Source organism: Pituophis catenifer, unplaced genomic scaffold, assembly GCF_029215685.1.
Source record: "Pituophis catenifer annectens isolate HBS135680 unplaced genomic scaffold, rPitCat1.0.hap2 SCAF_8, whole genome shotgun sequence".
In the NCBI taxonomy this organism is placed as follows: Eukaryota; Metazoa; Chordata; class Lepidosauria; order Squamata; family Colubridae; genus Pituophis; species Pituophis catenifer.
Window position 1 is genome coordinate 23531908 of NW_027256888.1, and position 144179 is coordinate 23676086.

General features: G+C 42.4%; 1 protein-coding gene across 3 annotated transcripts; it reads right to left on the minus strand.

Moving 5' to 3' along the window:
• Window positions 1-3513: 3513 nt before the first annotated feature.
• Window positions 3514-106615, minus strand: WDR1 (WD repeat domain 1). Of its 3 annotated transcripts, none has more exons than XM_070948517.1 (15): window positions 106423-106615; window positions 105784-105905; window positions 74468-74558; window positions 48127-48274; window positions 46432-46612; window positions 45043-45120; window positions 39907-39987; window positions 15632-15865; window positions 13000-13089; window positions 12209-12363; window positions 9641-9725; window positions 8648-8758; window positions 8354-8527; window positions 4975-5119; window positions 3514-4162 (listed from the first exon to the last, which is right to left on the minus strand). In XM_070948517.1, exons 1-15 carry the CDS (start codon window positions 106436-106438, stop codon window positions 4053-4055), a joined length of 1821 nt encoding a protein of 606 aa, XP_070804618.1. In that variant the 5' UTR covers window positions 106439-106615; the 3' UTR covers window positions 3514-4052. The 3 variants fall into 3 exon arrangements, with proteins under 3 accessions (XP_070804618.1, XP_070804617.1, XP_070804619.1); XM_070948516.1 differs by having other exon boundaries at window positions 9641-9728; window positions 106423-106613; XM_070948518.1 differs by lacking the exons at window positions 74468-74558; window positions 105784-105905; window positions 106423-106615 and adding an exon at window positions 72490-72508 and having other exon boundaries at window positions 9641-9728.
• Window positions 106616-144179: the final 37564 nt, after the last annotated feature.

Consider the following 144179-nt stretch of genomic DNA (forward strand, 5'->3'; position numbering starts at 1 on the left):
TTCCTTTTGTCTTGCTATCACTCCTGTTCAATAAAAGGTTCCTTTTGAAATACTAACAATTCAAGAGTTTTTACTTTCTTGAACGAGGAGAGACCGGACCTTACAGCCCTTCTGATATACTTTATTCTAGTCTGGGGATGTCCCCAGGTCCAATTAGAACCCCTCCCCTTCAATGACTGGTCATTGTCCCTTATGACCAATTTTGTTCTGAGCTGCTAAGTTCTTATTTAATCAGCAGGTTTCTGGTTTGTTCGTTTTCTTTTTTTCCTTGCAATCAGTCCAGTGATAAGGACCTTGGAATTCAGTAACGTTGAGTGTCTCATATGTGAGATGGGTAGTTACATAAATTGATCCAATAAATAATAAAATGTTTCCTGGCCATGTTTTCCTCACTGCTTCTCCATCCCATCCTTCCATCTCCCTGCAATGGCTGAGATGAGAGTTTATTTCTTCCTGACACTGTAACCAGGGCCAGGTTCAATTCCCCATTTGACACAATCCTACTAGACCCAAAGCAACTATTACTGCACCTAAACAAAGCAGCCTTCCCAACCTCCCAAATTAACCCTATATCTACTGAAAAGAAAAAAAAAACTTTGCTCATCCTTAACTAGAGCTGGTTGAAATTGACTAGAGCCAAATGCTTGAGAGTAAATCAGAGCCCTATAATTTCCTGCTCTACATTTTTAATACCAAGTCTTGGATTTCTATTGTTCCCTGTTCTCTTATGTATGCTGGAACCCAACTATCTGTTTCAATAAAGTTTAATCTCTCAGAATTTCATCTTTCACACCTATGACACACTTTTATGTCTTCTCAGACTATTTTTCAGGGAAATTAAATCTATTTATTTGTAATAATTTGTAAATTTTCAGACAGAGAATTCCTATATGAATCATCTTCTGGATCTGAAACCATTCAGTAGCCAAATTTTGTGTGGCTGCAATGAAAATAAGGCATAACTGATCTCAGGAATAACCTCTTCTATTTTATTCAACCCTTCAGGTTTAATATACAGATTCTGCCATTGTTTATGAATTCATCATTTAGTGATGGAAATTCTGATACCGTTAGTCATCATAAGTTGAGAAGTACCCTTACAACCCCTTTAAATGATAGTGATGAGAGGCTATTAGGTTATTTACTGCATGGCTTGGTGCACGCTAGCACATGCGATTTTATACTCTGCTAATCTTCACGTGTGCAAAATGGAGAAAAGAAGATTCTGTCAGAGACACAGTGTAAATTTTAAAAACAGGCTTCTCATTTTCATGTGACGCAACTGAAAGATGTTAAATAGGCTATGTTGGAATGCCTATTGTAAATCTATGATAGAGTTGTTTTTATGTTGCTTTCTACAGTTATTCTGTAACTTTGCTAACCATAAATTTAAATTATTAGTATATGCTTTTTATCCTAACAGACTTGAAAGGGCTCTTGGAGGTCTTCTAGTCCCTGCTCAAGCAAGAGACCCCATACTATTTCAGATAAATGACTAACCAGTCTTCTTTTGAAAGCACCCACAACTTCTGAAGGGAAGCCATTCCATTGGTTGATTACTCTCACTGTTGTGAAATTTCTACTTAGTTCTAGGTTGCTTCTCTCCTTGATTAGTTTCCATCCATTGTTTCTTGTCTTGCCTTCTGGTGCTTTGGAAAATAATTTGATCCTCATCTTTGAAGAAGCCTCCTCAAATATTGGAACACTGCTATCATGCAGTGATAGCATAGAAGGACTAGGACTGATCTAGTCCCTTTTTTCACTAGAATAGACATACATATAAAATTCATGTTTAAAATTTTCATTACCTACTTCTGTCAAGCTGGAACCAATTATCCTATTTTCCATAGAAATATTAGTTCCAATAGTGCAAATCTGAATAATGCTATCATTTTATGGGATACATTAACAGTGCAAAAGGAGAACTATCTGTATTGATTAGGGTGACAAACAGCAACAAAATACCTAACGCTTTGTTGCCATCTACAACCTTGCAGCCACAACCTGATTCCATGTACTGTTGCTTCACCTCAAACCTCTAAAGCAGGGGTCGCCAACCTTTCGGATCTCAGGGACCACTAAATTCATAATTTTAAATCCCGCAGACCACAAATATGAATTTTTTAAAAAGATAAATATTTAGTGCAATATAAAAAATGCAAATAACTTTTTTACAGACCACCAAAATTTTCTCATGGACCACCAGTGGACTGCAGACCACCAGTTGGTGACTGCTGCTCTAAAGCAACTTTATTGCCACTCCAGCCTGGGAAGCATAAGGTCAGGTCTGCTGCACAATTGTAGCCATTGTTTTCTTTGAATAATGCTGTGGTGGGGACTTCACCCAAGACATTTGTCATGGTGCCTCGAAATCTCTAGTATTTCTGCTTGGAATCCCAAAGGTGCTTTTTTCCAGAGGCAACTGGACTTTCTGTTTTTTCTTAGAAGACATTTCACTTCTCATCCAAGAAGCTTCTTCAGCTCTGACTGGATGATGGGGAATGGAGGGACATATACTCTTTGCAGACAGCTGGTCATTTGCATTCTTTTACCAGGACATTAAGGTCACCTGGAGGAGATCTGTATCATCAGGGTCACCTGAGTGGTGCAAATTGGTATGGAGCCTTCTTGGAACTGTTGACAGGACTGTTGTAGATTGGAGATAGATGATGTCATATCCCTCCCGCTCTGTTGAGAGAAGACTGTTCAATTTTGACATAAATGACCTCTTTAACTCCTTTCAAACCAGTGATCCTCTGTCCAAAATATAGACTTTGTTGTCTTCAAAAGAGTGACCTGGGCCTTTTAAATGCAGATGGACTGCTGAATCTAGTCCTGATGTGTTTGTTCTCCTATGTTGTGCCATGTGTTTATGAAGTGGTTGTTTCATTTCCCCAATGTACAGATCTGCACGTGGCTCACTGCATTGTACTACATATACCACGTTGCTCAGTTTCTGTCTGGGTGTTTTATCCTTGGGATGGATAAGCTTCTGTCTTAGTATATTCTTCAGTTTGAAGTGTGCACGTATGTTATGTTGGCTGAAGATCCTCCTGAGCTTTTCCGATATTCCTGCAACGTACAGAATGACAATGTCGCTTCGTTTATTGTTCTCGTCATTGTCTGTTATAGAGGAGCTCCTGTAGGATCTTTAAGATTTGATGAAGGCCTACTTGCGATAGCCACACATTCTAAGGGCTCTCTTGATGTGTTTATGTTCTTTTTCTTTCCCATCTTTGCTGGTAGGCAGGCCTTCAGCTCGGTGATGGAAGATTCTGATAACTCCCATTTTGTGCTCCGGTGGATGGTGGGAATCAAAATGTAAATATTGATCTGTGTGAGTGGGTTTTCTGTAAACTTCAATGTTAAGGCTTCTGTGTTATATATATTTAAAGCTGATCTAGAAGCATTCCTTTTCCAAACAAATCATGATCAAATAGTCTCATTTGTGCCAAACAGTAACAAGGGTCAATATGGAAAAAAAAGCCTTTATCTTAAAAAGAACTACAAATCTACACAGGAAATACCAAAAACTTTATTATGGATGTACCCCATTGTTGTTTTTTTGAAGGAAATCTGAGACCACAGTTTGGGGAATTACAGACAAGCCCATATACAGTAGCTGCACATCACAATTCATTTTTGTGGATCACAACAAGCATTCTTATGATTTAGTACAGAAATGTTCTGCAAGTAGAAAAAATGAGAGTTCTCTCATGCTGTACAAGATCAGGTGAATATGTGTTTTACATATAGTATTAAAAATAGGGAACCAAATCAGTTCTATCACCCTGCTAAGGTTGCAAACTCTGGAATGTTCAGCACACAAAAGGTTTTTTAAACTCCAAATATAATTTAAGTGCTTTTCTGTGCAAACTGTTACTGACTAAAGCTTTTCAACAGTTATGTAATTACAGATATAAACACTGCTTGCAAAGATAGTAGAATATGCTATAGAATCCCATTATACATTTGCTAACTTTTCAGAAAAAGAAATGCTTTATTTCACTCTAGTAGTCTCTCCTGATGAAGTTATTCTGACTGAAGGCATTTTACTTGTAGGAAATAGACCACTCTTTGACTGAGGCATCATGTGATGTTGTTACCAAGGTATTTTCATCCAGCCATGCTAAACTGCTAATGTGATGTAACCTGTGTGCATCTTAGCAAAGGGAAGATGAAAGAGAAATGTTAGTAATTACAATATTGTCCAACTGTTTAGTTGCATTCTGAAAAAAAGCTTAGCCCTAATATGACTTTCAGTCTGGCTAGCCATATAATTGCTTCCTTGGCTAATACCATTTACTCATCTTGCACATCACTGCTATAAAATGTTGGATCTGGTACTTAATTCCTTTCCTGAAGCTCTTATGGTTCTTCTCATTTAACATTAAATAGATTGCAGACCTTCTTTAAACACAAAGTCTCATGAAAAGAGCAGGAATTTAATTTGCCAGAAAGCAGCTTCCAAATGAAAAAAGGGAAAAAAATGCTTACAGGAACTGCTATTTAATAGCAGGACCAATGGCTCATAAAAATGGTAGGAACTCCTTCCTTTGACATTTCAAAGCTGAAACTATATGGCATCTATTATGGATTTCTATGCTGAGAAACAGCTCTACAAACTGAACGAATGAATGAGTAAACTGAATTAAATGAATGAATGAATGAATGAAAGAATGAAGGAATGAATTGCTCCTTTGGTCTCTCAAATTCTACAATTCTTATGGGAGAAGAAACAGGGAAGATAAAAATGCATGGACGCCCCTTCAATTAAGTCTTATAGAAATAATTGATTTTAGAATTTCCAACTAACTGTGGAAAATTTTATTTTCAAATTCTAAACTTTCTCCTGAAACTTCAATTTTGACTATCAAATAGAATGTAACCCAGATAAGTAATATAGACTACCACATCTTCTTTTTCAATCAATTTAAGCATTAATTCTTTCAAAGGAAAAAAAGCCTGAATCACCTGGTATTTTGACTCGGGTTTCTGGGTCACTTAGGGTCCACACGTTCACCAACATGTCCATGCCACCAGTAGCAAAGTGCTCATTATCAGGGGACCAGGCAACACAAACTATTTTTGCATGATGGCCATAGAATAAATTATGTTCCTATTCAGAAGAAATATTTATACAATATTTTTAATCCCCAAATTAAGTTAATTATTTTTATTATTATGGTTTATCACACAATCAGCGAGATGTTCATACTTGATTTGGCATTTCTGTTTACCTATCGAGTCCTTTCCAAGGACCTGAGATAAGCAGATGTGGATGTCTGATGGTGTTAAAGGTATATTGCAGGATGTAAGCTGTTCTGAGTAAAGCTGCCTTTTGCAATTTACTGATAATTAATTATTTAATTATTATTCTAATAATTATTCAACCATTTATGTACTTTTATGTTCTAATTACACCAAAGCTATAAGCAAAATCAATATAGGGGAGTAAACAATCCAAGATTATATCTGATAACTACATTTAAATGGTTATGCATTTTTTTTTAAAAAAAACGGGGGAATAGGTTCCAACAATAAAGTTTAATTTGATCATTTCAACTTATCAATACTTTCATTAGGCAACATAGTTCTTCCAAAGTGCATCTTAATTACTAAAACTATAGGCCAGCACCCCTTCATGGATTACTGCCTTGTCATGGTGAAGGGGCTTGCATAGCTCAATGAAGCTATGAGCTATGCTGTGCAGGGACACCCAAGATGGACAGATCATAGCAGAGTTCTGACAAAATGTGATTCACTGGAGAAGGAAATGGCAACCCACTCCAGTATCGTTGCCATGAAATCCCCATGGACAGTACCAAAAGACAAAAAGATATGATGCTGGAAGATGAGCCCTTCAGGTCAGAAGGTGTCCAATATGCTACTGGGGAAGAGCAGAGGGCTAGTACTAGTAGAGCCAGAAAGAATGAAGTGACTGGTTCAAAGCCAAAAGGACACTCAGCTGTGGATGCATCTGATGGTGAAAGGAAAGTCCTATGCTGTAAAGATCTATACTCCATAGGAACCTGGAATGTAAGATCCATGAATCAAGACAAGCTGGACGTGGTCAAACAAGAGATGACAAGACTGAACATCGACATCTTAGGAATCAGCAAACTAAAATGGACAGGAATGGGTGAATTTAATTCAGATGACCATCAGGTATACTACTGCAGGCAAGAATCCCTCAGAAGAAATGGAGTAGCCTTCATAATCAATAAAAGAGTAGGAAAAGCAATAGTGGGATACAATCCCCAAAATGACAGAATGATCTCAGTTTGAATCCAAGGCAAACCATTCAATATCACAGGAATCCAAGTCTATGCCCCAACCACTGGTGCTGAAGAGGATGAAATTGACTGGTTCTATGAAGCCCTACAGCACCTTATAGAATTAACATCAAAAAATGATGTCCTTATCATCATGGGGGATTGGAATGCTAAAGTAGGAAGACAAAAGATAACCGGAATAACAGGCAAGTTTGGTCTTGGAATACAAAATGAAGCAGGGCACAGGCCGATAGAATTCTATCAAGATAATATGATGGTCATAGCAAACACTCTTTTCCAACAACCCAAGAGACGACTCTACATAGACATCACCAGACGGTCAACACAGAAATCAGATTGACTATGTGCTCTGCAGCCAAAGATGGAGAAGATCTATACAGTCAGTAAAAACAAGACCAGCTGCAAAATTTAGACTTAAATTGAAGAAAGTAGGGAAAAGCACAAGGCCACTCAGGTATGAACTAAATCATATCCCTGATGAATATACAGTAGAGGTGACAAACAGATTTAAGGAATTCGATTTGATAGACAGAGTGCCTGAAGAACTATGGACAGAGGTTCGCAACATTGTACAAGAGGTAGCAACTAAACCCATCCCAAAGAAAAAGAAAGGTAAGAAAGCAAAATGGTTGTCTGAGGAAGCTTTGCAAATAGCTGAGGAAAGTAGGGAAGTGAAAGGCAAGGGAGAAAGAGAAAGATACACCCAGTTGAATGCAGAATTCCAGAGAATATCTAGAAGAGATAAGAATGCATTCTTAAATGAACACTGCAAAGAAAACAATAGAATAGAGAGGACCAGAGATCTCTTCAAGAAAATTGGAGATATAAAGGGAACGTTTCAGGCAAAGATGGGCATGATAAAGGACCAAAATGGCAGGGGCATTAATAACAGAGGCAGAAGAGATTAAGAAGAGGTGGCAAAATTACACAGAAGAACTATACAAGAATGAGTTTAACATCCCTGATAACCACAATAGGAGTCCGGCAAGGCTGTATACTGTCGCCCTGCTTATTTAACTTATAGGCAGAGCACATCATGAGAAAGACGAGGCTAGATGAATCAAAAATTGGAATTAAGATTGCCGGGAGAAATAGCAACAACCTCAGATATGCAGATGATACCACTCTAATGGCAGAAAGCGAAGAAGAACTAAAAAGCCTCTTGATGCAGGTTAAGAAGGAGTGTGCAAAAGTTGGCCTGAAACTCATTAAGAAAACTAAGATCATGGCATCTGGCCATCTCAATTATTGGCAAATAGATGGGGAAGAAATGGAGGTAGTGACAGATTTTATTTTCCTGGGCTCCAAGATCACCACAGATGGGGACTGCAGCCAAGAAATTAAAAGACGCTTGCTCCTGGGGAGGAAAGTTATGGCAAATCTAGACAGCATAGTAAAAAGCAGAGACATCACCATGCCAACAAAAGTGCGTATAGTCAAGGCTATGGTTTTCTTAGTTGCAATGTATGGCTTTGAAAGTTGGACCACAAGAAAGGCTGAGCGCCAAAGAATTGAGGCCTTTGAACTATGGTGCTGGAGAAGACTCCTGTGAATCCCTTGGATTGCAAGGCGATCAAACCAGTCAGTCCTAGAGGAGATCAACCCTAACTGCTCTTTAGAAGGCCAGATCTTGAAGATGAAACTCAAATACTTTGGCCACTTAATGAGAAGGAAGGACTCACTGGAGAAGAGCCTAATGCTGGGAAAGATTGAGGGCAAAAGAAGAAGGGGACAACAGAGAATGAGGTGGCTGGATGGAGTCATTGAAGCAGTAGACGTGAGCTTAAATGGACTCCAGAGGATGGTAGAGGACAGGAAGGCCTGGAGGAACGTTGTCCATGGGGTTGCGATGGGTCGGACACGACTTCGCAACTAACAATAACAATAGGCCAGCAGCCTTTATACTATTAATAAACCTGGTTATGAGGATTGACCATAAACTACCAGATGCCACTACAAACTGATTAGAATTGAGACATATGGCAGAATTATTATTATGCTTTCTATTTAAGACATGAAACTAAAAACCAATTGGAGATGATTAACATAGTTCTTACCCCATAACCATCAGCAATGCTGAACACTGTGACTACTTTGTTTGCATCTGTCACAGCCAAGAAAGCTCCATCAGGAGAATATGCCAGGTCAGTTACTGGTCCTTTGGCTTCCAGGACCTTCTCTTCACTTTTTAAAGAAGCTCCATGAATTGCATATAAATGCACTTTCCCATCCTGGAGATACAAACAAGGGTAAGTTTAAGCATGAACCAAAGGAAACAGTGATTTTTACTGCATTTCTGTATGTATGTCAAAAGCTTGAAAATTAGATAATTTCATGAGAAATATTCTTACTGTTCCTCCAACTGCTGCTGTCCCACCTCCAGGGTGAACTGCCACTGCTTCCGGTTCAAAACCAGGGTTATCAATTGCAAGACACTTCTTCTTATCCTTCATCAAAATAATCTATGATTGAAGAAAGATATGCATGAACTTTTGCCTATAGTTTTTTCATTCTAACACTTCCCCTCTGCAAGTGCAGGGTCCACATCATATCCAATCAACTGAGTGCTAATCCATTATTTGCAACAGGAAGTGACTGACCAGTTGTCAGGCCTGATCTCATGGTCCAAGAGAGGGACTGGCCCAAGGTCACCTAACAAGCTTTCATGCCTGTGTCCTGTGACTAGAACTCATTGTCTCCTGGTTTCTAGTCTGGTGCCTTAACCCAGAGTTCCCCAACCTTTCCGACTTTGCAAACCGGCCGGGGGTGGGGGAGAGGGGATGGTTCAATGCGAGCAGTGTGCAAGTGCACATGTCACTCATGCAAATGGAGCAGATGTGAACATGCTCACCTGCTGCTCATGCAAGTGGGGATGTGTGCATGTGCGCTCATCCACCATTTCTGCAGCCTGTTTCAAAGGGCTCAAGGCTCAATAGTGGGCTATGGCCCCGGGGGTTGAGGACCCCTGCCTTAACCGCTAGGCCAAACTGGCTCTTGCTCTTTTGCCTAGAGTGCAATGTTCCAATCAGGGATTTCTGCAACAGGATTTTCCCCCTCTGAGTTCAAAACAAGTGCCACAACCCTTTTCCTTCACATGCTCATTACATGTTCATACCTCTTTCCCTACTCTGTTATTAATTTGTGGAGAGGAACCCCCTAAATCACTATTGCTGCATTCTAACAGCATCTAACAACATTGGTTTGGTTACTGAATTAAGTTTTTTACAGTTTACACAATACAATGAAATATCAACCCCGCCCAGAGTACTAAAAGCACAAAGCAACAGGATTAAAATAATTGAATAAAAGAATGCACTATAATTTGTTTTTCTAAATTTACTCACTTCTCCAATGCATATGACCACTGCATATCCTCCAGGTCCAACTGCCACACATTTCGGTTGAACATCCATTTTTATAACGTCTTGGCTGCTAAAAAAAAAAAGCTAATTTTCCCAACTGAAGAAATACAAGCAGGTGCATAATATGAAGTATTAAAGCTGCTTACAAAAGCAGCCAGAACAACTATGGCACAGGTCTGCAGATGTTATAACAGCTTCTGAATATATTTTACAGGTTCACTGCCCACTCCAAGTACTACTGACTCTGACCAGTACTTGTTCTTTAGGTATTGTTTGGATTAAAACAAACTAAATACAATCCATCAATCAGAACTATTAAACTGCATCTGAAGACCATAAAAAGGGTTGTGATGTATCCCTCTGTAATTAGAATTATTTCCATAAGTAGTGGACAAACTTCTTATTGAAAATCCTGGGGTTGTTTCATTTTATAGATTTTCTAAATGTCAAAAGAAAAGAGACCATATTTGGGGTGTGCTTTTCCAAAAGAGGGGGGCAGCAATAAAAAAGACCATGTTTAGTAAAATCATGGAATGTGCAGAAATGGACAGACTCACAAAGGAACTTCAATATAAAGAGGAACACGATTACTATTTAGTATGGGATAAGTGGTACACTTGGTTGGAAGATAGGTAAAGGAAAAAACAGGACTAGGAGGTAGCCAGTGGAACCCAAGATAGATATAGAAATACAAATTACTTAATGTAGGCCAATAGTGACTTAAAAAAGTTTAGACACAATGTAAAAGACCCAATTAGGGAGGAGTCAAATATATAAATGAGAATCATATAACAGACTACAGTTGTGACAACTTTGATAAGATTTGATTTCGTTTTTTGTTTACATGTTTTGTATGTCTTGTTATTACTTGTTTTGTTTTGTTTGTATCTTTAAATAAACATTTTTTTTTTTTAAAAAAAGACTATGTTTCTGTGGCCTCTTGAGCAAGTAGATTAACCTTCTCATCCAGGCAGATACCATTGGGAGAAGGGGGTCCCATAGACATGCAGATTCTGAACTGTACATGGGTTTAAAGGTGGCAACTAGCACCTGGAATTCAGATGGTTAATCAGTTTCATCTCCAGAGCGCTAAACACCACAATGAAGAACCCCATGATAACTTGTAGTTTCTGAATACTTTTCAAGAACAGTCTCGTATAGAATATATTACAATAGCTCAATCAAGATGCATGAATGACTATGAGTAAAGCCTCTCACTCCAAACAAGGATGCAAGTGGTAAACGAGATGCAGATGTGGCAATAGCTTTCTGGGGCACAATTGCCACTTTCTATTTATGGATCCGGGAGTTATGGATCCAGGAGAACACCTGCATTACAAGCCAGTTTGTCATGAGAAAAATATGACTGAAGCCAAAACTAAATATGGAATCTTTCTCAGATTCAATAGCATATAAATCCAGGCCAGTCTGCCTTGCTGGGATTGAACATCAATTTATTTTCCCCTATCCAGACTCAATCCAACTCAAATCACCCTGCAGGTCAGGACTGAGATGTACTATTTGGTATCCTACATTGATGGATGTTCTCCTCTAATGATTTCATGCAAGTATTGAATAAGAATTGGAAGATCATCAAGCCCTGCATCTGCAGGACTCCACAAATGTGTAATCTAGAACCTGATCTGTGTAACACGGCCAGCTGGAAACCCCTCTTTAGGAAAGAGAAGAAACACTGCAGATCTTGAAATATACCATGACTAGTGGTATCAAAAACCTCTGAAAGATCAAGCATCCCCATGACTGTTGCACTCCCCAATCCCAGTCTCTCCAGGGTCATTGTCATTTTTCCAGTGCGTCTTGACTTGAAACCTGACTAAAATGGATCCAGATAATCAGGTTTCTCCATGGTTCTCTTCTGCTGCAACCCTATCACTTTCTCAACCTTTTCCCAAAAAGGAACGATTTAAGTTGGTTAATAACTGCCCACATATCCTGTGATGGATATCAAATCACTGCCTCTTTTAAGGACAGTAAAACCCCCTTATTCAAGGATGCATTTACTAGTATCCTAAACCAGGTCCTTTCATCTTTCATCAACCAAGAAGGGCAGAGATCGAGATTACACTTGGCAGAACAAAGGCTATAGAGAACCCTAACCACTTCCCTCAGGGTTCACACAGTCAAACTAGACAAGATATAACCAAGTTGTGTTATTCTTCACCAATTCTGGAACATGAAAACTGGCTTCAGAATCAATTTACTTTAACATAACAACAACAATGTAGAGTTTTTTCTATTCTTTTACCCTTAGAAATTTCTTCTTCAATATTAATTATTTCATTTCAACTTCTAAAATGTGCTTAAATTTGGATAAATACAATTGTTCATTGTGTTGTGTTACATGACATGGTAACAAGGATGCTACTGAAACATTAATCACAGTATGGCAAAAATGCTATTGTTGCTTGTGAAAACTGCTTATCAGATACAGATTTTCATATAACACACTAAATTGTCTAAAAATTGAAATAGATATTTTAATAGTATGATGACAGAAAAAATTGTGATGAAAGCTTAAAACGCAAATACCTGTACTCCTTTTTTTTAAGACTAGTATAACGCACAGTATCATCCATACTACAGCTGACCAACTGCTCAAAGTCATCCACAGCCATTCGGGAAACTAGGTTTGTGTGTCCTTTCCCACCAAATCCATCATTTTCTCCTGTTTCAGAATCCCAATAATGTACAAAAAAAAAATTAAGGAAATTCTCTTCAGGATGAGGAGGAAAAGACAATCCAAAACCTAATCCATGTAACAAGCTATATCAAAAGTTCTGCCAATACATTTAGACAGTCAACAATAAACGCCTAAATTAAATGATGATGATTATTCTCCCAAGATTTTAAGAAATCAATGCTGATATCAGCATTGTAAATCCTAATGGAACGTGTCAAGTCAGACACTTTTTTGTTAAGAAGGACTTTCATAAATTCAAATTACTTATAAAGAAATGCGTAGAAAATACGTTGGTTGTTATGCAAAGTGCTGGAGTATTGATGAAAATATATTTGGATCTTGGGAGAGAAAATCACTTGAAGTTTGAGAAGCTAGAAATGCTGCATGGAGGAGGTTCTATGCTAACTTTTATTCAACTCAAATAGAATAATTTCAAATTATATTGAATGTAGCAATCTCAAAAAAGGATTAGACAACTTTAAGGTTTTCATTCAGTAATTCAAATAAGCATGAACAGCTCTAGTATATCCTGTTTGTTAATAATATTTCAGTGACAGCAGTGATAACAGAAAAATAATAATGAAAAATAGCTATTTAGCCACCTCAGGTTAGCACAAAAATTGTTAATCACTTAAAGGATATTAATATGTCCATCATGGCTTCCAGAGTATATATAGGATTTCCCTCCATTTTTATGCACTGTAAGACACTGTATTGATTTGCTGTGACCCTACAAAAAAGTAGATATAATTATTACAAAAGCCACATTTATATATTTTTTTTAAAAAACAAAACCTTTTACTTTAACTTCTTCACATCAAAAACCAGAGGTTTAGATACAATGGAGCAGGAATAGCTCCCATATTCCCAACAAAACTACCTGGCCTTTTCTTAGAAAAGGGTTTTCTAAGCTTCAGCTATTTTAGTGGTAGCCAAATAGCAGTTTATGGGCCATCGGAAAAACTGTCTGCCCAACTTTTCTTTCACTTGAAATTGACTACTGAAAAAATAAGCTAACTATATCTTATTATATGCCACAGACTTTCGTTTCGCCATTGTAACCTTCTAACATTAAAAAATTCACAGGATTCCCTCAACAGCCTACTCTTCTTATGAAAAAATCCCTTTTCAGACATTTCAGATCAAAACACTATGATGCTTACAGGCAGTGAAGGCCACATCACGGTTGTGGGAGGGCAGGGGGAGGGGAGGGGTGTGTAGCTAGCTGGACATCGCTCATGTCAGGGGGCATCTGTGGTGGCCCAGGCATGGCTGGGGGTATCCATTGTCCAGTGGAGGAAGGCGAGAGCAATGAGCACCAAACCCTTACCCACCAGAGGAGCCTCACCGTCCGTCTCAGGCCATACAGAGGATCCCCAGACAGCACTGGAGGCTGCCTTGAGCCCTAGGCAGTGTATGGCAAGTGCCCAGCCCGGCCCTCAAACTCTCAGAGAACTAGGACCCCAGAGCCCAGCCCACCCAACCCTACTTCCCCGAGGGGGTGCCCGGCTGCGCTTACCTCCTCCTCAAGGCTGCTGCTGCTATGCTTGCTCTCCTTGGGTAGGTTGCTCATGGTGTGTGTGGGAGGCAAAGTGTGTGGGTCAGAGGGAGGCCCACTCCCTCTCTATGCAAGGAAACCCAGCTTTGTAACCAAAGCATTATCAGCAATAGGATGGGAGACCACCAGGGGAGGTCAGGAGGACGGGACAAGGGATGGTGAAAGGGCAGCAGGGCTGCTGGTGGCCAAGTGCTAAGGCAAGACTTCCCTCAGACCCTGACTCCCTCTCATTATAATCTCCCTCCCTCCTTTTTCCATTTTTTTGCTTCCCTCTTCATTTTCTTTTCCTTCTTCTTCCTTCCCCTCTTTCCTTTTTTTCCCTTCCTTGCTCTCTTCCCCTCTTTCCTTCTTTTTCTTTTTCTTTCCTCTTTCTCCTTTCCTGTCCCTTCTTGGATACTCAAATGGAAAAGGGGAAACATTTCTCGATGCTTCCTTGCCTTGTGATCAAATGCCACTGTTGGTAGTAGTTTGTCGCCACTTAAAAGACTGAGAACAAATCGTCCCTCCCTGCCTCATTTCCTTCCCTTCCCTTCCTTTTTTTTAAGCTGCCAGAGGCTCCCGGCAGAGGCTTCCCATTTGACCCCTTCCCCATTGTTGCCTCAGCGTGGCTCTCAGGTCAATTCTCCCAACCCGTGCAACTGTTCCCCCCTTGCAGCTCGGGCTGTGACATTGGGGAGGAAAAGAACGGGGGAGATAAGCTGGGATGGGTGCTTCTTGCAGCCTTCTACGGGGCTTGGGGCTAAGAAAAAAAAAACGCCTACCTGAAAGCAACTGTAAAAACAGTAAAAGCAATTCCAAAAAAACAGCTTTTATTAGTTTACAGCCTGCCATTGCAGACGTTTGAGTGTGTGTGTGCGCACGTGGGGAGGGGGGCAGGGGGAAGTGTCTCATCGCTTGCAGCCCCATGGCCTCAACCTTCTGCGATAGTAGGCTGCAAGTCTGCGGGCCTTGAGTTTGACACTCCTGCTCTGTTGGATTTCTTATTTCTTTTTAGTCAAACCCAATTCTCTGTGGTTTTCTGTGGCCTCTATTCCAAATGTTAGCCACATCCAACCAATTTTAAGACCTGGTCAAGGAGAAGAAAAGTACTATTGTTGAGGAAGTATAAGTCAAAAACTTTGCTGCACAGAACTGATCACATTCTCTGGATCCTAAAAGGGTCTGTATGTGAACATGTGATACTCTAGAGCAGGGGTGTCAAACTGGATTTCTTCGAGAGCTGGATCAGCACTGTAGTTCTCCATAGGCCGGGGGAGGGGAGATGAGACAAATGCCTCCTGCAGCACTTTGCCGGCCAAAATGGGACCTTAAACTGCTCTCCCTGCAGCCTGTTTTGGCTGCCAGAGGCACTACAGGCCAGTCCTTTGCTATTTCCAGGCCAGCCTCACAGGCCAGATTTAAGCAACCCGCGGGCCAGATCCAGTCCGCGGGCCATGAGTTTGACACCTCTGCTCTAGAGATATCAACATGCTCCAATACAATTTTTTTTAAAAAAAATTACATTTCCCATAATGGTATCAACAATATTCATCTAAAATGCAGAATTGATTTACTTTTATTAAAGTCACTGTGCTTAAACTAACTCAATAATAGTCAACAGAATAATCACTGGGATTCAAACCAGTCTTTCATTGAATTATTTTTCATAGTCATGATTATTATTGCTAAGCAGAAGTTGAAAACTAGAATACACTGCCTTAATTATTCCACAAACCTTTATGATGCAAAGAGGCTTATTAGGATTGTTCTCATCCAGATAGTTGATATAGCCAGAAAGGGATAATGTCAATAAATGACCTTTTTGCCACAAACAGCCCAATTGCTGGTCCAGAACATCTGATCCCATTTTAAATGTAGTTACCACACTCTGGGCACCAACATCCCAGATCTTAGCTGTTTTGTCCCCAGAAGCAGAAAGAAGGCGATGGCCATCGGGACTCCAACTAATCTGTTAAAAGAAAAGAAGAAAACTTACCAATAGGATAAGAAGAAACTATTTAAGAAATAAATGATTCCTTTCTAGAGGGTGAAGTTCTTATCAAACAGAAGTAAAATTAAATTCTGGAACAACAGCTTGCTGCTCCAAAGGCACCTGGGATACTTGCCCATTTGATGGAATCCATCACAGAAATTAAACTCACAATCTATTTAGATCAAAAGCCTAAGAATATTTTTAAGTAGACACCACTGGAAAATATCAAACATGTACCAAACAGTTAAGAATATCGGATAATGTTCTATCAATGGCTGCAAGTCCTAAAAATCATTAAAACTGTTATCAACAGGTTTGCAGTAAAAGCTGATTCATCAAAAAATTGAGATTTCCTCTGTTGGAGATGTAAAAAATCTAAGGGTTCACTGACCTACCATATTTTTCAGAGTATAAGACTCACCGGACTATAAGACGCACCTAGATTTTAGAGGAGGAAAACAAGGAAAAAAGTATTCTGAACCAAATGGTGTAATAATATATTATTTAATAAAATACCAGTATAGCAGAATAATTTTTACAACCATGTATACTTTTTACAACGATGTACACTTTTTACAACCATGTAAAGTCAACAGCGGTATTAAGAACCATCATCACTGTCATTAACAAATGAGGAGAGACTTTAAGGTTCAAGCACTCCTCTAATTTTCTGGAAACCCCAAGAACTCATCATCGTCGCTGGTGTCAGAGTTTAGGAAGCTCAGATGCTCAATCACTTTCTTCACTATCTTCATATATGCTATCATCTTCAGTTCCATTTAAGGCATTGCTAATGCCACATTTTTTGAAGTGTAACAATTTCAGCCTTCACTGAGTTCCATGATGTTTCACCCATTCACAAACTTGAGTGATAGTGGGCCTCCTCATTCGTCCAGTGGGTGTCAGATCATGATTACCAGCAGCCATCCATTTGTTCTACTCTTCTCGCATGTAGACTTTGAATGGCTTGTTGATGGAAACATCAAGAGGTTGCAACTGGCTGGTAAGACCCCCCAGGAATTACACTTCTTTGAATCTTTTCTTTGTGGTTTCACTAATAAGTGCTCTAAACTGGTTGAGCATTAATAAAGCTGTTTTTTTTTCAGAAGCCCTCCAGGATGTTTGGACCACACTCTTTCAATCCATCCTTTAATTCCATGTTCATCCATCCATCCTTTCTCACGGACATGCACAATACCTTTTGGAATCACTTCCTTTGGGAAGGTTTTTCTTTTGAATATGAACATCGGTGGCAATTTGGTGCCATCTGCACAGCAAGACAATACAACCGTGTAATGTGTTTTCTCATGTCCTGAGGTTTTCACGGTTACGGTTTTGGCACCATTCACATCAACAGTCCTATTCAATGGCACATCAAAGCTTAACGGGACTTCATCCATATTCCCAATCTCGCCAATTTCAAAATTATTTTTCTTCCTGGAGTCTATCACAAAAGTATGAAAAGACAGAATCTTACATTTATACTTTTTTGGCATTCTTTGCGCAATTCTAGTTTTGTGTGCATAGCAAGACCATATCGTCTCATAAATCTGAAGCACCACAATGGTGATCCAGTAAAATCCTGAAAGCCTTTCTGTCTAGCAATGCGTTTGGCTTCATACATCACCATTTTTGTGGTGATCATGAAGCCACTGTTCCGGTAACCTGTGATCCAGTCTCTCATGTCCTCCCCTAACTATGGCCACTTTGCAGGATGCTCACAAAAGTTGTGCTTGCTTTTTATCCTTTACTTTTTGCAACTGTTCCACCTGTTTTCTCCACTCTGTTATCATTTTTTCAGTTGGAAGTGGTCCAAAATGTTTCTCCACTGCTCTGTTTCCATGCTCCTGAGCATATTTCATGACTTCCAGCTTGAAAGAGATTTTGCTTGCCTTCTTGGCTTTGACATTTTTCTGCAAGAAAGAACAACATTGTGTCCTTTATAACAATGCAGAGCACTGTAGCTGAAACCATGTTCATACATTCATATCAGTGGTGGGCTGCCCCCAGTTCGGACCGGTTCGCAAGAACCGGTAGTAAAGGTAAATTCATACACACACACTAGCTCATTATGCCCCTGCCCTAAACTACGGTAACAATAGCAAGCTGAGAATTTTAGGACATTGGTGATTCGTTTCCTCCCTAGCCCTAACCCTAACCCTAACCCTAACCCATTATAAATAGGTGCTAACCTTAACCCTAACCCATTATAAACAGGTGCTAACCCTAACCCAAACCCATTATAAACAGGTGCTAACCTTAACCCCTAACGCAGGGATCTTCAAACTTGACAGCTTTAAGACTTCCAGAATTCCTCCTCCAGTCATGTGCTTACCTGTCAGGCGGCTCCGCAGGTGGCTCCTCAGGTGGCAACAGGCTTCAGCGAGCAGCAGCGGTGACGGGGTGGGCGGCTCTGCAGGCGGTGGCAGGCTTCAGCGAGCAGCAACAGTAACGGGGTGGGTGGCTCCATAGGTGACTCCTCAGGCGGCGGCAGGCTTCAGCGAGCAGTGGCGGCGATGGTGGGGGGCAGCTCAGGCGGGCAGCGGCAGGTCAGGAGCAGGTCCGGTGGCGAGGGGGCAATTCTCGTCAATTTATAGCAAACGGTTCTCAGAACCGTTTGCTTTTCACCGCTCTGATTGGCAGTTGGATCCCAGAATACCGCCAATCAGCTACTTGTTGCCACCGTTGTTGCTGTTGACGCCATTGCCACCACCGCACCAACTCCCTCTCTCCAGTTAAGGCTGATACAACATTCAGTGTATAAGACGGAGCCAGATTTTCATCCTCTTTTGGGGGGGTAAAAAGGTGCATCTTAAACTCCGAAAAATATGATATATGATATGCTTTGGTGATTTTTTTTGACACTGTTCTGAAATAGTGTTTATATAAATAGATTTATGGGAAAATCTTTAAATGTTAAAGATGTTAATGTGATATTGAATTATATACCAAAAGTTTGAAATGTATCTGTGAGGTGACATTGTGCATGAGGGTAGTTAAAAGAATAATACTGAGAAATTTAATTGGCTTTTGATTCATAATATATCTGTCCTGAAAAAGATAATATTTTCTATTAATTTTATTAATTAATAATAATTAATAATATTAATTAATATTCTATTAACTTTCTATATGTATTTGTATTTATTATGGCTGTTCACCGCCCTGAGTCCTTCGGGAGTAGGGCGGTATACAAATATGAAAAATAAATAAATAAATAAATAAATTAGATGATGAAGCAATGTTATTTTTTGGCATATATGTTATGATAATTTGTAATAATACTTTTCTCTAATAAAAATTATGTATATAAATAAAAATAAATATCTGATTACAATGTACCATATGATATTTTTGAAGTGACTATAAGTTGAATAGTTTTATTTTCCCCAATTTTTCTTTAATTTTGTTATTGAAACTGCTACCTTATTACATATTAATATATATCAGTGTATATTATATTGATTTTATTATGTTATATTAAACTATTGACACAGTTGTTTGAGTAGCAGCCAAGTGCTTGGCAAGTAAAACACCCTAGGACAGTGATGGCAAACTTTTTCGGCACTGAGTGCTGAAAAGGTCACATGAAAACATTGCACATGCATGCTCGTCAGAGCTGTGCTCTGGAAAAGATGAACCTCCGGGTTCTAGCGCCCATGTGCGCCCGACGATCAGCTAGCGTGCATGTGCAGGCCAGTTTTCGCTACTACCGTGCGCATGAAGGGATTGTGCTCTGGAAAAGCTTAACTTCTGGGTTCTGGTGCGCATGTGCAGCCGACGATCAGCTGGCTAGCGTACATGTGCAGGCCAGTTTTCGGCACTGACACGTGCACAAAGGGATTCTGCTCAGGAAAAGCCAAACTTCTAGATTCTGGCGCACATGTGTACCCGACAATCAGCTGGTCGGCGCGTATGCACGCACCAGTTTTTGGCACTGCCACCCGTGAAGGACAGCTGATCATCACGTGTGCATGCATGCCAGAAACCCAGAAGACAAACAGGCAAGGCCGCGCATGCCGGCTGACATGGCTTCATGTACCACTTTGGGCACACGTGCCATAGGTTCGCCATCACAGCCCTAGGATATGGTCATGAAGAAGATGTGTGATATGAGGTAGATAGTAGGAATTGTTATTCGTAAGGGAGACAGAGCTTAGGATAATAGATTTTGAAAAACAATAGTAAAGATTAGAGAGAGATATCATAGGCAACAGAGACAAGCTACCTATGAGGAAGCAGACCTGGTTTTCTAAGACTATTCCCTACTTCAGCTACTGGCAAGCCAGGTTATCACATATTCAGAGACCCTGTATGTAGTATTTAATGCCAGGCTTACTTACAGTAAAGCTTTCTCATGATTTAATTATGGAAGAGGGAGTTGATGTGGATATGCAACTAACTGAGCCCTGGACAAATGAAGTCATGAAATATGCCAATTTGAGTTCTCGATTTGGCATCAGCCATGAACCCAAGGTATGAAAAGTACTGTAGCCATTGTTATGCCAGAGGTTTTGGGCAGGAGGACCATAGGCAGAAATCCACAAATAACTGAGTGTGAGGCTCTACTACTAAGTTTAAGGACAGGAGATTGAGACAAATGGTGCTACTGCACAGCAGCATCCCTCTCTGGAGTTGCTGGAACTTATTAGTGGGTTAGTGGAATATCCCCAATTTTATATTTGGGAAATTTAACCTCCCAAATATAGATTTAACCACCTTGAGTGGTTCAGAAGTAACTTGGGGCTCTTCCCCCAAGATGGCTGCTGAACGATAGGAACTTTTCTTTCTCCTGCCGAAGATCTGCTGGTTTTGGTTCTTTGGCAGTGCTGCTTCCTGGATTTGAATGGAATCACTTAGAAATGACCCAAGATGATTTTTGGATGACCATGGGAACCACCCCCCCTCCCAGAAGAAGAATCCTGAAGATGTCAATTCCCTGCTGGAAGAGTAGGAAAATCACTGGTTATCTTATCTTTTCTCTCAGCAGTTCATTTTCTTAAGCATGCTTGGGTTTAACTTGGTTATTAAAGCACCTGTTTCACTTTGGTATTTACCTTTAAAAATTGACTGGCTGGTTGAATGCTGATTTATTTTAACCCCCTGCTAGACTTTATCTGTTTTGTTTTTTCTTTTCTCTTTGATTTATGGTGTTGTTTTGAATAACTTTTGCTTTTCCATAAGGAAAGGTATGTTCCTGGTCGTGAAAGACCCACATTAAACCTAACTCTTTGTCAAGCCCAGAGAAGCAAGAACAATATATGGAGTTTTTTCTGAATAATTCCTTTACTATTTTTCATTTAGAAATAGAATTTTGACAATTTTGACAAATGAAGCAATTGTCTGCAATAATGATAGATATATTCTGTGAACTGCGAGGGAAGGACCAATCTTCCTTTCTTCCTGCCTATCAGACATTCTAAGCACCATTGTTTCTTTGCCTTCTGAGAAAGACCACCTGTCACCATCCTGTGACACCTCACTACATTCCACCACACTGTCTTGGAGAAGATTTGATATGATCTAAGAGTGGAAAGTATTAACATTTGTTTTTTTTTAAGTCAGATCACTCTTTTGATTGCTTCAAAGCAAACAAAGTTCCCAATAAATGTTTTTTATCAGGGCAACCTGGTCTACCCAAATGTGGGACAGAGCATACTACTTCCGCTTTCACTTTTCAGCCCCAATCCATGAGCCTTTGCAGGCAGTCACTTTCGCGACAACTATTTTTGTGTTAAATTTTTATTTTACCAATAAAGAAATAAAGGGAGTTCTATTTCAAGCTATTTAGCTCTCATCAGCTAGCCATACCCTTTCTGGGAGTCTAACCCGGGTTCGAATCCCAGAAAGCGTATGGCTAGCTGATGAGGGCCAAATAGTTTGAAATAGATCTATACTAGTCTCTCTTTATTTCTTTGTGGGTAAAATAAAAATTCAGCACAAAGTTCCCAGTGCTTGCAAGAAAAATAGATTTATTTGATAAATCCACCCTAGATCTCTCTTGAGGATCTTCCAGAGGATGCTTAATGAGTTTTACAAGGCCCTTGTGCACAGTTCTATTGAGTAACCAGTTGGAATCTTGAGACAGTGGCAGCTATCAATAAAATTGCACTTTAGCAGTGCAAAACTGTTAAACTCTGACAACCCAGAGGAGTTTCATTTACCAAGAAGCTACAAGACATGAAGCAACAGAGGAGATGCCTAGGAAAATACTGCCAGAACTCAAGAAGCAAATATGGCCAGAGACAGTAAAAGAGGCCTACATGGGGCTGATAAGAGAACAGCAATATTTTCCTTTTTTATTGAATCCACATATTCAGCAACCATCTTTAAAATTACCTGCAACCATTACAGGGAAGGATGGGTTGGAACACAATCTGGGTCTTTGCAAGTTTTCAAGACATCTAGAGAATAAAATTCCTCAAATCCACTTGAACTTGGATGACAGCTGGGTAGGTCCTACTAAGATGACCAAAGATGCATCTTGCACAGTTATCCGGGAGAAGTTTGAACATATTAATTATGAAGAGAAGGACTGAGAGTTGAGAAGGGAAGTAACTGTTTTGCAATTGTCCCCTTCTTCCTGAAAGAGATTCAGACTATGGGTTTGAAAGCCATCTAATGTCAGAAATATTCCATCTGACTCTTTGCACTGTCACATACAGAAGTGGTTCATAACATGGAGTCTTATGAGACTGATATCTCCTACCTCCTACCTGAAGAGCAGGAGACAACTATGGCTATATCCTTTGCACACCTTAAACTTGTCTGCCTACAGACAAAGACTTAAAACCATGAAACCAACAATTAAATCAATGAGGACTTGGACTGAGGAGGCAATGCTAAAGCTACAGCTTGCCTTGACTGCACTGATTGGAATGTTTGCGAAGATACCTCTGCAGTCTTGGATGAACTCACAGATACTGTAACATCATATGTCAGTTTTTGTGAAGACCTATGTGTGCCAACCAGAAACCTGCAAATATACAATAACAATAAACCTTGGTTCACAGCTAAACTTAAGCAGCTATGTTGTACCAAAGAGGAAGCCTACAGAAAAGGCGACAGAATGCTGTACAATCAGACCAGAAACATATTAACAAGGGAGATCAGAGCAACAAAAAGAAGCTACTCTTAAAAGCTAAGGAATCTGTTCTCAATAAATGAACCAGCAAACATGTAGAAAACTCTTAAAAATATCACCAGTTACAGCAAACCTCCTTCCCATGCTGAAGGAAATCAACAACTGGCAGATGACCTGAATGAGTTTTACTGTTGGTTTGAGAGAAAACTACCGCCACATATCTCCACAGTCCCTATCTCAGACACGCCAACAACAGCCAAGCCTCCTGACCCCATCCCACTACCTCTGGCGATTACAGAAAATGAGGTGCAAGGTCTATTTCACAGACAAAAGCCAGGAAAAGCACCAGGCCCAAACAAGATAACTCCTTCTTGCTTAAAAGCTTGTGCTGACCAACTGGCCCCCATCTTCACCCGCATCTTTAATACATCACTAGAGATGTGCTATGTTCCTTCTTGCTTCAAATGCTCTACTATCATCCCAATGCTGAAGAAACCTTCCATCAAGGAACTGAATGACTTCAGATCAGTTATTCTAACATCTGTAGTTATGAAAACCTTTGAAAGGCTAGTGCTGGCCCACCTGAAAACCATCACAGATTTGCTGTTAGACCCCTTACAATTTGCCTACCAAGCAAATAGATCGACAGATGATGCTGTTAATATGACTCTGCACTACATCCTACAACATCTTGAATCTCCAAAGACCTATGCGAGGGTGCTCTTTGTAGACTTCAGATCAGCATTCAATACCATCATTCCAGATATTCTTCTGAATAGAACAGAACATAACAGAACAGATCAGCTAGCTGTACCTGATCACACTTGTAAATGGATCATAAGCTTCTTAACAGACAGAAAGCAGCAGGTGAAGCTAGGCAAGATCACATCACATCCTAGAAAGCCTCTGGAGCCTGGGGAGAGTGAAAAACAGGTCTTCTGCTCCCACCGGAAGTCAGGAAACCAGCTGTTTCCAGTCTCTGGAGGGCTTCTGGGGGGTTGGGGAAGGCCGTTTTTGCCCTCCCCAGGCTCCTAGAAAGCCTCTGGACACTGGGGAGGGCGAAAAAAAGGCCTACCGGGCCCATTGTGTGCCAAAAGTGAGAGGAGCGCCGAGGGGTCGGGGGCACATGCGTGGGGGGCAGGGCGCCTTGAATTATGGGTGTGGGCACGACCTCCCCGCACTCCCACTTTTGGCACGCGACAGCAAAAAGGTTACCATCACTACTCTAGACTATAACTGTAGTTATTTATTTATTTATTTATTATTGCGATTTATATGCTGCCTTTCTCCCGAGGGACTCAAGGCGGCTTACAAAATGACAATTTCCAATACAAATCACAATAAAATAAAATTAAAATCAACAGCCCAATTAAAAGTTTAAAATTATAACAGTGTACACCCAAACGGCTCAGTTGAGTTGACGGAAGAGCCACGTCTTCAGCTCGCGACAGAAGGAAAGGAGGTCAGGGGCTGTCCTGAGCTTGGTGGGCAATCCATTCCAGAGAGTCAGGGCTCCCACAGAGAACACTCTCCCCCTGGGGGCCGTCAGCCGACATTGTTTGGCCGACGGCACCCTGAGGAGGCCCACTCTGTGAGAGTGCACCGGACGATGAGAGAGCAGCAGGAGATGGTCCTGCAAGTACGCCGGACCTAAGCCATGAAGGGCTTTATAGGTAAGCACCAGCACCTTAAAACGAATCCGGAACGCCACCAGCAGCCAGTGCAGCTCACGCAGGAGAGGTGTTACACGGGAGTATCGAGAAGCCCCCGTAATTACCCGCGCGGCTGCATTCTGGACTAGCTGGAGCCTCCGGACGCATCCCAAGGGCAGCCCCATGTAGAGGGTGTTACAGTAGTCCAACCTAGAGGTAACGAGGGTGTGAGTGACCGTAGCGAGGGCATCCCAGTCTAGAAAAGGGCGCAACTGGCGCACAAGACTGTCATGAGTGTTTTCAGAATTGCTGTGGCTACTTGATCAGTCACAAACAGTATGGATCCAATCAAGCCATCTCCTGTTTGCAATTAACTGCAAGCCTTCCCCGCCCTAGTTAATTGCAGGTTAACTCCCCATATAAGCACGGACCTTTCTGCTTGCTATTTGGGCCTAGACGCTGTTTAGGCCTAGATGCCGAGCCAGTGCTGAAGCACCTGGATGCAGAGCCCAAAGCAGAGCTGCAGAAGGGAGGAGAACTCAGATAAGGAGTCCTGATGGCTGCAGCAGAGATAGCAGCAGAAGAGGTGCCGAAGAGCTGTGTAGAGATACTCCCACGGAGCCAGCTGCAACTTTGAGTCGAGATAGCTGGGAGCCTTTTGAAGTCTCCAATTATGGCTTTCCTTTTGCTGAGCTGAAGCATGCAAGCCAACATCTGAACTGTTGCTGCTGGACAGTTTCCCTCCCAGGAGCTTCAAGCCACGTTTGCTGATTGAATTGTTTTTCACAGGTGACTTTTAGCTGTGAAGCCTACGCTGCTGCCCTTCTACCACCTCAATGATGTATCGACACCGAAGCTGTTTAATGTCATGTTAGTTTTTTCTTATGGACTGTTTCGGTATTGTGGAGAGGAATTTAGGGAGATGGCTTGGCTTCATTTAACCAAGATAAGACTTTGTTATTAATGTGCCTTTTTAAAGATATAGTGTTTTTTAAACATTTTGAAGTAAAGTATATTTTTATACAAGTATATAATTTTATTTCAGTCCTAGTGTGTTTGCTCGTGAGCTGGTTCACGGTTCGGGGGCAACCCTCTACCCCATCCTGACAAAGACGCACCTGTGCGAAGGCCCCCCTGGTTATGGCCGTCAGATGGTCATCCAAGGACAGCCGAGAATCCAGGAGGACACCCGTTGCGAACCCTATCGGAGGGAGTAAGGGTCTCTCCCCCGATCACTAAAGATGGAACCTCCAGATCCCGGGATGCCGGCATCCACAGCCACTCAGTCTTGGAAGGGTTGAGTCTGAGCCTGTTCCTCCCCATCCAAACCCGCACCGCTTCCAGGCAGTGGGACATCACGGAAAGGGCATCCCTAGGGTGATCAAGGGTGGAGATGTAAAGCTGGGTATCATCAGCATATTGATGATACCTCACCCCAAAACCACGAATGATCTCACCCAGCGGTTTCATGTAGATGTTAAAGAGGGGAGAGAACCGATCCCTGAGGCACCCCACAAGTGAGGGGCCTCTGGGAGGATCCCTGACCCCCTGCCCAAACAGACTGCAAACGATCAGAGAGGTAGGAGGAGAACCACTGTAAAACAGTGCCTCCTATCCCCCCGAGCCGCTGCAGCAGGATACCATGGTCGATGGTATCGAAAGCCACTGAGAGGTCAAGAAGGACCAGGATGGAGGAGCAACCCCCATCCCTGGCCCGCCAGAGATCATTTACTAGGGCGACCAATGCCGTTTCCGTGCTGTGACCACGCCTGAAACCAGATTGGTAAGGATCGAGGTAGTCTGTTTCCTCCAGGAATTGAGGGAATTGCTGCGCCACCACAGACTCAACAATCTTCGCTAAAAAGTGAAGGTTGGAGACTGGACAATAGTTAAGAACGTCAGGATCCAGGCAAGGCTTCTTAAGGAGGGGTCGAACCACTGCCTCTTTGAGTGCAGCAGGGAAGACCCCTTCCTTTAACGAAGCATTGACAACAGCCTGGATCCAGTCTCCAGTCACCTCTCTGGCTGCAGAAACTAGCCAGGAGGGACAAGGGTCCAATAAACACGTGGAGGACCCCAGCCTACCCATAATCCTGTCCATGTCATCCAACGAAACAGGCTCAAATTCAACCCAGATGTCCCCATCAAGACTAGCCCCAGTCTCCTCAGTGGACTCTGTCCAGTCAGAGTCCAACCCGGTCCGAATCTGAGTGACTTTATCTTGCAGAAACTGTGCAAAATCCTCAGCTTGGCCCTGCAAGGGGTCCTCCCTCACTCCCTGATTAAGGAGGGAGTGGGTGACTCTAACCAGGGCTGCTGGGTGGTTTTTTGCAGATGCAATGAGAGTGGCGAAATAATTACATTTCGCCACTTCCATCGCCACAAGATAAGACCTAATATGGGTTCTTAGTTGTGTTCGGTCAGACTCGGATCGGGAGGACCTCCAACCACCCTCCAGGCGTCTTTTCCGATGCTTCATTTCCCTGAGCTCCGCGATGAACCATGGAGCCACCCAGGATCTGCGTCGGATCAGAGGCCGCAAAGGTGCAATTCGATCCAGGGCCCCCACCGCAGCCTGTTCCCAGGCCGCGACAAGGGCCTCAGATGAATCATGGGCTAAGGAGGCGGGAAATGACCCAAGCTCCCTCAGGAACCTTTTGGGTTCCATCAGGCGCCTGGGGCGGAACCATCTTACCGGCTCCACACCTCTGCGGCGGGGGATGGCGGTGGGAAAGTCCAGCCTGAGGAGGGAATGATCGGTCCATGACAAAAGGTCGATAGATAAAGTCCCCTCCCCATGATCATTTATCTACTGTCCAGAGAGAAAAATCAGGTCGAGTGTGTGTCCTCCAATATGGGTTGGGCCCTGTACAATCTGAGTTAGGTCCATGGCTGTCATGGAGGCCATGAACTCCCGCACCGACTCAGATGTCTCACCAGCCGACAGCAGGTTGAAGTCTCCCACAACCAGAAGTTTGGGGAGTTCCACTGCCAATTCGGCCAGGACATCTAGTAGTGCGGGCTGAGGCCACGCAGCTGTGGGAGAGGTACGTGACCAACAGCCCTGTCTGAACTCCAGGGTCCCATTTCAAAAGAAGGGATTCATACCCGCCTATCTGAGGAACAGTGACCTCCCTAGGACTAAGACTTTCCTTAATAACTACCGCCACTCCTCCGCCCCTCCCCTGGAGTCGCGGCTGGTGTAGTATTTGGAAACCTGGAGGACATAAATCCATGAGAGGAACACCACCTTCCGGCCCCGACCAGGTCTCAGTGATACAAGCCAGGTCCGCGTCCTCCCTGTCAATAAGAGCTCGAACGAGGAGGGCCTTGTTCACCACGGACCTGGCATTCAAGTATACCAGCCGGAGTCCAGGGCTCTGCACTCCGTCGCCCTCGGGGGAGCAGGATGAGCTGAGGGGGCAGGAGAGCGCCACCGCTTGAACAAAGCGGGGGCGCTCTCCAAGCCCCCCCCTCACCTCCCCTGCCTCTCCCAACTATCACAGGGATTGGAAGACCCCCTCTCCCCCGAGCCTCTTCGTTCCCTCCCCCTCCCCCCCTCCCCCCACAACCATCCAACGGGCCCAATTGCTGAACCGTAGGAGCCGCCCCCAGCTCATCCCTCACCACCCGCCTCCTGGGTCCCCTTAAAATTTGGTTAAAAGCCTTAATTAAAAAACCCCTCAGACCACGCTTAGAGGCATGCCACCACTCGGGGTTCCAAAAACCGTCTTTGATGTCTGCGAGAGGGGGGCATCTCGCAGAGCGAGGAGGGTCGCCGAAGTGTAAGCCAGAATAAGCATGAGAGGTGGATGGAAGACAGCGACAGGGGAACTAGATGGTAAACAAGAGGGATAGATATGATAACAAGATAGGAGTAAACCAGGCCGGCATGACCACCACTCTCTCACAGCGGTGGGGGAGACCAAAAAGCTGCAGCGAATAGGTACAGCGGAACTGGCCGCAACCGCCCTCTCACGGCGGCTAGGCGGAGAACAACCGCCAGCAGAGTCATAGAACAGTTCCTAGGAGCATGATGCAGCAGCAATCCACCAGGACTCATGGCTCTTCAGCCTGTGGCTCCATATCTCTGTCCAATACGTCAAGTCCAATGAAGGCAGCAATAGGGGGTAAAAAGATGAGATGTAACACATCGCGATGGAAGAGAAGCCAGGGATCAGATAGCAGATCAATAAGGAGGATGACAAAAGTCCCAACAAACAGCTGAAGATGGGTAGACAAGGCGGGCCAAACCGAGCCAGGCAGCAGTCCGGGGGGGGGGCCTCAAAAATGGGGGGGAGAGACCCCAGGGAAGAGCAAGATGGACAGTTATCACTTCCCCTCCGGCCAACTCCCAACCCCCCCCCCCAGATCTTCTCCAGGTCCACTCACCCCACAGTCATAGCCTGTCCTCGCTGGGCTACTACAGCCCAGATCTTCCCAGCCTCACGCCTTTCAGGGGCTATTAAACGTAATCCCAGCAGAATAGTCTGCTGGGCCATAGTCCTGTCACCTTCAGTGTGGCACTCTCCGCCATCTACAAGGCCTCCATAATGCCCGCAACGCCGCTGTCCTAGCCTCAGCAAATCCTCCAGGGGGGCTAGCGATCTTACAGCAGCCGCAGCGCCTGTAGCACCCCCCAATCCAGGATCGGCAAGTGCAAACCAAACAGCGTCTGGGTAGCACCAATCCGGCCGATAGAACTCTAACGGCCGCGGCGCTGTTGCAGAGGCCGACGCCACCCTCCCAGCGGCGCCCAGCTGATGCAATCCTCTCGTCGCTGTCCCAGATCATTCAAGAGCCGTCTCCTGCCGGGGACGGCTCATTTGAACTGCCAGAGGCTCAGCATATCGGGCAGGGGGCCGAAGAGTGGAAAAACAGCCTCCCCCGGTTTCCTGTCACTCCTCTTTTCATCCCCGATCTCAGCCGACACTTTGGGGAACTGCCATCTTGCGCATGCGCAGGTTACTTTTCATCAGATGGGCAGTCATATAAATTTGAATATAAACAAACCTCATTGTGAGGTTCCTTAGACTGTGTGAGAAAGGAAATTCTACAAAAAGTCCAATCTGCTTCAACAATGCAGAATAATTTTAACCTATGAAATAAAGTGAAGAAATTTCACTATTTCTTCAGGTTTACAGATTTGTTTAACAGATTAACAGAGTTGGAAGGGACCTTGTAGGTCATCTGGTCCAACCCCCCACCCAAACAGGAGACCCTACTACATTTCTGACAAATGACAGTCCAATCTCTTTTTTTTATATAAAAAGTTTTTTATTTTAAACACATTAAAAAACATTAAAAATCAAACATATACATACAACAAAAAATAACACAAAAAAGAAAAATATCACTTTTATTTTCAGCTATACACACCGGTCTGCTCTTTCTATACATCAATATTTACAAATATTGTGTGTATACAATACGTGCTGCAGTCAATAAATGCAATATAAGGTACTGCATTTCTTTAGTATAATTGTCTATTGAAATTCCTAACAGAAATTGTTCTGGTTTTCTCTCTATTGGGTTCTGAGTTATTTCTACTATCCAAGTTTTGATTTTCTTCCGGAATTTTTGTGCCATCGTGCAAGTCCACCATTGTTCCGTAGCAAGTCTTGCATTTCCAACATTTCGGGGAGTTGGTGGGGAATATTTTCGCAATTCTGGCCGGTGGGAAGTGCCATCTATAAAACATTTTCATCTGGTTTTCCTTGTATGCCGTCGCAATTGTTAGTTTCATGTTCGTTTTCCACATCCTCTCCCACTTCTCTAGTTCTATCACATGGTTAATGTTTTGTGCCCATTTGATCATCATGTCTTTCATTGTTTCCTCTTCCATTTTATACCGAATTAGAAACTTGTATAGTCTACTTATTAGTTTTCGATCATTCCCTAGTATGATTTTATCTAATTCTGTTTCTTCTAGTCGAACTTGATCTTTTTTTATATCCTCTGTGTACTTTGAATTTATCTGCAGATATGTCCACCATTGCACTTCTCTTCCTAAGTCCAGTTCCAATTCGTTTCTAGTTTTTAATATACCCCTCTTGGTTATTATGTCTTTATATCTAATTAATTTTGTCCAGTCTACTAAATTTGGATATGGATATGGGGAAATCCAAGACGGGATTTGTATATAATGTTGTTTTTTAATTTTATTCCAAATTATTAGTAAAGAATTCCTAATTGTGTGTCTTCTAAAGTATCCATAAATATTTTGTTTTCCTCCCCACAAATATGAGTGCCACCCTATAGTTAGATCATGTCCTTCTAATGTTAGCAGCCTTTTATTTTCCAATTCCATCCATTCCTTTATCCAAACTAATCCTGCTGCTTGATAGTAGGTCTCCCAATCTGGGAGGGCGGCTCCTCCTCTCTCTCTGGTATCTTGTAATACTTTTAACCTAATTCTAGGCTTCTTTCCTTGCCAAATAAATTTTGTAGTTAATCTATTTAATAAGTCAAAAAAAAAAATCCCCATTTTTATTGGAATAGTCTGGAAGAGGAATAAAATTTTGGGCAAGATATTCATTTTTATTACTGCCACTCTTCCCATCCATGAAATCTGCAACTTTGTCCAGTTTTCCAAATCTTTTCTAATTTGCTCAGTTAATTTATCATAATTTTCTTTTTTAATTGAGGAACTTCTTGCCGTGAGCCAGATTCCCAAATATTTAATTTTTTTTTGTTGCTTGGATATCCTTTCTAATTCTGTCTCCTGGTTTTTTGTAAGATTTTTAGTTAGTAATTTCGATTTATTCTTATTAATTTTTAACCCAGCTACTTCACCAAATTCTTCTTTTTTTCTAATCAGTTTGGAGCCAGATTCTAAAGGTTCCTTAATTATAAAGACCATATCGTCTGCATATGCCTGGACTTTGTACTCCTCACTTTTAATTCTCAGGCTCTTTATTTCCTTATCTTCCCTAATTTTATTTAAAAATGGCTCCAGTGTTAGAATAAAAAGAAGTGGGGAAAGTGGGCAGCCTTGTCTTACTCCTTTTGTTATTTCAAAGCCTTTTGTCATATCCTGATTAACCAATGCCTTTGCCGTCTGTGTTGAGTAAATTTTCCCAATCATTTGTCCAAATTTTTGTCCATAGTCCAATTTCTGTATTAATTGTATCATGAAGTTCCAGTTCAAATTGTCAAAGGCCTTTTGCGCATCAAGGAAAACCAATGAAAACTGTTTCTCTGCGTGTACCTCATAATACTCTAGTATATCTACTATCATCCGTGTATTATTTTTGATTTGCCGTCCTGGGAGGAAACCACTTTGGTCCAAATGTATATGTTTGTTCAGAATCACTTTTAGTCTATCCGCAATTATTGACATAAATAATTTATAATCAGAATTCAGTAGAGAGATAGGTATGTAATTTTGTATTAGTTGTGGATCTGAATCCTCCTTATGAATCAATATAAGTAGAGCTTCTGACCAGGATTTGGGTGTTTTTGTCTCTTGCGATATTTCATTAAATATTTCTAACATAAGTTCTCCAGTCTGTTCTATCATATTTTTATATAGTTCTATCGGTAATCCATCTGGACCTGGGGATTTATTATTTTTTTGTTTTTTCATTGCCATTCCAAATTCGGTTTCGGAGATTGGTCTATTCAATGTCTCTTTCTGTTCCTCTGTCAGCTTGCAAACATTTATTTCCTCTATATATCTCTGAATTTCAGTTTCCTTTTTTTGTTCCTGAGTATACAGTCCAGAGAGGAAGTTATGTACTATTTTTTTTTCTTCTGTTTTGTAACATACTTCCCCTTCTTCATTCTTCAAATATTATATCATTCTTTTTTCTTTTTCTTTTTTCAGCTTATAAACTAACCATCTACTTATTTTGTTTGCATGCTCAAAATGGTTTTGTTTCGCTGCCTTTATTTTCAGAGCAATTTTATCCTGTGTAATCAAATTTAATTTGTGTTTAATTATTCTCCATTCCTCTTTAAATTTCTTATTTTGCGGATCTTTATATAGTTTTTCCTCTACTTTTTGGAGTTCTTCCTGTAATTTATTTTGTTGATATCTTTTCTGTTTGTTCCTCTTTGCAGTATATGCAATTGACACCCTTCTAATGTAAGCTTTCAAAGTGTCCCAAAGATTTTGGGGCGAGGTGTGTTCTTTTTTATTTATACTTAAGAAGATCTCTATCTCTTTTCCCACTAGTTGTTTGTATTCTTTCTCCTTACATAAATACTGGCTTAGAGTCCATCTTTTGTATTTTTTTTTTGTCCCTTCCAATGTATTATTATAGGGTTGTGGTCCGCCCATTCGTTTATTCCAATATCTATTTTTCCTATCTCCAATTGCAATTGCACCATCATCCAGGCCATATCGATCCTGGACCACGATTGGTGCAGGTGGGAATAATATGTGTATTGTCTCTCTTCTTTATTAATTTCTCTCCACGTATCTTTTAAGCCTAATTCAGATATCATATTAAAAAACTCTTTTGGTAATATTTCCTTTTTTTTTTTTTGCTCTTATTATTACTACAGTAATCTTTTTTAGTGTCGACTATCGCGTTGTGATCTCCTATTATACATATATTTTCTATTTCTTGTTCTAATACTTTATCGTGTAATTTTTTATTAAAATCTTTTTGGTTTGTATTGGGGCATAAATCACTACTAATAAGAATTGTTTCATTTCAGTATCTAATTTGATAATCAGAATTCTTCCCTCATCATCTGCATATTTCAATTCTGATTTTAATCTTTCTTTTATGTACACTGCTATTCCTCTTTTTTTCTGTTGGGAGAGTGACACATATAGTTTTCCTAATTTCTTATTTTCCAATAGTTTTTGAAAGTCTTTCTTTATATGGACCTCTTGTAGGCAGATCACATCCATGTCTAATTTTTTTAATTTCGTAAATATCTGGACTTTCTTTTTCTGAGCATTTAGGCCGTTAATATTCACTGAGAATAGAGATATTTTTTCTTCCATCTCTTACTGACCTTGCCTTTTGGTGTTTCTTGTCTCTCTCTTAACTCTTCCTTTTGCTCCCTCTCTTTCTTCTCGTTCCTTTTCTCGGGCTTTCTTTTGTTCTTCCTCTCTTTCTATTTCTTCCTGTTGTTCCTCCTCCTGACTTTTATCTTCTATTTCTTCCTTACTTTCTTGTTCTTCTTCTAAGTAATTTTTATAGAACTCCTGTGCTTTTTCTACTGTGTCGATTTTGAATTTTTTGTCTTGCCATGTAATAAGGATTCCTTCCAGCATAATCCAGTGGAACATTACTTTGTGTTGAATTAATTTGGATGTCAGGAAGTAATATAACTGTCTTTGATCCCGTACTCTTCGTGGGGTTTGCTTTAAGATAATAATCTCTTTCCCATTATACGTTATTTTTCCATCCCTTGATTTTTTATATATTTCATTTCTTATTGGGTTTTTTTTTTTTTTTTTTTTTTGCAAAATCTGATATGTACTTCCGTGGCAATTGGTGCCTTCTAATGTAGTTATTGTGTACTCGGTATGCTTCATCTATTGAGTCTTTTACTTCTATTTTGTCTTTCTGTATTATTTCCACTATTATATCACACATTTTCTCTTCCAAATCTTCTTCTCTCTCTTCAGTGACATTCTGGAAGCGTAGGAAAAAGGAGGCTTTTTCCATTTCTAGGAAAGTAATTGAGTCAACCAGTTTTTTTTTTGTTGTTGTTGTTGTTGTAATTTCTGTTCTGCCATTTCTAACTTTAAATCCAAATGTTCTACTTTATCTTCTATTTTTTTTACTTTATGCTCGTTCTCTGCTACTTGTCTGTTGAATATTCTCCATCTTCTCTTTCATACTTTTCAAATCATCCTTTAGCTCTCTTAGTTCATCTTTAATTTCTTGGTGATTTCTTCTGGCTTCCTCCTGGTGATCTGCCATTTTTTCTTGCGATTTCAATAAAGTTTCTTGAATTGTTTGTAGCATATTTTGCATGCTGCTCATAGTTGGTTCCATCTTATCCTTTTCTTTTCCCAGCATGGATTCAATCGATCGCTGCATTGTAGGTGAGGGCATTGCAGTTGTGTTTACTATAGGTTTTTTCCCCCCGTTTTCATTGTTGTTGTTGTTGTTGACGTTATTATATTTTTAGTCCAATTCCTCCATAATATCATATTTTTTTAGATATTACTTTACTTTGCAATGTTAGTACTCAGTTAGAAAATCGCTACCTCTTTCAAATGTACCTTTCAAACAACAATTATCAACTGTTATGCTTCTTCTCCCCTCTTTTCACTGTATTTTTTTTGAAAAAAAACTTTATTGAGTTTTTTAAAAAACATAAGTATATTGACATTTTCAATTAACATCAAATGTGCTGTGTTTTAACTATATACAAAAAATATTTCTGGTGATATTTCAAATTACTTTTTACCTTTGTTTAGCACACCTTTTACTCTTTCTTTCATTTTATCATGCATCCACTTATACCACCTTTCCCACTCAATATAATAATCTGACTTCTCATCATCATTTAATTCATGGGTTAGTTTAGTCATCTCTGCGCACTCCAATATTTTCCTAATTAAAAGCTCTTCTGGTGGTTGGGTTTTCTCTTTCCAATACTGTGCATACGCCAGTCTGGCAGCTGTAATTATATGGATCATTAAGTGGATCTTTTCCTTTCCGTATGGCTTCTTTACTACTCCCAGGAGAAATATTTCCGGTGTTAATTCAAAATGAGATAGCAGAAGTGTTAGGACTACAGGTTGTCAAAAAAATTAAATACCTAGGAATTTGGATTACATCAAGATGTTCGACCGTAAAAGAGGACAACTATATCCCCTTAATTAGAAAAATGAAACAAGACCTCGATAGATGGAAGAAAATAAGATTGTCACTTTTGGGCAAGATAGCCGCAATTAAGATGAATATTCTCCCCAAAATATTATTCCTATTTCAAAATATACCGGTGAATTTAGACAAAAAGTTTTTTTTAGAATTAGATAAAATCATCAGAGAATTTATATGGGAGGGGAAGAAGCCGAAGTTTTCCATTAAAATTTTAAGGGGCAAAAGAGATATAGGAGGATTTGGGCTCCCCGATTGGGAAACATACTACAGGGCAGCTAAACTAGTTTGGATAAGAGATTGGACCACCCTGGAAAATGAAAGGATTTTAACCCTAGAAGGCCATGATTTACAAAAAGGGTGGCATGCCCACATTTGGGACGTAGAGAAGAAAAGGAAAACATATTTTCATAGACACAAAATAAGAGATTCATTGATACAAACATGGACCCCGATTAGGCACAGATATTATAAAAAAGTCCCAAGTTGGCTCTCTACGATGGAGGCCCTGATCTACCCCAATAGATGGGGAATGGAGAAAATGGGCAGGTATAAAGATATCTTAGATGAAGGAGGGAATCTCAAATCAAATGATACCTTGAGAGAGCAAGGAATAATTTTAGACTGGTGGACCTACTTACAAATAAAATCTAGATACCAGAAAGACAAAGAACAATACGGCTTAGAATTTGGACCTAATGGGTTGGATAAAGTCCTGATGGGAACAGGCAAAAAGATTTTGGCTATATTGTATAATTATTTACTAGATGATGATAAGGCTGAGGATATAACAAAGAATCAAATAAACGCATGGGAGAAAAATATTGGACGAGATATAAATTTTAGTGAATGGGAGGAGGCATGGAATAAGAACCTTAAATTGACTAGAGCGGCGACATACAAGGAAAACCATTACAAGATGCTCCATAGATGATATCTAGGCCCGGCCAGGCTAGCAAAGATATATCCTAATATACACCCCAATTGTTGGAAATGTGGCCATGGTCAAGGCACCTTCTTTCACATATGGTGGACATGCCCGGAAGCGAAAAGATATTGGAGTAAGATCAGGAGATGGTTACACGAAATAATTGGGAAAGCTCTTTTCACTGTATTTTTTTAAACCAATCCCTTTTTCACCACTGTCTGATCTCCTTTAATTCTGATTCCTTTCTATAAAGCCTATAATTTTACTTCTTTCTATAAAGCCTATAATTTTTGCTCATACGATCTGCAAAACAGATCCCTCCTTTTTCCCAATTACAAAAGTCTTTCAAAAATATTACTTAATAGTAACTACTTAATAGTTACTTAGGATTACTTAAATCAAATTCAAAGCCAGAGTTTTTTTTTTCAAGACACCTTCCTCCGCTCCTTCTGTTCCTTATTAAATCAGATTGTCCAGTTCAGATTCGCCCCCCCACTCTTCACACCCCCATCCAATTCTTCCTTATTTCCAGTCCTACACAGTCTCAAACTTTGTTGTCATTCTTGTTATGTATAAATCCACAGTATCAAGTTGTTTTACTTACTTCTCTGGCTCTGTCCAAAATCTCCTTTCCAACACCAAATCAGATAGATCATTTCAAAATCACCCACCAAGAGTATCCGTTAAAGCAAAGTCACCGTTTTACAATTGTTCTCTCTTTTCTCCACCGTCTCCTCTGTATCAATCCAGAAAGTCCAGGGTAATTACTTTGTATTTTCTTTTGTTGATTCTGCTTACTGTTTCTGCTACGTTGTTAACTTCTTTCGATCGTCTCTTGCCAAGCGCCTTTCTCTGTAGTCGCCTCTTTAAATATTCTCTGCGACTCTCTTTTCAATGCCACCTTTGTTTTTCTGCCGTCCCACTAATTCTCTCTTCTTCCTTACTTCCCCTTCAATCGCTGTAGCTGGAATCACTTTTTACTTCCTCTCAAAGGTGGCTGCCATCGCTTTCGATCTGCCTAAGAAGGCAGATTTTTCCCTGCTAGATTTAAGGGATCCAGCTTCACACTCTAGGACACTAGCACCTCGTCCGAAGCTTGAAACCTTCCCCTTTAATGTTCCGGACTCTCCAGGTCTGGAACTGCCCTTTTGGGGCTCCTATACAAGGATTAGCTGGGTTTACAGGAGCTGTCAAATTCTCCCTCGCCCACACCGCTTGACGTCACCGCCGGAAGCTCGGCAATCCAATCTCTTCTTGAAAGCCTCCAATGATGAAGCTCCCACAACTTCCGAAGGCAAGCTGTTCCATTGGTTGATTATTTTCACTGTCAGAAAATTTCTCTTATTTCTCGGTTGAATCACTCGTTGATCAGTTTCCATCCATTATTCCTTGTCTGGCTTTGGGTGCCTTGGAAAATAGCTTGACCCCTTCCTCTCTGTGGCAACCCCTCTAATATTGGAACACTGCTATCATGTCTCCCCTGGTCCTTATCTTCACTTAGACTAGCCATGCCCAGTTCCTGTAACTGTTCTTCATATGTTAAAGTCTCCAGTCCTCTAATCATCTTGGTTGCTCCTCTGCACTTTTTCTAGAATCTCAACATCTTTTTTATGACCAAAACCAGATGCAGCATTCTAGGTGTCATCTTACTAAGGCTTTATAGAGTGGTATTAGTATCTCACTTGAGCTTGATTGTATTGTATTGTATTGTATTCCTCTGTTAATGCAATTTAGGATTGCATTGGCTTTTTTGACTGCCGCTGCACACTGCTGGCTCATGTTTAACTGGTTGTCCACTAAGACCTAAGATCCTTCTCACAGTTACTGCTATTAAGCCTGGTTTCACCCAGTCTATATGTGTACTTTTGGTTTTTCTTGCCTAAGTGTAAAACTTTACTTTTCTCTACATTGATCTTCATTTTGTTAGATAGGACCCAGTGTTCAAGTCTGTCAAGATCCATCTGGATCTTGAGCCTATCATCTAGGGTGTTAGCTATTCCTGCCAGCTTAGTATCACCCGCAAATTTGGTAAATTCCCCTTCTACTCCCTCATCCAAGTCGTTTAGGAAGATATTGAAGAGTACTGGGCCTAAGATGGAATCTTGTGGTATCCCATTGCTTACTTCCCTCCATAGTACCATTAAGGACACCTCGTTGAGTACGGTTTGTCAGCCAGTTATGAATCCATCTGGTGGTGATGCTATCTATCCCACTTTTTTCTAGCTTACCAAGAAGTAGGTTGTGGTCTACTTTGTTGAATGCCTTGCTGAAGTATATTATGTCCACAGAATTTCATTGGTCTATTAATTTAGTAACTACGTTGAAGAATGAAATAAAATTGGTTTAAATTGATCTGTTTTTAACAAACCCATGCTGATTGCTAGTTATTACTTCACTTGTTTCTAGATATTGGCAGATCTGTTTTTTTTTTTATTATCTTTTCCAGTATCTTCCCGGGTATTGATGTTAGGCTGACTGGTCTGTAGTTTGTTTTGCTATCAAATCACAGGGCTGATGGTATTTTTTCTTGCTCACTGTTTTTAGCATTAATACTACATAATGCCTTCCATTATACTGTATACTGCACAAGCCAAAAAGAGGGCTGTGAAAATATCTAGACCCCTCACATCCTGGACATAAACTTTTTCAACTTCTACCCTCAAAATGACACTATAAGGCATTGCTCGCCAGAACAACTAGACACAAGAACAGTTTTTCCCTGCCATCACTCTGCTAAACAAATAATTCCCACAACACTGTCAAACTATCTAGTAAGGCTGTATTCTATTATTCTTCTCATCTTTCCTATTACCTATCTCATTATTTTTTTTTGACTATAACTTTGTTGCTTGTATCTTATGATTTATACTGTTTACTTAGATCCTAGTATGATTTATGTTGATTGCTTATTTAGAATCCCATGACTATCACTAAGTGTTGTATCTTATGTTTTATGATGAATGTATTTTTACAATGACTATGATAATGATTTATCACTTATTGCTTGTATGTACACTGAGAGCTTATGTACCGGAGACAAATTCCTTGTGTGTCCAATCACACAAGGAAGAGGAAGAGGACTTTTGTGTACCCCCACACACTATCCCTGAATGTTGCATGGCCTCCCTCTCACCCCTGTTTACCTCCACCTATCCTCTCCAACCTGTACCACACCCCCGTAAAACCTCTCTGACCCTCTCTGGCACCTTTCCCACATTCCCAATTATGGTTGTAAATCAAGAACCATCTATATGAAAAGCCTGTCCTGGACTGGATTTTCTTCAGCTTTTCACTAAAATCCAGACACTGTTCCAACACTGATCTAACAGAATAATGACCCTTGACAAATGTAATCCTGGGAGAGTTCTGAGTTTGGTGAATCCAGGAACTTATTTGTCTGTGCCTGACATGAGATACGTTGAATTCTGGTATAGCTGCCCAACCATACCATTATGATGCTGTTGTGGCTATTACAAAGTATAGTAATAGTTCTGTAGCTTAATAAGTCATTTAAACTGATATAAATCCATAGAACACAATTGGAATATACTTACTGCATAAATACCTCCATCGTGTGCTTTGTTTCCACCAAGAGCATCAATTTTTTCTCCAGTTTTGCCATCATAAATAATGATCTGTTCGTTTAAAAAGAGACAACTATCTTAGAAGAGTTAATTTATGGATTGCATTAAAGTAAAACACTAATATTTCAAAAGAACACCATAATATAGCAATAGCAATAGCACTTAGATTTATATACTACTTCACAGTGCTTTACAGCCCTCTCTAAGCAGTTTACAGAGTCAGCATATTTCCAACAATCTGGGTCCTCATTTTATCAACCTCAGAAGGATAGAAGGCTGAGTCAACCTTGAACTGGTGCAGTGGTGAAATCCAAATTTTTTTACTACCGGTTCTGTGGGCATGGCTTGGTGGGCGTGGCAGGGGAAGGATACTGCAAAATCCCCATTCCCTCCCCACTCCTAGGGGAAGGATATTGCAAAATCTCCATTCCCACTTTGGGGCCAGCCAGAGGTGGTATTTGCCGGTCTCCGAACTACTCAAAATTTCCGCTACAGGTTCTCTGAACTGCTCAAAATTTCCGCTACCAGTTCTCCAGAATCTGTCAGAACCTGCTGGATTTCACCCCTGGCCTGTTGAGATTCAAATTGCCAAATTGCAGGCAGACAGCAGTCAGCATAAGTAGGCTGTAGTACTGCATTCTAAGCACTGCACTACCGCAGCTCAAATCAATAAGTAAAAAAAAGAACATTGGCATCTGACTCTGATTGCCACTTTTAAAAAGTCTGATTTCAACCACTGCACCATCAATAGTAGTTACTGGTTAGCATTTGAGTATCTCAGAGGGCCACAGAACACCTTCCAAAGCATATATGGAGAGTAGGTCTGCCTGATGAAGACCTCCTCAAATGGTGATACCACTACTAGAGATAAACTTTGGTTGAGAACTGAGCCCAAGATGGTTCACTCAAAGGTGGCAAGAGACTTTTGTCTACAGGTAATCCTCGATTTACAATCACAGTTGAGCCCAAAATTTCTGTTGCTAACTGAGACATTTGTTAAGTGAGTTTTGCCATGACCTTTCTTGCCACAGCTTCTTTTCTGAAGCTTCGTTTCTGATGCTTTTTTCAGCCTCTGAAACTTCCGTTTGAGAAGCTGGGCGGGACTACATTTGGAGTATAAGACGCACCCAGATTTTCACCCTCTTTTTGGAGGGAAAAAGGTACGTTTTATACTCCACAAAATACGGTAAACATGAACCAGTTGCCCAGCATCTGAATTTTGATCACATGATCAAGGGGATGCTGCAAAGGTCGTAACTGTGAAAAACTATCATAAGTCACATTTTTCAATGTCATTGTAACTTTGAACAGTCACTAAACGAACTGTTGTAAATCAAGGACTACCTGTATTTCTTCTTTCTCAATCTCTCCTTAGTACTATTCTTTTCACCATCGGTACAAAAACCCCATTTCTAGGTATTATTTTTCCTTTCTGCCCATTGTTCTCACTATCTTTACTACTAAAACATTTATGCCTATCCACACCTAGCACTGTGATGGCGAACCTATGGCACACATGCCAGACGTGGCACACAGAGCCCTCTCTGTGGGCACACACGATGTTGCCCCAGCCCAGCTCCAATTGAGTTTCTCCATCACGTTTCACTCAATCAATTCCAACTTCTCGCGAAAGAAAAAGATCTCACAAAGTTGGAATTGATTCAGTGAACTTTTTCATTCACCCGCTTCATAATGGGGGAGGCGGGGTCCCGTCCTCTTCCTGAAGCCCATTACAATGTGGAGCCACAATGCGACCCATGCAGCTCTTTCACTCCTCTGCTGCAGCTCTGTCACTCTGTCAGGGCAGAGGGATGAAAGAGCTGTCGCCCTGTCGCGGCGGTGGCTATGGGAAGAGCCTTAGTGCAGGAGTGAAGTATCACTGCACTTAACTTTCCGCAGCAACAGCATTCCACCTTCATCACAGTACATTTGCTGTTGCCATCAGCAAAGAGGACTGGGAGAGAACAGCGGGGGTGGATCTTGGGGGTGGGGGCCATCCCCCAAGCCTGGCCTTCCTCCTCCCTCATTGGCGGGGCCAAAAGAAAAAAGGGGGCTGCATGGGAAAGTCCTTCCCTCCCCTTGAGTGCTTTTGTACTCAAGCACTGAGTACAAAAGCCCGGGGGGAGGGGGGCTGGCCCAACAGAAGTGCCCCCACTGGCGAGTCAGACCGTGCAGTGGTCTGGTCCGGTTCTCGCAGCGGGACACTGTTCAGCACGGCCAGACGCAAACTGCTGCCTTTGAAATGTGCCGCGCCTTTGAGGAAGCAATGGCTGGGGCCATGGGGGGGGCAGCGGAGGCATCAGGGCTGCTCCCCCCCCCAGCAAGCCAGGCCTGGAGGAGCACGGAGAGTTGTGGGCTGACCACCGGAGGGTCAGAAGGCGTGTCCCACGTCACCCCAATACATTTTCAGCGTGCACTCCTCTGTCCCGAAGTGGGATTGGGGGGGGGGGGGGGTAGAGGGAAGGGAGCAGGGAGTGGGGGAAGGGTAGGGGAGCTTCTAGGAGGAGACACCTGGCTGGCTTTCCTTTTGGCATGGGGTGAGGGGAAGATCCAATAAAAATCCAATTTCCCCCAATAAATGGGGAAAATAAAGGCCCAGCGGTCTAGAGTCCAAAAAGGGGGGTGGGGTCTGTTGGTCGGAGGATCAGAGAGGAAATCAGTTGAAATCTGGGCAGGAGGCTATTCAGAGAGGGATCTGCCTATGTCTCTTCTTCCCTCCCCCTTACGATTCCCCCCTCCCGGCTTTCTTCCCTAGCCTCGTTTTAAGGGGGGGCAGAAGCAAGGTGGGACAATAGTAGCTAAAAGGCTGCGAGGGGGGTTAGGTGTAGGGCTTATTAAAGACAGGGATGGGGAAAAGATGCCATTCCTTTCCCAAGGAAAGTGGAATAAAATAGGGGGTGTGTGGGTGGGTGTATGTGTGTGTGTGTGTGTGTGTAAATAACAGCCCAGGGCTTCAGCCACAAACAACAGTTGGTGTTATTTTTTCCGAGAGCTTCTAAGCTACACAGCATTCTTGAATAACTACTAAATACTAAATACTAACAATAATGAACCATAATATACAGGGTTAAAGGAAGGAAGGTGAAATCAGAGAAGGAAGGAAGGAAGGAAGGAAGGAAGGAAGGAAGGAAGGAAGGAAGGAAGGAAGGAAGGAAGATGTGATGGCTCTCCAGAGGTTACTGCACTACACTCCCATCATTCCTGTGTTGTGCTGTTAAAGAAATCCAGTGTCCAGTGTAAAGAAGTCACGTTCTGAAAGAGTGATTGAAATTCTTCACAAAAACTCATTATTCTATCTAGATCCGTTCCAGTCGGGTTTCAAGCCCGAGTACAGCACGGGAACGACATTGGTCGCTTTGATGGATGATCTCTGGAGGACGCGGGACGGGGGTTGTTCTTCTGTCCTGGTCCTATTAGACCTCTCAGCAGCTTTTGATACCATCGACCATGGTATCATGCTGCGCCGGTTGGAGGGGCTCTCTCCGACCAGTCGCAGTTCGTGTTGACAGGGGGTAGAGGTCAACCTTGAGGCGCCTTGTTTGTGGGGTGCCGCAAGGGTTGGTCCTCTCGCTTCTGTTCAACATTTATGTGAAGCCGCTGGGTGAGATCATCCGTGGTTTTGGGGTGAGGTTTCACCAGTACACTGATGACACTCAGCTGTACATCTCCACCCCGGACCACCCCAATGATGCCCTTGACGTGATGTCCCGGTGCCTGGAGGCAGTGCGGATCTGGATGGGGGAGAACAGGCTCAGACTCAACCCCTCCAAGACCGAGTGGCTGTGGCTTCCGGCGTCCTGATATAGTCAACTGATTCCATCGCTGACTATTGGGGGGTGAGTCTTTGGCCCACACGGAGAGGGTTCGCAACTTGGGTGTCCTCCTGGACACACGGCTGTCCTTGGAAGAACACCTGACGGCTGTGGCCAGGGGGGCCTTTTATCAGGATCGTCTGATCCGCCAGTTGCGTCCCTTTCTGGATCAGGACTCCCTGCGCACGGTCACTCACGCCCTTGTCACTTCCCGACTACTGCAATGCTCTCTACATGGGGCTCCCCTTGAAGAGCACCCGGAGGCTCCAACTGGTTCAGAATGCGGCCGCGCGGGTGATTGTGGGGGTGACGTGGCTATCCTGCATGAGCTGCATTGGCTCCCGGTGGTCTTCCAGATGCGATTCAAGGTGTTGGTTAACATCTTTAGAGTGCTCCATGGCTTAGGACCTGGATACCTACGAGACCGCCTTCTGCTACCAATAACTTCCCACCGGCCAGTACGTTCCCACAGAGAGGGTCTCCTCCGGGTGCCGTTGGTCAGGCAATGTCGACTGGAGACCCCCAGGGGGAGAGCCTTCTCTGAGGGGGCACCTGCCCTCTGGAACCAATTGCCCCCGGAGATTCGGAGGACCCGGACCTACGCACTTTCCGCCATGCCCTCAAGACTCTTCTGTTCAAACAAGCCGGGCTGGCATGTTTCCAACTCTTCAACTTTGGATCGTCATGTTTTAAGAATGGGTTTTTAATTAGTTATGGGCCATATTGTTTAATATATATTTTAAATTGCTTTTAAATTTTATATTTGTGTGTTCTTATTCTGGCTGTACACCGCCCTGAGTCCTTCGGGAGAAGGGCGGTATAAAAATTCAAATAAATAAATAAATAAATAAATTCAGGTTCACTTTGTGATAAATAAGTGGGTTTTGGGTTGCAGTTTGGGCACTCGGTCCCTAAAAGGTTTGCCATCACTGTCCTAGCAGTATGATTCTCAACATAAGTACTTCAGAGAGAATAATTGCTTTTCTGTAAATTCAGGCAAATATATTCATGGGGATGTTTCTATTCCCATGTGAAATGCTTTTCACATGAAATGCTTTTAAAACTGATTCTTTTGTTGGTGCTATAAATATTTTCTAAAAGGAAACTATTGTATATTAGAGGCATCAGATATATCCACCTGCAAACATTAAATGTTCCATTTTATTGCATGTGAATTAGAACCCAGACTAAGGTGACTCATGTGCTCTTGAAAATAGGTCCAATAACTTATTAGGGACTATACTGACACCTGTTTCATTCAAAGCATGCCTTGCATTCTATTAATTTTTTTTACCTGGCCATCTGCACTGGCTGTAGCAAGTCTATTTCCATCAGGAGAGAACCTCACACAGTTAACAAAGCGGCTGTGGTCCTAAAGGAGAAGAAATACACAGTATGAACATTATACTAGGTGAGATGGGCAGCAAACAAGTCTAATAAATAAATAAATATACAGCAGAGTATCCTGCTTCCACAGCTCATAAACAGCATCCTCCAGATGCACAAAATATCTGATATTTCAGTCTTGTCCATAAAACTGCTGAGAATGATTACTGGCAGTTCACGGGAGTGACACTAAGAGATCATATTCAGAGGATAGGAATATACAAATTTTGTTGCCTATGGAAATTAGGATTTAAGAAAAGTCCAGAATATGATTATCTCTGTGTATCAGGCACATTATTGGTGGAGATACAAGCAGTCAGTGCTAAATCTTATTTAGCACTACATAGGCTGAAACAGAAGGCTAGTTTGTGGCCAGCTGGTTCCCAGACAAAGCTTGGTACCCATTTTCAACTGCAATAAAGTCAGGAGCCTGCTTCAAAGATGGCACGGACTGAAGCTTGCATGTTAATCTATGTTATTTCCTAAACATAGGAAATAGTGAAATAAGAATACTTTTAGGATGTTGAAAAAGTCTAAAGTTCAAAAATATGCAAATGCTGCTTATCTTATCTAAAACTACTGCATATGCTTGAGATGTGCTTATACAAAATGTGGGAATCAGGCAGCTTAATCTAGTACAACATAACAGCTTGTTATGTCAGTTTCATGCATGATGCTATCAAGAAACTTTTATGAAATGACTCAGGGGACATGGAGCTGCAATCTTGATTCTCCTCTATACATGAACCACATGCTAGTAACCATATTAATATGCCATTAAAAAGTCAAAAAGATATAGCTATACACAAGCAAGGGAGTAAAGGGAGTAAAACCAAAAGAGGGAGAGAAAAGATGGGCAAAATGACCTTATTGCTAAGAGTTATATTCCCTGAACCTCTTGGACAGGCATTCAGAAAAGATCATTCCAAGAATCTGTTTTACCTGTGTTGACGTCTTTGTGTGACCAATATTACATGCTTATATGGCTTTCTCTATCCTTAACACCAGTGTAGATTTCCACATGTGGAAAAATCAATACACATGGATCCCTATCTATGCAGGCTTCTCTGAGATTTTTAACATATTTACTACAAATGCTTTTCATCCTGTTTGTACAAAGGAGCTTTCAGAAGCAATACCTCACTGACATACTACAGATGCAGACCCCCTACAAGTCCTCCATAAGTAAAGTTGCCTATTTCTCAAGATGTGGAAACTGCTTTCATCTACCACAGGAAGCTGAGAGAAGATTCTGACCACAAAGCTAGACTCTGCTTAGGAAAGAAAACAAACTCACACTAATGGTGAACTGGAACTTGAATGGTGGTCCTTCAAAGAAAGCAGCACAGTTGTCATCGCTGCCTGTTGCTAAGCGATAAGGCCTCGTCTGTTTAATGTCCACTGTATTTATTACTTTGTTGTGACCTGCAAGCTCACCTACTGAAGAACCAGTATCCCACAAGAAGACTGCTCCAAATCTATTTATGCAAAACAAAGATTTAATTCTTTTTAATACACATTAAAGTAACTAATTATTATGCTCATGCAACTTCAACTTTACTTCTTATGGTATAATGTAAAAAATAATGAAATCAAAGGTTTTAAAAAATAAGTTTATATTTGTTCCTCTTAATTTTTTTTCTTCCCACTTAATCTTTTTATGTTATTTAGTGTAATTTAAAAATAAAATAAAAAGATTCTCAAAGATGAACCAAAATAGGCTGCAATACCAACTGATTTTCTGCAATAACTGCTAAAGATATGATTAATTTTACACTTCAAGAACACACAAAAAAGAATTTTATCTACAAGCAAATAATAATTTTAAATAAATCTTTGCATGATGAATACCAGCAAAGTAAAGCATGAGTTTCTTATTGACATAATAATGTCTTAAATTATTGCTTTATTTACAAATATCTAATTCCTGAAAAGATATATTCCATGTATTTATATAAGGAAGCTGGAAGGAAAAATATAGTATTTCATAGCAGAAGCTCCATATAAGGAAAAAAAGATCTTGACAGCATTCAAAACTAGAGAAGAAAATATTGTGCCAATATTTCTGGACATAAAGGCAGCAGACCTCACTACGGGAAAGCTGAAATCGGTTCTCCTTTTTCCTAGATTTTCTCCACTTTTTGACATATAACAGCTTTATAATCATAGTAACATAAAGAATGGTTGATGCTGAACAACAAAGGAATAGGTATGACTGCCCATAAAATTCTATTATATATGGCGATTTCTTAGACTTAAAGGTAAAAGGTAAAGGTTTCCCTCGCACATATGTGCTAGTTGTTCCCGACTCTAGGGGATAGTGCTCATCTCCATTTCAAAGCCGAAGAGCCAGCACTGTCAAAAGATATCTCTGTGGTCATGTGGCTGGCATGACTAAATGCCAAAGGCACACGGAACGCTGTTACCTTCCCACCAAAAGTGGTCCCTATTTTTCTACTTGCATTTTTTACATGCTTTCAAACTGCTAGGTTGGCAGAAGCTGGGACAAGTAATGGGAGCTCACCCTGTTATGCGGTACTAGGGATTTGAACCGCTGAACTGCCGACCTTTCAATCGACAAACTCAGCATCTTAGCCACTGAGCCACTGTGTCCCTAATTAGAATTAGAATTCTTTAAAACTCAACTTCAGCTTTGGATATGGAAATTTAAAAACAAAAGCTAGAATTTACAAAATAATTCTTGCACCAACCACTTTCCGTGTTGTCCCACCTCATTTTAAACAGGGATGAGTTTTGATATTTTGAATTCCAACAGAATGAATCCCATGAATTACTGATAGTGAGGATTTAATACAACAAACCTTTTCTATTAATGCCATTAAAAAGAGAATGTTTTGTTTAGTCCGAGGGTATGTATTCTCAAGAAAGATTCAGTTCTTAAACAAGTAGATTTCATCTGGAAATTAAAAATCCAAAGAAAGAGTTAAGAATAAAGAATATAAGGGTTTGAATAGAATTTGGGCTTGCTCACTTTTCCCTTCCTTCTCCAACAGCAGCAATTCTCTTGCTATCTTCAGTCCATGCAATATCTTTTATTTTTCCTGCAAATGGCTGATACTCGTATTTTAATAGATGTTCCTTCTGTGTGGTGTCCCAAATTCTAAGCTTTCCAGAGATATCTGTCAAAGCACAAACACATGGAAAAATAATTTGTCAAGCAAGATTAAAATACTGCATATCTATCAGATCTTAACTTACACAATTTAAGATATACCAGTTCTAACATACTCATATGACTACTATTGAACAAACATTAGTTTTGCTTTTATTTCTGCTTACAGTATGAAGTCTTTCTGCTCAAAAAGAGTATTCAAGATAGCTTTATAAATTATATGCTGAATATGGCCAATAAAAATAATGAAAAATATTGAAAAATAATGAATAATAAAACCACTGTCCATTAAAGTCTGGCCAAAGAGATGCTATCCTTCTCAAGATGTAAAACATGGTGGTCAAATCCATGTTGCAAGAGTGCATTCACAGTTACAGGAGAAAGCTCTCTTCTGCTTCTGGATTTTTAATGACCAGGCCAATTTAATAGGAGTTGGAGGCCTCAAATAGTAAGGACCTAAACAGTAAGGACTTAAACAAATGTTAAATTTATATCAATTAACTAGCATTAAAAATTAGCACCTTGTATGGTATCTAGAGGACAGTTGACAATTAATACTGGTTTTTTAATACAATGGTGATATGGTCATATCTTGCATTGAAGACAGTTTTGCACCAAGGGCAAGTTCTGAACATTTTCTAAAGGCCAAGACCATATAGAATGCATTGCAGTGTTCAAATAAGGTATGAACGAACATGGACTATGTCTGGACTCAGAATGTGCCCCCCCCCTTGCTGTTCGACTTACCTTGTTAAGTGTCCTTTTTCCGCACGAAGCGTGCATTTGGTGCACACTGTGCATGCATGCACATGTGCACATTTGGCACGCACTGCACATGTGCACGCATGCAGTGTGCATTTGGTGTGCGCTGCGCATGTGCACACACACAGCGTGCGTTTGGCACACACCACACGTCCGTGGGCAGCGAACCGGTGGCAAACCGCGGAGGATTTCACCACTGCTAAGGACCTCTGAGAACCTCTGACTTCTGATAAAGTGTTTTTGGTGTTCACCAGGCTGAAAAATCTATTTCTGAAGAATTTGAATTCCAACAGTCCACTGCCAGGAAGATCATGTACAAATTGAGGTAATTCAACACCATTATTATCCTCTCAGGAGTAATAGGAGTAACCAACCAAGATCACACCAAGAGCAAGGCATGTAATACTCTTGGAAGTCACCAAGAACCCAATAACAATGTCTAGAAAACTAATCTTGCATTGGCAGATATGAGTGTTCATGAGACCCCATCAAGAGAACACTGAACAACAATGGTGCAGATGGTAGGGTTGTAAGGAGAAAGCCACTATTCTCCAAAAAGAACATTGCTGCCTGTGTACAATTTGTCAAAGACCACATGGATAGCTCAGAAGGCTGCTGCAAAAACACTGTGTAGACACATGGGACCAAAATCAAACTTTTTGACTTAATTGAAAAATATTATGGTGACATTGGTGAAAAGCAGCAACTGCATTCCAGCATAAGAACTTTATCCCATCTGTGAAACATGGTAGTGGCAGTTCCATAGTTTGGCCCTGCTCTTCTGCCTCTGGATCTGGTTGGCTTGCCATCATTGATGAAACTATGAATTCTGAATTATACCAGCAAGTTCTACAGGAAAGTGTCATGGTATCTGCTTAAGAGAAAATGGGTCATGCAACAAAACAGCAACCTAAAGTATACAAATTATAGGACCAAAGAATGATTAAAGCAGAAGAAATTTAATGTTTTGGAAAGGCAAGCCAAAATCCTAACCGTAATTCCATAGAAATGTTGTGGAAGGACTGAAGCAAGCAATTAATGTGTAGTAAATTAGCACCCACCCCTCTCCTAGAAGAATGAAATATTTTAGGAAATATTAAAAAGGCAGAATATTATCTTTCCCTGGATGAGAAATTGAGAAACATGCTCTTGGAAACAGAAACTCAGCCCCAGCTCCCTGCCCCCAGAAGATATTTTAGTGCCAGCGTATCTACAAGACACAAGACCTTCAAGGAAAAGCCATTCAGCCACAATAGGAATTGCCCCCCATTGCATCAGCCAGCAATATTCAACCAAGCCCGGGACACAGACAGCCTACAAAGTTAGCTATAACCCCCACATAGCCCCCTGGGAGTCTGACAATCAATAGAATACATTTCTTGCACAGGAACAGGAAGCTCAAGGCCCAAGAGAGGGTATAAATAGCTCTCTCTCTCTTTCATGTGTTCAACTGCACCAGGACCATGTGCTTAATGGTTCTGCTCCATTTTTCCAATGTTTCCGGTGTCTTTCTCCCCACTTGGAATTGAACCCAGATGGATATTTCTCCAACACATATGAGGAAGCTCCCCAACATCCCTGAGAAAAAGCTGTTCTGCAAGGAAGATATGGGTTAAAATTTCTCCAGCTGGTATGTAGGACTAATCAACAATTATTGGAAATATTTAGTTGAAGTTATTGCTGGCTGGGGTAGGGGTCACACAGGTACTGAAAGCAAAGGTTCATATACTTTGCTATACACAAATATGTACATTGGAACATTTTCCTCAATAAATAAATAAATTTGTGCAGGCAACAAATGACATTTTAGGTCCTATTTATGCAGAAATATTGAAAATTTAACATTTTAGGTACTACTTGTAAGGATCGCCTCTCCTTCCAACTTAAGAAAGTACGAACTCTTGAAACGTAGTTGTTCAAAACGATTCTTTTATTAAGCAGAAGTGAAAACCATCCAGCTAAAGCACAATCTGAATGCCCTTAGGCAAAGCAGTAAGATTAAAGTGGTAGAGACCCCTCCCTTTAAGTCAGAATGCAGATTTCAGCCAATACACAAGTATGAAGATGTTTTCTTTACTATTTCCTTTGAGAACCCGAACAAACATGCATTCCCACCACTACCCTTTAACGTGAGACAACCCACATGGCTATCATAAAAATTCCTGCAGGTAAAGGGAATCTCAGGCTTCCTTGGCGCCAGGATATAGGTTGTAAAATATCTGATGACATAGGCCATGCTAGTAAATCGAATCCAAATCCCCCCCTTCCTCCACTTGAATGGCAGTATCACTTTTAGGGATCTGACATGCTACCTTCCTTAGAAAACAAAAGGGTCCACCTGTTAAAAAAAAAAAACAAATATACAAAAGATTTCAAGATTTCATGATAGTAGATCAACAAGGTTTGTTAGGGTATTGGGAATGAAATTTTCTCAGTAAGATTGGACCCCTAATGTGGTGTTTAGTGACCCATTCATTGTGTGCTGATGGTAAATGTTTCCAAGCAACTAAGTATTGGACTTTCCCTCTGTGGATCCTAGAATCAAGGATTTCCTTGATTTCAAAGTGTTGTTCACTTTCAATCATGATGGGAACAGGTGGTGTAGATGCAGGTGGTCTGAGGGATGAGATTACTTCTCGTTTGAGTAAACTGATATGGAATACTGGGTGGATCTGCCTGAGTGTCTTTGGAAGAAGTAGTTCAACTGCTACTGGATTGATGATTCTAGTAATGGGGAAAGGTCCAATGAACTTTGACCCTAGTTTCTTTGATGGTTGTAATGATTTCAAGAATTTTGTAGATAAGTATACTCTGTCTCCAATATGAAAAGGTTTGGGTTCCATCCTTTTCTTGTCAGCTTGAATCTTAAAAGCTTCTCTAGCTTCCTATAAGGCTAATCTAACCACTGGCCATGTGTTTTGCAAGTTATCCATCCACTCCTTAAGTGAGGGGATGGTGGGTTCTTCTGTGGGTAGTTCAGGCATGGGGCTGAAATCCTGGCCTGTTGCTACTCTAAAAGGGGTAAAACCAGTGCTTGAATGTACAGCATTATTAAACGCAACTTCAGCAAAAGGCAAAAGTTCAGTCCAGTTATCCTGTTGAAAATTAATGAAACATCTTAAATATTGTTCTAGTACCGAGTTCAAAATTTCAGAATTACCATTAGTACAAGGATGAAAAGATGTGCTCAACCCCTGGCCAGTACCAAGTAAGCCCAAAAACACCCTCCAAAAGTTGGAGGTGAATTGAGCCGCTCTGTCGGAGATGATCCTTTGTGGAGCACCATGAAGTCAATAAATGTGTATTAGGAATAATTTGGCTAAACCTTTAGCAGTTGGGATCTTTTGGCAGGGTATAAAATGTGCCTGTTTTGAAAATAGGTCTGTCACAACCCAAATAACTGTATTTCCCTCACTGTTTGGCAATTCCACGATGAAATCCATAGCGATCTCTCTCCAAGGCGCTGAAGGTTCAGCTACCTTCTGCAATAGACCTGGGGATTTCCCCTTGCGTCTTTTTGCTGCTGCACAAATGGGGCAGCTAGCTGCATAGCTTTCTATATCCTTTTTTAGTGATGGCCACCAAAATTGTCTTTTAATAAGGTGTAAAGTTTTCACAAACCCAAAATGTCCAGCTAATTTGGAGTCATGGCACCGTACCATTAAGCATAGTCTTTGGCTTGCAGGGACATACAACTTCCCCCGCACCCAAGCCAAGTCTTCTTTCATCAGACAGCTGGATTTGTTGTTCAAAAACCATTCATCAGTGGCCAATGCTTGTTTAAAATTTTGGGTGATGTCATTGTCTGTCACTATTTCTTGTTTTTCCAGGGATCTGGTGACTACTTTAGCGGCTAGTTGATTGTTTTGTACTATAGGTTTGATTACGTCTGACTTTGCACTAATGTATTGCGGTTTTCTGGATAGCGCATCCGCCAGAAAGTTTTTCCCCCCCGGGAGGTATTTTAGAGTAAAATCAAACCATTTAAAGTACTGAGCCCATTGTACTTGTTTTGGGGAGAGTTTCCTTGGGGTCTTTAGGGCTTCTAGATTTTTATGATCAGTCCAAACTTCAAAAGGGGTCTTACTGCCTTCTGGAAAATGCCGCCAGGTTAACAATGCCCAACGAACTGCATACGCCTCTTTCTCCCAAATAGCCCACCTTTGCTCAGTCTCTTTCAACTTTTTGGATGTGTAAGTGCAGGGTTGTAGTTGGTCTTGCTCATTCTTCTGAAGCAGGACCGCTCCTATTGCCACATCGCTGGCATCTGCTTGTACGACAAATGGTTTCTCTGTGTCCGGGTGTTGTAGAATTGGTTCTGCCGAGAACAGCCGTTTAAGTTTTTCAAATGCCGCCTGGCATTCCATAGTCCAGTTCAATGGTTGCTTTGATTTAGGGTTGTCCTCCCCCTTTGTTTTTAAGAACTTGGTGATGGGAAGGGCAATCTGAGCGAACGCAGGGATAAACTGGCGGTAAAAGTTGGCAAACCCCAGGAAGCTCTGTAACTGTTTACGTGTGCGTGGAGGGTCCCAATCAAGTACAGCCTGCACTTTTAGAGGATCCATCTCAATCCCCTGGTGTGAAATGCGGTATCCCAAATAGTCAATCTTCTCTTGATGGAATTCACATTTGGAAAGTTTGGCATAAAGTTTGGCAGCACGGAGTTTGTTTAAAACTGCCCTGACTAGTTTTACATGTTCTGCTTTGGTCTCAGTATAGATTAAAATGTCGTTCAAATAGACCAGAACCCCCTTATATAAATGCTGATGCAGCACTTCACCATCCGTGGGCGAGGCATCTGAGGTGGCTCGGGAGTTCATGGCTTCCATGACAGCTATGGACCTGACCCAGTTAATTCATGGCCCTACCCACACGGGGGGAAACACGCTGGATCTGGTTTTTGTCTCTGGACAGTGGTTGAGTGATCTCGAGATAGGGGATATAGTCACCAAGCCCTTGTCATGGTCTGATCACTCTCTCCTTTGTCTCGACCTTCGAACCGCTACACCCCACCGCAGGGAGGCGGAGCCGGTAAGATGGTTCCGCCCCAGGCGCCTGATGGAACCTGACAGGTTCCAGATGGAGCTTGGGCCATTCCCTGAGGCTCTGGCACACGCCTCGACTGGAGACCTAGTGGCCGCCTGGGATAGGGCGGCCGCTGGAGCTCTGGACCGGGTCGTGCCTTTGCGGCCTCTGACCCGGCACCGATCTCATTTAGCTCCTTGGTTCACTGAGGAGCTGAGGGAGTTGAAGCGCCGGAAAAAATGCCTAGAGAGTAGTTGGAGGGCCAGTCGTTCTAAATCTGACCGGACACTGGTAAGATCTCATATTAGGAATTACCTAGTGGCGATAAAAGCAGCGAAATGTAGCTACTTTGCTGCTCTTATTGCGTTATCAGATAATCGCCCGGCCGCCCTGTTTAGGGTGACCCACTCCCTGCTCCACCAGGAAGCACGGGAGGACCCCTTGGAGGGTAGAGCCGAGGATTTTGTTCAATATCTGTATGACAAAAATCACTCAGATTTGGGAAGATCTGGACTCCACCTGGGTAGTCTCAGGGGGAGGGACTGGGGCAGGTCTTGAGAATGTTATCTGTGATGGGTTTGATCCTGTGACCCCTGAGGACGTGGACAGGATTCTGGGTAGACTGAACGCGACCACTTGTTTATTGGACCCGTGTCCCTCCTGGTTAGTGCTGGCTTCTCGGGAGGTGACACGAGGCTGGTTCCAGGGGATTATAAATGCTTCGTTGGGTGAGGGTGTCTTTCCTGCCGCCTTGAAAGAGGTGGTGGTGAGGCCTCTCCTCAAGAAGCCTTCCCTGGACCTGGCAATGTTGGTAAATTATCGTCCGGTCTCCAACCTTCATTTTATGGCGAAGGTTGTTGAGAGTGTGGTCGAGCAACAGCTCCCCCAGCACCTGGATGAAACGACGTATCTGGATCCGTTCCAGTCAGGCTTCAGGCTTCAGGGTACAGCACGGAAACGGCATTGGTCGCATTGGTTGATGATCTCTGGAGGGCTCGGGACAGGGGGTGCTCTTCTGTCCTGGTCCTGTTAGATCTCTCAGCGGCTTTTGATACCATCGACCATGGTATCATGCTGCACCGATTGGAAGAGTTAGGGGTGGGAGGCACTGTGTTGCGGTGGTTCTCCTCCTTTCTCTCTGACCAGTCGCAGTCTGTGTTGACAGGGGGACAGAGGTCGACCCCAAGGCCCCTCATATGTGGGATGCCGTAAGGGTCAGTCCTCTCGCCTCTCCTGTTCAACATTTATGTGAAGCCGCTGGGCGAGATCATCCATGGTTTTGGGGTGAAGTATCATCAGTATACCCTGGTCCAGTATACCCTGGACCATCCCAACGATGCCCTTGAAGTGATGTCCCGGTGCCTGGAGGCCGTACGGATCTGGATGGGGAGGAACAGGCTCAGGCTCAACCCATCCAAGACCGAGTGGCTGTGGTTTCCGATGTCCCAATATAGTCAGTTGACGCCATCACTGACTATTGGGGGCGAATCATTGGCACCCACGGAGAGGGCTCGCAACTTGGGCGTCCTCCTGGATTCACGGCTGTCTTTAGAAGAGCACTTGAGGGCCGTGACCAGGAGGATTTTTTATCAGGTTCGCCTGATTCGCCAGTTGCGTCCCTTTCTGGATCGGGACTCGTTACGCACGGTCACTCATGCCCTCGTCACCTCCCGCCTGGACTATTGTAATGCTCTCTACATGGGGCTCCCCTTGAGGAGCACCTGGAGGCTCCAACTGGCGCAGAGTGCGGCCGCGCGGGTGGTAATGGGAGCGTCATGGCGCTCCCATGTGACACCTCTCCTGCGCGAGCTGCACTGGCTCCCGGTAGTCTTCCGGGTGCGCGTCAAGGTTTTGGTTACCACCTTTAAAGCGCTCCATGGCTTAGGACCTGGTTATCTACGGGACCGCCTACTACCACCAATAGCCTCCCACCGGCCAGTACGCTCTCATAGAGAGGGACTCCTCCGGGTGCCGTCAGCCAAACAGTGTCGGCTGGCGACCCCTAGGGGGAGAGCCTTCTCTGTGGGGGCACCTACCGTCTGGAATGAGCTCCCCCCAGAGATACGGAGGATTCCGGATCTGTGCACCTTCCGCCGCGCTGTGAAGACCTTTTTATTCCATCAAGAGGGCTTGGCCTAATCTCCTCCCTTTTACTATGTAAATTTTAATCTGTTTTTAAATTATTGGGGTGTTTTAATTTGTCCAGGCCAAAATGATTTAATTTGATTTTATCTGGTTTTTAAATTTTTTGTATTTATGTATTTTATTGTTTGGCTGTTCACCGCCCTGAGTCCTTCGGGAGTAGGGTGGTATACAAATCAAATAAACTAAAAAAACTAAATAAACTAACTAAAACTTCATTTATTAACTGCGTAAACACTGCAGGAGCTCCTTGCAACCCAAAGGGGAGCACCTTGAATTGGTAGCAGCCGAGGGGGGTGTTAAATGCCGTTTTCCATTCATTCCCTTCCTTAATTCTGACACGGTAGTAAGCCTCCCTTAAGTCCAGCTTTGAAAAAATTTTCCCTTTAGCGAGGTGTGCTAACATATCTTTCATAAGGGGGAGAGGCTACACGTTCTGCACACTGATAGTATTAAGGTTTCTAAAGTCAACACATAAGCGTTTTGAACCATCTTTTTTCTCTCTAAACAACACTGGAGCTGCAATTTTTGGTCAGGCTGGCTCGATGAAACCCCTTGCTAGGTTTTTCTCAATGAATGTTCTCAGCTCTTCCAACTCCCTTGGTGACATGCTGTACATCTTGGGTTTAGGGAGTTTCGCACCGGGTAAGATTTCTATTGCACAGTCAGTGGTGCGGTGGGGGGGGGGGGGAGCTCATCTGAGGCTTTTTCGCTAAAAACCTCAGCTAAATCCTTGTATTCTATGGGTATGCCCTCAGTTGGTGTGGCGTGACCAGGCATGGCTGTTTCTCGATTCTCTGCCCCCTCAAATCCTTTATGTGGATACTCAGCAAAAGTCACCTTCCTCTGAAATCTTATGATGCCTTGTTTCCAATTGATTTGTGGGTTCCATCTTTTTAGCCACGCAAGGCCCAGAACCAATGGCCATTCCATGCCAGGTGCCACTATAAAGGTAAGCCTTTCCTTGTGGCTTCCGATGCCTATATGTAGAGGCACGGTGGCCAGAGAAGCTGGCTCCCCTCCTGCTATTGACCCATCTAGTTGGCAGAACGCGATGGAGGTTTTCAGCTTTCTTACATTAATCCCTAACTTCCCTACTAAGGTTGGGCTGATCAAACAACGGGTGCACCCTGAATCCACTAGGGTGGGGATACTTATCTCCCTGTCCTGGTTTGGGATAAATAGTCTTAAGGAGAGGGTAAGCAGTTTAATTGGTTTGCTTACCAGTGGCTCATCATCTGGATTGCTTCCGAACGAGTGTGATTCCTCCTGTTCAGATGCCAGGGTTTCTTCCCCAAAGAGGGGAGGGGATGGGACTTCTACGGTCTCCCTGCTCCTCAGAACAGTCTCCTTCCCACGCCGACCCGGTTTTTCAGGACCCTCCCCCGGTGGGTGGTTCCGGGCGGATGTTTGCGAACGACACTCTGCAGCTCGGTGCCCTTCTTTTCCACACTTGAAACAGGCTCAAGATCTCGGGGAGAATGCAGTTTGTGGTTTGTGGGGCTCCTGCTTCCATTGGGATGAGGATTTCTTCCATGCTCGCCCCGCTCGATACTGGTTTCTGGCCATATCGATCTCAGCTTCTTCAGCGGTGACATACCATTCATGTAGGTCATTGGGTGCCCCTCGGGCCATGCAGGCATTGTATAGATGTCCGTCCGTCAGTTCGTCCTTGAAACAGGTCACCAAAATATCTTCCGGCCAGTGCACACGACACGCGAGGTCCCGGAATTCTTCAGTATACTCTGCTACTGGCCGTCGCCCCTGCCTCACCACCTTAATGCGGTCACGTGCTTTGCGATCTGCCAGTGGGTCCTCGAACCGACGTCGCAGGGCCATCATGAAATGGTCGAAATTCCGCAGTTCTGGTGCGTTGGCATTATGTAGGGTCACCATCCATCTGGCTGCGGCACCCTCTAGGGCTAGGGTCACAACTCGCAGTCGGGAACCTTGGGTTTGGAAATCACGCCCATACTTTTGCATGTAGGTGAGCACACGTGCCACAAAGAATCCTAATTGTTGTGGATTCCCATCAGACTTCACCCCAAGGCGGGGGAGTTTCTCTTTCCAGTTGAGGGTTGGTTGGGAATGGGCGCCGGTGTGCGTGCTGCCTGGGGGGGGGGGTTGCTGGGTCTTCTCCCGCTGCTGCTGCACCATCTGCTCGATAGGTGGGCTCCAGGAGGGGGGGGTGCCTCCCCGGCAACATCCATGACTGCTGCCCTTTCAGTGCTCTTTGGTTGTTGTCCTGGCGCCCTTCTTAAGATTTTCCAAAGTCTCCATCACCAATTGGGTTATATGCCTCTTCAGATAGTCGTCCCTCAGGGGTGCTTCGGTCAGTTCCCCCTGGTCAGTAAGGGCTTCTAGTTCCAGTTTCCACCCCGGTTTTCAGTCGCCACGGTTGAGGGTGACTCCTCTGGTTCTCTCATCCCAGCCATCTTTCTTCCCGATGCCAATCGACCAGTGGGGCTTTTCAGGATTCTCCAGGGTTACCTCATCCTCTCCGATGGGTTGCCCGAGACAGGCATCCGACTGGGTGGCGGTTGCTGTCTCTCTCCAGCAATTGGTTTCTCCCAGCTCTCTGCTTTGTTCAGACATGGTTTGCAAGGTCCCCTCAGTAGAGCAAAGATTGCTTTTCTGGGTTGACCGTTTTGCAGATTGTGCTTTCTGTAAGGATCGCCTCTCCTTCCAACTTAAGAAAGTACGAACTCTTGAAACATAGTTGTTCAAAAGGGTTCTTTTATTAAGCAGAAGTGAAAACCATCCAGCTAAAGCACAATCTGAATGCCCTTAGGCAAAGCAGTAAGATTAAAGTGGTAGAGACCCCTCCCTTTAAGTCAGAATGCAGATTTCAGCCAATACACAAGTGTGAAGATGTTTTCTTTACTATTTCTTTTGAGAACCCGAACAAACATGCATTCCCACCACTACCCTTTAAAGTGAGACAACCCACATGGCTATCATAAAAATTCCTGCAGCTAAAGGGAATCTCAGGCTTCCTTAGCGCCAGGATATAGGTTGTAAAATATCTGATGACACAGGCCATGCTAGTAAATCGAATCCAAGTCCCCCCTTCCTCCACTTGAATGGCAGTATCACTTTTAAGGATCTGACACTACTGTTCTTGTCCTTGTCTCCTCTCCAAGATTAGCTGATAGCATACAGAAGGGAAGAGTGGAAGGAGAAATCTGGCTTAGAGTAGAAGCACACCTAAATCCACCAATGAAAGAATCATGCACGCTTATATTCGAGGACTAACAATGACATATATGACAAGGAGAAATAAAAAAAAAAAAAACAGCAAAATATACTACAGGTTGAGCTCAAAAAACTGGAGCTAGACCTACAGAAAGAACCCCAAAAAAATAAAATTAAAGAAAAAAGAGATTTAATAAAACACAGATTAAATTTAATGGTACAAGAAGAAATGGCACAAAAAGTTAAAATGGCAAAACAATTTTTTTTTGAATGTGCAAATAAGCCAGGGAGATGGTTAGCATATAAGCTAAAAAAGGAAAAAGAGAAGAAAATAATACACCAATTGCAGGATGGGAAGGGAACCCTTCATCATCAAAATGAAGATAAAAAGAATATAACTCAGGAATTCTTTAGGAACCTATATAGCCAAGTAAATATACCAGAAGATATTACTAAACAATATCTAGAAAAGGCTGGGTTAACTAAAATATCTGATACAATGAGAATGATGCTAAATAAAAAGAATAACAACAATGGAAATAACGGAGGCAGTTAAGAAACAAAAAAATAATAAAACTCCTGGTCCAGATGAACTCCCCGGAGAACTATATAAAATTATATAAGAACCGCTTGAATCCTTACTATTGGAGGTATATAACGATGCACTATTAGAGGCCAAGCTACCCTGTTTCCCCAAAAATAAGACATCTCCTGATAATAAGCCCAATCAGGCTTTTGAGCGCATGGCAATAAGGCCAAGCGCTTATTTCAGGGTTCAAAAAAATATAAGATAGGGTCTTATTTTCGGAGAAACACAGTACCTATGTCCTGGTCAAAAGCATACATCACACTAATACCTAAAGAAGACACAAATCACCAACAGATAAAAAATTATAGGCCAATATCATTAATAAATGTCGATTACAAAATTTTTGCGTCCATAATGTCAGAAAGACTAAAAAGAATTACCTCCAGATCAGAATGGCTTTTTACCGAAAAAACAGTTGAAAAACAATATGAGAATTATTATGAATGTTCTGGAGTACTAGGAAGCGCATCCTGGAAAACAATTAGCAGTGATCTTCATAGATGCACAAAAAGCATTCGATAAAGGCAGTTCATGATATTACAATTAAAAAATATGAAATTTGGGGAGAAATTCATAAAGATGGTCCAAACAATATACTCTAACCAAACAGCAGAGGTGATAATAAACGAAAAAACAACAGAAAAATTCAATATAAACAAGGGTGTCCTCTATCACCCCTGCTATTCATATTAACGCTAGAAGTGCTACTTGGACAGATCAGACAAGATCAATAAAGCGCCTAAAAATAAAAAAGGAACATTATAAAGTACAAGCATTTGCGGATGACTTGGTATTTATTTTGGAAGAACCACTGGAAACAGGACCCAAATTAGTTGAGAAAATAGAAGAATTTGGTATAGTGGAAGGACTTAAAATAAACAAGGATAAGACCAAAATAATAACAAAAAATCTTACAAATAAGCAAAATAATGAATTGAAGGGAAAATGGGCGTGCAGATGACAAAAAAAGTTAAATATTTGAGAATCTGGTTAACAACAAGATGCGCATCGATTAAAGAAGACAACTATAACAAAGCAGTACAGCGAATAAAGATAGATTTGGACAGATGGAAAAAATTACAACTCTCACTAACTGGAAGAATAGCCATAACCAAAACAAACATTTTACTGAAAATTTTATTTCTATTCCAAGTAATCCCGATAAAACTAGTAAAGAAATTCTTCGAAGACCTAAATAAATTAATTACAAAATTTATCTGGCTAGGGAAAAAACCACGAATTAAATTAAAAATGTTACAAGATAGTAACCAGCGGTGGGGGCCGCTAGTGCGGCTGGATCCGCCGTGGGGGGTCGTTTTTGAGCCATTTGGCTCGTGGTTGCCGATCCCCCCCCCGATGGTTGGTGCTGCTGGAGGTCTGCTATCTGCCTTCCTGCCTATTTGCCTACCTGCAGGCTATGGCAGGGTCGGGGGGATTGGGGCGCCAGGGGACTATGTTTGACACTGGGACCTCTGCCGCCCTTTCTCCCAGGCTTTTGTTGCTATGGCTGCATGGATTAGGAGTTTTCATTGATGGCCCTGGACTCCCCCTGCAGCCCGAAATGGCCATCGCCCCGAGATGTCAACGTCCGCCACCGTGAGAGGGCGGCTGTGGGGCTTTTTCAGCTGGCCCGGCACACGCTGCAGTGAGAGAGCACCGAGGACGCCGGCTCTGGGGTCCACCCAGCGTGTTACATCGACCTTGTCTAGGTGAGAGGGAGGCAAGGGTTGTGAACATTATACGCCTTGAATGTTGTGAGAGAGCACCAGGAGTGGCTGTTCCAGATAGCTGGGGTGCTTTTTGGTCTTACACCTATTGTGACATTGACTGTTCCCCATTCGCCATTGCCATATCCGTTCCATGGCTGATGAAGGTGTCTCGAACTTATGCAAGCGCTGAACTTCATGCCCTCAGGAATGCCCCCCGTTCCTGGGTGTGGCTGACCGGCCTCGCTAAGAACTGCCTTAAGGACGGGTCCTGGGATCCCGAGAGGTGGCACAAGAACCTTAAGGGTTTTACTAAAGGGGCTTTATATAACTTTTTATGTAAATTTTTAAGGGGATTGGAGAGGGGGGAGGGTTGCGATTTTCAGCAGGAAGTTGGAGGGGCTCCTCTGGGTCAATGTCAGTCCAGGCCAGGGGAGGAGAGCGGTGGGTCTGGAGCGGGGACAGGGGCCGATGGCGCCCCGAGGGAGAGGGTGGGGACTTCGATTCTAGTTGCGATTGGGAATGAGGCAGGTGGATGAACAGAGGGCCATATCAGTACTTGGGAGCGCGCCCCCACTATCTTCAAGCGGTGGTGCGCTCTGACCCTTCTGGTTCTGTCCGACCACCCGGGGGTTTGAGAGAGAGGGTCCCTGGGCTTAGGCTGGTTTATTTTAATGCCAGGTCTGTGGTTAACAAAGCTCCCCTCATCCATGAGTTGATTGAGGAGAACACAGGCTTGCATTATGGAAATCTGGTTGGGCTCAGAGGGAGGGGTCCCTCTGACTGAACTCTGCCCACGAGGTTTTCGGGCGCTACACCAGCCGAGGGCCCAAGGTAGGGGTGGGGGGGGTGGCGGTTGTTATTAGGGAGTCCCTTGGTCTGCGGGAGGTCACTTTTCCTCAGATAGATGGATTGTCAGGTTTCGGTGCTATCTTGAATAAACTTCATTCTCAAGCGCAAGCTGTCTAATGAAACATTTTATTTTTAAGCATAGCAGAATCCGACATTTCTGACTCAAATTGCAGCCAAACTGGCCCCTCCTTCCAACCCCCTCCTCTTCCGCTCTCCAGCCCCAACGTCCCATTGGCCATCATACAGATCCATCTCTACATCCCGGCACGTTCTTTTCACAGGAATGCAGCCCCCACCCTCGTCTCCCAGGAAACCCTATCTGTATATACAAAACTAGGTAAAAGTTCATCTCAGCAATAAATCAAGCTTCCGCTCTTTCTGCTTCAACTTGTTATGTCAGCGCTGGAAGAAAGCCTAATTTGGAACGCTGACATCCGGCCCCTCTCCCTTCACTTCTGCGACATCACCTATCCCATAGGGAAAACACAACAAGATTAGTCTCATCAGCCCCTCCCTGGCTGTGCACCCCCCCTCCCGGCTTTCCCGGGTGGTCTGCATGGAATTTTGCTATAAGGCGATCAGCTTGGATGTTTGCGCTCTTCACCCAGGAAGCCTCTGACAATGGGTAACCCTTCCATTTAATTAAGTACTGAAGGCGCCCCCTGTGCCATCTTGAATCAAGAATCCGCTGCACTTCGTAGTGCGTTTGGCCCCCAACAACCAGGGGCCCAGGGGGTTCACGTGGCGTTGGCCTTAAAGTAGACCCCACTACAGGTTTTAGAAGGCTACTGTGAAAAACGGGGTGAATTTTCCCCAAAAGCCGTGGCAACTGCAATTGCACTGTAACGGGGTTGATTATTTTTATTATAGGAAATGGTCCTATAAATTTTGGGCCCAATTTCCTGCTCGGGAGTCTAAGTCTCAAGTACTTGGTGGAGAGGTAAACTTTCTCTCCTAGCTGAAATGGTCTTTGGGGAGTTCGGTGCTTGTCTGCTTGTTCCTTATAAGATTGAGCCGCCTTTGCCAGCGCCCTCTTAACATTTTCCCACGTTTGTCTCAACATTGCCATCCAGTCGGTCAAACTGACTGAGGAAGGGGGCTCCCTCGGGTATTCTGGCATGGGAACAAAATCCATGCCACTCACTATTTTGAACGGGGTTAGCCCCGTGCTGCTGTGGACAGCATTATTATATGCAACCTCCGCAAAAGATAGGAGGTCTGCCCAATTGGACTGCTGGTAGTCGACGTAGCATCTTAAATACTGTTCTATCATAGCGTTCAGTCTTTCTGCCCCCCCATTGGTGCTCGGGTGAAATGCTGAGCTGAGCCCTTGGGATGAACCTATGGACCGTAGAAACTCCCTCCAGAACTTTGCTGTGAACTGGACCCCTCTGTCGGAAATGATTCTCCTGGGGACTCCATGTAGGCGGTAAATGTGTTTCAGGAACAGTTTGGATAACTGACGGGCTGAAGGCAGTCCACTACAAGGAATGAAGTGTGCCTGTTTGGAGAATAAGTCTATTACAGTCCAGATCACTGTATTTCCACTGCTCCTCGGTAGGTCTACTATAAAGTCCATTGCAATCTCCTCCCATGGTCTTGTTGGCTCAGCTACTGGTTGCAACAATCCAGGCGGGCACCCTGGCCTTGTCTTCATCGTGGCACAAATGGTGCAGCTTTTTACATAACTGTCTACGTCCTTTCTCATGTGTGGCCACCAGAACTGCCTTCGTACTAGGTGCAGAGTCTTTAGGAACCCGAAGTGTCCTGCTGGTTTAACATCGTGGCTCCTCTTGAGAATCAGGATGCGTAAACTCTGTGGGACATAGAGCTTTGTCCCCCTCCATGCTAGTTCATCTCTTTTTGTCAAGAGATGTTGATTGTCCCGATACCAGGGGTCTGTCAGCATTTCATTTTTTAATTTCGCAGTTAAGTCACTTGCAAGTTGGCCTTGCTGGTCACGTCGTTGCCGTCTGGTTACCACTTGGGCCGCAGCTTGGGTGGAGGGGATGATGGCATTCACTACCTGCTCCCGCTCACTGTTGTATTGGGGCATCCGGGAGAGGGCATCAGCCAGGAAATTTCTCCCACCTGGGATGTGCTTAAGCTCGAAATTGAAACGATTAAAGTATTGTGCCCACCGCACTTGCCTGGGCGACAGTTTTCGTGGGGTTTTTAGGGCCTCTAGGTTTTTATGATCAGTCCAGACTTCAAATGGTTTCTGGCCTCCCTCTAGAAGGTGCCGCCAGGTCAACAAGGCCCACCTTACTGCAAACGCTTCCTTCTCCCACGCCGCCCATCGCCTCTCCGTATCGGTGAGTTTGCGGGAGGTGTAGGCGCAGGGTTGTAGATCACCTTGGTTGTTCTTTTGGAGTAACACGGCTCCTACTGCCACATCACTTGCATCTGCTTGGATGACAAAAGGCTGTTCTGGATCCGGGTGTCTTAAGACAGGTTCTTTCGCGAACAGTCCTTTTAGCGTCTCAAATGCCTGTTGGCAGGTCAGGTCCCACTGTAGGGGTTGTCCCGGGCGAGGTTTCATCGCTGGGCTTCCTGTCTTTAGGAGATCTGTCAAAGGTTTGGCAATCTTCGCGAACGAGGGGATGAATTGTCTGTAGAAATTCGCAAAGCCTAGAAAACTTTGCAGTTGTCTGCGGGTGCGAGGGGGCTGCCATTGTAGAACTGATTGGACCTTGGCTGGGTCCATCTCTATCCCCTCATTTGATACTCGGTAGCCCAGGTAGTCTAGCCGTGATTGGTGGAAATCGCATTTTGGCAGTTTGACATATAGGTTTGCCCGTAGCAGTTTTTTCAGCACTTGGCGGACGAGGGGTATATGTTCGTCTATGGTCTCCGTGTAGATAAGAATATCGTCCAGGTAGACGAGGACCCCTTTGTAAAGGTGTTCATGTAAGACTTCGTTTATTAACTGCATGAATACTGCTGGGGCTCCTTGCAATCCAAAAGGCATTACTTTAAACTGGAAACTACCCAGGGGGCAGTTGAATGCTGTTTTCCATTCATCTCCTGCCTTTATGCGTACTCGGTAATAAGCTTCTCGAAGGTCTAGTTTGGTGAAAACCTTCCCTTTAGCTAGGTGGGCTAACATGTCTTTCATGAGGGGGAGGGGGTACAAGTTGTGTATGCAAACCGCGTTGATACTTCGAAAGTCGACTACCAGTCTCATGGAGCCGTCCTTTTTCTCTTTAAACATGACCGGCGCCGCTACCCTTGGTTTCACTGGCTCAATAAATCCCCTTTGTAAGTTTTTGTCTATGTAGTCCCGCATTTCCTGCATTTCTCGGGGCGTCATGGCATACATTTTAGGTTTGGGTAATTTCGCTCCTGGGATAATCTCGATGGCACAATCGGTCTCGCGGTGGGGGGGCAGAATGTCACACTCGGCTTCGCTGAATACCCCCGCAAGGTCTTGGTACTCCCTTGGGATCTGGTTTGCGTTACAAGCGGTGGTGGGTGCGGCTGCCAATTGCTTTGCTGCACCTTCTGGGAGGGACCCTTGTGTTGGTGGTGTTTTATTCTGTAGTGGAGGGCTGCTTTGGGGTTTCAGCGTGGGAGGGAATTCTTCTGGTCGGGGCGGCAGGGGTTGGGGCCCCTTTGCTATTCTCAGCCTGCGGGTTCCCTCTTGCCACCAAATGATTGGGCCCCATTTGTCGAGCCATGAGAGTCCCAATATGACTGGTTCTGTCATCTTGGGGGCTATTATGAAGCGGATCGTCTCCCAGTGATCTGCGAGTTCTAGTCTCACGGGTTCAGTCAAGTGTGTGGCGTACGTTCCTCCCACTAGGGACCCATCAACTTGCTCGAAGCGAATTGGTTGTTTGAGCTGTTTAGCTCGGATTCCCAATTTTAGAACTGTGGGTAGGTTGATTAGGCACCGTGTGCTACCCGAGTCTATTAGGGCTTGGAAAGTCTCTTGGGCCCCTGTTTTGGGGGCTGTTAGGCGTATGGGGAAAAGAAAAGGATGGACGGGTCCACTCACCATCGGGTCATCCTCGCCTTCGTCTTCCGTGTCATAGGGTTCGGGGGACTGATCTCCCTCCACTGGGATTCCTCTGGTTTCGGTCAGATGAGCGAAAAACTCAGGGATTTGGGGAGCTTCCCGTGGTACGTGGGTGACGTGCTTGGGCCCTCGTTCCGGTCGTGCTTTGGGCGGTGGAGCTGGTCCCGGTCTAGGCGTCCCACATCTTGCTGCTATGTGGCCGCTTCCTCCACATCTGTAGCATTTCAGTGGGTTCCGTGGGGCAGTTGGTCTGTAGGAGGGCTGTGATGTTGGGGTTTCTCGTCTGTTGAGTGGCCCCTGGTCTGGTCGGCCTCTCTCCTTTTCCTCTGGTGGTTTTGACGTGTCACTCGCCCGCAGCCCTCTGTCGACTTTTATCGCTACCCGGAACCATTCAGCGAGTCGGTTTGGGATGTCACGATAGGCAGTCACTTGGGAAATTCTTTTATCTAGGCTTGTTCTAAAAAAATACACCAGCAATCGCTCTGGTAGGGGAGGCAGTGTCCCAATGACTCTCCTGAATTCACGGATATGCTCTCTGATAGGCTTCCCCCTCTGCATTAGGTTTCTGAGCTCGTCTTCCACATAGGGGTCCTCCTCCTCCTCCTCATAACGGGCTCTCAATAGTTGCAAGAACCCATCCGCATTTTGTAGCTGGGGGGCCCTGTATTTGTAGAGTGATGCTGACCACCTCTTTGCTTCTCCCTCCAGCCCTTCCGAGATAGCATTCACTAGGGCTCTGGGGAAAGGGTAGAGGTGTCCGAACCGCTCTATGTATATCTCAGCTGAATCGAGGAATTGGGCGAGGTTGTCTGGGTCACCATCGAATTTCCCTCTGAACTGGGGTGGTTCCTCCCTCTCTGCCCTCTCCTCTCTGTGCTGAGCTCTGGAGGGCCAGCCTTGGTGTTGGTAGTCCTCTGCCTCGTCTCTCATCCTGGGGTGGGGAGGTGCTGCCTTGTCTGGGCTTCGCTGCCATTCCCATCCCCAGCTCGCCCTTCCCAATTCACTTAGGGGTTTTTCTTTATCTTTTACCTTTGTATTTTCCAAGTTGGCTGGAATCACGGCCGCTTCTGCTCCTCCCGTTTCTTGAAGCAGGCTTTCCTCCGAGAGCTTGGCTTCAGCCATAGTCCGTCCGACCAGATGTCTGGGAGGGAACGGGATGATTTAAACTCAGCCAGCCTGGATTTGGAGGAGAGTTTGGCTGTCTGTCAGGTTTCGGTGCTATCTTGAATAAACTTCATTCTCAAGCGCAAGCTGTCTAATGAAACATTTTATTTTTAAGCATAGCAGAATCCGACATTTCTGACTCAAATTGCAGCCAAACTGGCCCCTCCTTCCAACCCCCTCCTCTTCCGCTCTCCAGCCCCAACATCCCATTGGCCATCATACAGATCCATCTCTACATCCCGGCACGTTCTTTTCACAGGAATGCAGCCCCCACCCTCGTCTCCCAGGAAACCCTATCTGTATATACAAAACTAGGTAAAAGTTCATCTCAGCAATAAATCAAGCTTCCGCTCTTTCTGCTTCAACTTGTTATGTCAGCGCTGGAAGAAAGCCTAATTTGGAACGCTGACATGGATATGAGTCCCTCCTTATGAGGGCAAGGGCAGTTGGGTCTGTTGATTACGTATCTATCTCTTAGCTGCGTATTAACAGCCCTTCCCGGGCTGCTTGATGCTCTCTCGGGGTTGGTGGTTGAGTTCCCTAAACTTATTGTTCTGGGGGACTTTAATCTGGGTGGAGCGTCGGGGGGTGGCCCAGGAGTTCATGGCTTCCATGGCAGCCATGGACCTGACCCAAATAATTCAGGGCCCGACTCATGAGGGGGGCACACCCCCGATCTTGTTTTTATCTCGGAACAGTGGTGTGATGATCTCGGTGGGGGAGTACCAGTTATTCATCCCCTGTCATGGACCGATCATTATCTCCTGCGGCAGGGCTTCCAGAATGCCAACCCCCGCCCCCCGCTGGGATGCGGGACTGACCATCTGGTTCCGCCCCAGGCGTCTGATGGACCCGGAGAGGTTCCAGACAGAGCTTGGGATAATACCTCTCTCTCTCTCCCACGCCCCGGTCGAGGCTCTGGTGCATGCCTGGGAAAAGGCGGCCTGCGGGGCACTCAACCGTGTCGTGCCTTTGTGGCCTCTGACTCAACGCAGATCCCGGCTGGCTCCTTGTTTCCCGAAGGAGCTCCAGGAGATGAAGCGCCATAGGAGAGGCCTAGAGAGCGGTTGGAGAGCCAATCGTTCCGAATCTGACCATTCCCAGTTGAGATCGTTCACACGATCTTATCTGGTGGCGATGGAGGCGGCAAAGCGGGCATACTTCTCCACCCTCATCGCATCCGCAGATAATCGGCCGGCCGCCCTGTTCAGGGTGTCCCGCTCCCTCCTGAATCGGAGGGCGGGGGAGGATCCTTTGCGGGGACGTGCCGAGGAGTTTAGTCAGCATCTGCTGAATAAGATCGCTCAGATTCGGGACAGTCTGGACTCTGACTGGGCAGGGTCTGACGGTGAGGAGGCAGCTGGTCTTGGGATCTGGGAGGGGTTTGATCCTGTCACCCCTGAGGAAGTAGACAGGATTATGGGAAGGCTGAGTGCCACCACGTGTGTACTGGACCCATGTCCCTCCTGGCTTGCTTATGCAGCCCAAGAGGTGACACGGGATTGGATCCAGGCAGTAATAATGGCATCCTTGGATGAGGGGCTCTTCCCTGCCCCCTTGAAGGAGGCGGTGGTGAGACCCCTCCTCAAAAAACCTGTCTTGGATCCAACCATACTGGATAACTTTGGTCCGGTCTCCAACCTTCGCTTTGTTGCGAAGGTTGTTGAGAGCGTGGTGGCACGGCAGCTCCCGTTGGCCCTGGAGGATACAGACTACCTGGATCCGTGCCAATCGGGTTTGAAGCCAGAGTACAGCACAGAGATGGCATTGGTCACGCGGGTGGATGATCTTTGGAGGGCTCGGGACAGGGGACACTCCTCTGTTCTGGTCCTCTTGGATCTTTCGGCGGCTTTTGATACCATTGACCATATCTTGGTGCAACAGCTCGAGGGGTTGGGAGTGGGAGGCACTGTTCTACGGTGGTTCTCCTATCTCTCGGGCCGTACGCAAGCGGTGTTGGCAGGGGGGCAGAGGTCGGCTATGAGGCCCTTCACTTGTGGGGTGCCCCAGGGGTCGGTCCTCTCATCTCTCCTGTTCAACATCTATATGAAGCCGCTTGGGAAGATCATCTGTGGTTTTGGGGTGCGGTATCATCAGTATGCTGATGATACCCAGCTTTTTATATCCACCCCAAACCAGCCCAGTGATGCCCTCAACATGATGTTCCACTGCCTGGAACCGGTATGGACCTGGATGGGGAGGAAGAGGGTCCGACTCAACCCCGCCAAGACCGAGTGGCTGTGGGTACCGGCATCTTGGTCCAATCGAGATATTCCATCGTTGACCATCGGGGGTGAGGTGTTACCCCCTGTGGATAGGGCTCGCAACTTGGTGTCTTCCGGAACATCATGTCTCTGGAAGATCATGTAACAACCGTGACCAGGGGGGCATTTGCCCAGGCCAGCCTTGTGCGCCAGTTGCGCCCTTACTTGGACCAAGATGCCCTACGTACCATTACTCATGCGCTGGTCACCTCCCGTCTTGACTACTGCAACGCTCTCTACCTAGGGCTGCCCTTGAAAACCACTCAAAGGCTTCAGCTGGTGCAGAATGCGGCAGCGCAGGTTGTGATGGGAGCTTCCCAACACTCCCATGTTACACCCCTCCTGAGCGACTTGCATTGGTTACCGGTTGCCCTTCGGGTGAGGTTCAAGGTGCTGGTTATTACCTACAAAGCCATTCATGGCCTAGGCCTGGGATATTTGTCAGACCCCCTGCAGCCAGTGACAATTCCCAATCGCCCGGTGCGTTCCCACAGACAGGGCCTCCTCAGGGTGCCGTTGGCCAGACAGTGTCGGCTGGCGACCTCCAGGGGGGGTCGCACCCACCCTCTAGAACCAACTTCCTTTGGAGCTCCGGATGGCCCCTGACCTTCGCTCATTCCACCGCGATTTGAAGACCTGGTTGTTCCGTAGCCTGGACTGATGGGGGGGTTTCTTAATGAATTTTAAATTGCTTTAAATGGGAATTTTAATTTTATATTGTCTTTTAATGAGGAACTGTGCATCTTTACCATTGTGAGCTGCCCTGAGTCCTTGGAGATAGGGCGGCATATAGATATATGCCTATATGTAGATACACACACACACACATATAAATATATAAACATATATAAATATAAATAAATAAATAAATAAATAAATAAATAAATAAATAAATAAGGAAGGAAGGATTTGGACTACCAGACTGGGAGCTGTATTATCAAGCCGCAGCCCTCATATGGATAAAAGAGTGGATAAATCTAAAAAAACAAAAGGATTTTGGCAATAGAAGGACACGATTTACAACTGGGATGGCATGCATTTATATGGGATGGAAAAAGTAAAACACATAATTATTTCCAAAATCACCATATTAGAAATGCTCCATTACTAATATGGGAAAAAAATAAACGGAATCATTACAGCAAAATAGCTGTCTGGTTATCAACAATGGAAGCATTAATATATCCGAATGTGTTGGATCTAGATAAAATTTCAAGATACAAAGAGATATTAGATAAACAAGGAAAGTGGTCTAAGCATCCTGTTATTAACACAGCTGCCTGCAATTACTGCTGGTTCGAATCTCTCCAAGGCTCAAGGTTGACTCAGCCTTCCATCCTTTCTAAGGTAGGTGAAATGAGGACCCAGTTTGTGGGAGCAATAAGCTGACTTTGTATAAAATATACAAAAGTATGAAGGCTATTGCTTAACGCATTGTAAGCCGCCCTGAGTCTCTGGAGAAGGGCGGCATATAAATCAAATTAAAAAAAAAAAAAGCTAAAAACGAAACAAGAATTAAAAAACCAGGGAATTGATATGGACTGGTGGCCCTATATGCAAATTCAGGTGAGATATAAGAAAGATGCAGAAAACTATGGGTTTTATAAGGAACCACAAGAATTGGACAGAATACTACAGGGGACAGATGAAAAATTGATTAAAAAAATATATATATAATTATTTATTGAGGTTTAAAATGGAAGAGGAAACATTAAAAGAAATGATGGTAACTTGGGCAAAAAAGTTTGGTTATACCATAGAATTAGACAACTGGTAAAAATTGTGGGGGGAAAATTATAAATTGACAATGTCGGCAGCATATAGAGAAAATTTATATAAAATGTTTTATAGATGGCACCTGCCGCCAGCAAGATTAGCCAAAATGTTCCCAAATAGATCACCAGAATGTTGGAAATATAAAGAGACACAGGGAACATATTACCACATGTGATGGACTTGTCCATCGGCACAAAAATATTGGATAAGGATAAAACAGTGGTTACAGGAAATGGTAAAACAGCAAATAGCAAAAAAACTGGTGGTATTTTTATTAGGCATACTAAAACAGGGAAATACAACAAAAAAATCCAATATTTAATCCTACATGTAATAAAGGCAGCCAGAATTGTATATGCACAAAATTGGAAAAATGGAAACATACCTACTGAGGAAATGGTAATAAGGAAAATATTAGATTGTGCCGAGATGGACAGGTTGACAATGGAAATTAAGGACAAAGGAGAAACAGAATATTATTTAATTTGGGATGTATGGTATAATTGATTAGATAGTAGATGCAAAGATTAGAAAATAAATGAGGAAAGACGATTAACGAATTAGAAATGAGAAATAAGTATAAGAATAATGATAGATGAAGAATATTTATTGTATATATTATTATATCATGGTAAGATGTTACAAAAATGTAAGATGTAAAAAATATTTAGAATGATAATTATATACTGTATACATCTATATATATAAAAGAGAAATACCACTCACGCATTATCACAAATTCTCCAGAACCGTAAAGCCTACAAACTTGAAATTTGCCACATATGTTCCTCTTGGCTTCTAGGTGCTCACTAAGAAAGGATTTTTCAAAATTACCATCACAGCATTAATATTTCCTTTATTATTATTAACAAGCTCTGATGCTAAGGAGTTCCAGTCCCCCTCCCCACCTGAAAAGAAATCTGTTCCAGATGCAAAACACAAGCAGAGGAGAGGAGTTTCAGTTTCAGTTTTACTTTCACAGCAGCAAGCAGCTTTACTACAGAACAGTTGAGCTAAGCCATGGCCAGGCTCCTTCCTGTCTCCTTCTTGCTCACACAGCAAATACTGTTTCACTTTCCAAACAGCCCTCTGATGCTAAGGAGTTCTACTCCCCCTCCCCACCTGAAAAGAAATCTGTTCCAAATGCAAAACACAAGCAGGAGAGAAGTTTCAGTTTCACTTTCACTTTCACAGCAGCAACCAGGGGATAGGATAGGGGAGGCTTCCATGGGGCAAGCCTGAGGGAGAGAAGGATAGGATAGGATAGGATAGGATAGGATAGGATAGGATAGGATAGGATAGGATAGGATAGGATAGGATAGGATAGGATAGGTTCTGTGGGGAAAGCCTGAGGGAGAGAAGGGGATAGGATAGGGGAAGCTTCTGTGGGGCAAGGCTGAGGGAGAGAATGGGATAGAATAGGGGAGGCTTCTGTGGGGCAAGGCTGAGGGAGAGAAGGGGAGAGGAGAGGCTGAATGTATCTGCTCATTAATTTTCAAGCTGTAAGTGCCAATTTACCAAGCCCGATCACATATAAAAATAAAAAACTGTAGATATCCACCGCTACAGTAATTGCAAAGCAGAAATTGTAAGGTTAAATGAAGAAAATTGTATAATAAAAATATTTTTTAAAAAAAGAATCACAAATGAAGGCAAATATATGTGTTCTAGGATAAGGTTCAGGATCCAATTTGGGTCAGACACTGGGATCAGAGGTTTAGTCTTCCAAGCTTTCGGATTCGTGCTGGAGCCATCCTCAGAGATCTTCTCTCTACCAGAATGTGTGCTTTGGGCTATTCTATGTGCAACATTTATGTGGTGCCTAGTTGGGTGTGCCTTTCTTTTCAAATTGTTGATTGGGGTGTTGCTGGCCGACTATTAAGTTGTTGGCTATTGTTTCCTTATGTTACCAAGTTGCCGGCTCCTATTCTATGTGTTTCTTCCTTTCTCTTCCTTGCGTGTTGTGCAGACATTTTGTAATAAATGTTTGTGGGTACACATTGTGCCTGAATAGTTTACAGAGATACCTTCTGGTCCCCGTGACAGACCCAGATTGGATCCTGCAATGAAAGAATCATTCAAAAGTTTCACACTGCAGTTTCTTAGCACAAGGATATAATATTGATACAGTAACAGAAAGTTAAAAGAACCCTAGTAGAACAGGTTAGATTGCAGAACTGCAGGATAGCTCTCACCACAGCCTGGAGTTTGATTTTGATTGGCTCAGCCTTCCATCCTTCCAAGATCAGTAAAATGAGGATCCAGTTTGTTGGGGCAATATGCTGTCATTGTAAACCACTCAGAGAGTGCTCAGTATATAAGTCTAAGTGGTATTGCTGTTGTTAAGTATACAACACTGAAAATCATGGAAAACCGTAAGGAAGCAGAGAAAACTCTATCTTAAGTTTTTTTGAATCCTGAAATAAGCGCTTGGCCTTATTTTCAGGGAAGTCTTATTATTTTGGGGGGTGTGGAGCAAGATGGGGCTCCTCTTGCCGTCTTACCTGATTTCCAGCTCTGTATTTGGGGAGACCTTATTTTCGGGGAGAGTCCTATTTTAGCGCATGCGCTCAAAAGCCCGATTGGGCTTATTATCAGGTGATGTCTTATTTTCAGGGAAACAAGGTACTTCTTGATGGGCATAAGTGAGCATGACCCTACATCAGATTACAAAGAAATGCATATTTACACTTTTACACTCTACCTCCAGATGCGATATAGAAGCCACTGGGTGCATACTTGGCCACCACAACTTGATGGGCATGTTCAGTATAGATGTCAGCAATTGCTGGGTTCTGTAAGAAAAAAATAGAATTTCAAAATGTAACTTTTTCAAAGAAGGGAAGTTTCCCGTCCATTGTCAATTATCCATTTTTGCCAGCCGATCTGATAAAAGATTCTTTGCTAATATGAGATAGTATCAATATCTGGCTTGTGATAGCTTCAGACCTTTCTCTACTAATTAGATGATGCCTGTCCAGGGAGGGCATTTGGAAGGAGGGGCAGCCAGAAGGTTCATGCTCCAAGGAAGTATAAGAGATGGGGCAAATGTCTGGCTTTCTCAGGGGCAGCTCCCAACCTAGAAAACAGCTTGTTCCTGAAGAAGGCTGAGCTCCTACTTTTCTACTTGCTTTCTGCAAAGTGGTAAAGACATTTTTATTTTTTAATTGGATAAGGTTTTTGAGTGCTATGTTTTTGAGTGTTATGCTTTTATGTGGGGGGAGGGGAAATGGTTCTTATCCTTTTATTCTTTTAAGCCATTTTGACTCTCTGGAACTGAATAACTAAAAATAATAATGTAGTATTATTATTATTATTATTATTATTATTATTATTATTATTATTATTATTATTATTTATTCTCAGAAAAATAATGACAATGAATCATGCCCGTCATCCATGCAGTGATGTTGATAGACTCTCTTTACTAGGAAAATAGGTGAGCATGAAATGTTGCAAGTACCTCAGTTGGTTGAAGAACAAAAAGGGCATTGGAAGAATAACTGAAGGACAATGAAGAAGATGCCCTTGCTAGTGCTAGTACATCAGGAAGGCCAACTGAATACAGGAGAGACCAAACTGGCTTACAAGAAAGACCAAATGAAGAACAGAAAGGAGGCATGGGAAGACAAAGCATTACATGGTCAGTACATTAAAGAAAATGGCAGGGAATTCAGATAATAACAATGGCTGACAATGGCTAAGAGCAGCAAGGTTGAAGAAAGAGAAAGGAGGGGCTAAGACACGAGACAAACCCGTAAGAACAAATGCATACAAAGACAGAATTGAGAAGATAGCAACAAATAACAAGTGCCGTCTCTACAAAAAAGCTGAAGAAACAGTGGATCATCTAATTAGCTAATTAGATGCTGCAAGAAGATTACACAAACAACAGCATGTCAAAGTAACAATAGTGCATTGTAAGATCTGCAAGAAATACCATTTGCCTGCTATCAAAAAGTGGTAGCACCATAAAATAGAGAAAGTATTAGAAAACGAAGAAGCTCAAGTGCTCAGGGACTTTAGAATTCAAACAGCCAGGCACCTGCCACATAACAGGTCAGACTTAACAATTTCAATAAGACAAAAAAGTCTGGATAGTGGACATGGTAGTACCTGGAGACAGCAGAATAGAATAGCAAAAAAAGAATTGGAGAACGTAACAAAATATAAGACTTGCAAATAGAAATAGAACGACTGTGGCAAGAGAAAGCAAAGATAGTACCTATAATAATTGCCTGGGGTGCAATCCCACACAACTGGAACACCACTTGAATACCATCAGCCATAACAAATTCACCATCAGTCAATTGCAAAAGCCAGCTTTACTCAGAACAGCTTACATCCTGCAACAATACCTCTAACACCATCAAACATCAACATTTGCCTATCTTTGGGAAGGACTCATTAGGTGGATAAAAATGCCAAATCCAGTTTAAATATCAGGCTGACTAATTCTATTCTATTCTCTAAAATATCTCAGAAGCATATACCAAGAAAACAATTACCGTATTTTTCGGATTATAAAATGCACCTTTTTACCCCCAAAAAGGGGGTGAAAATTTAGGTGCGTCTTATACACCGAATGTAGCCCCATGCACCCACTGGCCCCACCCTTTGGCCTCTGCCTCGCAGCAGTTACCTCCTTGCAAGCAAACAGCAAAAAAACCAGCTCCTTTCAGCTTCAGCATAGGCTAATTAGCACAAGCTGATTGGATCGGCTTCCCAACTTTCAGCTGATTTGCTCTCAGCTGTTTTGCGCAGTGCCCTGCTGCTTGCTACAAGGAAATAAATTGCTGGAGCAGATTTTTTTTCCTTGTGTTAATCAAGCTATGCTGAAAATGAAACTGAAAGTAAAGTAGGCTGTTTGCTGTAACGAGGAAAACTTAGGCAGAGGCAGAGGGAGATTTCTTTTTCTTCTTTTTCCTCACCAAAAAAGGTAGGTGCAAACAATGGGAAATTAAGGCAAAAGAGGAGAGTTCAAGATTTTAAAACACAAAAGAAAAAAAGGAGAAAGAAAAAGACAAAAATAAAAATGTGGTGGTGAAAGTAAAAAGGATTGTAGCTTGGATAACAGCTAGAACATTTTTAAATTTAATCAGGGAAATTGTAACGATTGAAATATTTTTAATTATATATTGTGATGAAAGTAGAAATAATTAAGTTGTGATTTGGAGCAACTATGGGCAAAACTATTTGGGTTATTGGGAGAGTTTAAGGTGTGAAAATGAGTAACATAAGGGGAAAGCTCTATTTAACTAGGGCATTGTAATAATTGAGATACTATTAATTGTATATTGTGTTGAAAGCAGAAATGGTTAAATTGTGGTTTGGAGGAATATATGGGGGAAATTATTTGGTTTATTATTATTGGTAAATATAATTGATTTGTAAGAAATTGGATTGCATGGAAATAATTGGAATATTCATGTTCATATTGATTAATATACAAAAAAGATAGTTATATAACTGATTTATATTAAAATGTTGAATTTGTATTAAACAATTGTAATATTACATAATTAACCAATGTGAGGATGAATATAAAAATAGATGACAATGGGAAGGGGTATAATATAGAATAGAAGGGAAAAGTTAGAGATGAGGATGAAGGGCAATATTGGTTTTTTTAAAAAAATAGATGAGGAATAAATATGGCAAGAAGGAAATATAGTAATTGTAAATTTAATTGAAATGACTAAACACTGTTTAAATTTGTGAACCGGCCAAATACTCTGTTCAAAGAAAATACATTGTATGTTTGCATGTGTGTTTTGTCTAAAAAATAAAAAAAAACTTTTTATTAAAAAAAACAAAACAAAAAAGGTATGTGCGTCTTATACTCCGGTGCGTCTTATACTCTGAAAAATACGGTATCTATTTAAAGCAGGAATGGGGTGGGCAGATTCTTGCTAGGCAAAATCACATTTCTGAAGCCCAATCCAGCAAATCAGTGTTGGGTTCTTTAACCCCGTAACAAATGCCTCTTGATCATTTTTTGAAGAACTCAGTGATTCCTTCCAGCCCATTTAACTACTCAGAATATAGAAAAGAGGCCAAAAAGAAAAAAAATGCTTTGGACTTGTTGCCCCCAACCTTCAATGTCTGGTGTCTCCAACAGATCACTTTTGAGACTCCCCCCACTCTCACCATTGGAACTCACTTTCTTACAGCTTAATATTACTTTGAACCAGAGCACAGTTGCTTAAACAAATTATGGTTAAAATACTGGTTAAGTGTATTTAGTCCTTGATTTAGTTTCCTCCATTGACTCCTCTTGTTGGAAGCTGGGAAGATGACAAATGGTAATCACGTGAATCACTGCTACAACCATTGTAAATACATACTGATTGCTAAGCACCCAAATTTTGACCATGTGACTATGGGGATGCTGCAACAGTCATAAGTAACTTTTTTCAGTGCTGTTGTAATTTTAAAATGTTGCTAAATGAATGGTTGTTTTAAGTTGAGGACTCCCTGTAACTACAAAGTGAAATGCTGAGGCTCATACATCGCCGTTTCTGCAAGTATCTTAGGACAGCCATTTCCAGCACCAATGCACAACTGTTCACATTCATAGGAAAGAAAACACTGAACATCTAGAAGCATACAGAAGCCCAAAGAACCTGACTGAGAAAGCCGAATTGTCTTGTTGCTGAACTCAGGGAGCTTTCTATAGTGCAGGAAACTAAAGGTGGCTTCTTTTTAAAGGTTTTCATAAACATATTTTTTTTAAATTGTTTTGAAGAATATTTTCCATTTTAAAGTTAAATTTTTTTGTGGGAGGATTTAATAATTTATTAAAGTTGTAACTTATTTTTCTGGTAACTTCTTCAAAAGTGAATTTACATTCCTTCAAGCATGCTAGAATACAATTTGGGTTCAGTTGAATAGAGTCCTATTTTGGTTATGTAACTATTGTATTTGGTCACCATTTTATATTTCATATTTATTTTGTAATTAAATATCAATGTATGAGTTGAGCAGTTCTATAATCCATTAAATAAGATAAATAAGCAACATAAAATAGATGTGATTTACTGAATTATGATACCTTAAAAGTAATCCTACTATTCTAATAAAATTATTTCTAAACATAAATTGTCAGTTTGCATCAGGGTGGATTTGATTTAAATCAAACTGATTTAAATCACGATTTAAATCACGATTTAAATCACTAGTCAGTAAGGCTCTTTTAAATCATAGTTTTCTACATAAAGACTAATTCTTGCTGGTATAACTTTAATATGCAAGTAGATGAAGATTTTTAGAATAACAACTTTTCATATTAGTTTTTTTATCCCCAGTTTAATAAGTTAATCATTCATATTTGGACAACTTTTCTGTTGTACTTAGGAAGGAGAAAAATAATCATTACCTTAATAATAACAATTTAAATAGATTTATTCAACTGAAACAATAACATTACAGCATATGTTATTTGCTTAAACAAGCATCCATGTTTGTTAACTAATTTGGCTAAACAAAATATATATATTTTAAGCAACTTGGACTGTCAGCCCAGCCTACACATGAAAAATTTAAATACTGTCCTCTGTACCTCACTCGTCATCTTCATCTTCTTCTTTGTTCATAATCTAGAAAAGAAAAACAAGCTTTCCTGCTTTATCGGGTCCCAAACGATTTCTCAATTTAGAATGAATGAGTCCAAAGGAAGAGAATATTCTTTCAACGCCTGCAGAAGAAGCTACTGCTGTTAAAAGTGAAATCATTACTTGAACAGTCTCTAAATCCAAGTGCTTAAGTGATTTCCACCAGTTCACTGGTGTGACTTTCTTTAAAATATCTTCAGCAAACATATATTTCTTGAATGGTTCCCCCTTAGCTTTGAAGTTTATTATAGTTGGCATTACAGATGGATGATTGCTGGATACCCATGTCATAGCTAACTCCTCTTCCTCAGCACTTAAGTTTTGACCCTGATACTAGATATTGACAATATTTGCCAAAAAATCAGCTGGAGACAGTACTTGTCCCATTCGTTTTTTTAATGCTTGTAATTTAATTCTGTCCATGTGTAGTTCTGTTTTTAAGTGTTCACTCAGTTCCTTCCAAATTTCAACAGCATCAGCAATAAAACAGCTATTTTTCTGTATTTTGTTTAAAGCTTCACAGATGGGTTTCAGGATGCTCAGCATATGTTCAACATTTCTCTTAAACCCAATGATGAGGATTTTGGCCGTGACAGTGCCATCTATTTTATCTCGATTTTCTTCACAAACTGTCATCAGAATAGGCCAGTTCTTGATATACTGCTCAAAACAGTCCACTACAGAGTTCCATCTAACATCTTGTGGGAGCATTAGCTTGGTTCCACCCATCCTTTTCAGAGCTGCTGCAGCAAAATGATTGTTACGGAAGTATTTAGCAATTTCAACAACATTAGTCTTTATTTCTGGAACACTTAAGTCTTTGGCTAAGAGGTGCAGCAAATGAGCACTGCAACCATGTTATTAGCTTTGTATTCCCTTCCTACTCTTCTAAATTTCTTCTCATCTTGGATACATTTGCAGCATTGTCTGTGACCAAACTGCGTACTAGACATTTGATTTTTTGTTCACGTTATTATAGCTTTTACTGCCACTTCTTGTAAGTATTCTGCTGTGTGTGCATTTCCTGACGTATCAATTGTTTGTGCAAGGAAGACTTTCCCTTCTTCTGTTGTTATACAAGCACATACAATAGGATCATTGTGGACATTACTCCACCCATCAATACTTAGGTTAACAATTCTACCCTCCAGAGCTGTTGCGCATTGCTCCATTTCTCTGTCATACACTTTATCCAGCAGTTTCCCTGCAACATCTGCTCTGCTGGTTTTTTCTCCAAGGAAAGAATGTGATAAACCTCGGGTCATACACACAAAAAGATCCAAAGACTTTTCTGTCTGTGGCTGTGCAGTATTGTGCTCAGAAAGTTTCACTTTCATTTTGTACTGCTTGTCTGCTTGCCCCTTCCTCCTCACACTTAGTTTCACTTTCTTCTTGTGCAGATCTATTCCACTCCAAACAATCAGAAAAATATTGTTTCTATTCTATTCACTGAACTTCTTGAAACTTAGCACTGAAGGGGTTGATTCTGTATTCATAGGTTTACAGAACAATAGGATTAAGGTCTTTTTCTCAACTCTGTTCATGATATAACATTTTTGCTGTGAAGAAGAGGCATGTGATCTCTGCTGAGTCAAATAGAACTGCAAAAGTAAACCAAGCATCTGTGATAATATCTTGTAGGCAGAGAAACTGCCCAATAATCTTACAAAAACCTCTGGAAGAGCATGACATTGTGAATGGATTAATGGAATTTATTTACCAAAAAAATTAAACATATACAGCCTTATTCTACATAATTAAAAAACTAAACTTTATTTCATGATGGAATAATCTTTGGATGGTAATATATTTTCCTCAAAAAGCATTTTATTTAAAAAAATCCAATTTAAATCAAAAAAATCCGATTTAAATTTAAAAAAATCTGATTTTTTTGATTTTTTTAAAAAAATCATTGATTTTTATCCACCCTGGTTGCATAGAGCATTAAAATCAAAATAGAAGTACTTTTCCTTATTGAAATTTAGGTCTTAGTAAATTTTCAGATTACATTTTGTCTTGAATTGCATCTTGAGATAAAATGTAATCTGAAAATTTCTGTATTTAGCATACAGAGATCTATCTGACTTTGCACACTGTACATAATAAACCCAAATGTTGCTACCTTATTGACCTTAGGGCAGGGGTGTCAAACTCAAGGCCCGTGGACCAGATCCAGCCCATGGGGTGCTTAGATCTGGCCCGCAGGGCCTCCCTGAAAACAGTGAAGGACTGGCCCATGGTGCCCCTGCCAGCAAAAACCGAGTTTGTGAGACCCTAACAAGCTCCATTTTCGCTGGCAGAGGGTTGCAGGAGGTCGTCGCAACCAAAAATAGAGCTCAGGAGCCCGTTTTTGCTGGCAGAGTGCTCAGGCCACAGGCACCTCTGAGACAAGTGATTTCAAGCTGGCTATACTCACCCTGGCCATGCTTCCCCTGCCCCCCGAGGTCAAATACAACCCTGATGCAGCCCTCAATGAAATTGAGTTTAACACCCCTGTGATAGGGTGTTCTTGGGAAGGACGAAGGCAGGGAATGCATGCCAAGAGTACAGAACCCCAGTGATGCCACCAAGATCCTGCCAGCTACCCAGCTGAAGCAAGCAGGTACCTCTAATGGGCAGTACCCATACAGGCAGATGCTGGAGGCAGATGATCACTTAAGCGATAATGGCAAAGCTTAAATAGTGCATAGGAGAAGGCAATAGTAAAACATTGCTATATTTAACCAAGCAAACCACATGGAAAGGGAAGATAAAATCACTGAATCTATAGTGCTGAATGATGAACCGCTCAAGATAGATGGCACTCAATTTGCTACTGAAAAAGATGTGAAGTTCTTTTGGAGTACTAGTGATATTTATGTTGTGGCTAGGTTAAATTCAGGACACCTAGTTTCCAATAATGCCATCAGATAAAGTATAAGGTCTTGCCTCTCTGATTTTCCCAAGAAAGCAAGATTCTTGAAACTGCAGTTATTCCAAAAGGAGCTTTTATTGAAAGCTTTGTGATAATAAGAGATCTAGGCAAGAACTGAAGCTTCTCACTTAAAATTAGCTATTTAAAGCAATGCTAACCAAATCCCTCCCCACTGCATCATTGCAGAGAAACAGAAACAGAAACTTCATATAGAGATTAGCACAGTAATGCAGGAAACAAAAACTTCATATACAGATCACTCCATTCCTCCCCACTTCCTCCCACCAAAGCCAATGTCCCTGTAGAAATATCTGGGACCTGACATGCCACCACCCTAGAAAAACGGGAAGTCCACCTGAAAGAAAATGAGAGGGAAGGGGGAGACAAAGGAAACAGAAAATCAACGAGGTTTGTCAGGGTACAATTGATGAAATATACATACTCATTTAGGGGCACGCACATGTTTTTTGTGAACCTATTGTGTGAGAAGCAGAGGTGGTCCCGTGGAACTTCCTAGAGACAAGAATTTCCTAAACCTCAAAATGTTGTTCACCCTCTACAACAGAGGGCAGAACAGGGATAGTAGCTGAACGAATATCAGAGGTGAGTTCAGGCTTCAATAAGCTACAATGGAAAACAGGATAGACTTGCTGTAATGACTTAAGGAGTTGTAATTCCACCGTGACAGGGTTAATAATATGAACTATGGGGAAAGGCCCAATATATTTAGGACCCAACTTTTTAGACTGCTGCCAAGATTTTAGAAACTTGGTGGAAAAGTAAACTTTGTCCCCCCACTTTATAAGGTTTAGGTTCTGTTCGTTTGTCTGCTTGTGCTTTATAGGCAGCCTTGGCTTCATTCAAGGCTTTGTGGGCCACCGGCCAAATGGTTTGCAAAAGACTGATCCACTGTTTCAAGGAGGGTATATCTGGTTCATGTGAGGGTAACTCAGGCATAGCATTAGCTCAAGCATAGCCCTGTGGCCACTCTGAAAGGGGTACAACCTGTGCTAGCATGAACTGCATTATTATAGGCTACTTCTGCAAAAGGCAGTAGTTCGGTCCAGTTGTCCTGCTGGTAATTAATAAAACAGCACAGGTACTGTTCCAGAACTGAGTTCGTTCATTCGTTCCATGACCCCGTTTGTCTGCAGATGATGACTACAACTAAGTCCCTGTTCGGTTCCAAGTACAGTAGAACCTCTGGTCATGACCATAATTTGTTCCATAACTTTGGTCGCAACCGATTTGGTTGTGACCCAAACCTAACCAAAATCAATGCAAAATTAATGCAGCGGCCACACGAGGTCACTATTGTTTGACAAAAAAAATGACGCAGAAGGGGAAATCAGCCATGGCCATTTGATTGCCACCCAAATATGTGTTCATGACCAGATTCAAAAATTTTGTGAATTTTTTGGTTGGAACCCAATTTGTTTGTCATCAGAAGTGTTCATGACCAGAGGTTCTATTGTAGATTCAAAAAAGCTTTCCAGAACTTGGACATGAATTGGACCCCACTGTCCAAAATAATATATTGTGGGGGCCCATGCAAGCAGTAAATGTGGACCAAAAAGAGTTTAGCCAAGGCTTTAGCCATAGGGATCTTTTGGCATGGGATGAAATGAATCTGTTTTGAGAAAAGATCTGTGACAAACCAGATCACTGTGTTTCCAGAACTCTCGGGCAATTCAATAATGAAATCCATGGAGCTCTCTCTCCATGGTGCTGACGGGTTGCCAACTGGCTGCAGTAGACCAGGGGTTTTCCCGCCTACATTTAGCAGCAGCGCAAGTGGGGCAGCTTGCTACATAACTTTCTATGTCCTTTTTTAATGAGGGACACCAAAATTGCCGTTTCAATAAATGTAATGTTTTTACAAAACAAAAGTGACCAGCTAATCTGGAGTCATGACAAGCTTGCATAGTCCTCAGCCTTTCTCTAAGTGGGACATACAGCTTGTTTCCCACCCAAGCTAACCCCTCTTTTATTGTGCAAGTATGTTCATTGGCACTAAACCACTCATCCATTTCTAAGTTTTTTTGAAATCTGTGGTGGTGGCATTGTCTAAGGTGGAGGGGTCGTTCTTCACCTGAGAGCATGTGATGACCTTAGCTGCTAATTGGTAGGTTGGGATCATGGGCTTAATTACTTCCACCTTGACACTATTGTATTGCGGTAGTCTGGACAAGACATCTGCCAAAAGGTTTTTCTCTCCCGATAAATACTTCAAAGTGAAATTAAAGTGTTGGAAGTATTGTACCCACTGGACTTGTTTTGGAGTCCAACCGTGTGGTTTTGAGTGCTTCCAAGTTCTTGTGATCCGTCCATACTTGGAAAAGTATTTTATTTCCTTCCAAGAAATGTCTCCAAGTTAGGAGTGCCCACTTAACTGCAAAAGCCTCCTTTTCCCATATTGCCCATCTCTCTTCAGTTTCAGTTAACTTCCTAGAGGTGTATGTACATGGTTGTAATTTGCCTTCTTCATTCTCTTGGAGTAAAACAGCACCAACTACTACATCGCTGGTACCAGTCTGGATTACAAATTGTTTCTCTGGGTCTGGATGTTTTAATACAGGTTCAGACGGAAAGAGTTTTTTCAGTTTTTCAAATGCCGCTTGGCAGTCTATAGTCCAATTCAATGGTTGGCTAGGTTTCAGTTTATCTACCCCCTTGGTTTTTAACAGAATTGTAATCAGCAACGCTATTTGGGCAAAAGAGGGGATAAACTGCCTATAAAAATTAGTGAACCCCAGGAAGCTCTGCAATTGTTTGCGAGTATGGGGAGTTTCCCACTAGAGGACTGCTGACTTTTGCGGGGTCCATTTTCACTCCCTGGTGAGAGATTCTGTACCCTATGTAATCTATGTTATCTTGGTGAAAATCATATTTGGAGAGTTTGGCAAACAACTTACCTGCCCTTAATTTCTTCAAAAACCTCCCACACCAATTTAACATGCTGAATCTTAAGTTTCGGTATAAATCAATATATCTTCAAGATAAATCAAAACTCCCTTATACAAGTGCTCATGCAGCACCTCATTAATTAGCTGCATGAAAATGGTAGGGAGTCCCTTGGAGTCCAAATGGCAAAACCTTGAATTGAAAACATCCTAGTGGACAATTGTGGAAAACACAGTGGAAAACACAGTTTTCCATTTGTCCCTTTCTCGGATCCTGATCCAGTAATAAGCCTCCCGCAAGTCTAGTTTAGAAAAAATTCTCCCCTTCGCCAGATGGGCCATCATGTCCTTCATTAAGGGTAGGAGATAAAGATTTTCCTTGCAAATAGCATTTAAATTCCTATAATCCACACATAAATGTACGGGGGCAGCCACCTTGGGTTTCACCGGTTCAATGAATACACACTTGAGGTTTTTGTCCATGAATTGCCAGGGTATCTTCGAGACCACCTTCTACCGCACAGCTCCCAGTGACCAGTAAGATCCCACAGACCTGGTCTCCTCCGGGACCTGTCAGCTAAACAATGTCAGTTGGCGGGCCCGCAGGGGAGGGCCTTCTCTGTGGCTGCCTCTCTGGAACCAATTACCTCCTGAGGTCCGGACTGCCCCCACCCTATTGGCCTTCCGGAAAGCGGTGAAGACTTGGCTTTTCCGGCAGGCCTGGGGCCGTTGATCTCGCTATGGCGATCTTGCAAGACCCGGCCACGGAATGGAGTGTATGGGTTTTTAATGTTTTCTTTTAAAAATTTTTTATGGGATATTGTTCACATTGTTTTTTTGCTGTAAGCCGCCCAGAGTCCCTAGGGAGTTGGGTGGCATAGAAATGCGGCAAACAAACAAACAAACAAACAAACAAACAAATTCATCCAGTTCCCGGGGAGTCATAACGTAGTTTTGGCTTAGGTAGTTTGGCCCCCAGTAAAATCTCGATGGCAGAATCCGTAAACCTATGGGGGGGGAAGTTCATCTGAGGCTGCTTCATTGAAAACATCCATCAAATCCCCGTATTCCCTGGGGATGCCCGGTAGAGGTCCATTCGCTGCAGCCGCAGTTACCTCCTCACTCTGAGGTATTTCAATCTGGTGGGGTTCCCCGTTCCGAATTAATTCATCATTAGGGAATTGGAGGATTCCCTCTGTCCAGTCCACCCTTGGGTTCCATTTCTTTAACCAGTTTAGCCACAGAACTAGGGCCCAGTCCATCCCTGGTGTCACAATGAAAGCAATGGTTTCAGAGTGATTTACCATTGTTAGTTCGAGTGGTTCAGTGGCAAATGTGGCCGGGACACCCCCTGCAATGGACTCATCAAGTTGGCAGAACAAGACTGGGATTTTTAGTGGCCTTAGTTGAATGCCCAGTTCCCTGACCGGAATCAGGCTTATTAGGTTTCTCGTGCACCCCGAATCTAGCAATGTCTTAAGTTTCACTTTTCTCCCCATTACCGGAATTAACAGTTCCATAGGGATTCAAAAACCCCATTCACCGAAGGGTCTTTGTAGTCGCTCTCCGACTGACTGGGTTCCTATCCTGGAGGGGTCGAAGTTCCTTGCACCATGAGTCCGGCGGGAACTCAACAACCGCATGGGTCTTCAGAGCGATATCTTTGGAACATGGTGGTGGCTTTGAGGATTTCCCTCTGACCTTCTTCTCTCCCTTTTCAGATGGATATTCTCACACGGCACTCATTTGCACGGTGACCTTCCTTCCCACAATGGAAGCAGGCAGCTGAGCGTGGTGGGACAGAGCAAGGTTTCATTTCCTCCCTTTTCCCTTCCATCAAGGATCTCTTCCAGGAACGGTTTGCATGGTACTGATTTCGAGCTTGGTCAATTTCCATTTCCTCAGCCAAGACACACCAGCTGTGCAGGCAGATTGGGGCTCCACGGGCAATGCAGGCGTTGTACAGGTCATCGTTTAAGCCATCTTTGAACCAACTCACGAGTATTTCCTCTGGCCAATCTACGTGACAAGTCAGATCACGAAACTCTTAGATGTACTCGGTGACTGGATGGCATCCCTGTCTGATGTGCCTTATGCAGTCCCTAGCTTTGCGGCCGGCTAGTGGGTCCTCAAATCTCCATCTCGGGGGCTGTCATGAAGCGGTTGAAGTTGCAGAGCTCCAGTGTATCTGCATTATGAAGGCTCACCATCCAAAGTGCAGCTGATCTTTCTAGAGTCAAGGTGAAAACCCTGACTTTGGCATCTGCTCTAGGGAGATCCTTCCCATACTCCCATACTTTCCATACTGTAGGTCAGTACATGTGAGAGGAAAAATCCAGTTGCTGGATTTTCCTGTCAAATTTGACGCCTTCCGTTCTAAGGGTAGAAGCCTCCTCTTGTCGAATCGCAAGCCTTGCTTTGCGTTGAGATGTCTCCTGGGTGTATCTTCCATGGTGGAAATGGGTTCATCAGTAGCCCCCATGGTTTCAGCCAATGCCCCTGGGGTTGGGGATCCCTTTCATTTATTGGTAGTTCTCTTTTGTACTCCTAACTGGCCTGCAGCGCAAGCCTGGGTGTCCTGGATCTGCATGTCATGAACCTCATGAGGTTCATGGCTTCCCTCAGGAGTTGGCTGGGCCTGTCTGGGAGTTGGTTGGGCCTGTCTGGGCCTTCCAGTTCATCAAGGTCTGCCATCTCCTGCTTCTAACCAGGTCGTTGGCTCCTATGGGTGAGGGTGACATCTTTGGTTCTGCCATCCCAGCCTTCCATCTTCCCAACACCGATGGACCACCTCGGCTTGGCAGCAGTGCTTGAGGAGATGTTCTCCTCGATTCAGGCATTGAGGACCTCAATTGAGATTTTGGGGGGGTGGCATTTTCCCCCCGTCTTCAGCCTCTTCGGGGTCACTGCCCTGGGCAGACCCCTCCCACGCTACATCATTACAGGGAAACAGAAACTTCATATAAAAATTAACACAGTAACACAGTAATGCAAGAAACAGAAGCTTCATATATAGATCACTCCGTTCCTCCCCTCTTCCTCCCACCAAAATGCCAGCGTCCCTGTAGAAACATCTGGGACCTAAACTGCAAAAACAAGATTACAGTGGGAATGTGGAATGAATATGCTCAACACAGTGAAAGATGAAACAAACAGACAACACACTGACATCTTAGGCATCAGGAAATTGAAATGGACTGGAAGCGGATGCTTGCAGAAAGAAGACTATCCTGTTTTATATGAAAAAAGGAACCTTTCATAACTAAGAAGGTATGTAATGACAGTACTTGAATGCAATACAATCAAATGCTTGTGCGCAGCTGAGGAGGGTGCCTGGGGGGTCTGCAAAGAGGAAGAGGGGTGAAACTGCAAAGGGGAAAAGGGGTGAAAACGGACGTTGCTTACCTGAACGTCCCTTCTCGACGCGCTGCTGGAGAATCCAAAGCTTCGGGTTGTTCAATAGTCGAGTAGCCAACACGGAGTGTGTTCCTTTAAATTTTTTTCTTCAGACACGCCCACTTGCTCGACAGAGCCTCGGTTTTGATCACGAAGGAAGAAGCAGTAGAATGTCAGAGAAGAAACCTCCTCAGCAAGACCGGGAGGGTTGGATTCTCCAGCAGCGCGTCAAGAAGGGACGTTCAGGTAAGCAACGTCCGTTCTCCAACGCGCTGCTTGGAGAATCCAAAGCTTCGGGATATACCCAAGCAAGTTCACACAGGGGGGAGGCTGGCTGTTGCACGGTGACTGAAGAAGCGCACACAGCTTGGAGCACACGGCGACCGAAGGACGCCTCTGCCGAGGCGAAGGAGTCCACCTTGTAGTGCCGAATGAAAGGATTCAAGAATGACCAGGTAGCCGCCCTGCAGATGTCGGAGACAGACGCGTTGGTAGCCCAGGCAGCCGTGGTAGCGGCGCTCCTGGTGGAGTGAGGAAGGATCCTTGGCGGAACCGGCCTGTTCTTAGCAGAATATGCCCTGGAGATGCAAGATTTGATCCATCTCCCAATCATCGTGGAAGAAACCTTCCAGCCCATAGTGGCTGGCAGAAAGAAAACAAAGAGTGATTCCAATTTACAGAAATGCTCTGTTCGTTTTATGTATCTGCGAAGCACACGGCAGACATTCAATAGGTGCCAGTTTGCCTCCAGAGGATGCCGGGGTTGTGGGCAGAAGTCAAGGAGGACTAATTCCTGCGCACGATGAAAGGAGGAGTTTACCTTAAGCAGGAATGAGGGGTCCAGTCTCAGTACGACCCGGTTTGTGTGAAAAATGCAGAGGTCCCGTCTCACCGATGAGGCCGCAAGTTCAGATATACGGCGAGCCGAAGTAATCGCTATTAAGCCACCTTGAGTGTCAAGAAACGAAGACCGATGGAAGCGAGAGGTTCAAATGTAGGATGCATGAGGGCCTGCAGGACCAAGGTCAGATCCCATGACGGGTAGCGATGGATAACTGGGGGACACAGATTGGCCGCCCCACGCAGAAAGGCACGAATCATCGGGTCTTGCGAGATGGGCAGATTGGAGGCAGTGGAGAGCACCGTACTCAGCGCGGCAACCTGGAGATGAAGCGTGTTAGGAGCCAGACGCTTATTGAGACCATCCTGGAGGAAGCCCAGAACCTCGGGAACGGAAGCAGAGATAGGATCCAGGTGAGACTTGGCGCACCAGGAGCAAAAGGAAGACCAGATAGCATTGTATATTCGGCATATAGACAGCCGTCTGGATGCCTGTATAGTAGGGATCGTGCTGCTGGGTACGTTGACTCTCCTCAGCAAGATCCGCTCAAGCGCCAGGCGGTCAACTGCAACCACTGAGGCTCTGGGTGCAGTATGACCCCCTGGCTGAGAATGATTCTGACCTCCGGAATCCGCCACGGGCTCGTCACTGACAGGTCCCGTAGGTCCACAAACCAAGCTCTCCGCGGCCAGTCGGGCGCGACCAGGATGACCTCGGCTCCATCTCCTATTATCCTGCGAATCAGGCGAGGAATGAGTGGCAGGGGAAGAAAGGCATATAGGAGACCGCTGGGCCAGGGAAAGGAGAGCGCGTTGATTCCTTCTGCTTGAGAACACGGGTACCGGGTGAAGAACCTGGGAAGGTGTGCGTTGTCGCGGCTGGCGAACAAGTCGACTAGAGGCATGCCAAATCTGTGAGTAATTTCTATGAACAGATCCGGATGAAGGCGCCACTCGGCGTGGTCCAGATGTTGCCTGCTGAGCCAGTCCGTTCTGATGTTGGTGGTCCCGGCAATGTGTTCTGCTGCCAGAGACAGGACGTGGTGCTCTGCCCAGGTCAGGAGCAGTGTCGCCTCCTCCATAAGCGGTCCCGAGCAGGTCCCCCCTTGGCGGTTCACATGTGCCTTTGCTGTCACATTGTCTGTACAGACAAGGAGGTGATGGCCCGCCACGAGAGGTTGGAACTGAAGGAGAGAGAAACAGATCGCACAGAGCTCCAGCCAGTTGATCCCGTTGCGGCGATCCTCCGGCGACCACGTACCCTGGCGGTATGAGATTGAAGGTGACCACCCCATCCTGACAGGCTGACGTCCGTTGTCACTACAAGGCGTTGCAGATCCTGAAAGTAACTGCCTTTTAACAAGCTTGGGGAAGACCACCATTGGAGGGACCATCTGACCTCCCATAGAAGGGATACTTGCATGGAAGAGTTGCTGTGCTTGGACCTCTGAAAGGGAAGGAGGAACCACTGCAGCTGCCGGGAGTGAAACCTCGCCCATGGAATGACAGACAGGCAAGATATCATTTTCCCGAGCAGGCGGGACAGGAGTAGCAATGTCACCTTCCGGGAGGTTAGGACTTGCAATAGCAAGGACTGGATACTGGAGCAGCGATCTGTTGACAAGAACACCTGGCCCTTCACCAAATCTATTATGGTTCCCAAGTGAAGGATTCACATAGTGGGCTGCAAGTGGCTCTTTGGAATGTTGAGCAAGATGCCACGTAGGCGGAGGCAGCGGCATACTAACTCCAGGTCTCGCTTGGTCCGAACCGGAGAGGGGGAGAGCACAAGGATATCGTCCAAATAGCAGTGAAGCCTCACTGGCTGCTGACGGAGGTGGGCTGCCACTGCTGCCAGGAGTTTCGTGAAGGTTCTGGGGGTAGACAAGAGGCCGAAGGGCATAGCCCTGTACTGGAAATGCCCATTGTTGTAGGCAAAACGGAGAAAACGGTGATGAGATGGTCGTATAGGTACGTGGAGGTACGCCTCTTTCAAATCGATGGACGTCATCCAATCTGAACTGCGAATGGAAGCCAAAATTGAGCAGACACTCCATTTTATTTATTTATTATTTATTTATTACATGTATTTATATGCCGCCATTCTCCCGAAGGACTCAGGGCGGCGAACACAAGTTAAGAAACAAGTACAATAAAATCATAATTTAATCCAAATAATTAATTAGTAGTAAATAATAAAGCCTGGAATCAGTCTCAGCCTATTTGTTTGAAAAGCCAAGTCTTCAAGTCCTGACAGAAGGAGTGGAGATCAGGAGCTGTCCGGAGCTCAGTAGGTAATTCATTCCAGAGGGTGGGAGCACCCACAGAGAACGCCCTACCCCTGGGCACAGCAAGGTGACATTGGCTCGCCGTCGGAACCCTGAGGAGAGCAGCCCCATGTGAGCGAACAGGACGGTGAGAGGCAGGCAGAAGAAGGTCATGCAACTATCCCGGACCTAAGTCATGAAGGGCCTTATAGGTGAGGACTAGCACCTTGAAGCGGACCCGGAGAACCACTGGTAACCAGTGCAGCTCACGCAGGAGGGGTGTTATATAGGAGTAACGAGGGGCTCCCATAACAACCCGTGCAGCTGCATTCTGGATCAGCTGGAGTCTCCGGGTGCATCTCAGGGGCAGGCCCATGTAGACGGAATTGCAGTAATCCAAGCGGGAAGTAACTAGGGCATGAGTGACTGTGCGAAGGTCATCTCGGTCCAGGAAAGGTCGCAACTGGCGCACCAGGCGAACCTGTGTGAAGGCCCCCCTGGTCACGGCCGTTAGATGGTCTTCTAGGGATAGCCGAGCATCCAGGAGGACACCCAAGTTGCGAGCCCTATCAACGGGTGCAAGTTTTTCCCCATCTATCAAAAGTGATGAAGCCTCTGAAACCCGAGATGCCGGCATCCACAGCCACTCAGTCTTAGAGGGATTGAGTTTGAGTCTGTTTCTGCCCATCCAGGCCCGTACCTCCTCCAGGCAACGGGACATCACGGAAAGGGCATCTCTGGGGTGGTCTGGGGTGGAGATGTATAATTGGGTATCATCAGCATATTGATGATATCTCACCCCAAAGCCATGAATGATCTCACCCAGTGGCTTCATATAGATGTTAAAGAGCAGGGGGGAGAGAACCGACCCCTGAGGCACCCCACAATTAAGGGGCCTCGGGGTGGATCTCTGCCCTCCCGCCCATACAAACTAAAAGCGACCCAAGAGATAGGAGGAAAACCACCGTAAGACAGTGCCTCCCACCCCTAACCCCACAAGTCGCTGCAGTAGGATACCATGGTCGATGGTATCAAAAGCCGCTGAGAGGTCAAGTAGGACCAGGATGGAGGAACAATCCCCATCCTGAGCCTGCCAGAGATCATTCACCAGAGCGACCAATGCCGTTTCCGTGCTGTGACCGTGTCGGAAGCCTGATTGGTACGGGTCAAGGTATTCCGTTTCCTCCAAGAATTGTGGGAGCTGTTGAGCCACTACAGTCTCAACAACCTTTGCGATGAAGCGAAGGTTGGAGACGGGACGATAGTTATTAAGTGAGTCTGGATCCAGAGAAGGCTTCTTGAGGAGAGGTCGAACCACCGCCTCCTTATGAGAGGTGAGGAAGTTCCCCTCTCTCAACGAAGCGTTGACAATTGCCTGGATCCAGTCTCTAGTCACCTCTCTGGCAGCCGAAACCAACCAGGAGGGACAAGGGTCCAATAAGCAAGTGGAGGAACTAAGTTTGCCCACAATCCTGTCCACTTCCTTGACAGAAACAGGGTCAAACTCAATTCAGATATTATTCTCAAGACCCACCCTAGTCTCCTGATTGGATTCTGCCCAGTCAGAGTCCAATCCGATCCAGATCTGAGCGATTTTATCATGTAGAAACTGTTACAAAATCCTCAGCTCTGCCCTGCAAAGAGTCTTCCCTCGCTCCCTGATTGAGGAGGGAGCGGGTCACACGAAACAGGGCCGCTGGGCGGTTTTCTGCAGATGCAATGAGGGCAGTGAAGTAGTGACGTTTCGCCACTTCCATCGCCACTAGATAAGACCTAATATGGGTTCTTAACTGTGTTCGGTCAGATTCAGATCGGGAGGACCTCCAATTCTCCTCTAAGCGTCTTTTCTGATGTTTCATTTCCTGGAGCTCCATGGAAAACCAAGGAGCAATCCAGGATCTGCGTCGGGTTAGAGGCTGCAAAGGTGCGATTCTGTCCAAGGCGTCGGTAGCCACCCATTCCCAGGATGCCACCAGAGCCTCAGCTGAATCGCAGGATTGAGAGGTGGGGAATGTCCCAAGCTCCTTTAAGAACCTTTCTGGGTCCATCAGGCGCCTAGGGCGGAACCATTTTATGGTTCTCCCAGCGGCAGGAGTTGGCAGATTGAAAGTCTAGTCTAAGGAAGGAATGGTCAGTCCATGACAGGGGAGTGATGGAAAATTCCCCCTTACCATGACCATTTATCCACTGCCCAGAGAGAAAAACCAGGTCGAGTTTGTGTCCTCCCCTATGAGTTGGGCCCTGAATAACCTGAGTCAGATCCATGGCTGCCATGGAGGCCATGAACTCCCGGACTGTCTCAGATGACTCACCAATCAAAGGCAGATTAAAATCTCCCACAACTAAAAGGCTGGGGAGTTCAAGTGCCACCTCAGACAAGACATCGAGCAGTGCGGGCAGGGCTGTGGCAACATAGCTGGGAGATAGGTATGTGACCAACAGCCCTGACTGAACTCCAGGGTCCCACTTCAATAGAAGAGACTCACACCCGCCTATCTATTTTGAACTGGTGGTAGATGATAAACTCGTTCAGCCTCTTGAGATCCAGTATGCCCCTGTAACCCCAACGCCTTGGGGACAAGAAAAAAGATGGAGTAGAAGCCGATCCCCCGATGTTGGGGGGTGACCGGTTTTATGGCCCGGATTTGGAGCAGGTGATGGATATCTGTCTCCATTAAACTTTGTTTGGCGATGTTGGAAGAGAGAGGGCATTGAATGAAGTGGTGGGGAAGACGGGAATTGAACTTCTGGGTGAGTCCCAGACGAATCGTCTGGAGCACCCAAGCATCCAACACTGAAATCTCCCACTGTGAGAGGAAATGTCCCAGGCGGCCGCCGATGGGAAGATGTAAGTAGTCATTTTCCTCTTCTGAAGAAACAGGCGCCCATGGAAGGGCCGTTTGGTCGCTGGAGGCTTTTGTCCGCGGTCCCTGAATGAGGGTCTATCGAACGAACGATCGAATCCTTGCAAGTAAGATCTGGAGGTAAAGGACCCCAAGGGCCCAGCATCGGCCCGAAAGGGCTGCCTGGTGAAGTATGGTGAAGACTTGCGATTGGCTCTTCTATATGAGGACGGCATGACTTTTCGTTTATCCTTGTCCTCGACAAGGATGGGGTCCAAGGCTTCCCCAAAGAGACAGGATCCCTTATATGGCGTGGAGGCCAGGCGCCATCTGGACTTTGCATCAGCTCTCCAATTTTTTAGCCACAGTAAACGGCGCGAGGTAACTGAGGACACCAAGGCCCGAGATGCAAATTTTGCGGCGTTAAGCAAGGCATCCACCGTATACTCCGTTGCCGCCACCAATTTATTAACATCCTGGTGGAGGTGAGTGTCGTCCGGAGGAAGGCGCTCCTGAAGTTGGCGGAGCCATATTAGTGATGCTCGGCTGAAGAAGGAAGCCGAGGTAGCCACCCTGACAGCCCATGCTGCAGCATTATGTGTTCGATGGAAGGTGAACTCCGCCTTACAATCTTCTGAGCGTAGACCGTCAGCTACGTCGCCCGAGATGACAGACGAGGAGGTGAGATTGGCAACCGGAGCATCAACGGTTGGCAACTGAAGCAGGTCCTGTAGGCTAGGTGCCGAGCAATATAGCTTTTTGTCAAGTCCCGTAGGGGCAGGCAGCGAAGAAGGTGAAGCCCAGGAACACTGAACCACCTCCAAGAATAGCTGTGGACATGGGATGAAATCCGCTTCGTGCTTAGGAGCGGTGAACAGGGTCTCATGCTGGCTAGAAGGCCCTGGTTGATCCACCTGCGTGGACGGATCCGCCATTTTTGTAGTTAGTTTGGCCTTATGCAGAAGGGACTTAAATAACGACGGTCTGAAGAGGCCAGAAAATACGGGCTTGTCTGGAGGCATATCCTCGTCGTTGGAGAACTCCATATCTTGGAGTTCCGCATCACCATCCTCCGAGGACGACTCACTGCTGCGCCCGTAATCACGATGGGATGAGTCCGGGCGCATCATGGACTGGTATTGACTGGATACCTGATGAGTCGTGCGTGGTGGAGGAGGAGGAAGAAGGTAGTGCGCCTGAGGCCAGGTCGCATACTGTGCCGGCTGCTGAGCGGTTGCCGCCAAAGTCCGGGAAACAGTGTCAGAAATCAGCCGTTGAATGTCATAAAGGGAGGAGGAGGCATCGAGTCCACAGCACGCAAGCCGGCGGCTGTGGGAGTAAATGTCGCCTCAGGTTGGGCTCTCTGAGGAAGAGAGGCACTGCGAGAAAGGTCCACGGGGCCCAGAGGCTGGACCGAAGCCAGAGCAGAGGCTGGATGATATTGAGGCTGGATGGAGAGAGGTATTTGCTGCTGCGTACCTGTTTGCTGTGAAGGCAGGTCCTCAGATTCCGCCACGGGTGAAGGAGGAGGCGGCAGGTGCGCAGCCCTAGCCTTGTCCGACAGCTTGCGCGCTTTTTCAAATTGCCGCTCCAGAGCCTTATGTCTCCTGGAGGCGTCTTTAGCAGCAGCAGTTGAAGACTTCGACCTTTTAGAGGATGTAGCTGCAGAGGAAGATGATGCGTGATGAGAACGTTTCTTAGACGCCCTGTGCGGTCTATCCGGCAGGGGCCGCTCTGGAGAGCTTTGAGCATCCTCAGGGTCGGAAGAGAGCTCACGTTCCGCCATAGCAGGGAAGGTTCTGTTCTATTCTATTCTATTCTATTCTATTCTATTATTCTATTCTATTCTATTCTATTCTATTCTATTCTATTCTATTCTATTCTATTCTATTCTATTCTATTCTATTATTATTTTATTATTTTTATTTTTTTTATTTGATTTATATGCTGCCCTTCTCCGGAGACTCAGGGTGGCTTACAATGCGTTAAGCAATAGCCTTCATACTTTTGTATATTTATTCAAAGTCAGCTTATTGCCCCCACAAACTGGGTCCTCATTTAACCTACCTTAGAAAGGATGAAAGGCTGAGTCAACCTTGAGCCTGGTAAGATTCGAACCTGCAGTAATTGCAGGCAGCTATGTTAATAACAGGGTGCATTAAACCACTGTACTACCAAGGCTCTTTTTATTTTATTTATTTTTATTTTATTTATTATTTTATTTTATTTTATTTTATTTTATTTTATTTTATTTTATTTATTTTATTTTATTATTTTATTTTATTTTTTTTAGGAAAGGTAACGAATAAGCAACAATCAGTAAATAAGGAAGGTAAATATAACAGTCAGTCTCTGAACTTTGTCAACGGAAAAAGGGCACAATAGAAGAATAAGGCAGCTGAAAAGGTGACTTGACAGGAATTTGCCAGTCTGGCCCTAGCAGCCCAATGCACATGTGCAGAGGTGTTGCCAGGCAGATTATGGCAGCCATTAGTACGCCCGACGCTCTGACAGGAAAAAATGGCGCAAGGATCCGATGACAGAATGAAGCCTGGAATGGAGGATGAGGCTTGCGATCCCTCGCCCAGCAATTAATAACGTGCAGCCAGCAATTGCGGAGGAGAGAAAAAGGGGCGCGAGCTGTCACAGTCCCGCTCCCAGCGCCCAAGGGATAGAGATGGCGCGCGAGCCCCAAAGGCACTCCCAGCGCCTCCCGCAGTTCCATATAACAGAAAACGGACGAGCAAAGAGTTATCACTAGTCGCGGCCAAAGCATGGTGAACAAAGCGGCGGGCGAAATCCCTCTGATGTTTTTGAAGCGCGCAATCACTCACAAGTGATCCCCGCGCCAACGAGAGTCACTGAAGAAGTGGAGTGTGCCGCTGAGAGCAGGGCATGTATTCCAAGCTGCCCAGGGGAAGGCAAAGTCAATGGTGGCAGGCCGGGGAACCAACCCGCACGCCGGCGGCAAGCAGGGGAGGGATGGAGCTCTTCGTTGCAAAGAGATGACCAGCTTGTGACTAGCGTGGAATCCCAGGCCACTCACCCCTGCTGCTATGATCGAAAAAGGAGAGAAGGTAGAATCCAAAGCTTCAGAAGGAACAATAGTCTAGTCAGTAAGTGGAGAAAAATTCAGACAGTGTCACAGGCTCAACTGAGTGAACTAAACTGAGGCTCTGTCGAGCAAGTGGGCATGTTTGAAGAAAAAAATTTAAAGGAACACACTCAGCGTTGGCTACTCGACTATTGAACAACCCGAAGCTTTGAATTCTCCAAGCAGCGCATTGGAGAATGGGAAGCTGTCTCAGGCAATGGGCAGGCAGCAGTAGATAGGGGCTTCCCATTTTGACCTCTCCCCACTGCTGTGGCCTCTGCGCCTGGACGCCAGCGTAAAACCGAATGGGCAGTTTTTCTCCCCCCAGCACCGTTCGACACCCCCCCCCCAGGCACCCTCCCCAGCTGCGTGCAAGCCCCGATGCTCAGCTGCTCCCCCCCGGCTTTGGCGCTCACCCTGGATCACCCCCTCCCAGTCTTGTCTGGCCCATCACGCATGCCCCTCGACGTCACAGGCCAGGTCAAGTTGGCCATGCCAACCAAGTGTGATTTTAAAACTGGACCAAGAAACATCAATAACATTACTCTGATAGCTGAAAATGTACATTTGCAAGCTCAAAGTCAAGGAACACAGTGAAAAATTGTGACTAAGATTAAATGTAAAGACCAAACTAATGACAAGTACAGTATTGAAAGCATCTTTAGATTAACAATGAAAATACTGAAGAGGGATAGAAAGAGTATTGACACTTTTGAACTTTGAAACTGGGGCAATACTATGGATAGCCAAGAAAACAAGCAAATGAACAAATCAATCCAGTTTTCCTTCAAGGCATGAATGGCCAGGCTCTAATTTAGACACAATGCAAAAACCTAGTTCTCTTAAGACTTTAATGCAGGGGGAAATGGAAGGGGGGAAAAGGATGACCAGTAGCAAGATGAATGGATGCGATTATAGAAACAATGAGTACACTGTTGAAAAACCTGAAAGACCAGGTTGGGGACAGATCGGCAGCGGTGGCGGCGGAGGCAATGGCTGCCACGGACCGGCCGGCCAGAGAAACGGCCTGGCAGCAGGTTGATGGGGGAGATGCGGACAGCCTCACTCTTAGGACTACCATCTGGCTCACAGTAGACTTCTACTGTGATGGGGTGCTTGAGATCAGAGCTGTGACTGGGGGTTTGTGGAGATCTGGGGGTTGCAGAGGCGGGAGGCTGACCATGGTTTGGTTTTGTTGGTCGCCTCAGGTGGCCTCTCCTCCCCCCCTCCCCCCAGGTATGGGTGGGTGTTGGCCTTAATGGCCATCCACCCCTGGATTGGGTTTTGCTGTTTCGCTACTCCTACTCTCACCCTCAAGGAAGATCTTGTGCCCGTGGGTCTATTACCATCGTTATTAACATCTTTACTATTACCATCGTTATTAACATCTACACTCTGGACACTTTGGACCCCTTACCATGTTCCACTCATGCCCTCGCTGGTAGGAGAGACTGAGCACCATTTGAGAGAGCTGAGGGATTCTCCACATCCCAACAGAGAGGATAGAACATTGTTCCCGATAACTTTCGTAACGGGACCGGCCATCGTGAGAGGATGGTTGGCTATTAGCCTCCGTTGGAGAAAAAGAACATTGGACCTTCTCCCTGTCGTGAGAGGACAGTGGAGTCCAGCCCTATAAATGGATATTTTGTGACCTTTTATGCTCAGTTATCCCTTGGACTATGATATACTCCCGGACTGACCTTTCTTTTCCCATCTTTGGTTTGGTTGATGCTCCAAAAAGCTGATCTTCTTGCGCTGCGAGACTCCCCCCTCTCGCAGGCCTGGCCCTCCACGTTATCGAGGGCCTATCTTGATGACGGGCTTTGGAACCCCGAGAGATGGCATGCAGCGAAGAGGGGGTTGAGGGGTTTTTTAGCCAAATCTTTAAGGAAAATTTTAAGGGGACCCAGGAGGGCAGGAGGGGGTTGTAAAAGCGGACCTGGGGGGGTCCAGATAGTGACTGCGCGGGATGATGGGTCGATTAGCTGCAGCAGAGGGGTCGCGAAAGGAAATTTAACCGGGGAGCAGGGGGACGACAGGAAGGGCTGTGTAATTGAAATAATGAGTGGGAGGAGCAGGTATGACGGGCGCAGGGGGTCAGATCAAGTGTCGAGGGTGCACACGCGCTGTCTCCAAGCGATTGTGCACTCCGGCCCCCAATGCGTGACTCGTGTCCTGGGCTGTGTAGAGCCTCAGGCCCAGGGTCCGCGGCTGATGTTGTGTAATGCCAAGTCGGTGGTTAATAAAGCCCCCCTCATTTGTGATCTTATTTTGGAGGGGGGTGCGGACCTGGCAGGTATTACGGAGACCTGGTTGGGCCAAGAGGGGGGGTCCCCCTCGTCGAGATGTGCCCACCAGGTTTCCGTGCATTTCATCAGCCAAGGGCCCAGGGGAGGGGTGGGGGAGTGGCGGTGATTATTAGGGAAGGTCTTTGTCCGAGGGAGACCACTGTTCCTCAGATAGCCGGATGTGAGTCCCTTTGTGTGAAGTGGGGCCGTGGGGTGCAGATGGGTTTGCTGACTACGTACCTGGCTCCCTGCCACGTGGCAGCAACCCTGCCCGAGCTACTCGATGTCATTGCCGGGGTGGCGGTTGATACCCCCAGACTTATTGTCATGGGGGATTTCAACCTTCCATCCACGGTTGAGGCGTCAGAGGTGGCTTGGGAGTTCATGGCTTCCATGACGGCCATGGACCTGACCCAGTTAGTTCAAGGCCCCAATCACATAGGGGGACACATTCTGGACTTGATTTTTGTCTCTGGTCAGTGGTTGAATGATCTTGGTAGAGGGGACCTAGATATCAAACCCTTGTCATGGACAGATCATTCACTCCTTCAAGTAGATGTTCCTACCGCCTGCCCCCGCCGCAGGAAGATGGAACCGACCAGATGGTTCCGTCCCAGGCGCCTGATGGATCCTGAAAGGTTCCTGATGGAGCTTGGGCCATTTCCTGAGACACACGACTCGACTGAAGAGCTGGTGGCCGCCTGGCAAAGGGCGGCCGCTGGAGCTTTGGACCGCGTCGTGCCTTTGCAGCCTCTGACCCGATGCCGATCTCAATTGGCTCCTTGGTTCTCTGAGGAGCTGAGAGAGATGAAGCATCGGAAAAGACGCCTAGAGAGCATTTGGAGGACTAGACAATCCGATTCCGACCGGACATAGGTGAGGTCTTATATCAAGACCTACCTAGTGGCGATAAAAGCGGCAAAATCTAACCATTTTTCCGCTCTTATCGAAACTGCAGAGAACTGCCCAGCCGCCCTATTTAGGGTGACCCACTCCCTTCTTCGGGGGGGAGTGCAGGAAGATCCCTTGCAGGGTCGTGCTGAGGATTTTGTGCAATTCCTGCACGATAAAGTCGCTCGGATTCGGGATGGCTTGGACTCCGATTGGATGAGTCCACGGGAGGAGACAAGGGCAGGTCATGAGAATGTTATCTGGGAGGAGTTTGATCCTGTGACTCCTGAATGTGGACAGGGTTCTGGGTAAGATCAGTGCCGCCACGTGTTTATTGGACCCGTGTCCCTCCTGGTTGGTACTGGCCTCCCGGGAGGTTACCCGAGGCTGGCTCCAGGGGATTATAACTGCTTCTCTGAGTGAGGGTGCCTTTCCTGCCGCCTTGAAAGAGGCAGTAGTGAGGCCCCTCCTCAAGAAGCCTTCCCTGGACCCGGCTGAATTAGCCAACTATCGTCCAGTCTCCAACCTTCGTTTTGTGGCGAAGGTTGTTGAGAGCGTGGTGGCACAACAACTTCCCCGGCACCTGGATGAAGCTGTCTATCTAGACCCGTACCAGTCAGGCTTCAGGCAGGGGTACAGCACAGAAACGGCATTGGTCGCGTTGGTGGATGATCTCTGGAGGGCTCGGGACAGGGGTTGCTCCTCTGTCCTAGTCCTATTAGATCTCTCAGCAGCTTTTGATACCATCGACCATGGTATCATGCTGCAGCGATTGAGGGGGTTAGGAATAGGGGGCACCGTTCTGCGATGGTTCTCCTCCTTCCTCTCCGACCGCTCGCAGTTTGTGTTGGCAGGGGGACAGAAGTCAACCTCAAGGTGTCTCGCATGGGGAGTGCCGCAAGGGTCGGTCCTCTCGCCCCTCCTGTTCAACATTTATGTGAAGCTGCTGTGTGAGATCATCCATGGTTTTGGGGTGAAGTGTCATCTGTACGCTGATGATACTCAGCTGTACATTTCCACCCCAGACCACCCCAACGATGCCCTTGATGTGATGTCTCGCTGCCTGGAGGCCGTGCGGGTCTGGATGGGGAGGAACAGGCTCAGACTCAACCCCTCCAAGACCGAGTGGCTGTGGCTTCCGGCGCCCCGATATAGTCAGCAAGTGCCATCGCTGACTATTGGGGGTGAATCTCTGCCCCCCACGGAGAGGGCTCGCAATCTGGGTGTCCTCCTGGACGCACGGCTGTCTTTAGAAGAGCATATGACGGCCGTGGCCAGGGGGCCTTTTATCAGGTTCGCCTGATTCGCCAGTTGCAGCCCTTTCTGGACCGGGACACCCTGCGCACAGTCACTCATGCCTTGTTACTTCCCGGTTCGACTATTGTAATGCTCTCTACATGGGGCTCCCCTTGAAGAGCACTCGGAGGCTCCAACTGGTCCAGAATGCGGCCGCACGGGTGGTTATAGGCGCAACTCGTTGTGCCCACGTGACACCTCTCCTGCGCGAGCTGCACTGGCTCCCAGTGGTCTTCCGGGTGCGATTCAAGGTGCTGGTTACCACCTTTAAAGCGCTCCATGGCATAGGACCCGGGTACCTTCGAGACCGTCTTCTGCCACCAATAGCCTCCCACCGACCAGTTCGCTCCCATAGAGAGGGTCTCCTCTGGGTGCCAACGGCCAAGTTATGTCAGCTGGCGACACCCAGGGGGAGGGCCTTCTCTGTGGGAGCCCCAGCCCTGTGGAACGAACTGCCCCCGGAAATACGTAAGATCTCCGACCTCCGGGTGTTTCGCTGCGCACTGAAGAACCTGTTGTTCCGCCAGGCCGGGCTATCAACATAATAGTTTTAAATTGGGGTATTTAAATTTCTGGGGTTTAAAATTTGAGCCAAATCTATTTAATTATTTTAAATTTTAATCGCTGTTTTGTCTTGTGGTTTTAAATAGGCTGTACACCGCCCTGAGTCCTTCGGGAGAAGGGCGGTATAGAAATAAAATTATTATTATTATTATTATTATTATTATTATTATTATTATTATTATTATTATTATTATTATCATCATCATCATCATCATCATCATCATCATCATCATCATCATCTCAAAAATGTATGTGGCCATTAAGTATTGATAATGACTTGATAGTATGTAATTAATCAATAGTTTAACAAAGTAATTTTACCATAACATTTTAAATCAGTAATCCACCCATTCAGGACAGTGGAATAAATTCTTACTTTTAAAGTTTTACATATCATAAAAACAAGCAATTCTTAGCACAAGATTCAGAAACCTGATGCAATCTAGATAGGTTGGATTTGGCTGAGAATATGGGGACTTATATTGATGGTCCTTGCTTAAGGACTACTTGTTCAGCAACCATTCAAATTTGCATTAGTGCTGAACAAGTGGTAATTTATGACTGGTCCTCAAAGTTCCAGTCATTGCAGCATCCCTGCCGTCATGTGATCAGGAATGCCAGAATTTCCATTGCACAATGGCATGATATTGCACTTTATGATAGCAATTCCAATCCCACTTGCCATCATTAACCGAGGACCTCTTGCAATCTGTATATCCAGTGTGGTATTTATGTTCATGGAAGAAAGTACCAGTTGTTGAAATTGTACATTCCTTTTTCCTCAGATAGTTGTAACTTAATACAGGTAGTCCTCAACTTAAAATAGTTCATTCAGTGACAGTTCAAAGTTACATCACTGAAAAAGGGACTTATGTGTTTTTCACACTTACAACTGTTGAAGCATCCCCATGGTCACATGACCAAAATTCAGATGCTTGACATCTAGTTCATATTTATGATGGTTGCAATGTCCCAGGATCATGTGATCACCTTCTGACAAGCAAAGGCAATGGGGAAGCTAGATTCACTTAACAACCATGTCACTAATTTAACAACTGCAATGATTCACTTACATCTGTGGCAAGAAAGGACATAAAATGGTGCAAAATTCACTTAACAACTCTCTCAGCAACAGAAATTTTGGGCTCAATATTGCTCATAAATCAAGGATTGCCTGTAATGTGGCTGCACTGCACTTCATGAAGGTACATAATCCATGGTATATTTGCACTGTAGCAAAGCTATACTGCTCCAACCCCTGGAATCCCCTAACAACATGCAGAACTAGAGAGGAAGGATTTTAGCTGCAAGATATAATAGGATGTGATTCAATGAATGTTGCCTACAGGTACGAGAACATTACTAACAGGAACACAATTCTGGTTTTCACCTCTTCCAGTAAACAGTAATATCAGGAGAGAAGATGGGTCTTACTGGGGTAATACAAAAAATTGCCATGGCAAACAAATTTTTAGAAAACCACTTCTCTTAATTTCTACCGTGTTTCCCCAAAATAAGACTAGGTCTTATATTAATTTTTGCTCCAAAAGACGCAGTATGGCTTATTTTCTGGTTAGGTCTTATTTTGGGGGAAATATAGTACTAAACGCTGACGATCTTAACTGGGGCTTATTTTGGGGGTAGGGCTTATATTACCATCATCCTGAAAAATCATGCTAAGGCTTGTTTTCTGGTTGGGTCTTATTTTGGGGAAAACATTCTTCAGTTTCTGCTAAAGTCTAGTCTAATGAGTAATCCAAATATTTATTTATTTATAAAATTTGTATGCTGCCCTATCTCCAAGGATTCAGGGCAGCTCACAACGACAATCGACCAAGCGACTGTTAAAAACAAAAAATATACACAAAAAATTAAAAGTTTTTTTTAAAATTTAAAATATACTACCCCAATATGACAATTGAATAGTAACCTTTTTCATACATGTAATTTCAGCCACTCCAATGCCCAAATAACCCTCACTGCTAACTAGATTCTCATCCAGAAACTGTTTTTAAAGTCTTTCATGTAAAAGTGAGTCCACTTGCAACTTTCAATTCTGGTGAAGTGGCTATATAAATTTGATAAATAAATTTACCAACTATTTTTTCTTTTCTTTCCCCAAAAGTCCAGATGTTTTCTAACCCGATGCTTCTGTCCCAATGCTCTTAATGAACATACTGGGAGAGCTCTGTATCCTACGCTCAGATCATCAAAAAGAATGATTTATGTTTATTTATTGGCTGGGCCTATTTCTCCTTTCCTGTTCCCTTCCTTTCTGAGTCCAAGATAGCATAGCCAGGGCCCCTGCCTGCAAGTGGACCTTGCCCTTGAAGGATGCTCCTACTCTGGCTCTCTTTCCCCTTTTTGTAAAATAATAATTTTATACAATCTGAACATGCAATCTCAACACTCATGAAACTAATACAGGAGTTCTGCCACATTGGTTACACTATTAAGGAAAATACAACATGAAAGGTTGTTTAATTGGTCCTTTGTTCAATGTATCTACTAGTGCTTTGCATTTTTATATATAAATAAATTAAGGGTATGCATAGTTTAAAAATTATTCTGATAAATTGTTTTGGACTTTATGCAAGTACAATCACAGCCCTTCTCTGCTAGTCATTAAGGCAGCCCCTCTTTTCTCTAACTTCCACTTGAGTAGGAGGGAAAAGGAAGAAAATCCACTTTAAATTGATGGGGATATGAAAAAAAGAGGGGCTGCCTTCATGAAGCATAAGGGGGGAGGGCTGTACTTACAACCCAACACACTTATTCTGGATCTTTTATTAGCTGTCCACACCCAAATTAACTATACCTCACAGTAATTATAGCCACTGAACTATCCTTTGTTTTTCAGATTTTCGTGCTATTTAGAACAGCTGCCCTCCACCAATCCTACTCTAGATTTCATGGCAGGAGTCCTAAAGGTAACCTGGCTGTTGGATATTCTTAGATCTCTTGACTCATACGCTACGGCGGCTTTTCCACACCCTCCTAGATCGGCAGCGATATTTCTTCCCCCAGTTACACAGAAATTACGAAGTCATAAGTGGCTTTTACACAAAAGCTTTAAATTGAGTAAATATAAAAACTAGAATACATTACATCTATGTTTCGAATGATGACAGATTTTCCATTGGTATATAAGAAATTGTTGCCTTTCGGATCTCCGCCAATGATTTTGGAGATCCCCCTTTCGACCTGCGGGAGGCTGGCAAACACCGTTTCTACGAGAGAGAAGGGAAGACACAGCGTTAGCCTCTGCGGAGGAAAGAGGAAGGCGGTGGGCCCTAAATGTAACCTGTTGCTCCGACTCAGCCATGAAGCGGAAAGCGGCTCCAGCCAGCCAGCCCTCTCTCCTCCTTCCAGATCAAGAAACCCACCTCGCCCCGGCGATGCGCGAGTAGCTGGGAAGGTTCCCCTGCCAGACGGCAGATTCCAAAACGACCGGACCTACATTTTTCGGAGGTGGAATCGTACCACTACACCACCACCACCACACCACCACCACCACCCGCCTCTCCTCTCCCATTCAGCTTTCCGGGCCCCTCCCAAGAGAGGCCCGCCTTCTCATTTTATCGAAGGGAAGTGCAGGAAGCCTCGGACTGACAGTAATGGGGCCAGCCGGGACTCCGCTCTTCCTCCTCCGCCTCCTCCACCGATCATGGAAGGCAGAGCCACGTTCCCGCAGTCCCCGGCCTATCTAACAGCCTCTCCGCGAACGGCGGCAACACCGCCACTCACTCAGTTGGTAGGGCATCGTGGCTGCCTCTCGCTGCTGCGGCGGCTTCAAGGACGACGAGTCCGCGGCGGAAGCAAAAGCAAGGAAAGGCAAGGCAAAGCAGGACTTGTCCAGTCCCCTCTCCTTTTCCACCTCCTCCTCCAAAGGCGGGCGGGGGGAGCGACGTCAACTCCCGGCTGCGCAAAGCAGGAAGCGCAGCTCACCCAGCTCTCACTTATCTCCCGGCTTTGACCATATATAGTCAACTCTGTTAGCGCGACGGACGGGCGGAGAAGGAACGGCGACCGCGCGGCGTCGCGCGGCTGGAGGGGCTCGACCCGGAAGCGCCGCCGGGAGGGAGAAGTCGTACGGCTCCTGCCGCACCCTGCGTCTTCCTCCGCGGTTCCGCAGTGGGTTGGGGGGAACTCCGGATCTCGACCGTTCGTCCTTCCCGCCTGGACGCGGGGGCTGCCCGGGATGGCACAAAGGGAAGAACCCGCGAGTTATTCCTATGCTTCCCGCGGCGAGTCTGCATGGATTCGGACTGCCAACAATCCAGCTATCCGTCGCTGCCCTCTGGCGGTCGCCCGCATCTGCCCCACCTTTTTTTCGTTTCAAACGTTTTTTTAAAAGCCGAGTACAGGGTTTGCAGGGTGCTGAAGCCGGAGGAATTAGAATCGGCGAGAGCAAGGTAGATGCGGACAGTTAGCCTTTCAGGAGAGACGCCGGGTTAGAAGTGTCATCTTGTTCCTGATTCGCAGAGTTAAATGTCAACTTGCGTTTCAGGACTGTTCATATTCATGCACAGGCAGTGACATTTAACTTAAATTTAGCACTCTTAATACCAGGAACCCAACTATATTAGTGCAGAACATCTTGGAATCTTCCTGATGAGGGGTATTAAAATATTAGGGAACTCCAGTTGATGGATAGATTTGGATGCAAGTATTGCATTTTTGGTTTTCAACTTTCTTTCTGTCTTTGAAATTCTTCAGAGAAATCTATGGAGATGCTCTGTCATCCAGGTCACAGTTGTCTTGAAGATTCTTTTTCAAAAGGCAACTGGACTGTTTTTTCCTTGAGGAAGATATTTTGCTTCTCATCCAAGAAGCTTCATCAGTTCTGGCAGGATGATGGAAGGATTAATTCTGAGAGCATGGTGGCGGGGTTGGAAGGATCATATTTCCTTGCAATCATTTGGTCCTTAGCACTCTCCCTGACACCACTTGAGGCCACTTGGGGGTTTAATCTTCAGAGAAGAGTTTCTCAACCTCCGTAACTTTAAGATGTGTGAATTTCAACTCACATAATTCAGCAGCCAGCTACTTCTGAGCATAAGCAAATGCTGCATGAAAACTCTTTTCATCAGTCCTGGAAAATTAGCAGTCCTGGTGTCAGCAGAAAAGCATGCTAATATACAATTTTTTGCTTTGAATAGTGAGATCCAACATACCGTGTTTCCCTGAAAATAAGACAGGTTCTTATTTTCTTTTGAATCCCGAAATAAGGGCTTGGCCCTTGGGGGGGTTCTTATTATTTTGGGGGTGGAGGCAGCATTGCTGCAAGCATCATACTGGTGCACTGGCGTCCTGCCGCTCACGTCTGCACTGGTATGTCAAACCTCGCGGCAGTGCTGCCGTTCATGCGTGCAACGGGACAAGCCTTGCAGAGTCCTGCTCCACGAGGCGGCGGTGCAAAGACTCATTTCTGACAGGTGGGGCGGGGGAAAAGCGAGACATGGCTCCCCTTGACATCTCTTCCCCCCCCTCGCCAGGCATGGCAGGGCTCCTGCCTCTTGCTTAGCCACCTGCCCCCTTTAGGGATCCAATTTGGGGGTGGCAAGTGGGGCGGGCAAGAAGCAGGATGCGCACCTTACCTTTCAAGCTCCGTCACACTCCTCGCCATTGTGTCCAGAGAAACACATTGTAAAAAAACCCCACGAGTTCAATCAAACTTCTCGAACTCGCGAGAAGTTTATTTTTACGTGTTTCCCTGGACACAACGACGAGGCATGCCATGGAGCTGGAAAGGTAGGACGCGCGTCTCACGGCCCAATACGTCCCGTCCCACCCCAATGGCAACAGCAGCCTGGCTGCTTCCCTTCCCTGCCATCTCTTTATTGAGAGGGGTGGCAGGTGGGGCAGGGGAGAAGCAAGACACGTGGAGCAAGACATTACACCCCTAGCTATCTCTTCTCTCCCCTTCTCGCCGGGCATTGCAGGGCTCCTACCCCTTGCTTAGCCACCCACCCCTTTAGGGATGCAATTTGAGGGTGGCAAGTGGGGCAGGTATCTTACCTTTCCAGCTCCGTGCCATTCCTTGCCATTGTGTCTAGGGAAACACATTGTAAAAATAAACTTCTCACGAATTTGAGAAGTTTGATTGAATTCGTGAGGGGTTTTTTTACAATGTGTTTCCCTGGACACAACTGCGAGGAACGTGACAGAGCTTGAAAGGTAAGTCGTGTGTCCAGCTTCTCACCCGCCCCATTTGCCACCCCCAAATCGCATCCCTAAAGGAGGTGGGTGGCTAAGCAAGGGGCAGGAGCCCTGCCATGCCCAGCGAGGGGGGGGAGAAGAGACAGCAAGGGGAGCCACATCTAGCTCCAAGCGTCTCACTTCTCCCCCGCCCCACCTGTCAGAAATGAGTCTTTGTGAGACTCATCGCGCTGCTGGTGCCACCTTGTGAAGCAGGACTCTGCAAGGCTCCGCGCTGCTGATGCCACCATGTGTGCACAAGCCTCTGCAAGGCTTGTGCACACATGAACGGCAGCACTGCCGCGAGGTTTGACATAACGTCGCAGCCACGAGCAGCAGGACACCAGCTGTGCCGGTATGATGAAGCTTGCAGTGGTGCTGCCATTCGTTTGTGCAATGGCACAACAAGCCTTGCAGAGTACTACTCCATGAGGCGGCGGCAGCAGGACATGTCAGGGCAGGGGCAGCCAGCTGCTCAGCCGGTGCAAAGGCTCGGCCCCCTTGCCCCACCCCACCCCCGGCCTCCTCTCCTCACCTCGTGTTGCTTGCGCGGCAAGCAACCAAAAGAAATGGTTACTAAAGGAAAAGCTAAGAGAAACAACTGATGGCTTTCTGCTCCCATCAAGCATGACCCTCAGGAAAACCATCAGGCAGGAAAACCATCAGGCACTCTGTTCAATATGGAAGGCTGTGAATTGGGAGAGTTTTTGACAAAACACTAACAAAGCATTAAATCCTGGTCCAAAAAGAGCCAGGCACAGAGAACAGGTTGAAGTGGGAGGGAGCAACTGACAGTAATCAAGCTCCATCCTTGGACTCCAAGGGAATGTAACATGATCTGCAAATTTATTTATTCATTTAAAACATTTATATAGCTAACCCTAACCCATCTTCTAACCAACTCTGAATGGCTCCCAATCTAAAGTTGCTGTATATGGTAATCCCCAGAAGTAACCCCAAAAGAAAAAAAAATGCTTACAAAACAGGCAAAACAAAAGAGTGTAATGGAAAACCTGTTATGTGCTCATTGAAGAGCCAGCATTGTAGAATCACAGGGGACACAGGAATCCACACCATTCTGGACAAATGGCTTCCAATGATGGAACACCGAGAACTTCAGGAGGCAACTACTTCATAGAGTCAGGAAATTCCTATTTAATTCAAGATTGAATCCCTTCAAGGTTGGTGTAAAACTTTCAACCATGTGGAGAATCCTTCCAAAGGAGTACTAAACCTGCCTTTAAGTCAGGTTCTTTGTGAAATTTGAGATGCACTGTTATACAGGCAGGTCCTCTCCTGCAGTCCAAGCCAAAATGGTGATGGAGATGACATCACCTCACACTCAATTTTAAGATCCAAGCTTTCCCTGAGGAGTTAGCACATCTCAGAATTGGCGGTAGAACTCAATTCAGCCAGAAAACTTCACTTTTGACATAGAGCTCAGTTTTGGAAAAGAATCACATATTTGTATCCCCCAGGGTCTGGAGAACCCACAACCCACTAAATTTTCAGATACGAGTTTTCCATGGAAAATTCTTTTGTAAAAAGTTTTTTATTTTAAATACATTAAAACAGGACACAGACACACAACATTTATATACAAATCACTTTTTCTTACAGCTATTTCAAAGTGATCCTTTCTATATACAACAAAACGGGAGAAGGGCGGTATAGAAATAAAATTAATAAAAATAAAAAATCTATTTTCACATATTTTAACTAAATCTTATTCAACACTTAATTTCCATCTTTATTTCGTCTACCCTATACTTTGATCTTCAACACTTTTTTCCCCTGTCCCCTTTATTCCTCTTTCTCATTTTTCTTATTTTCCAACCATTCGTACCATCTACACCACACTTTGTAATATTCTGTTTCCTCTTTCTCCTTGAGTTCTTTTGTTAGTTTGTCCATCTCTGCGCATTCTAAATTTTTTCTAATTAAATCTTCTTCTGATGGTGGATTTTCGTTCTTCCAATTTTGTGCATAGACTATGTGGGCTGCTGTCAATATATGTAGTATCAAATAATATATTTCCTTAATATAATTTTCTATAGATATCCCCAGTAAAAACTGCTCAGGTTCTCCCTTTATTGAATTCTGAGTTATTTCCTCTATCCACTTTTTAACTTTTGCCCAGAATTTCTTTGCCAGTGGGCAGGTCCACCAGAGATGATAGTATGTCCCATAGTTATTCTTACATTTCCAACATTTCAGTGAATTACTAGGGAACATCTTCGCTATTCTAGCAGGTGGAAAGTGTCATCTATGAAACATTTTCATCTGGTTTTCCTTGTATGCCGTTGATATTGTCAATTTCATATTTGTTCTCCACATCTTTTCCCACTTCTCTAATTCTATTACATGATTGAAATTCCTTGCCCATTTAATCATAGTATCTTTCACTATTTCCTCTTCCATTTTATATCATATGTTCTGCCCCAGCTCCAGATTCCTGAGGATATTGACACACACCAACGGTCCTTATCAAATTTATTAAGTAGCAAGAATAAACCAAAGTCTGGCAAAGGTTGGCAACCAGCCCAGAAAACAAGATACGATAAGACTTTTCCAAAAATGCTCTGATGATAATTACAAGTTGTTTCCAGCAAGAAACTTACTAACAGCGTGTGACTTAAATAGGCTAAGGGAGTGGCCAATTATCCTCAAGCCTTACTCTCGAGGAGACCTAGTAATATATTTAAGGAAAGAATCGCTAAATCAATTGAAGTAGATGCTCAAGGAAGATATATAGCAATTGAACTTTTAATAGAAGGGAAGAAAATACTTTTAATTGGAGTATATGCACCTAATCAACAACAAGAGAAATTTTATAAGCTTCTGCATACCAAATTAATACAATGGGATTATAAATTGTGTATATTATTGGGTGACTGGAATGGAGTAGTGAATACACAAAAAGATAAGAAAGGGCTCTTGTCAAACATCCAAACGCGTGCTAGACTGCCTAAATCCTTTTTTGACATGATGGATGATATGGAGTTGAGAGATATTTGGCGAGAACGGAACGTTAAAAAACAAGATTTTACATTTTTCTCTGATAGGCACCAATCCTTTTCTAGAATTGATTTCATATTAGTTACTAATGATTTTCTTTCTAGGGTGAAGAAGATGAAGATATGTCCAAGAATTTTAACAGACCATAGCCCGGTTTGGATGGAATTGGAATATGGAAAGGGTTCCAGGAGGTCTTGGCGGTTAAATGAAAATCTATTTAGATACGAGGAAAATGTGAAAGAATGTAAAAAATTAATGAAAGAATTTTTTGTTATACCCTTATAACAAATGCATACCCTTATGTATATGCATAAGGGTACACCCATGGAAATGGTTTGGGATGCAAGCAAAGCATACATGAGAGGTGTTTTAATATATTTGAACAATACGTAGACGTAGACAGGTGAAAAACAGATGGAATTAGAAGAGGAAATAAAAAAGAAAGAGCAGGCATTAATATTGAATCCAGCAGATAAGAAAATAAAAGAAGCAATTATCTTATTGCGAGAGCAGTTTAAGATGTTGATGTCAGATCAGGTAGCAACTAATTTACAATATGCTAAACACAATACTTTTTGCAATGCGAATAAACCAGGTAGATGGTTAGCATATTTGCTAAGGAAAAAACAAAAGTCTTGTACTATAAAGAAAATAGAATATAAAGGTAAAGAGGTGTATCAACAAAATATGATTAAAAAAGCATTTCTAGAATTTTATACGAAGTTGTATGCTAGTATAGAAATAGATAGATAACTACAGAAGGAGAATATCCCTATACTTACAGATGAGCAAAGGGAAAAATTGAATCAACCGATAACTTCAGAGGAAATTTTCTTGGCAATTAAGCAGTTAAAGGTTGGTAAGGCTCCTGGACAGCTGTTTATTATAAAAATTTGCAGTTAGAAATGGTGGACCCACTTAAGGAACTATTTAGTAGAATACAATTTGGAGGAAATGTACCCCCATCATGGAGAACAGCCTTTATTTCTTTGATCCCGAAGGAGGACCAAGACCATAGTCAGCCAAAAAACTATAGGCCTATATCACTACTTAATACAGATTATAAGATTTTTGCCAAAATATTAACAAATAGGTTAATGTTAGCTATGCAACAAATGATTCACAATGACCAATCTGGATTTATAAATGGGAGACAGATGAAAAGCAATGTAAGGCAAATTGTTAATGTACTGGAGTATTTGGGGAAGAACAACCAAGTCCCTGCAATGCTTATATTTCTGGATGCGGAGAAAGCATTTGATCGATTGAATTGGCATTTTTTTACTGAAAATAATACAAAAGATTCAGTTTGGAGAGTATTTTACACAATCTATTAAGGCAATATACCAGGAACAAACAGCACAAATAATAAATAATGGTAGCTTAACAGATACCTTCAAAATTGAAAAAGGAACAAGACAGGGGTGTCCCCTGTCCCCATTATTGTTTATTTTCACTTTGGAATTTTTGCTGAACAAAATACGGGAGTCAGATAAAATAAAGGGAATTAAAATTAGGCATTATGATTACAGATTATGAGCATTTGCAGATGACTTGGTTGTAACTTTAACCCAACCAGTGCAATCAGCTATAGGTTTAATGGACATAGTTAATCAATACGGTCAAGGTTTTAAGGTTTTAAAATAAATATAGGGAAAACAAAGATAATAACTAAAAATATGAATACAAATCAAAAAGAAGAATTAGAAAGAGTAACAGGATTTGAAATAGTAAAAAAGGTTAAATATTTAGGGGTTTATATTACAATTTCAAATTTGTCACCTCACGCCCTTGTCACCTCATGCCTGGATTATTGTAATGCTCTCTACATGGGGCTCCCCTTGAGAAGCACCCGAAGGCTCCAACTGGTCCAGAATGCGGCCGCGCGGGTGGTAATGGGAGCAATGTGGCACTCTCATATAACCCCCCTCCTGCGCGAGCTGCACTGGCTCCCAGTGGTCTTCCGGGTGTGCTTCAAGGTTTTGGTTACTATCTTTAGAGCGCTCCATGGCTCAGGACCAGGGTACTTACGAGACCGCCTCCTGCCACCAATAGCCTCTCACCGACCAGTTCGCTCCCATAGAGAGGGACTCCTCAGGGTGCCGTCGGCCAAACAATGTCGACTGACGGCCCCCAGGGGGAGAGCCTTTTCTGTGGGGGCACCTACCATCTGGAATGGGCTTCCCCCGGAGTTATGAAACATCCAAGACTTACGCATATTCCGCCGTGCCCTGAAAACATTTCTATTCCAACAAGCTGGTCTGGCCTAACTCTCCCTTTTTAATTGGCTTTTAAACTGGCTTTTAAATTGGGTTTTAAACCTCTTTAGATAAATTTGGATGTTTTTAATCTTTGAGCCTAAATTACTTAATCTGTTTCTTAATAGTTTTTAACTTCTATATGTATTTGTATTTATTATGGCTGTTCACCGCCCTGAGTCCTTCGGGAGTAGGGCGGTATACAAATATGAAAAATAAATAAATAAATAAATAAATAAATAAATAAATAAATGTGAAATTATATAAGTATAATTATGAACCGTTATGGCAAAAAATACAGAAAGAGATGGACAAGTGTAAAAAACTACAATTGTCTCTGTTGGGAAGAATAGCAGCAATAAAAATGAATGTTTTGCCTAAGTTTTTATTTCTTTTTCAAATGATACCAATACTTTAAAAAGATGCAAATTTGGGGGAATGGCAGAAGGGTATCAATAATTTCGTTTGGACAGGGAAAAGACCAAGAATAAAATTAAAGATAATGCAAGATATATGTGAAAGAGGAGGTCTCAAAATGCCCAATTTAAAATTATATTACAAAGCAGCTGCCCTATCAGCAATTAGTGATTGGATTAATTTAACAGAAGGAAGAATTTTGAATATTGAGGGATATGATATGTTATATGGTTGGCATACTTATTTATTATATGACAAGAAGGTGGATAAGACTTTTAAAAGCCATATATTTAGGAATGCTTTATTGCGTGTCTGGAGAAAGTATCAATACAAATTAAATGATAAGATGATATGGGCAGTATCCAGACATGCGATAGAGAATATAAATGTAGAACAAAAACAAGATGTGATTACATATAAAGAGCTTCTTAATATGGAAAGAGGTATATTACAGTTAAAGTCTTCGAATGTACAAAAAAAAGAAAGGATAATTCAAACTTGGTTTCAGTACGGACAGTTACAAGCTAGATGGAAAGAAGATCAGAAAATTGGTATCATACAAACGGATGAAAACTTGGTAAAACAAATCAGAGACCAGAGTCAAATGCATATAAAAAGGTTATATAATACATTGATAGAAATAGATTCAGAAACGGAGTTAGGTAAAGATTGTATGATAAAATGGGCACAAAATATTGAGGAACCAATAATGATGGAAACGTGGGAAAAAATATGGGTTAGAAAATGTAAAATTTACGCAAGCTCAAAATATGAGAGAAAATTTTCATAAAATGTTTTATAGATGGCACTTAGACCCTAAAAAGTTAGCTTGTATGTATCCAAGTTTACAATCTAAGTGTTGGAGATGTGAGTGTGATGAAGCCACGTATTATCATATATGGTGGACATGTAAAAAATCAAAGCATTCTGGATAAAATTATGGTGGATTATGCAAAACATCCTTAAAAAAAAGATAAAGTTTACTCCACAGCTGTTTTTGCTGGGTATAATTACAGATTGTACAGTTATAGAGACTAATTTGATTTTAAATTTAATAACCGCAGCAAGACTTTTGGTGGCGCAGTATTGGAAGAAGGAAGATTTGCCTACTATTGAATGGATACTAAAAGTAATGAATTTAGCAGAGAAGAGGCTCCTCCACTTCACTCTCTCCACTTGAAGGAGCCTCTGGAGGTTCTAAAGGCCCTGGCTGAGTCTCTGCCTCTGGCACCACATCCTCTTCAGCCTCCTCGCTCTCTGACGCAAGCGCCGGCTGCACAGGCTGCTGGTGCAACACCACACCAGCCTCCTTGTCGGGATCAGCCACGATCCGCGCAGGCCACTGGTGGGTCACAACACCGTAATAAAAATGTATATATTTTACTAATCATTTTTCCCCCTATATAAAATTTTATCCAATTCATTTTGCTCTAATTGTACCTGATCTGTCTTTGTGTCTTCTATAAATTTTGATCTTATTTGTAAGTACATCCACCATTCAATTTCCCTATTCAAATTCTGTTCCAATTCTTGTTTTGTTTTTAATTTTCCCAAATCATTTAATAGGTCCCTATTATATTATATATTATATTATATTATATATTATATTAGTCCAATTTACTAAATTTGGGTGTGTTATTGTTTCATTGGGAGAAATCCAAAACGGAATTTTTGTGTAATGTTGCTTTTTGATTTTATTCCAAATTACTAATAGTGAGTTTCTAATTATGTGCCTTCTAAATTATCCATGGGTTTTATGTTTTTCTCCCCATAAAAACGCATGCCACCCTGCCTGTAAATCGTGACCTTCTATTAGTAGAATTCTTTTATTTTCCAACTCCATCCATTCCTTTATCCATGTTAGCCATGCTGCTTGGTATTAAATATCCCAATCCGGTAATGCCACTCCTCCTCTGTCCCTGGTATCTTGTAATCTTGTAAAAACCTAATTCTAGGTTTTCTCCCTTGCCATATAAATTTTGAGGTCAATCTGTTCAGTAAATCAAAGAAACTTTTTTCTATTTTTATCGGTATAAAAACCTGGAAGAGGAATAAAATTTTGGGCAGGATATTCATTTTTATTGCCACCACTCTTCCCAGCCAAGAAATTTGTAGATTTTTTCCAATTTTCCAAATCTTTTCCAATTTGCAGTATTAATTTATCATAATTTTCTTTTTTGATTGAGGAGCCTCTTGCTGTTAACCAAATCCCTAAATATATTTTTTTTGTTATCTGAATATTCATAATTTTTTCTAATTCTATCTCCTGGCTTTTTTTTAAGATTTTTGGTTAACAATTTGGATTTATTCCTATTAATTTTTAAACCTGCCACTATACCAAATTCTTCAACTTTTTTGATCAATTTGGGGCCTGATTTTAGAGGATCCTCAAATATAAAGACCATATCGTCGGCAAAGGCTTGCAATTTGTACTCCTCATTTTTAATCATCAATCCTTTTATCTCTCGATCTTCCTTAATTTTTTTTAAGAGTGATAGTAGTGATAGTATAAAGGGAAGTGGGGAAAGTGGGCATCCTTGTCTTACTCCTTTTGTTATCTCAAATCTGTCTGTCACATCTTGATTCACTTGCAGTTTATTTTGAATATATTTTTTCAATCATTTTTTCAAATTTAGAGCCGAATTCCATTTTCTTTATTTGTTGTATCATATATCTCCAATTCAAATTGTCAAAACTTTTTGGGCATCAAGGAAAACCAGTGAAACTTGTTTCTCTGGGTGTATTTCATAAAACTCTTAATATATCAATTATAGTACGTGTGTTATTTTTAATTTGTCGTCCTGGCAAAAAACCATTTTGATCTGAATGTATATGTTTATTTAGAATCATTTTTAACCTTTCAGCAATTATTAACATATATGTTTTATAATCAGAATTCAATAAAGAGATAGGGCCTATAGTTTTGTACTAATTGTTGGTCTGAATCTTCCTTGTGTAATTAGAGCTTCTGTCCATATTTTGGGTATGTTTGTCTCCTGTAGTGCTTCATTAAATATTTCTAGCATTAATCCACCCATCTTTTTTTTTAAATTTGATTTATATGCCACCCTTCTCCGGAGACTCAGGGCAGCTTACAATGCATTAAGCAATAGCCTTCATACTTTTGTATATTTATACAAAGTCAGCTTATTGCCCCCACAAACTGGGTCCTCAATTTACCTACCTTAGAAAGGATGGAAGGCTGAGTCAACCTTGAGCCTGGTGAGATTCAAACTTACAGTAATTGCAGACAGCTGGTGTTAATCACAATGCTATCAGTCTGCTGAGCCACCAGGCCCCTCATCTGATTTTGTACGCTCCTGTATAGTTCAATAGGTATTCCGTCTGGTCCTGGGGTCTTATTATTTTTTTGCCTTTTCATTGCAATTCCAAATTCTGTTTCAGAGATGGGTCTGTTCAATACTTCTTTCTGTTCCTCTGTATATTTACATACTTTAGTTTCTTCTAGATCAGCGGTTCTCAACCTGGGGGTCGCGACCCCTTTGGGGGTCGAACGGCCATTTCACAGGGGTTGCCAAAGCCCTCTCTCGCCCCCCCCATGCCTTCACTCACCCTCACTCTCTGCTCTGTTGGATCGCTGGCCGTTCGCTTACCCCGCCCACTCCCAATCTATTACTGCCTCCTGAGTCCCAGCTGATGGCTAGAGGAAAAAAAAACTGCTTAAATTCTTGCCGTGGGGCTTCAAAGGGCTGCCCTATAGTCAGTGGTGGAATTCTGCCGGTTCTAGGAGCCCAACCGTTTGTTAAATTGCTGGCTTGCCCCCCTCCACACTATTATTTATTGCCAATAAATAGTGGTGGGCGAGGGGTGGACGAGCCAGCAATTTAACAAATGGTTCGGTGTTTTTTTGTAATTTTATTGGCCCGCGGAGCTTCAGCATAGGCTAATTAGCCCTTGATTAGATCGGCTCCCGACTCTCAGCTGATTTGTCTTAGCTGTTTTGCTCAGGGCTCTGCTGCTTCCTTGCAAAGAGTCCTGGAGCAGATTTTTTTCCCCCTAGCTATGCTGAAAAACGAAACTGAAACTGCTTTGCTGTTGCTGCAATGTTGGAAAATTAGGCAGGCAAATTTCTTTTCTTTTTCCTCACCAAAAAAGGTAGGTGCAAACAATGGAAAATTTAGGAAAAAGAGGAGAGTTCAAGATTTTAAAACACAAAAGAAAAAAAGCTCTATTTAACTAGGGAATTGTAATAATTGAGATACTATTAATTGTATATTTCTGAAAGCAGAAATGGTTAAGTTGTGGTTTGGAGGAATATATGGGGGAAATTATTGATTTATTATTATTGGTAAATATAATTAATTGATTTGTAAGAAATTGGATTGCATGGAAATAATTGGAATATTCATGTTCATATTGATTAATATATAAAAAAGGTAGTTATATAACTAATTGATTTATATTAAAATGTTGAATTTATATTAAAAAACTGTAATATTACATAATTAACCAATGTGAGGATGGATATAAAAATAGATGACAATGGGGAGGGGTATAATATAGAATAGAAGGGAAAAATTGAATTTGATTAAGATTAGAGATGAGGATGAAGGGTAATATTGGTTTTTTACAAAAATAGATGAGGAATAAATATGGCAAAAAGGAAATATAGAAATTGTAAATTCAATTGAAATGACTAAACACTGTTTAAATTTGTGAACCGGCCAAATACTCTGTTCAAAGAAAATACATTGTATGTTTGTATGTGTGTTTCTAATTATTGTTATTTATTCATATTTGTTCTCTTTTATTCTTTAAAGTTCATTCTTTATCTTAATTCATTCTTTATCTTAATATCTTTATATTTGTTTGGGATTGGCTTTCTTCCCTTTCATCTTTTTTATTGTACAGCAATCTTTCTCCTCAAACCTACCACCTCTCTCTTTTCTTTCCTTCTTACTTTCTCTTCCTCCCCCTCTTCTTCTTCTCCCTACTTCCTCTTCCTTTCTCCTTCTCCTCCTCTCTTCCTCTCTTACTGCCTCTCTTACTCATTCATATGAATATGAATACAAGCTTTCCCTGAGGAGTTAGACCAAAGCTGTATCTCATAATTGGCAGTAGGACTCAATTCAGCCAGAAAACTTAACTTTGGACACAGAGCTCAGATTGGCAAATGAAACACATATTCATATATCCCACTGTCTGAAAAGCGAAAAACACGTTCAACTTTCAAATAAGAGCACAGTTATACAGCCAGGAAACTGAACTGTTGACACAGAGCTCACCTGCAAAAGAATAACATGTTCATTTTCCACATGGTCTGAAAAGGGAAAAACACATTCAATTTTCAAATACAAGCTTTCCCTGAGGAGTTAGACCAAAGCTGTATCTCAGAATTGGCAGTAGGACTCAATTCAGCCAGAAAACAGAACTGTTGACACAGAACTCAGATTTGCAAAAGAAAAACATGTTCATGTTCCACATGGTCTGAAAAGCGAAAAACACAAACAATTTTCAAATATGAGCTTTCCCTGAGTAGTTAGACAAAAGCTGTATCTCAGAATTGGCAGTAGGACTCAATTCAGCCAGAAAGCTTAACTTTTGACACAGAGCTCAGATTTGCGAAAGAAACAGATATTCATGTTCCCCATGTTCTGAAAAGGCAAAAACACATTCAATTTTTAAATACGAGCTTTCCCTCAGAAGTTAGATCAAAGCTGTATCTCAGAATTGGCACTAGGACTCAATTCAGTCAGAAAACTTAATTTTTGACACAGAGCTCAGATTGGCAAAAGAAACACATGTTCCCCACGGTCTAAAAACAAAAAACACATTCAATTTTCAAATACAAGCTTTCGCTGAGGAGTTAGACCAAAGCTGTATCTCATAATTGGCAGTCGGACTCAATTCAGCCAGGAAACTTAACTTTTGACACAGAGCTCAGATTGGCAAAAGAAACACATATTCATGTTCCCCACGGTCTGAAAAGCGAAAAATACAAAAAAAATTCAAATATGAGCTTTACCTGAGGAGTGAGACCAAGCTGTGTCTCAGGGCAGTAGGAGTCAGCCAGGAAATTTGACTATTGACAGAGAGTTCAGATTTGCAAAAGAAACAGATATTTATATTCCCCACCACCTAAAAAACCCCAAACCACATACTTTTATCAAATACGAGCTTTTGCTAAGGAGTTACACCAAAGCTGTATCTCAGAATTGGCACTAGGACTCAATTCAGCCAGAAAACTTAATTTTTGACACAGAGCTCAGATTGGCAAAAGAAACACATGTTCCCCACGGTCTAAAAGCAAAAAACATGTTCAATTCAATTCAAAACCACATACTTCTATCAAATACGAGCTTTTGCTAAGGAGTTAGACCAAAGCTGTATCTCAGAATTGGCACGAGGAGTCAATTCAGCCAGAAAACTTAATTTTTGACACAGAGCTCAGATTGGCAAAAGAAACACATGTTCCCCACGGTCTAAAAGCAAAAAACACATTCAATTTTCAAATACCAGCTTTCGCTGAGGAGTTAGACCAAAGCTGTATCTCAGAATTGGCAGTCGGACTCAATTCAGCCAGGAAACTTAACTTTTGACACAGAGCTCAGATTGGCAAAAGAAACACATATTCATGTTCCCCACGGTCTGAAAAGCGAAAAATACAAAAAATTTTCAAATATGAGCTTTACCTGAGGAATGAGACCAAGCTGTGTCTCAGGGCAGTAGGAGTCAGCCAGGAAATTTGACTATTGACAGAGAGTTCAGATTTCAGGTCTGAAAAGCGAAAAACACGTTCAATTTTCAAATACGAGCTTTCGCTAAGGAGTTAGACCAAAGCTGTATCTCAAAATTGGAAGTAGGAGTCAACACAGCCAGGAAATTTGACTATTGACAGAGAGTCCAGATTTGCAAAAGAAACAGATATTTGTATTCCCCACCACCTAAAAAACCCAAAAACATACTTTTATCAAATACGAGCTTTCTCTGAGGAGTTAGACTAAATTGTATTTCAGAATTGGCAGCACGACCGTATTCAGCCAGAAAACTGAACTGTTCACACAGAGCTCAGATTTAAAAAACAAAAAAATATTCATATTCCCCATGTTCTGAAAAGCGAAAAACACATTCAATTATCAAATACGAACTTTCTTTGAGGAGTTAGGCCAAATTGTATTTCAGAATTGGCAGTACAACTCAATTCAGCCAGAAAAATGAACTATTGACAAGGAACTCGGATTTCCAAAAGAAACACATATTCATTTACTCCACTGTCTGAAAAGCGAAAAAAGGGTCAATTTTCAAATACGACCTTTTGCTATGGAGTTAGACCAAAGCTGTATCTCATAATTGGCAGTAGGACTCAATTCAGCCAGAAAACTTAATTTTTGACACAGAGCTCATACTTGCAAAAGAAAAACATATTCATTGAATAAAATGAATAAAATAAAATAAAACACATTTTCACTGTCTGAAAAGCGAAAAACACGTTCAATTTTCGAATACGAGCTTTCACTAAGGAGTTAGACCAAAGCTGTATCTCAGAATTGGCAGTAGGAGTCAACACAACCAGGAAATTTGACTATTGACAGAGAGTTCAGATTTGCAAAAGAACCAGATATTTGTATTCCCCACCACCTAAAAAACCCAAAAACATACTTTTATCAAATACGAGCTTTCTTTGAGGAGTTAGGCCAAATTGTATTTCAGAATTGGCAGCACGACTGTATTCAGCCAGAAAACTGAACTATTGACAAGGAACTCGGATTTGCAAAAGAAACACATATTCATCTACTCCACTGTCTGAAAAGCGAAAAAAGGGTCAATTTTCAAATACGAGCTTTTGCTATGGAGTTAGACCAAAGCTGTATCTCATAATTGGCAGTAGGACTCAATTCAGCCAGAAAACTTAACTTTGGACACAGAGCTCAGATTGGCAAAAGAAACATATATTCATGTTGCCCGCGGTCTGAAAAGCCAAAAACACGTTCAATTTTTAAATACGAGCTTTCGCTAAGGAGTTAGACCAAAGCTGTATCTCAGAATTGGTACTAGGAGTCAACACAGCCAGGAAATTTGACTATTGACAGAGAGTTCAGATTTGCAAAAGAAACAGATATTTATATTCCCCACCAGCTAAAAAACCCAAAAACACATACTTTTATCAAATACGAGCTTTCTCTGAGGAGTTAGACTAAATTCTATTTCAAAATTGGCAGCACGACCGTATTCAGCCAGAAAACTGAACTGTTGACACAGAGCTCAGATTTAAAAAACAAACAAATATTCATATTCCCCATGTTCTGGAAAGCGAAAAACACATTCAATGTTCAAACATGAACTTTCGCTGAGAAGTTAGACAAAGGCTGTATATCAGAATTGGCAGTAGGACTCAATTCAGCCAGAAAACTTAACTTTTGACACAGAGCTCATTTGCAAAAGAAAAACGTGTTCATGTTCCACATAGTCTGAAAAGCGAAAAACACAAACAATTTTCAAATTGTTCTGAAAAGCGAAAAACACATTCACTTATCAAATACGAGCTTTCTTTGAGGAGTTAGACCAAATTCTATTTTAGAATTGGCAATACGACTCAATTCAGCCAGAAAACTTAACTTTTGACACAGAGTTCATCTTGCAAAAGAAACACATATTCATGAACCCCACTGTCTGAAAAGGGGAAAACACGTTCAATTTTCGAATACGAGCTTTTGCTTAGGAGTTAGACCAAAGCTGCATCTCAGAATTGGCAGTAGGAGTCAACACAGCCAGGAAATTTGACTATTGACAGAGAGTTCAGATTTGCAAAAGAAACAGATATTTGTATTCCCCACCATCTAAAAAACCCAAAAACATAATTTTATCAAATACGAGCTTTCTCTGAGGAGTTATACTAAATTGTATTTCAAAATTGGCAGCACGACCGTATTCAGCCAGAAAACTGAACTGTTGACACAGAGCTTTTTTGTTTTGTTAAAAAACAAAAAAATATTCATATTCCCCATGTTCCGAAAAGCGAAAAACACATTCAATTATGAAATACGAGCTTTCCCTGAGGAGTTAGACGAAAGCTGTATCTCAGAATTGGCAGTAGGAGTCAATTCAGTCAGAAAGCTTAACTTTTGACACAGAGGTCAGGTTGGCAAAAGAAACAGATATTAATGTTCCCCACGGTCTGAAAAGGCCAAAACACGTTCACTTTTTAAATACGAGCTTTCCCTGAGGAGTTAGACGAAAGCTGTATCTCAGAATTGGCAGTCGGACTCAATTCAGCCAGAAAGCTTAACTTTTTACCCAGAGCTCAGATTTGCCAAAGAAAAACATGTTCATGTTCCACATGGTCTGAAAAGTGAAAAACACAAAGAATTTTCAAATAAGAGCTTTCCCTGAGGAGTTAGACGAAAGCTGTATCTCAGAATTGGCAGTAGGACTCAACTCAGCCAGAAAACTTAATTTTTGACACAGAGCTCAGATTGGCAAAAGAAACACATGTTCCCCACGGTCTAAAAGCAAAAAACACATTCAGTTTTCAAATACCAGCTTTCGCTGAGGAGTTAGACCAAAGCTGTATCTCAGAATTGGCAGTCGGACTCAATTCAGCCAGGAAACTTAACTTTTGACACAGAGCTCAGATTGGCAAAAGAAACACATGTTCCCCACGGTCTAAAAGCAAAAAACACATTCAGTTTTCAAATACCAGCTTTCGCTGAGGAGTTAGACCAAAGCTGTATCTCAGAATTGGCAGTCGGACTCAATTCAGCCAGAAAACTTAATTTTTGACACAGAGCTCAGATTGGCAAAAGAAACACATGTTCCCCACGGTCTAAAAGCAAAAAACACATTCAGTTTTCAAATACCAGCTTTCGCTGAGGAGTTAGACCAAAGCTGTATCTCAGAATTGGCAGTCGGACTCAATTCAGCCAGGAAACTTAACTTTTGACACAGAGCTCAGATTTGCAAAAGAAAAAAGTATTCATTTTCCACATGGTCTGAAAAGCGAAAAACACAAACAATTTTCAAATAAGAGCTTTCCCTGAGGAGTTAGACGAAAACTGTATCTCAGAATTGGCAGTAGGACTCAATTCAGCCAGAAAATAGAACTGTTGACACAGAACTCAGATTTGCCAAAGAAACACAGTTTCATATTCCCCACGGTCTGAAAAGAGAAAAACACAAACAATTATCAAATACGAGCTTTCTCTGAGGAGTTAGACTAAATTGTATTTCAGAATTGGCAGCACGACTGTATTCAGCCAGAAAACTGAACTGTTGACAAAGAGCTCAGATTTAAAAAACAAAGACATATTCATATTCCCCATGTTCTGGAATGCGAAAAACACATTCAATTATCAAATACGAGCTTTCTTTGAGGAGTTAGACCAAATTCTATTTTAGAATTGGCAGAACGACTCAATTCAGCCAGAAAACTTAACTTTTGACACAGAGCTCATACTTGCAAAAGAAACACATATTCATGTACCCCAGTGTCTGAAAAGCGAAAAACACGTTCAATTTTCAAATATGAGCTTTCGCTAAGGATTTAGACCAAAGCTGTATCTCAGAATTGGCAGTAGGAGTCAACACAGCCAGGAAATTTGACTATTGACAGAGTGTTCAGATATGCAAAAGAAACAGATATTTATATTCCCCACCACATAAAAAACCCAAAAACCCAGAAACACATACTGTTATCATATGGTCTGAAAAGCGAAAAACACATTCAATTATCAAATACGAGCTTTCTTTGAGGAGTTAGGCCAAATTGTATTTCAGAATTGGCAGTACAACTCAATTCAGCCAGAAAACTGAACTATTGACAAGGAACTCGGATTTGCAAAAGAAACACATATTCATTTACTTCACTGTCTGAAAAGCGAAAAACAGGGTCAATTTTCAAATACGAGCTTTTGCTAAGGAGTTAGACCAAAGCTGTATCTCATAATTAGAAGTAGGACTCAATTCAGCCAGAAAGCTTAACTTTTGACCCAGAGCTCAGATTGGCAAAAGAAACATATATTCATGTAACCCACGGTCTGAAAAGCAAAAAACACATTCAATTTTCAAACACGAGCTTTCCCTGAGGAGTTAGACGAAAGCTGTATCTCAGAATTGGCAGTAGGACTCAACTCAGCCAGAAAGCTTAACTTTTGACCCAGAGCTCAGATTTGCCAAAGAAAAACATGTTCATGTTCCACATGGTCTGAAAAGGGAAAAACACAAAGAATTTTCAAATAAGAGCTTTCCCTGAGGAGTTAGACGAAAGCTGTATCTCAGAATTGGCAGTAGGACTCAACTCAGCCAGAAAGCTTAACTTTTGAAACAGAGCTCATACTTGCAAAAGAAACACATATTCATGTACCCCACTGTCTGGAAAGCGAAAAACACGTTCAATTTTCAAATATGAGCTTTCCCTGAGGAGTAAGACCAAGCTGTGTCTCAGGGCAGTAGGAGTCAGCCAGGAAATTTGACTATTGACAGAGAGTTCAGATTTGCAAAAGAAACAGATATTTATATTCCTCACCACCTAAAAAACCCCAAACCACATACTTTTATCAAATACGAGCTTTTGCTAAGGAGTTAGACCAAAGCTGTATCTCAGAATTGGCACTAGGACTCAATTCAGCCAGAAAACTTAATTTTTGACACAGAGCTCAGATTGACAAAAGAAACACATGTTCCCCATGGTCTAAAAGAAAAAAACACATTCAGTTTTCAAATACCAGCTTTCGCTGAGGAGTTAGACCAAAGCTGTATCTCAGAATTGGTACTAGGAGTCAACACAGCCAGAAAACTTAACTTTGGACACAGAGCTCAGATTGGCAAAAGAAACATATATTCATGTTGCCCGCGGTCTGAAAAGCCAAAAACACGTTCAATTTTTAAATACGAGCTTTCGCTAAGGAGTTAGACCAAAGCTGTATCTCAGAATTGGTACTAGGAGTCAACACAGCCAGGAAATTTGACTATTGACAGAGAGTTCAGATTTGCAAAAGAAACAGATATTTATATTCCCCACCAGCTAAAAAACCCAAAAACACATACTTTTATCAAATACGAGCTTTCTCTGAGGAGTTAGACTAAATTGTATTTCAGAATTGGCAGCACGACTGTATTCAGCCAGAAAACTGAACTGTTGACAAAGAGCTCAGATTTAAAAAACAAAGACATATTCATATTCCCCATGTTCTGGAATGCGAAAAACACATTCAATTATCAAATACGAGCTTTCTTTGAGGAGTTAGACCAAATTCTATTTTAGAATTGGCAGAACGACTCAATTCAGCCAGAAAACTTAACTTTGGACACAGAGCTCATACTTGCAAAAGAAACACATATTCATGTACCCCAGTGTCTGAAAAGCGAAAAACACGTTCAATTTTCAAATATGAGCTTTCGCTAAGGATTTAGACCAAAGCTGTATCTCAGAATTGGCAGTAGGAGTCAACACAGCCAGGAAATTTGACTATTGACAGAGTGTTCAGATATGCAAAAGAAACAGATATTTATATTCCCCACCACATAAAAAACCCAAAAACCCAGAAACACATACTGTTATCATATGGTCTGAAAAGCGAAAAACACATTCAATTATCAAATACGAGCTTTCTTTGAGGAGTTAGGCCAAATTGTATTTCAGAATTGGCAGTACAACTCAATTCAGCCAGAAAACTGAACTATTGACAAGGAACTCGGATTTGCAAAAGAAACACATATTCATTTACTTCACTGTCTGAAAAGCGAAAAACAGGGTCAATTTTCAAATACGAGCTTTTGCTAAGGAGTTAGACCAAAGCTGTATCTCATAATTAGAAGTAGGACTCAATTCAGCCAGAAAGCTTAACTTTTGACCCAGAGCTCAGATTGGCAAAAGAAACATATATTCATGTAACCCACGGTCTGAAAAGCAAAAAACACATTCAATTTTCAAACACGAGCTTTCCCTGAGGAGTTAGACGAAAGCTGTATCTCAGAATTGGCAGTAGGACTCAACTCAGCCAGAAAGCTTAACTTTTGACCCAGAGCTCAGATTTGCCAAAGAAAAACATGTTCATGTTCCACATGGTCTGAAAAGGGAAAAACACAAAGAATTTTCAAATAAGAGCTTTCCCTGAGGAGTTAGACGAAAGCTGTATCTCAGAATTGGCAGTAGGACTCAACTCAGCCAGAAAGCTTAACTTTTGAAACAGAGCTCATACTTGCAAAAGAAACACATATTCATGTACCCCACTGTCTGGAAAGCGAAAAACACGTTCAATTTTCAAATATGAGCTTTCCCTGAGGAGTAAGACCAAGCTGTGTCTCAGGGCAGTAGGAGTCAGCCAGGAAATTTGACTATTGACAGAGAGTTCAGATTTGCAAAAGAAACAGATATTTATATTCCTCACCACCTAAAAAACCCCAAACCACATACTTTTATCAAATACGAGCTTTTGCTAAGGAGTTAGACCAAAGCTGTATCTCAGAATTGGCACTAGGACTCAATTCAGCCAGAAAACTTAATTTTTGACACAGAGCTCAGATTGACAAAAGAAACACATGTTCCCCACGGTCTAAAAGAAAAAAACACATTCAGTTTTCAAATACCAGCTTTCGCTGAGGAGTTAGACCAAAGCTGTATCTCAGCATTGGCAGTCGGACTCAATTCAGCCAGGAAACTTAACTTTTGACACAGAGCTCAGATTTGCCAAAGAAACACAGTTTCATATTCCCCACGGTCTGAAAAGAGAAAAACACAAACAATTATCAAATACGAGCTTTCCCTGAGGAGTTAGACCAAAGCTGTATCTCAGAATTGGCAGCACGACCGTATTCAGCCAGAAAACTGAACTGTTCACACAGAGCTCAGATTTAAAAAACAAAAAAATATTCATATTCCCCATGTTCTGAAAAGCGAAAAACACATTCAATTATCAAATACGAGCTTTCTTTGAGGAGTTAGGCCAAATTGTATTTCAGAATTGGCAGTACAACTCAATTCAGCCAGAAAAATGAACTATTGACAAGGAACTCGGATTTCCAAAAGAAACACATATTCATTTACTCCACTGTCTGAAAAGCGAAAAAAGGGTCAATTTTCAAATACGACCTTTTGCTATGGAGTTAGACCAAAGCTGTATCTCATAATTGGCAGTAGGACTCAATTCAGCCAGAAAACTTAATTTTTGACACAGAGCTCATACTTGCAAAAGAAAAACATATTCATTGAATAAAACGAATAAAATAAAATAAAACACATTTTCACTGTCTGAAAAGCGAAAAACACGTTCAATTTTCGAATACGAGCTTTCACTAAGGAGTTAGACCAAAGCTGTATCTCAGAATTGGCAGTAGGAGTCAACACAACCAGGAAATTTGACTATTGACAGAGAGTTCAGATTTGCAAAAGAACCAGATATTTGTATTCCCCACCACCTAAAAAACCCAAAAACATACTTTTATCAAATACGAGCTTTCTTTGAGGAGTTAGGCCAAATTGTATTTCAGAATTGGCAGCACGACTGTATTCAGCCAGAAAACTGAACTATTGACAAGGAACTCGGATTTGCAAAAGAAACACATATTCATCTACTCCACTGTCTGAAAAGCGAAAAAAGGGTCAATTTTCAAATACGAGCTTTTGCTATGGAGTTAGACCAAAGCTGTATCTCATAATTGGCAGTAGGACTCAATTCAGCCAGAAAACTTAACTTTGGACACAGAGCTCAGATTGGCAAAAGAAACATATATTCATGTTGCCCGCGGTCTGAAAAGCCAAAAACACGTTCAATTTTTAAATACGAGCTTTCGCTAAGGAGTTAGACCAAAGCTGAATCTCAGAATTGGTACTAGGAGTCAACACAGCCAGGAAATTTGACTATTGACAGAGAGTTCAGATTTGCAAAAGAAACAGATATTTATATTCCCCACCAGCTAAAAAACCCCAAAACACATACTTTTATCAAATACGAGCTTTCTCTGAGGAGTTAAACTAAATTGTATTTCAGAATTGGCAGCACGACCGTATTCAGCCAGAAAACTGAACTGTTGACACAGAGCTCAGATTTAAAAAACAAACAAATATTCATATTCCCCATGTTCTGGAAAGCGAAAAACACATTCAATGTTCAAACATGAACTTTCGCTGAGAAGTTAGACAAAGGCTGTATATCAGAATTGGCAGTAGGACTCAATTCAGCCAGAAAACTTAACTTTTGACACAGAGCTCATACTTGCAAAAGAAACACATATTCATGTACCCCAGTGTCTGAAAAGCGAAAAACACGTTCAATTTTCAAATATGAGCTTTCGCTAAGGATTTAGACCAAAGCTGTATCTCAGAATTGGCAGTAGGAGTTAACACAGCCAGGAAATTTGACTATTGACAGAGTGTTCAGATATGCAAAAGAAACAGATATTTATATTCCCCACCACATAAAAAACCCAAAAACCCAGAAACACATACTGTTATCATATGGTCTGAAAAGCGAAAAACACATTCAATTATCAAATACGAGCTTTCTTTGAGGAGTTAGGCCAAATTGTATTTCAGAATTGGCAGTACAACTCAATTCAGCCAGAAAACTGAACTATTGACAAGGAACTCGGATTTGCAAAAGAAACACATATTCATTTACTTCACTGTCTGAAAAGCGAAAAACAGGGTCAATTTTCAAATACGAGCTTTTGCTAAGGAGTTAGACCAAAGCTGTATCTCATAATTAGAAGTAGGACTCAATTCAGCCAGAAAGCTTAACTTTTGACCCAGAGCTCAGATTGGCAAAAGAAACATATATTCATGTAACCCACGGTCTGAAAAGCAAAAAACACATTCAATTTTCAAACACGAGCTTTCCCTGAGGAGTTAGACCAAAGCTGTATCTCAGAATTGGCAGTCGGACTCAATTCAGCCAGGAAACTTAACTTTTGACACAGAGCTCAGATTGGCAAAAGAAACACATATTCATGTTCCCCACGGTCTGAAAAGCGAAAAATACAAAAAATTTTCAAATATGAGCTTTACCTGAGGAATGAGACCAAGCTGTGTCTCAGGGCAGTAGGAGTCAGCCAGGAAATTTGACTATTGACAGAGAGTTCAGATTTCAGGTCTGAAAAGCGAAAAACACGTTCAATTTTCAAATACGAGCTTTCGCTAAGGAGTTAGACCAAAGCTGTATCTCAAAATTGGAAGTAGGAGTCAACACAGCCAGGAAATTTGACTATTGACAGAGAGTCCAGATTTGCAAAAGAAACAGATATTTGTATTCCCCACCACCTAAAAAACCCAAAAACATACTTTTATCAAATACGAGCTTTCTCTGAGGAGTTAGACTAAATTGTATTTCAGAATTGGCAGCACGACCGTATTCAGCCAGAAAACTGAACTGTTCACACAGAGCTCAGATTTAAAAAACAAAAAAATATTCATATTCCCCATGTTCTGAAAAGCGAAAAACACATTCAATTATCAAATACGAACTTTCTTTGAGGAGTTAGGCCAAATTGTATTTCAGAATTGGCAGTACAACTCAATTCAGCCAGAAAAATGAACTATTGACAAGGAATTCGGATTTCCAAAAGAAACACATATTCATTTACTCCACTGTCTGAAAAGCGAAAAAAGGGTCAATTTTCAAATACGACCTTTTGCTATGGAGTTAGACCAAAGCTGTATCTCATAATTGGCAGTAGGACTCAATTCAGCCAGAAAACTTAATTTTTGACACAGAGCTCATACTTGCAAAAGAAAAACATATTCATTGAATAAAATGAATAAAATAAAATAAAACACATTTTCACTGTCTGAAAAGCGAAAAACACGTTCAATTTTCGAATACGAGCTTTCACTAAGGAGTTAGACCAAAGCTGTATCTCAGAATTGGCAGTAGGAGTCAACACAACCAGGAAATTTGACTATTGACAGAGAGTTCAGATTTGCAAAAGAACCAGATATTTGTATTCCCCACCACCTAAAAAACCCAAAAACATACTTTTATCAAATACGAGCTTTCTTTGAGGAGTTAGGCCAAATTGTATTTCAGAATTGGCAGCACGACTGTATTCAGCCAGAAAACTGAACTATTGACAAGGAACTCGGATTTGCAAAAGAAACACATATTCATCTACTCCACTGTCTGAAAAGCGAAAAAAGGGTCAATTTTCAAATACGAGCTTTTGCTATGGAGTTAGACCAAAGCTGTATCTCATAATTGGCAGTAGGACTCAATTCAGCCAGAAAACTTAACTTTGGACACAGAGCTCAGATTGGCAAAAGAAACATATATTCATGTTGCCCGCGGTCTGAAAAGCCAAAAACACGTTCAATTTTTAAATACGAGCTTTCGCTAAGGAGTTAGACCAAAGCTGTATCTCAGAATTGGTACTAGGAGTCAACACAGCCAGGAAATTTGACTATTGACAGAGAGTTCAGATTTGCAAAAGAAACAGATATTTATATTCCCCACCAGCTAAAAAACCCCAAAACACATACTTTTATCAAATACGAGCTTTCTCTGAGGAGTTAGACTAAATTCTATTTCAAAATTGGCAGCACGACCGTATTCAGCCAGAAAACTGAACTGTTGACACAGAGCTCAGATTTAAAAAACAAACAAATATTCATATTCCCCATGTTCTGGAAAGCGAAAAACACATTCAATGTTCAAACATGAACTTTCGCTGAGAAGTTAGACAAAGGCTGTATATCAGAATTGGCAGTAGGACTCAATTCAGCCAGAAAACTTAACTTTTGACACAGAGCTCATACTTGCAAAAGAAACACATATTCATGTACCCCAGTGTCTGAAAAGCGAAAAACACGTTCAATTTTCAAATATGAGCTTTCGCTAAGGATTTAGACCAAAGCTGTATCTCAGAATTGGCAGTAGGAGTCAACACAGCCAGGAAATTTGACTATTGACAGAGTGTTCAGATATGCAAAAGAAACAGATATTTATATTCCCCACCACATAAAAAACCCAAAAACCCAGAAACACATACTGTTATCATATGGTCTGAAAAGCGAAAAACACATTCAATTATCAAATACGAGCTTTCTTTGAGGAGTTAGGCCAAATTGTATTTCAGAATTGGCAGTACAACTCAATTCAGCCAGAAAACTGAACTATTGACAAGGAACTCGGATTTGCAAAAGAAACACATATTCATTTACTTCACTGTCTGAAAAGCGAAAAACAGGGTCAATTTTCAAATACGAGCTTTTGCTAAGGAGTTAGACCAAAGCTGTATCTCATAATTAGAAGTAGGACTCAATTCAGCCAGAAAGCTTAACTTTTGACCCAGAGCTCAGATTGGCAAAAGAAACATATATTCATGTAACCCACGGTCTGAAAAGCAAAAAACACATTCAATTTTCAAACACGAGCTTTCCCTGAGGAGTTAGACCAAAGCTGTATCTCAGAATTGGCAGTCGGACTCAATTCAGCCAGGAAACTTAACTTTTGACACAGAGCTCAGATTGGCAAAAGAAACACATATTCATGTTCCCCACGGTCTGAAAAGCGAAAAATACAAAAAATTTTCAAATATGAGCTTTACCTGAGGAATGAGACCAAGCTGTGTCTCAGGGCAGTAGGAGTCAGCCAGGAAATTTGACTATTGACAGAGAGTTCAGATTTCAGGTCTGAAAAGCGAAAAACACGTTCAATTTTCAAATACGAGCTTTTGCTAAGGAGTTAGACCAAAGCTGTATCTCAAAATTGGAAGTAGGAGTCAACACAGCCAGGAAATTTGACTATTGACAGAGAGTCCAGATTTGCAAAAGAAACAGATATTTGTATTCCCCACCACCTAAAAAACCCAAAAACATACTTTTATCAAATACGAGCTTTCTCTGAGGAGTTAGACTAAATTGTATTTCAGAATTGGCAGCACGACCGTATTCAGCCAGAAAACTGAACTGTTCACACAGAGCTCAGATTTAAAAAACAAAAAAATATTCATATTCCCCATGTTCTGAAAAGCGAAAAACACATTCAATTATCAAATACGAACTTTCTTTGAGGAGTTAGGCCAAATTGTATTTCAGAATTGGCAGTACAACTCAATTCAGCCAGAAAAATGAACTATTGACAAGGAACTCGGATTTCCAAAAGAAACACATATTCATTTACTCCACTGTCTGAAAAGCGAAAAAAGGGTCAATTTTCAAATACGACCTTTTGCTATGGAGTTAGACCAAAGCTGTATCTCATAATTGGCAGTAGGACTCAATTCAGCCAGAAAACTTAATTTTTGACACAGAGCTCATACTTGCAAAAGAAAAACATATTCATTGAATAAAATGAATAAAATAAAATAAAACACATTTTCACTGTCTGAAAAGCGAAAAACACATTCAATTTTCGAATACGAGCTTTCACTAAGGAGTTAGACCAAAGCTGTATCTCAGAATTGGCAGTAGGAGTCAACACAACCAGGAAATTTGACTATTGACAGAGAGTTCAGATTTGCAAAAGAACCAGATATTTGTATTCCCCACCACCTAAAAAACCCAAAAACATACTTTTATCAAATACGAGCTTTCTTTGAGGAGTTAGGCCAAATTGTATTTCAGAATTGGCAGCACGACTGTATTCAGCCAGAAAACTGAACTATTGACAAGGAACTCGGATTTGCAAAAGAAACACATATTCATCTACTCCACTGTCTGAAAAGCGAAAAAAGGGTCAATTTTCAAATACGAGCTTTTGCTATGGAGTTAGACCAAAGCTGTATCTCATAATTGGCAGTAGGACTCAATTCAGCCAGAAAACTTAACTTTGGACACAGAGCTCAGATTGGCAAAAGAAACATATATTCATGTTGCCCGCGGTCTGAAAAGCCAAAAACACGTTCAATTTTTAAATACGAGCTTTCGCTAAGGAGTTAGACCAAAGCTGTATCTCAGAATTGGTACTAGGAGTCAACACAGCCAGGAAATTTGACTATTGACAGAGAGTTCAGATTTGCAAAAGAAACAGATATTTATATTCCCCACCAGCTAAAAAACCCCAAAACACATACTTTTATCAAATACGAGCTTTCTCTGAGGAGTTAGACTAAATTCTATTTCAAAATTGGCAGCACGACCGTATTCAGCCAGAAAACTGAACTGTTGACACAGAGCTCAGATTTAAAAAACAAACAAATATTCATATTCCCCATGTTCTGGAAAGCGAAAAACACATTCAATGTTCAAACATGAACTTTCGCTGAGAAGTTAGACAAAGGCTGTATATCAGAATTGGCAGTAGGACTCAATTCAGCCAGAAAACTTAACTTTTGACACAGAGCTCATACTTGCAAAAGAAACACATATTCATGTACCCCAGTGTCTGAAAAGCGAAAAACACGTTCAATTTTCAAATATGAGCTTTCGCTAAGGATTTAGACCAAAGCTGTATCTCAGAATTGGCAGTAGGAGTCAACACAGCCAGGAAATTTGACTATTGACAGAGTGTTCAGATATGCAAAAGAAACAGATATTTATATTCCCCACCACATAAAAAACCCAAAAACCCAGAAACACATACTGTTATCATATGGTCTGAAAAGCGAAAAACACATTCAATTATCAAATACGAGCTTTCTTTGAGGAGTTAGGCCAAATTGTATTTCAGAATTGGCAGTACAACTCAATTCAGCCAGAAAACTGAACTATTGACAAGGAACTCGGATTTGCAAAAGAAACACATATTCATTTACTTCACTGTCTGAAAAGCGAAAAACAGGGTCAATTTTCAAATACGAGCTTTTGCTAAGGAGTTAGACCAAAGCTGTATCTCATAATTAGAAGTAGGACTCAATTCAGCCAGAAAGCTTAACTTTTGACCCAGAGCTCAGATTGGCAAAAGAAACATATATTCATGTAACCCACGGTCTGAAAAGCAAAAAACACATTCAATTTTCAAACACGAGCTTTCCCTGAGGAGTTAGACCAAAGCTGTATCTCAGAATTGGCAGTAGGACTCAACACAGCCAGGAAATTTGACTATTGACAGAGTGTTCAGATATGCAAAAGAAACAGATATTTATATTCCCCACCACATAAAAAACCCAAAAACCCAGAAACACATACTGTTATCATATGGTCTGAAAAGCGAAAAACACATTCAATTATCAAATACGAGCTTTCTTTGAGGAGTTAGGCCAAATTGTATTTCAGAATTGGCAGTACAACTCAATTCAGCCAGAAAACTGAACTATTGACAAGGAACTCGGATTTGCAAAAGAAACACATATTCATTTACTTCACTGTCTGAAAAGCGAAAAACAGGGTCAATTTTCAAATACGAGCTTTTGCTAAGGAGTTAGACCAAAGCTGTATCTCATAATTAGAAGTAGGACTCAATTCAGCCAGAAAGCTTAACTTTTGACCCAGAGCTCAGATTGGCAAAAGAAACATATATTCATGTAACCCACGGTCTGAAAAGCAAAAAACACATTCAATTTTCAAACACGAGCTTTCCCTGAGGAGTTAGACCAAAGCTGTATCTCAGAATTGGCAGTCGGACTCAATTCAGCCAGGAAACTTAACTTTTGACACAGAGCTCAGATTGGCAAAAGAAACACATATTCATGTTCCCCACGGTCTGAAAAGCGAAAAATACAAAAAATTTTCAAATATGAGCTTTACCTGAGGAATGAGACCAAGCTGTGTCTCAGGGCAGTAGGAGTCAGCCAGGAAATTTGACTATTGACAGAGAGTTCAGATTTCAGGTCTGAAAAGCGAAAAACACGTTCAATTTTCAAATACGAGCTTTCGCTAAGGAGTTAGACCAAAGCTGTATCTCAAAATTGGAAGTAGGAGTCAACACAGCCAGGAAATTTGACTATTGACAGAGAGTCCAGATTTGCAAAAGAAACAGATATTTGTATTCCCCACCACCTAAAAAACCCAAAAACATACTTTTATCAAATACGAGCTTTCTCTGAGGAGTTAGACTAAATTGTATTTCAGAATTGGCAGCACGACCGTATTCAGCCAGAAAACTGAACTGTTCACACAGAGCTCAGATTTAAAAAACAAAAAAATATTCATATTCCCCATGTTCCGAAAAGCGAAAAACACATTCAATTATGAAATACGAGCTTTCCCTGAGGAGTTAGACGAAAGCTGTATCTCAGAATTGGCAGTAGGAGTCAACACAGCCAGGAAATTTGACTATTGACAGAGAGTTCAGATTTGCAAAAAAAACAGATATTTGTATTCCCCACCACCTAAAAAACCCAAAAACATACTTTTATCAAATACGAGCTTTCTTTGAGGAGTTAGGCCAAATTGTATTTCAGAATTGGCAGCACGACTGTATTCATGTAACCCACGGTCTGAAAAGCAAAAAACACATTCAATTTTCAAACACGAGCTTTCCCTGAGGAGTTAGACGAAAGCTGTATCTCAGAATTGGCAGTAGGACTGAACTCAGCCAGAAAGCTTAACTTTTTACCCAGAGCTCAGATTTGCCAAAGAAAAACATGTTCATGTTCCACATGGTCTGAAAAGTGAAAAACACAAAGAATTTTCAAATAAGAGCTTTCCCTGAGGAGTTAGACGAAAGCTGTATCTCAGAATTGGCAGTAGGACTCAACTCAGCCAGAAAACTTAATTTTTGACACAGAGCTCAGATTGGCAAAAGAAACACATGTTCCCCACGGTCTAAAAGCAAAAAACACATTCAGTTTTCAAATACCAGCTTTCGCTGAGGAGTTAGACCAAAGCTGTATCTCAGAATTGGCACTAGGACTCAATTCAGCCAGAAAACTTAATTTTTGACACAGAGCTCAGATTGGCAAAAGAAACACATGTTCCCCACGGTCTAAAAGCAAAAAACACATTCAGTTTTCAAATACCAGCTTTCGCTGAGGAGTTAGACCAAAGCTGTATCTCAGAATTGGCAGTCGGACTCAATTCAGCCAGGAAACTTAACTTTTGACACAGAGCTCAGATTTGCAAAAGAAAAAAGTATTCATTTTCCACATGGTCTGAAAAGCGAAAAACACAAACAATTTTCAAATAAGAGCTTTCCCTGAGGAGTTAGACGAAAACTGTATCTCAGAATTGGCAGTAGGACTCAATTCAGCCAGAAAATAGAACTGTTGACACAGAACTCAGATTTGCCAAAGAAACACAGTTTCATATTCCCCACGGTCTGAAAAGAGAAAAACACAAACAATTATCAAATACGAGCTTTCTCTGAGGAGTTAGACTAAATTGTATTTCAGAATTGGCAGCACGACTGTATTCAGCCAGAAAACTGAACTGTTGACAAAGAGCTCAGATTTAAAAAACAAAGACATATTCATATTCCCCATGTTCTGGAATGCGAAAAACACATTCAATTATCAAATACGAGCTTTCTTTGAGGAGTTAGACCAAATTCTATTTTAGAATTGGCAGAACGACTCAATTCAGCCAGAAAACTTAACTTTTGACACAGAGCTCATACTTGCAAAAGAAACACATATTCATGTACCCCAGTGTCTGAAAAGCGAAAAACACGTTCAATTTTCAAATATGAGCTTTCGCTAAGGATTTAGACCAAAGCTGTATCTCAGAATTGGCAGTAGGAGTCAACACAGCCAGGAAATTTGACTATTGACAGAGTGTTCAGATATGCAAAAGAAACAGATATTTATATTCCCCACCACATAAAAAACCCAAAAACCCAGAAACACATACTGTTATCATATGGTCTGAAAAGCGAAAAACACATTCAATTATCAAATACGAGCTTTCTTTGAGGAGTTAGGCCAAATTGTATTTCAGAATTGGCAGTACAACTCAATTCAGCCAGAAAACTGAACTATTGACAAGGAACTCGGATTTGCAAAAGAAACACATATTCATTTACTTCACTGTCTGAAAAGCGAAAAACAGGGTCAATTTTCAAATACGAGCTTTTGCTAAGGAGTTAGACCAAAGCTGTATCTCATAATTAGAAGTAGGACTCAATTCAGCCAGAAAGCTTAACTTTTGACCCAGAGCTCAGATTGGCAAAAGAAACATATATTCATGTAACCCACGGTCTGAAAAGCAAAAAACACATTCAATTTTCAAACACGAGCTTTCCCTGAGGAGTTAGACCAAAGCTGTATCTCAGAATTGGCAGTCGGACTCAATTCAGCCAGGAAACTTAACTTTTGACACAGAGCTCAGATTGGCAAAAGAAACACATATTCATGTTCCCCACGGTCTGAAAAGCGAAAAATACAAAAAATTTTCAAATATGAGCTTTACCTGAGGAATGAGACCAAGCTGTGTCTCAGGGCAGTAGGAGTCAGCCAGGAAATTTGACTATTGACAGAGAGTTCAGATTTCAGGTCTGAAAAGCGAAAAACACGTTCAATTTTCAAATACGAGCTTTCGCTAAGGAGTTAGACCAAAGCTGTATCTCAAAATTGGAAGTAGGAGTCAACACAGCCAGGAAATTTGACTATTGACAGAGAGTCCAGATTTGCAAAAGAAACAGATATTTGTATTCCCCACCACCTAAAAAACCCAAAAACATACTTTTATCAAATACGAGCTTTCTCTGAGGAGTTAGACTAAATTGTATTTCAGAATTGGCAGCACGACCGTATTCAGCCAGAAAACTGAACTGTTCACACAGAGCTCAGATTTAAAAAACAAAAAAATATTCATATTCCCCATGTTCCGAAAAGCGAAAAACACATTCAATTATGAAATACGAGCTTTCCCTGAGGAGTTAGGCCAAATTGTATTTCAGAATTGGCAGTACAACTCAATTCAGCCAGAAAAATGAACTATTGACAAGGAACTCGGATTTCCAAAAGAAACACATATTCATTTACTCCACTGTCTGAAAAGCGAAAAAAGGGTCAATTTTCAAATACGACCTTTTGCTATGGAGTTAGACCAAAGCTGTATCTCATAATTGGCAGTAGGACTCAATTCAGCCAGAAAACTTAATTTTTGACACAGAGCTCATACTTGCAAAAGAAAAACATATTCATTGAATAAAATGAATAAAATAAAATAAAACACATTTTCACTGTCTGAAAAGCGAAAAACACGTTCAATTTTCGAATACGAGCTTTCACTAAGGAGTTAGACCAAAGCTGTATCTCAGAATTGGCAGTAGGAGTCAACACAACCAGGAAATTTGACTATTGACAGAGAGTTCAGATTTGCAAAAGAACCAGATATTTGTATTCCCCACCACCTAAAAAACCCAAAAACATACTTTTATCAAATACGAGCTTTCTTTGAGGAGTTAGGCCAAATTGTATTTCAGAATTGGCAGCACGACTGTATTCAGCCAGAAAACTGAACTATTGACAAGGAACTCGGATTTGCAAAAGAAACACATATTCATCTACTCCACTGTCTGAAAAGCGAAAAAAGGGTCAATTTTCAAATACGAGCTTTTGCTATGGAGTTAGACCAAAGCTGTATCTCATAATTGGCAGTAGGACTCAATTCAGCCAGAAAACTTAACTTTGGACACAGAGCTCAGATTGGCAAAAGAAACATATATTCATGTTGCCCGCGGTCTGAAAAGCCAAAAACACGTTCAATTTTTAAATACGAGCTTTCGCTAAGGAGTTAGACCAAAGCTGTATCTCAGAATTGGTACTAGGAGTCAACACAGCCAGGAAATTTGACTATTGACAGAGAGTTCAGATTTGCAAAAGAAACAGATATTTATATTCCCCACCAGCTAAAAAACCCCAAAACACATACTTTTATCAAATACGAGCTTTCTCTGAGGAGTTAGACTAAATTCTATTTCAAAATTGGCAGCACGACCGTATTCAGCCAGAAAACTGAACTGTTGACACAGAGCTCAGATTTAAAAAACAAACAAATATTCATATTCCCCATGTTCTGGAAAGCGAAAAACACATTCAATGTTCAAACATGAACTTTCGCTGAGAAGTTAGACAAAGGCTGTATATCAGAATTGGCAGTAGGACTCAATTCAGCCAGAAAACTTAACTTTGGACACAGAGCTCAGATTGGCAAAAGAAACATATATTCATGTTGCCCGCGGTCTGAAAAGCCAAAAACACGTTCAATTTTTAAATACGAGCTTTCGCTAAGGAGTTAGACCAAAGCTGTATTTCAGAATTGGCAGTAGGAGTCAACACAGCCAGGAAATTTGACTATTGACAGAGTGTTCAGATATGCAAAAGAAACAGATATTTATATTCCCCACCACATAAAAAACCCAAAAACCCAGAAACACATACTGTTATCATATGGTCTGAAAAGCGAAAAACACATTCAATTATCAAATACGAGCTTTCTTTGAGGAGTTAGGCCAAATTGTATTTCAGAATTGGCAGTACAACTCAATTCAGCCAGAAAACTGAACTATTGACAAGGAACTCGGATTTGCAAAAGAAACACATATTCATTTACTTCACTGTCTGAAAAGCGAAAAACAGGGTCAATTTTCAAATACGAGCTTTTGCTAAGGAGTTAGACCAAAGCTGTATCTCATAATTAGAAGTAGGACTCAATTCAGCCAGAAAGCTTAACTTTTGACCCAGAGCTCAGATTGGCAAAAGAAACATATATTCATGTAACCCACGGTCTGAAAAGCAAAAAACACATTCAATTTTCAAACACGAGCTTTCCCTGAGGAGTTAGACCAAAGCTGTATCTCAGAATTGGCAGTCGGACTCAATTCAGCCAGGAAACTTAACTTTTGACACAGAGCTCAGATTGGCAAAAGAAACACATATTCATGTTCCCCACGGTCTGAAAAGCGAAAAATACAAAAAATTTTCAAATATGAGCTTTACCTGAGGAATGAGACCAAGCTGTGTCTCAGGGCAGTAGGAGTCAGCCAGGAAATTTGACTATTGACAGAGAGTTCAGATTTCAGGTCTGAAAAGCGAAAAACACGTTCAATTTTCAAATACGAGCTTTCGCTAAGGAGTTAGACCAAAGCTGTATCTCAAAATTGGAAGTAGGAGTCAACACAGCCAGGAAATTTGACTATTGACAGAGAGTCCAGATTTGCAAAAGAAACAGATATTTGTATTCCCCACCACCTAAAAAACCCAAAAACATACTTTTATCAAATACGAGCTTTCTCTGAGGAGTTAGACTAAATTGTATTTCAGAATTGGCAGCACGACCGTATTCAGCCAGAAAACTGAACTGTTCACACAGAGCTCAGATTTAAAAAACAAAAAAATATTCATATTCCCCATGTTCCGAAAAGCGAAAAACACATTCAATTATGAAATACGAGCTTTCCCTGAGGAGTTAGACGAAAGCTGTATCTCAGAATTGGCAGTAGGAGTCAACACAGCCAGGAAATTTGACTATTGACAGAGAGTTCAGATTTGCAAAAAAAACAGATATTTGTATTCCCCACCACCTAAAAAACCCAAAAACATACTTTTATCAAATACGAGCTTTCTTTGAGGAGTTAGGCCAAATTGTATTTCAGAATTGGCAGCACGACTGTATTCATGTAACCCACGGTCTGAAAAGCAAAAAACACATTCAATTTTCAAACACGAGCTTTCCCTGAGGAGTTAGACGAAAGCTGTATCTCAGAATTGGCAGTAGGACTGAACTCAGCCAGAAAGCTTAACTTTTTACCCAGAGCTCAGATTTGCCAAAGAAAAACATGTTCATGTTCCACATGGTCTGAAAAGTGAAAAACACAAAGAATTTTCAAATAAGAGCTTTCCCTGAGGAGTTAGACGAAAGCTGTATCTCAGAATTGGCAGTAGGACTCAACTCAGCCAGAAAACTTAATTTTTGACACAGAGCTCAGATTGGCAAAAGAAACACATGTTCCCCACGGTCTAAAAGCAAAAAACACATTCAGTTTTCAAATACCAGCTTTCGCTGAGGAGTTAGACCAAAGCTGTATCTCAGAATTGGCACTAGGACTCAATTCAGCCAGAAAACTTAATTTTTGACACAGAGCTCAGATTGGCAAAAGAAACACATGTTCCCCACGGTCTAAAAGCAAAAAACACATTCAGTTTTCAAATACCAGCTTTCGCTGAGGAGTTAGACCAAAGCTGTATCTCAGAATTGGCAGTCGGACTCAATTCAGCCAGGAAACTTAACTTTTGACACAGAGCTCAGATTTGCAAAAGAAAAAAGTATTCATTTTCCACATGGTCTGAAAAGCGAAAAACACAAACAATTTTCAAATAAGAGCTTTCCCTGAGGAGTTAGACGAAAACTGTATCTCAGAATTGGCAGTAGGACTCAATTCAGCCAGAAAATAGAACTGTTGACACAGAACTCAGATTTGCCAAAGAAACACAGTTTCATATTCCCCACGGTCTGAAAAGAGAAAAACACAAACAATTATCAAATACGAGCTTTCTCTGAGGAGTTAGACTAAATTGTATTTCAGAATTGGCAGCACGACTGTATTCAGCCAGAAAACTGAACTGTTGACAAAGAGCTCAGATTTAAAAAACAAAGACATATTCATATTCCCCATGTTCTGGAATGCGAAAAACACATTCAATTATCAAATACGAGCTTTCTTTGAGGAGTTAGACCAAATTCTATTTTAGAATTGGCAGAACGACTCAATTCAGCCAGAAAACTTAACTTTTGACACAGAGCTCATACTTGCAAAAGAAACACATATTCATGTACCCCAGTGTCTGAAAAGCGAAAAACACGTTCAATTTTCAAATATGAGCTTTCGCTAAGGATTTAGACCAAAGCTGTATCTCAGAATTGGCAGTAGGAGTCAACACAGCCAGGAAATTTGACTATTGACAGAGTGTTCAGATATGCAAAAGAAACAGATATTTATATTCCCCACCACATAAAAAACCCAAAAACCCAGAAACACATACTGTTATCATATGGTCTGAAAAGCGAAAAACACATTCAATTATCAAATACGAGCTTTCTTTGAGGAGTTAGGCCAAATTGTATTTCAGAATTGGCAGTACAACTCAATTCAGCCAGAAAACTGAACTATTGACAAGGAACTCGGATTTGCAAAAGAAACACATATTCATTTACTTCACTGTCTGAAAAGCGAAAAACAGGGTCAATTTTCAAATACGAGCTTTTGCTAAGGAGTTAGACCAAAGCTGTATCTCATAATTAGAAGTAGGACTCAATTCAGCCAGAAAGCTTAACTTTTGACCCAGAGCTCAGATTGGCAAAAGAAACATATATTCATGTAACCCACGGTCTGAAAAGCAAAAAACACATTCAATTTTCAAACACGAGCTTTCCCTGAGGAGTTAGACCAAAGCTGTATCTCAGAATTGGCAGTCGGACTCAATTCAGCCAGGAAACTTAACTTTTGACACAGAGCTCAGATTGGCAAAAGAAACACATATTCATGTTCCCCACGGTCTGAAAAGCGAAAAATACAAAAAATTTTCAAATATGAGCTTTACCTGAGGAATGAGACCAAGCTGTGTCTCAGGGCAGTAGGAGTCAGCCAGGAAATTTGACTATTGACAGAGAGTTCAGATTTCAGGTCTGAAAAGCGAAAAACACGTTCAATTTTCAAATACGAGCTTTCGCTAAGGAGTTAGACCAAAGCTGTATCTCAAAATTGGAAGTAGGAGTCAACACAGCCAGGAAATTTGACTATTGACAGAGAGTCCAGATTTGCAAAAGAAACAGATATTTGTATTCCCCACCACCTAAAAAACCCAAAAACATACTTTTATCAAATACGAGCTTTCTCTGAG

Bases quoted from the DNA above. Each gene is read 5' to 3' on its own strand.
- WDR1 (XM_070948516.1), bottom strand. The intron at 74,559-105,783 runs GTAATGTATTCT...TTTTTCTTACAG, and splicing joins TCATCATTCGAAACATAGAT to AACCCAGCAATTGCTGACAT. The intron at 39,988-45,042 runs GTAAAAAAAATT...TTAAACGAACAG, and splicing joins CAGCCAGTGCAGATGGCCAG to ATCATTATTTATGATGGCAA.